The sequence below is a fragment of the Metarhizium album genome, assembly GCF_000804445.1.
Source record: "Metarhizium album ARSEF 1941 chromosome Unknown scaffold_6, whole genome shotgun sequence".
Classification (NCBI taxonomy): Eukaryota; Fungi; Ascomycota; class Sordariomycetes; order Hypocreales; family Clavicipitaceae; genus Metarhizium; species Metarhizium album.
Window position 1 is genome coordinate 794,775 of NW_024467580.1, and position 137,637 is coordinate 932,411.

Genomic DNA, 137,637 nt, shown 5'->3' on the forward strand with positions numbered 1-137,637 from the left:
TCGCGTGCATCTCGTTGCAATACCAGCAAGCCGGCCCTTCCACGTCATGGGGTACTCACGCGCTCGCTGCAGAAACACAGTCCGGCCAGCAAACACACGGCTTTGGAGCCATGCCATTCGATAGGCCAAGTCGTTTAATTTTATCTCCTTCCCGCGATATGACTTCCTCATCCTCGGCACGGCAACCTCGCCGTCCTCGCCCTCGGCCATGTTGACCTTGACCGCTTGGCTGCTTGATTTAGTTGTTCCCCGCCGACCAAGCTCCCGGCCTTCAGTCTCCTGAATTCCGTCATCAGACAGGTCTTCGGTGAAAAATTGAGTGCCAGTCGCGCTCGGGGGAGGACTTTGCATTTCACGCGGAAAGTAGCTTCGAGGGAATACGCTGGCCCCTTTTCGGAAGCTGTCAGGAATCTCATTGGTGTCCACGCCATCAAGAGTAACTCGAACTCTGAGTCTCGAACCCCGCATGTTGTCGTCCACAAGGATGAACTTTCGCTTCTTCGCCTCGGGAACATCAGGGAAGAGGCCCTCCGGTTCGTGATTACCTCGACTGTGCGATCGTGCGGGCATGGCAGTACTGCCGCCTGCTCGAGGAGCCATGTGAGACATTGGCCCGCCCTGAGCACTGGTAGGGTAGCCTTGGCCAACATAACCAGTGAACACGTGCGCAGGTCTCACATCATCTCCGCCGTGATGCCCCTGGCCGGTTGCACCTGCGTGATGATGGTGTTGGTCTTCGTAAGCAGTGCCGTGACCTCATCAGTGTCAAGTTAGCCAAGAGTTCTGTCCATCGAGGTTGAAAGTGAGGCGAAAAAATGTCTTGGAAAATGAGTCGGGGGACAAGCATGCAAATCGACATCGACAACAAAACAAGGCTTTTTGCTTCTTTTCTTGCTTTGCTTCTCGTTTTTCTCGTCTCGTCTAATGCATGAACCAACTTTTTTGGTGGCATTTCGACTGCCTGCACAGGAATAACTTTAATAGCCAAAAACAGGCACAGATTGAGCTCGTCTAAAAGTCGCATAAAAACAAGCAGCATCCATGATGCGGGAGCTTTGACAGCAGCGCAACTTGATGCAACTATGATAATGTACAGGAAGTTCTTCGGCGTCTTGGTCGGTCTCAAAGAGAAACAAAAGCTCCTGTGAGCATGGACAGCAGCTTCTCTTTCCACACTCAACGCATTCGGGTCGTGAGGCAACTCTGGCCGACATCAAAGACCGTCATGCTACATATATATGACAAACAAAAAGAGTAAAGGGGACAGGAAATGGCGGGAGGCAACGACAGAAAATGTTACAAATCCGTTCCCAGAAAGAATTTGGCAAAATGAGAAGTAAAAAAAAGAAAAAGAAAAAGAAAAAAAACAACGAAAAGTCAACAAGACATGCTTGCCGCACAGCATGAGTGGGCGAGACACGCGACCAAGGAAATTTGCCCACGAGGGCTCACATTTTGTCGAAAGCGCAAGCAACTTTTTTTGCGGCAATAGATGACGGAGTAAAAGGAGTTGGTATCATGGACAAATCAACGCAACAATGAGTCGGGCAAGCTCGTACAGTGCCGTTGAGGTGCTAAGAGGCAAGCGAAACAAGCAACGCAAAGGCAGCAGATGCGAGGGTTCTGACTGAAATTACATCTGGTTGAACATACCGACTTCGTCTCCTCCGCCTGGGGCGGTTCCGTCATGAGCCCCAGCGTGATGGTGCAAAGGCTGCCCCAGGCTGCCCAAGCCAGGCTTGCCCATGGATGGCGCCCCATGCCCCATGGTGGCGGGTGCCGACGGCATCCCTGATGGTCCGCCGGGTCCAGGCAGATGAGTTGCGCCTGGGTGAGTAGTGGGTGCTCCCTGAACCTTGCGGTTGTTCATCTTGGCCATGCGGCGAACTCGTCGACTTCGGAGGCGCGGGTCTTGATTGCTATTTCGCCAACTGTCAACTGCTCTTTGGATCAAGCCTCGCTTCCCACGCAGCGGAGGGTTGAGCTGTGCCAGAGCCCACCCAACGCGGTTGCAGTCAGTCTCGTACATGAGCCGATTTCCACGGTATTGGTCCTTGGGGCAGCAGGCCCGGGGGTAGACGCAGTTCTCCTGTTTGAATTCGGGAGAGAGCTCGTCGGTGTTTACCGACTCAACGTCGCATCGGATGGTGTATTCCATCTTGACCCGGTCTCGAGAGTATTCAAACGCAATCCACTGGACACCATTGCCGTCCTGTCTCACAACCAGCGGAGTAGTCGCGGGAATGGGTCCTGGCGCAGCATTAGGGTTGACACCAGGTGCAGTATTCCCCGGGCTCTGCAGCTGCGGTGCGTTGGGCTGATGCTGTGCCTGCGGCATAGGTGAAGTCTGCGCCTGCTTCTGGAGCTGAACAGGAACCTGCGGCTCAATCTTGGACCGGGGGCTTCCCGTCATGCCCGCCTGCGCGTGCTGCGCTGCGTGCTGGGCCATCTGGTTCTGCGGCGCGGTATGCGACATCATCATGTTGGGCTGAGAGGTCATGGATTGTTGCGGGTGATGAGGATGCTGAGCGTGTTGTGCGTAGGGCGACGCGCTGGGATGATGAGGCATTGGCTGGTAATGCGACTGAGGTTGGTAGTACATGGATTGCTGAAGATGCTGCGACGGCGGCTGGCCGTACAGACTTCTGTGCTGGTCATGTTGCGAGGGAGAGGCGACAGATGCTGGAGAGTTGGATTGCGGCGTATGATAGGACATGGGGGGGTAGGGAGGTCGAGGCATTTGGGCGGCGGCCATCATGTCGGGAGTGTCTATACGGCGCAGAACGCTTCGTGTCAGCCATGTGCACCAACGGCGATAGTGGGTGACACTTTTTTGTTGTTGTCGTGTTCGGTCAAGACACGTCGGTCCCAACAAGAGGACTTCCGAGCCGAGCAACAAATCAGCGGGAAACATGCAGGCAACGTACCGGCGGATGTGTATCCGCTGTTAGCACCCGGCGTGCTGTAGGGACTCGGATGACTGTAGTAGCCCAGGTTGTCTTGAGCGCCGGCTGCCTGGCTGCCGGCTTGGTAGGCTTGCGGTAGGGAGTGAGTCGACGAGTACGCACTCTGTTGGTGTTGCGGCGGCGGCGGCGGCGGCGGCAGCGACTGGTGGCCTTGGTGCTGGCCCTGGTGCTGCGCGTTGGCTTGAGGGTGATGCTGCTGATGAACTACGCTCGACGGTCGTGGGTGATGCAGATGATGGGAAGAAGGCGGACCCTGTTGCTGGTGGTGGGGATGATGCTGCATAGAGGCAATACCAATCAGTAAGACATCGACGGGAAAGGATTACTTGAACAGGTGAAGAAAACAAGCTCGGGCTGGGCGAGGTGGTGTTTTATTGCCCCCTGGCTGGTGTCATGGTCTGGGGAGAGCTGTGGTGGAGTGGGCCGCTGGCCCCTGGTGAGCAGACTGGGATAGAACGGGTGAGGCGTGCCAGGCCCAGGAGGACAAGGCCAGGCAGGACAACGCTGATGAAGCAACCCTGCTGCTGCCGCTGCCGCTGCTCCTCGCTCCTCGCTCGCTTGAGACCAGGTCTTGGTGGTGGCAACGGAGCCAGCCAGGACAGGCAAGATATATAGTGTACAAACAGCTGTGACTTGACGAACCGCTGACTTTAGACGGAGCGCCGATCCAGGCCGAGTACCTGCCACTTCAATGGGCCTCTGCATCGCGGGAACATATTAAAGAAACATATGCCCGCGAGCCCAGGACAATGTGGCGAATGCGAGGGGAATCAAGGCCACACCCAGGACCTCAACTGGGCCGTGATGTGCAGAGCGACGACCGGGCAGAACAGGAAATACAGATGAAAGAAAGAGCGCGCGCGCCGAGCAGTGCTTAGGGAAAACAGGAGCATGGAGTATGGGCTGACCATGTATGTACCGCCGCCTTATTTTCTTCTTTGGTTCTGTGCAAATCCGCTACTTCAGCGAGCAGGAGTCCCAACGTGTCAATGGAAAATGCGACGGCGGGTGGATGGTCGCGCAGCGCGAGCCTGTTCAGCAACGACGACGTCGCCAACTGCTTGTTGCAACGAGACAGGCGAGGCACCCGGGAATATCACGTCAAGGATCGAGCGACGCAGGCTTCAGAGCTATCCAAGCGAGCACTTTGTCCGGACCATCCAAGGAAGGGGCCAAAAAAAAAAAAAAAAAAAAAAAAAAAAAAAAAGGGGATCGCAGGGACCAAAATTGGAGAGGAAGAGCTCCAGTCAAGAACGAAGACAAGAAGGTTCCATATGCCTTTTTTGACTTGGGCAGCTGGGCCCCATAACGGCTAGGAGAAGGGGGGGGGTGGCGTGCGTTGAGATTGCTCGGGGGCGCGGACAAGGGGTCGGGGAGGGTGGTGGGATAACAAGAGCGCTTTTGCAACTGTGGAAAGCGACCAGGAATGGCCAGCGCATGGAAGAAACGTGACAGGGGGTTGCGGCTTTTGATTAATCGACCAATAGACGGAGCAGCCGGGGCGTCAGGGAGCGCCATGCATAGGCCATCCAAAGGGCCAGCTGCCCAATGGGGCATTGGAGAACCGGGCTAAAGAGCGGGCCAAGATTCAGCCGGGATTGGCTTTGGCTGCTCTGACTGGCTGCTTGGACCGGCTTCTGACTGGTGCAAACTTGGCTTCTTTCTTAACGACGCTGCGTGCTGCGTGCGTGTGCGTGTGTGCGTGCGGTGTGTGTGCGTGTGTGTGTGTGTGTGTCCAGGGGGGCGCTCCGTGTTCGTGGCCTTGCCTTGCCTTGCCTTGCCTTGCCTGGCCCGGCCCTGCCATGGTCTGCTTTGCTTGACTCTGTTTGCTTTGCCTCGTCGTTTTGTCCGGTGTCTGGCCCTTTGCCCGTAGTGATGGTCATTGCCGTGGTCACGTCATGCCAAGGTGTTGGAGCTGATGGTGGTGGGAGTGCACTCGGCTGGTGGTGGCGTCGTCGCCTTTCGTCTCGCGCGCTCTCTCAATGTGAGCAAACGCTCAGTTTGGCCGGCACATTAACGCCGCCGCACTGCGCTGCGCTTCATTCTTTGCAAAGTGCAAAAGAGAGCCCACGAGCGGTGTGGTGGCAGCACCCGAGAGCCATGCAGGCAAACAGCATGCCGCCGTGGTCTGCGCACCACACCACCGCATATCCACACTTGTGCATTGCTTAGATGGTTGGAGGTTAAAAAGACGTTGGCGTAGATGGCGTTGTCGCTGACTCTGGGGCTTGGAAGGGGAAGGGGACAGGCCGTTCCCACTGATCCAGCCAAAGCCATGTCCCGTTGCCGCCCCTTGTTCACCACTAGAGAAGCGTTGACTACTCCTGGCAGCCCTTGATGTCGATTCTGTCGACAAGGACTAGGGCCATGGGAGGCCCTGCGCGCACGCGTCGGTTCTCCAGACAGGTCGCAACGGTCAACGGCCCCAGAGAGCGTGCGTGCGATTGCAGAAGACTTCTCTTGCCTGGACCTGGACCGACCTTTGTTCTCATCGGCCGAAATCTGGGGGGGGTTTCTAGCCCTGTTCACAACTCTTGCGTCCTTGTAGATGGCACGTCGTCACAGACCGCAACTCTCCCGCTACCGGCACCGCACTAACCCGCCGCCCGTCGTCTCTTTCGTCTCTTGGTGCAAAGAGGTCCTGTGTACTCCGATGGTGATGGTGCTGACGCCGGCGCCGGGTGCGCAGCGCAGCGCCATGACTGGCGAGACAATTGATCCAGACAGTGACTGACAGCGGTCCACTCGGCGCACCTCGCCCTTTTCGACAGCCACCGCCATTGTCCCACGACCCACCGGCTGTAAACGTTGATGCGCGACTGGCCGTGGGTGGCGACGTAGGGCGTTGGACGGCAGTGGTCAATCTCCACAAACTGAAGTCATATCCGCGTCGCTGCCCATCGCGGAAAAATAAGCGCGTTGTGCCAATCTAGTGCTTGACCGTTGCCTCACGAGCCAATCTTCTAGACCAGCCCGGAACCTTCGTCACGGTTTTCCACCGTCGGCGAGTCCCCAAGGCCTTCCGCTGAGGCCTCCGCGACGGGTCCCGGAAATGTCAAGCCGCCCAGGCCTTCGCGCCAAACTGGCCAAACTACCGCCAAAAGACACCTAGTCATTCGTCAAGGACATAGGGGGCGCGTACAAGAGCAGCGATGCTCCAGGCTGCCAAAGCAGCATATCAAGTGAGCAATGGCAGGAAGGCTGACGTGCCATGCGTCAACCCTCTTCCAGCTTTGGTCCTGCTGCTTTCTGTCTTGTACTCCGTACAATATTGTACAACAACCAGGGAGCCCGTACGGCATGGTCGTGGCACCCCCTCCCCGGTCCAGTGTGGCCACCCTAGTCAGTAGTGAAACAGGAGACGTCCTGCCGACCGAACCCACCGTCGAGTCCTGAGCCGGTCAACCTTGCGACTGGGCTCATTGGGTGCTTGGAACAACTCTCAAACTCATCGTCTTAAAAAGCTAGAGATGTTTGGTTGTGGCTGTTCGTTCGTTGTCCCGTTTCAGCTATTGGGAAATCACGAGGACGCGTCACTTGAAGCATCTCGGACAGGAATAAAATGAGAAGGTGTTTCGTGGTCGCAATTATTGTTGGGGGCCGGAGACCTTTCCACACCAGTCATGGGAGAATGGTGTTGACCGAGACATGTGGCATTGGGGTAAAGTAGGCCGCTTGGCCACCCAATACAAGATGTTTGAGGTGCAAATAAAATAGGTAACTTACAACATCAGAGACTGTTTCGTCCTTGAATTGGCCGCGACCTTGAGGATGTGAAGCCATTGTTACCGTCATGGAGGCCAAGGGGGTATGATGCTGCGGGCAATATCAAACTGTCAGTTCACTCTTGATCTCATCAATGTCAGTTGACACTCGGCCTTGCAGGCAAGGCTCGCCTAGTCAAGACTGCCGCTCCGATGAGCAAAAATTATGCAGTGGTGACGAGAGCAAGAGGCGCGGCTGACATGGTCTGTCTGCTCCTCGATCATTTGCACAAGTCCGATAAGCGGGACGGCCTTGCCGACCATTGGGCAACTTGGTGAAGACACACTTACCAGTGAGCACTATCAAGTCTTGACAGCACAGACGTTGTGCAGAGCAGCAAGCTGCGCGACAAGGTACAGCTCGTCTGCTGGTCTGTCCTGAATCAGGACCCCGAGTATGAAGCAGAGACCACCTTTATCATGACATATCGTTAGCAAAAATTATTGAAAAAAAAATGCATTTCTTCTTTTTCTTGAAAAAAAAAAATCCTTGGTGGAGGGCTGTGCATTCCATCTTTCTCCGAACCTGGTGAGGCGCAAAACAGCTCAGGCAATATCACGTTTGGGAGCTGCGGGCTTCAACGCGTCCAAAGCACAGTCCGGCTGGAAAGCGTCGATGACCTTCAGGCGCACGCACGTACCTGTAGGCTTTCCCGAGGCTTTGATGCCAGGAATATAGCGGTGAGCTGCAGAACTAGTCAAAGGGTTGGTCTCGTGAGAGAAGACAGGGTTCTGCCTGTTTGTCAAACCCTTCGCCACGTGTGTGGGTGCAGATGAGATGTAGGAGCTAGATCCGCGCAAGATTGTACGTTGTCTGCATTCACATACATCTTAGCCAGTGAATGGAGACAATGGCAAATGGGTTCGGTAGGCACTGAAAATAGACAGAGAACGAAGGGGGAATGAAAAGAGGTCGCAGACACTTGAACGCGTCCATCTGCTCATCGGTCACAGCACAATATGCTGCAGAGCAACTGTGAGTTCATGCACGTCGCCCTCGAGTCCGCGGGTGCGACTTCGTAACCCGGCACACAAACTCCGTAATAATATCGGAAGCACATACATACCTACCTTTGACAGGGGATCTCGAATGCCGAAAGTCTGGTAATCGTATCTGTCCAGAAATAATATCCAATGCAAGGAAACCCGGGGGGGGGATGTTTCCCTTCAATGCCCAGCGAACGGTCTGATCTGATTCTGATCAGACAAAGAATGTTATTAGCAGTTGGTCTGAAGTGCATGACATGGGTGTCGAGGGACATTGATTGAGAGATGACAGGGGTAGCGCGCAATGGCAATATCTGAAGGGGGGGTATCTCGTGCCTGGCCCAGGGTACTCCGAGGAGAGGCTCCAGACAGCGACGGCCGCCATCCAACAACCCACCAACATGCGCACATGGTCGGTACTGAAAGAGGTGAGAGCAAATGGGTCGACGATTCCGACAAATCGGCACCGGTCCCAAGCTCGACGCCGAGACGGACACGACCAGGGGGGCAGTGGTGCTGCAAGGGTGGGGGGCTAAGAATAAGAACGGATACGTAGTTTGTCTCTGGGCGTCCTCGGACAATGTCCTAAATGAACCAGGCGGCTCGCAGCAATGGGATGGGCGCACAAAACTGCAGACCGCAGACCGCAGACCGCAGACCGCAGACCGCAGATTGCAGATTGCAGACCGCAAAGCAACGTGCAGTATGCACAACAGCAACTCGGGGTCCACAGCGTCTGCACTTGGCATGTCGCCAGCATCTGCTGCTGGACGGCGTAAAAAGGCTGTCCATACGGAGCAGCCCATGGTCGCCCCATGCCTGAATTCTGGGCAGACGGCGCGCTGGCAGCCTGCAACGACGGGCGGGCGTGGCATCATGTTGCGCCAGGCCGTTCTGTGGTACTCGGGACTCGGGACTCGGGACTCCGTACAGCCATTGCGCGTAGATCAAGAACCGTTTAAACAGAGAGGAAAATGAGCTTACCGTTTCGGGGGCTCCTGACAGACTAAGCCTGCTGTTTAGGTTCGGATTTCAAGCCCGTTGAGGTCGTCGGGAGGCTTGGCAGCTTGGCTTTGGCTTGGGCTTGGTCGTCCTTTGGGATCCAGCGGGTGGAGACTTTGACCGTCGACTGTTGACTGTTAGTTAGCATTGCCATGTACTCCGTACATAGTCGAGCAGTAGTATCCGCGGCCAGCGTCCATGTCAGCAGCACCGAAAACCCCGGCCAGGGCTGGGGGCCACGAAGGAGCATTGCACAGTGACGGGCGGCCGGGGCAGACAGAGCACGGGCACAGGCACAGGCACAGGCACAGGCACAGGCACACAGGCACAGGCACAGGCACAGGCTTGGAGCAACTGGAACCCTGCCTTGCCCACGGCCCAAGGAGAGGGCTCTCGTACCTGAAAAGCCCACGTACGCTCTTCCACGCCCTTGGGTAGCTTTGTGGGGAAGCCAGGAAGCGACCCGTTGCGCGATGTATGTGTGTACCCGTGGCAAAAGTAACTGCACGATCCCCCAGGCTTGGATTAAAACGCCGGGATATCGTCGTGCAGACCGCACGTGTTGTACATATAAGTCGAGTGCGGTCAAGGGACCACCAAGAGCCGATGTGTTGGTGGTCGAATCTTGAATATTGGTTCAAAGGCTGAAAAGCAGGGGAGCGAGGCCAAGCTGTTGGGTGATGAGCAACCACGCAAATTGATGGCGCGCTCGTGGTCGGCGTTGGTTCGCGAGCTCGCAGATGTTAATGCAAGTCGGCACTCCGAGTAATCAGACGAATGTCGAAAACGGTCGATGGTACTCCGTAGTAGAAATAACTCGACGGTCGTGGCCTCCGTGCAAAGCCTTGGAAAGCTTGCCGAGAAAGATGAAGCCCAAGAGACGAGGGTAACCTTGCCAATGTCCCCGGGAAAGAAAAAAATAAAAAAAAAAATAAGCCAATGCGACAGACAGCAACAAAACATAAACAAATCAAGCTGCGGAGAGGAACGCAGGGTGCTGGCTGGCTACTGCCTGGATGCTCGCTGCCAGGAGAAATGCCGATTCCGAATTAACGTATGTTCTCGTCGTAAGGGGAAGCACGCCGACAGAGCTGTTCAGTCGAGGTTCACGGCGCGCATTTGACAGTGATCGCAAGTTTGGGAAAAGACAGAGGTGGAAGAGAAAAGATGGCGTAGCGTAGCAGGCAACGGACCAACGGTGCAGGGATGAGGCGGGCTCGAGACGGGGGTCAGTCTACTCCGTACTCCGTACAATGTACAAAGTACAATGTGCACAATGGATAGATGGGGCTCCCGTTGAGTTGCCTTTTCTGCCTGACTTGACTTGACTTGAGCATTTGAACTCGGCACCCTCCCTGTGCGGAGCGCCATCATCCGCATCTCGACTCTCAACAACTCATCGTCCATCACTCGCGAGCACGCAGAGGCGTCAGCGCGCCTCAAGTTTTTCGTCATCGTCATTTGTGTCTAGCAAGCACTAGGGGCTAAGTTCCCATGCTCACGGCTCAACGTGCTCGCCGTCCATTAACCTACTACTAGTCTACTAATAGTACTACCCGCAGTCAGCCCCGGTTAGTCTTGTCCGCTAGCCTCCCGAATCGTCTGTGTGCCTTCTCATCAAGACCCAGGCGAGACACCTCTTTCACGTACGTAATTGGGTCAAGTTATCGAGGACGTGGGGACGAGAGGCGACCTCGTCGCGGTATGACGGGTGCTGGACCCGACAGCAGCGACGCGACGACAAACTCCATGCCGGCTGGCATAATGTCGAACTGGTCTTGTTTTGTTCAACATTGACAGGTACACTACTAACGTGCACCTACCGTGCTCGCGCTGGCTCGTACACGCAGCGCTCGCCGCAGACACCACCAGCTAGGTGATGGGATATCGACATTCTCACGGCCAACAGTAATACTACTACTAACTACTACTTACCTAGGTACTTACATGCCAACATGCAGTACCGAGTATGATTAAAGACAATGCGGACGTACGTATGTACAGAGTACTAGTACAGCTCGTACGCCATCCTCCATCCATGTCGGTCAGGGGTGGAGAGACGACGCCAGGTGGAAACGGAATTATCCATCGATGGCGGACAGGGGGGGGGCGCCATCATAATATGTGCAAACCCACAGGCGTCTGTTGATCACGGCTCAACATCTGGCCCTGCAAATTGTGGCCGTAGACCCTGGGGCGCATGGCATGATAGAGAAGGCATGACACGGTGTAGCATTGCTATTGCAAGCGCTCGCAACCAGCAACGTCAGAGGGCGGTCTCGAATCGGCGTGCAAGAAGACATATATTCATAGCAGCGTGCAACCGAGACAAGTCAGCAACAAACGTTTGATGGCGTCGGTGGCGCCGCTTGCTTGACTCGGAACAACGGGATCCAGGCACTTGAAGAGTCCCTTTTTGCGCTTGCGGACTAGGCGCCCGCCGAGATTCACCTAGTTGGGAGATGGCATTTAAGAGTTTGGGGCCCAGCGCCATATTGCGCTGGGAGCATTCGAAAACCGCAGTGCTTCGCTAAACGGAGAACGGCGTGCGCTTGGTCGGGACCACAATTCCGCGGGACGAGTAGCATTATGCCGCAGCCAGACCGCACACACACAATACGTCCTCTGTGTTCTCCGTATGTATGTACTACATGACGTACTTGCCAACGTTGAGTCCGGTGTCTCTTTCAAGTCCAAACGATGCGAGCAACTGGCGGCAGATGCCACTGGTTGATGATTGATGATCAAATCGATGCCCTGTCTCGGAGCAGGGGTGACGCGTCCACATTGGTCCAAAGAGCATAGACGGGAAATGAGGTCCAACTTGTACAGGCTCCAGAAGCTCACGTCGCTGACTGAGTACGGAGTAGCAAGCATTGAGATCTACTCAGCTCCCAGAGGCAAATGGCGCCACTCCGCCGAGCATCTAAGACCAGTATTACCGAACTACGGAATCCCCGTTCTAGGCGCCGAGTATGACAAAGAGGTAGTAATATTACTGGATGTGTGTATTCTGTACTTTATACCTCCGCGTCAGGCTCGTCTGTGGGAAAAAAAAAATTTTCTCAATAGCATATCAAATATTTGATTCGAGCCGAAGAAGAGGGGCCTTTGGACAAGGAGACTGCTTATGCTGGACCCACACTCCTGACCATGGCCCCAATCTCATTGCATCTGACGAATAGGCTGACGGCCGACACGCGGTCTTCATTTACGACCTGTCCATTGAGGGGGCGCTCCTTAAATACCGGTTGCCTGAGGCCAGCGACGACAATGGAGGAAGGTGCACCGGAGCGTTTCGAGCAAAAAGTTAAATTTGCTGTTCCTGTTCAGTTCCGGTTGCTGTCTCTGGGCCCACAAAGAATGCCGTTGCGCATCGTGCTGTGGCAAGGAGGACAACAAAGCCATGTCCAGATCCGCTGTGGACGTACTCCGTACCGTCGTGAGACTTGCGCCAGCGTTCATCTTTGTACGGAGTACACCACACAGAGTCAGGGTTGCATGCGTCAACCACGTCGACTGTCGCGCATCTCGTCGTCTGTCAGATGCTCCCCCCGTTCCCGCGACAGGGGCCAGGCACAACGCCACTGTCGACACGGGGGAGTCCATGACGGGGTCCTATCCACAGATTATTCTACGGAGTGAGGCTGGGTGGCAAGGTGGATGATTGGTTAGTTGGTTTGCTGGTCGTTGGAACAACCACATTTGCTCCGTACCAACCAGCGCTAATTCAGGACAGCACGAGGCACAAGCCGAGGACATACATGTGGCGTCTTCGGCCGTCGACCCTGGGCGGACTGGCACGGGTCGAGGCACCAGACAGAAGTCGTTGTTCTCCTGGGACCCGTGAAGTGTCGTGCTGTTGATGTAGGGTAGGGTTTGTCTCCCTGGGCTCCGTGCTCACTCAACTTGTCACGTCTCGCCTTGGAATGAGAAGGTTTGTGGACACTGGGATACGGAGAACCGGCTTCCTATTCCATTGTTTATTCAGTCGTGTCATGATGGCCCTTTTCTGTGCAGTGGCAATCCCCCTTCCAGAGACGGCATTTCTCGTGGGCTAATCAATCAACCCAGGTGGGCACACGCCTGGCCATACTTTGGCACTTCGTGGCTCGGCATCCTTGCCATGATAAACCAGAGCTGGATTGTCTGGTGTCGTTGATGCGGCAGTCACCACTCTTAATTGTCTGCCCCGATCACCCCGCAAAACCACATGCCGGAGAGGTCGTTGGGGTATCGATGTAATGCCATGGAAAAATGTCACACAACGGGATGGTCCCTTGGGTTGTTCAACTGACATGGCTGCGATGCAAGGTCGACTCCCTTGACGCAAGCTCGGGGGGCGGCCCGCGTGTAGGGCTGACGAACTAGGAGCGCGTGCCGGGTGAAGACATTCCAGCGACCATGTTGGACGCGGGCGCCCTGGTCCCTGGGCGCGTTGCGTCGCGCGCACTTATCGACATGGCCTCCCCGCTGTTCCAGAAGAGTTTAAAGTCGCAGAATCAACCAGGGACGGCCGGCCAGCCAGGGCAGCCTGGCTGGCAGCGGTCCACAGCGGTGGAAGCCCAGGATCTCGTCTGCCCGTCCACACAAAACTGCATGGCAATCGCGGAAGGATGGAGAATAGAGACGCGCACTTCACTTGGCGACTTGACGCGGTGCAGACGGTGCTGACCCACGGCCTATGATGCAAGGTAAGGGGAATCATTGTTCTCTTGATTCCGCAACAAAAACCCAGAGTTCAGGCCGAAGTGATCCCTACGGCCAGACACGACGATACATGCCGCTCCATTGCACTACTTCACGTTAGCCACCAAAGGTTATTTCGAACCGAGGTGAGCCGACTCGAGGTAGTACTAGTCGGGCGGAACTGGACTCGAAACGCGCACACAGAAACATCCAGAAGCCGCCATGTTACTGAGCACGGTCCTGAATTTCCTCAAGGTTTCACGACACCGTGAACAAGGTTGCTAATCATCAATCCTTTAACTAGCGGATCCAAAAACCGCGAAAAGCCGCCGATCATAGAGCAGCAAGCCTGAGAATCAACGAACACGTCTGAAGTAGATTCGACATGAAGGACGGGGTCACAAGACGTCTCAAATCGAATACGCCGGGCTGATTGAACCACACGAGGCTAGGACCTGGGGTGTCTTTTCTGCAGTGCGGAGTGTTTTACCCGCGATCTCACTGTTTACTTGACCACGCAAACAAAGCCCGAGCTGGTTAGTTGACAGGCAATCTTTATTTCCATAAATAACCAGCAGCAGCAGGAGCAGAAGTGTGTAGTAGTATCACGTACGTACGTACTACACTTGACATTGCATTTCAGGACCCCCTCTCGGATCGCTGCAGTGTGTGCTGTGAAGTGAAGAGATGGTGCCGTTGGTGTTCAGATGTTGCCGCATGACTACTGCAAATTGCAGGACCGGAGCACATGTCAAGCATACACAGGCACCTGGATGGCTTATCAATGCCGGAGTCATGGCCATACGGGAAAGGCTTGCGGACCGTCGCCCTGTGGTTCACACAGGGTTTGGGGCAAGTCGCATGGCCGCTGGTCTGGGGGAGGCGGCTCACTGCCGTCACTACCGGTCTCTAAGTAAACTGTCTTTTTTTTTTTTTTCCCTTCCTCGCGCAGCTTGAATACCAGTTGCAAGCATGAACGGCTGGTTCCAGGACGAAGGCATGACTTGGCGGGAGCAGCAAACAGCAGCGACACCAGCACTGCCAACATTCGCCAGTGGCAAGAGAAGTCGTCGGTGGCAGAAATTCAATTCTAATTTCACCTGATGCAGCGATGCTTGGACCGTGATGGTATTGATCAAACGGCGAGTGTGGCGGGGCGTGGGCCGTGACGATGGAATGGAGCATCCACACTCACACCGCCGATGCCAGCCGGGATGGTTGCCTTGTCGTGCGGATGGCGTGGCATGAATCTGGCATGACGGTACGGAGGACCCAGACGACGCAACTTAGTTTGGGGCCCCGAATGGGACGGGCAGGAGATGAGGAGCGTGTCCGTACGGACGCCTACACGGAGTAGGTAACTACCAGCGCTCGGCAATGGGACGCATGAAATAAAACAGACATGGAAAGGGAGCGCGACGCACCAAGCGAGCAAGCAGGGCGTTTCACGTAGAGTCAACCATCAGTCACTAACCAGTAGCATAGCAGCATGTGCTCCGTACCAAATTTCGTCTCCGTACTCCAAATGCGCCGACCTTGTTTTGGATCCAAATCTCCTGACGGCGCTCGGTTTTTTTTGGCGGCGGGCAAAAGGTCCCGCTCGCCTTTTGGGCTCGTCAATGTTGGCAGTTGGCGGGATGCCGGCGGCGAGAGGGGGCGAGAGAGGCGTCACGTAAATTGTGCGTGCGTGCGTGTGCATGTGCGTGAAGGCAGGCGGCCAATCAGCAATCAGACAGCGGCCGGGGAAGCTCGCACGCAAGCCCGGCGGTGCAAAAGGTCCTCCGGAGGTGGGAAAGAAGAGGCAGCGCGAAGAAACAATTGCGAGAATAATACTCGGCAACAACAATAACAAAGGCCCAGAGACAAGGGAGCCGTCAACAGTGCGTGTCTGTCGCTTCAGCCTTGAACGGGGAGATTTGGCTCCGCGGCGCACCGCCGCAGCCTGGTTGATACGTGACGTGACCATGCCACAAGTTACGAGTGACTGGTAGTTGCCACTCACACGCGACGTGTGCATACGTGCCCGTGGCAGGCACAGGCAGGCGACGAAGCTTGATGGAGGGCATGCCGTATCGAGCAGACGGGGTCCCTGCTATATGATGTGTTCACGAGGCTGGTGGCCGACGGGCACTCGACGCGGCTGACGCGGACGGTCGACATGACCGTCGCCGACGGCTCTGCGTCCATGGCCAGGGACGAGAGGAGCGTCCCGAAGAAAGAACCGGCTTGTTTGCCTCGCCCGCCGCGGCTCACGACGCGCGGCACGGCACTCCTGATGGCGACTGCAATTGCAGCCGCAACTGTCGGCGAGGCAGCCGTCGCATCGGGCTCTGCAGCGACAATGAGGCGGCGGGCAGGATTGGAATCCGGACGCCGACGCGTCGACGGCCACCAGCGAGCACGAGCTCATGCATGAGCCATTGCTCGGTCGAGACGATCCGCTCAGCCACTGGGGCTCGCTTCCGGAGCCAGTTGGAAGGACTCGTCGAGTCGGCGTGCATCGTCATGCGTGCTTCGCAGAGGGCGAGCGGCGATGCATGACGGGCGGTGCGGTTTCTGAAAAGAACAAAAAGGGGGGGTTCCTTCCTGCCATTGCGTTGGGCGGGCGGCGCCCACCCTTGCCGCCTTTTTATGCACGCACAAAGGGTGCGTTCATGTCATGTTATGCGCAGAGGTTGGGACGTGGACTCGCGCGGCTGGCGACGGACCAACTAGGTGGTGTCCAAGCCCGCTGGATAGAAACTTGGAGGGATTGTTTGCTCCTCGACAAGAAGAATCCCCCGGGCTACGGACTACGTGCACACTTCTGCACGGCGCGTGGTCCGTCGGTCGCCGCCAGACGAGAGAGTGAGGCTGCTTCGTCTCGGACGTGGCTTGCGAGTCGACGTGTTGCATGCACCCGAGGCAGAGCCGTGCTCTGGCTCGTCTTCCCATTCGCTCAGCACGTGGTGCTGGTGCTGGTGCTGGTGCTGGACACGGCTGTACAACATGACATGCCGAGCGTGTGCGGAGGGAGTGCTCGAGTGTCCATGAACAATCAAGGAGGAGACGCTCGAATCGACACGCGGCGTCGCCTGCTTGTTCTCTCCATTTCCACCGTCTGTTCCAGAACCTCTGCCCTGCTCTCCCGTCTCCCTTGCGTCGGGGATGGTGTGGGATCCCGCCGCGTGCCTGGGAGCGGCGTGTAGTGTGCTCGTGCATCCGTATCCGTGTACTCGCGTGACACGCGTGTCCGACGAGCTTTTCCCGACAACAGGTCACGCATTCTCGAGGCTGCCTTGCTGGCCTGCAGGGTATTTCGCCGCGCCGCAATCGACCCTTGGTCGGTGGTGGCCATGGACGTGGCGACGGCGACGGTGACGGCGACGGCTACGGTCCCGACGGACGCCGTCCCATCTCCGAGACGGACTGTTTTGTGCTTGTCTGGCGTGCGTTTGGGGTCTGGCTAGCTACTAACTAGTACGGGGTGCTCCGTCACGGTGCCGGCCTGCCTTTCGCGTTGGACGTGGACGGGTCCTCCGTACGCGGGAGACGGCGTGTGCGCTTTAAATTGCAGGGCCTGCCACGGAGCACGTTGTTGATGCTGACTGCTGACTGCTGACTGCTGACTGACGCTGGTGTTGATGCGTCATGCGCGCGCCGTCTCGCCAACACGTCGCGGATACGGCGGCTGGTGCGTACGTGATCGGCGCCGCCGTCGAGAGCAGAGACGACGCGGCATGTCATCTCCGCATGGCACAGGGTGGTTGATGGACGCGGCGGCTGCAGGATTTATTTTATTTTATTTTAGTATATTTATTTATTTTTTTCAAGAACAAAACAACTGTTTGTTGTTGCCTCTTTGGAGTGATCGGGGCCGGGTATTCTCGTGATTTCTTTTTGATCCTCTCTCTTCGGCAGAAGAACACAATATCATCGTGAATACTCCGTAATCAAAATCTCGTATCCATCAAGCCATGTCTCATACTCTGGCGCCCTCCCAACCTTCCCAACCCCCCCCCGCGTGGCTCGGCACAATGTCTGGTACTACGTCCGTACTTGACTTGACGCTGGCTTCAAAACCCGCGAGCTGGCGCTACAGATTTCGGCCCCGTCTCGCCCAAGTTCGCACGGACCAATCTCCTCGTTGCCTTGGTTGTGCGCACGTACGGAGCAGCTCTGCACGGTGCGCGCTGGATGCGGTGCCACCGACGCCAGGGCTGGCCCAGGGAAATACGGGACCTCGTGCAATGTCGTGGGACTCGGTGCTCTGCCTGTACGACGAGACCACTTTTTGTTTGCTGCTGGCCGCCTTGGTAAGCGGGCTGGCCCGTCTGCCGGGGAACCGATGCCATGGTCGGGAAAGCTGACGACGAGACGAGCGTGGCGGGAGACTGCAGTCTGGCGGCGCGCGTGGCTACGGCAACTCGTCGTATTACGCTTCGTGCCTTGGGTTGCTGGCGAGGAGCGCAATCCGTCCCTGCGAGGCACGTAGCTGGACGCCCGCGCGTCGTGTAATGTGCGATCCATGCGCCTCAGGCTCTCCAGAGGGACGGACGGACGGACGTGGTGGCATGATGAATGGCACCGGCCGGTCCTCGTGTACGGCTTCTGTGTGCGACGAACGAACTGGGTGCGTGTGCTCCGTGACATGCGCTTTTCGACAGGAACGCCGGCCTGCTGCTACATGGCGAGTGACGAGGGCGACAGCACGAGCAGGCTGGAGCCACGAGTGGTCAAGGCTGCCGAGAACCATCATCTTCCCCTGTGCCTTTTTGGGCACGCAAGCTGACTGACTGACTGACGCCGCCGTCCGCCCTGGGCCTTGGCAATGGGCACGTTGTACAAGACTCCGCTGTCTGAACCCATCACGTCTCACGGGGATCATGTCAAATGACGGCGAGCCATAGTCTGAGGCATACGCCGCGAGTCTGTTGGCGGATGCTGGCGTGGGTTGATTTGTGCACACGTCCAAAGGGCTTTCGTCGTGGAACAGACGTGTTGGCCTCGTCGTGGACTACATGTCTCGCTCAAGGGTAGTTGGATTTGTGGTCATGTTGAAGTTGACCCTCTCGGCGGGTTGCAGTTCTGCAAACTGCTTTTGCAAGAGAAAGAAACAAGAGAGGGAAGAGGAGGACGCGGCGGAGGAGGAGAACAAATACTCAATTTCAGACGTTGTCTCTCAGACAGCTTCGTCATTTCCGTCAGTCCACGCCAGTCACGGCATCTCAGCCGCCGTCATGTCCTGTTATCCAGGGCAACGGATGGGCCACCAGTGACGAGGAAAACCCCGTCTACAATAAGAATGCCTTGTAAGCGCGCGGATCATTGCAACTGCGGCAATGACTACCGACCCTCTGCCGTTGGCCGGTTGCGCCTAGTAGTGGTCGGTTGGTTGAAGAACAGAAGGTATATTGCGAGGCAAGCCAAGGCAAACACACACACACACAAAAGAAAAAGGCCGCACCCGAGGTTGGAGCTTTTTACCTTTTCCCTTTTCCATTGTTCGATAGATGCGTGTCTCGGTCCCAGTTCGTCTGATTGGAAGCTCAAGCCCGTGTCAGCAGGCAATCACACTTGCAAGTTGCGTCTGACGCTCCAGTCCCAGAATCGCGTCGAGGCCACTTACTTTGTTGCTCTAAGCATCGTCATCGTCACCGATGCCACACCCTCCATTCCAAAGAATCACGCTCTGGACCCATGGGTGGGATGCAGATAGGCTTTGCACGCCTGGGATGCCTGATGGTTTGCCAAGGAACCTACCTACCTTCCTTTTTGGGAAGCAATATTGTATGTCTGAAACGCGCTAGTAAAGTCATGCTTCGATGATTTCCGACTGCTCGCGAAAGCTTCACCTCGCGAGGGAGAAGGAAAAAAAAAACCTGCGAGATGCGGCCCAGTGGGAAGAAAAAGAGAGAGTCGTGGGCCGAGTTGAGCCTGCGCGTTTCCCGTCTGGCCACACAGTCATCCCGCCTGGTGTATGTACATGCATACATACATGCATACAAAAGCTGACCTTGTAGACGCCAATATAGCATAAATTCAGACAAATCATCACCCATCACGAGTCTTCTGGTCGAGACCAGGCACGGGCACGTTGCTCATCTGCCAATCGACAGCATCTGCGAGGAGCGAGCAGCCGAAACCCCAAAGCGCGCGGCGAACCGGCGCTCTATATAGTCTCGTCATTCTGCCAAAGTCTCGTCTCGTCTACCAGAGCGTGACGGTCTGTTCTCGTAAACAACCCGGCCAGCAGATAGAAAATGACACTCCTTGTCTGCGTGTGTCGGTCAGCCGGTCGGCCGTCTTCACTGTCTCTCGACGTACGTCCATAGAGACATGGCAAGTCAGGGAGGATGTTTACTTTCTCCAGACTGCTTTGTTCGCCAGTCCGTCGAGGCCGACTTGATCTTCCGGCTGTGTCGTGGCTGGCTGATTCTGCGTTGTTGAGGGTTGATAATGTGCCGAGCACTGAAAAAAAAAAAAAAAAAAAAGGCTTCTTGACGTTAATTCTGAGCATCACGCCCTGACGGTATCGAATGACTGCCCCATTTGTTCCGCTTATTTCGGTGCCCGCAGACCACGAATTCACCTTGGACGCCTTGGACTATTGTATCAAGGCCCCCTTTACGCTGGCAACCTTTGCAACCGTCAGTCATGTCTAATGCTGTCTCCGCCGTGCCGGCCAGACTTCCCCATTGCAGATATGCTCTCTACCACGAACAACATGGCGCGTGAAAGCGCACTTTGTTCATCATCAGAGCACATCTCCAGCGACGAGACAAGAGGGAAAAAAATGTGGCACCGGAGGATTTCAACGTGCGCATGCAGAGCCGGGAAAGATGACCATCCTCTCGCAGCGTCATCCAGAGGTTCCGCATCCACCATCTATAAATGCTTCGCAAACGTCGGTCCCGCCCGTCTCAGGTGGACAAAGATTTCGGGTTTCTGACACGGCGCATGTCATATTAGATAGGTGCCTCAATTCTAATGTCTGGGGTTGGCGTGTGTATACTTCTTCGCAGTCGACCGCCCATGTCCGTCCCACCCAACAACGCCTGCAAGCTGGACTGAAAAACCTTAACCATCGCATCTCCGGTATCCATGCCATTGGCGAATATTTCATCCTAGCATGGTATCTGGAAGCCCTGTGGACTGTAACCCGTACTCTACGCCGCGTCTTCATGTGACCCTTTGCCGCGGGCGATAACCAAGGTCGCCACCTAGGCACTTGCCTCTGCCTTGATACTCGACGCATCTTCTGATTCCTTACTTTCCTTTTCCGCTTCTGAACCCGCTGGGGCATTTTCTTCTACTACCGGATCGGCGGCCTCTAATCTGGTAGCTTCTTCCGCGGCCTCGGCCGAGGCCTCCTCTAGCACCACGTCTTGCGAATCACAGTTGTCCTCTTTGACCTTCTTGGCCGGCTCGCTTTCTAGTTCATGCTCTGCCTCGCGTTTTGTGCCCGCGCTTTCGGTGCTTGACGTGCTGCCTGCGTCGTCGTCCCTGGACCTGGTATATTGCTGGCCGTGCTCGTAGTCATCGTCTTGCTTTCGACCGACGGCGGCTTCCACGTCGATTCCCTGCATCAAGACGCCGTCTTCCCCTATGTAGCTGGTCGTCACTCCCTGCGGGCCCGTGTCACCCACGCCAATCTCTTCTGGCCCGCGTGCGTGGGGTACGCCGTCCTCTTCAGTGTCCATGTCCTTGTTGTCTTCGTTCAATGACTCTTGGTTTCTATTCAATTGACTGACGGGGACGACACCGGCACGCTGTTCCTGGCGGAGGAGTTCGCCCTGCGTGACGCCGCGCGCGTGTCCTGTGGACGGGATGCCGTTGACACTGACTGAGACGGTTTCGATCCTGCCCATGCCGTTTGGCCCCTCGATTGTTTCTGTGCTCTCGCTGTGGATCTGTGCTCCTGCCGATGCGGGTGCGTCTCCGTTGCCCTCGGGACTCCGTCTCGTCAGCCACGGGATAGGAGTCAGCAGGGCGCCTCCCAGAGCCTCGTCTGTTCCCAGCGTCGCGACCGCGGGGTTGCTCCACGATACGGACGAAGCAGGATCTTTCTCGTCGCCGTTTAACCCCATGGTCGACATGTCCGGAATGGCTGGCGGCAGCGGGTATACGTTGGTACTGGAGGTAACTCGGGCTACTCGGTCGACGGCATGCAGATACGACGTCAGAGCCCTGTAGTGCGCCCTGGGTTCCAATATGAGTTCCCCCAGCCGCTGGATCGTGTGCGGCGCATGATCCGCGAACGTCTCGAGGTGCGTCTTGATGTCGCCCAACGCGTCAAGGACCTGTTTTGGCAGCTCACCCGGGGCGAGCGAGCTTGGATCGGCTGGTTTGTAGGCAGCGTTGTTCTCCTTGTCCGCCTCGTGAGACGCGGTGTGTTCTGTTGGTGATGAGGGTACCGGCGAGAGCAGGCTGTTATCTAGTGTCGGGGGTGCAGGGGTCGGTGGCGGAAGGTTTGGTATGGGGAAATCATTGCGCACAATCTACATCGGCGTCAGCCCAGGTTCTGGATGTATATTTTCATGGCAGCTGAGCGGACGGTACCTTGTTTAGTCGCGCGATGATGTCGGCGCGGACGGTTGGCCATGTGCCTCTGTTCCAGTCCATTAGCATCCAAAGCGGTGCAAACAAGCCGAAATGAGCAGGCGCGAGCGCATGAAGACATACTCTTCGACTGAACCGCCTGCTGCGATCTTTCTCAAAGTTTCACTTCCACTGTCCACCTCCATGATGAAGTGGTGCGTGGGGGTATCTCGAATATCTCGAACAAAGCTTGCAGCAATGCTTGGGTGCTGTCGTTGGAGGAGGTGCCGTAGTTCATTGGCAAAAAGTGGGATGGCACTGCTGACTAAGCCGTACTGCGGGCCAGGCGCGTCGCCCCAGGACCAATGAGGCTTTCTCTTTCTTCAACCAACACTGCGGGTCGTTTGTCACGCCCGACTTTCGATATGACCTACATCTGAGCGACATTTGAGAGAAGTGTAGTTATTCACGCACACCTTGTCCTACACTTGGTCATACTGGCCAACCGCTTTGGTTGATGTGGAGGACTTAGTACACTGCCCTTGATTACTTCGGACACTCTCATCCATAAACAAGGAGGAGGAACACTAGGGTCGGCGGATCTATTTTACTCTGCGATTCAGTGTAGGATGTCGAAAACTGAGTGCTTAAATGGCAGCGTGAGCAGGCTATGTGCCAGTCGCAACTTCACTTATGATGATGGAGGCGAACCCATGAAATTTCACCACACAGGGAGACTGAAGCTGCAGCTGTTGTTATGCCAAGATTTCAAGTCAGAGTCACGGGAAGCAAAACGTCTTGGTAAAAAAGTCAATTTGTCACCAGACAAGAGCTACATGGCAAGACAGATTCGGGCACGACGCCTCAGTTGGTATTAGTATTAACATGCTGTGATGTCTTAATCAGCTGCATGGCCATGCATCCACAGGCGATCAAAAACATATCTTTGCTTTTCTTACAAAATATGTACGTACGTATGTATGTCGATCTCCAGTCTCAAACAAGCAAGGCGCGCCCTCAAATCAAGCGAGGTACGGAGCACATTGCAGGCTTGACTCTCGCAGGGATGCTGGGGCCGTTAATTTTCTGCAGAGACAGGGATGACGAAGGTCGTAATGGGCCATTCGCTGGGTTGGCCCAAGGGAGCGGAGGCATAATTCTTTATTCGCCCCGTTTGCGAGTAGTACTATGTATTTTCCTTGTTTCCATGCACGCTTTGCCTCTTGCTGGGACTTGGAACATTATACACTATGCGGAACTAGTAGTTGCATGAAAGATGTAATTTGGCCAGCCGTATTTTTGTAGTCGCCGCCATTGTGAGTTACCTGTTTTGATACCGTTGTAGTGGTTATAGTGCCGAGTAAGATCAACATGGGCGAACAGAGACGCCAAAAACACACGTCCTAGTGCATGATACGGGCACACTAGCTTGCTTGGTCTTGATGAAACCGTGTTTAGCGTGTTCGCCTCGAGCCAACGACCAAAGCACAGGAAGAAGAGGGACCCGAACAATGTTGCGCTGTTGTCTGGCTTGTGATGACGGTAATAGCCTTGTCGTCCCTTTGATACGAGGGCTGATCGTCGGACGTCTTGCTGCAATTTGGCCGTCAGTACATAGTTTATTTAGCGCAGCGCCAGCGTCCAATTGGTCTAGGTGACTGGAAATTTGCGTAGGCTTGGTGTTGCCATGTCTTGCATCCGGACGGTAACAGTATCCTTCAACAAGTGCTCCGTACTTTGGTGGTAGATGGTGGTAGTAGTCAATACACAACATTGTGCATGAAACATTGCGAATGGGAGCATTCCTCCGCGAGAGTGCCATGAAGATAGTCTCACTCATTAATGAAGCCCTAGCATGACTGCATCTGGCGGTCAGTTTTGGCTGACGAGATGTCCGAGCGCCTGTCCCTTGCACCACGGATTGTCAAGCCGCCAAGGGCCACCATGGTACTCCGTACTACTAGTCGATAATATTAGTAGTCATGTAGTCATGTACCTTGCCTTGGCGCTGTATGAAGGCACGGAATCGTGTTGGCAGCCCTGAAATAACAGCCAGCAGTGTCGAGCCACGCCATGTTCGAGTCGCAAGCTGCATGTGGCGGGAGAACTGTGACCATCAATCAGCCCGCAACGGTTCGTGTCTCGTCACCTTTCAGCAAGCACAGAGAGTGAGCGATACCCTTGTGCTTGTGGAAGGGAGACAGACAAACCACTCCGGCTCGAATTTGCCAAGTATGTTACTACTCACGACCACCTTGGTTGAGGACAGTAAATGGAGCAACTGGCCGCATGAAGCATGAAACGCCACGGCGGCTCAACTCGGCCACGCCGTCGGCGGCGGCGAGGTCCCCATCATTCAGGGCTTGGAAATGACGGCGCGCAGACGATGGAAATACCCGGTGGGAGGAGAAGAAGCTCTTTGGACCGAAGTCGTCGACCCGTCGTGGTCTGGATAAATTCGAGGTTGCCGACTACGTACCTGAACCGTGAGTCGTGACTTCACGCCCAGTGCGTCAATCAAGTACCATTCATTGGTGCCTGAGGCCTCCGATGGTTGCACGCGTGGCTTTCCGCGACACCTCGCAGTCGGGCGGTACCTGAACGTGCCGGACATGCCCGCCTCGTCATTCATGTTCCTGGCTTCGGTCCCACTCCAGAATCCAGAATATGGAGGGATGGGCCCAGGCAGCCTCCCGTCATCTCACGAATCTAACAATGCGCATGCTTGCACGCTTTGCACTGGCTAATGTCCCTCGAGCCATGCTCTCCGTATAGGCCTCCACAGCGAGGTTCCATCTCATTTGTGATCCAATCTCCTTCCCCGGGGGTCTCCCTTGGGCAGGCTGGCTCTGGCTCAAAATTAGACGCCTTCCTTCCTCCAAGTCTCTCTGCCTTGGTCGCTTCGGCTCCTTCTGCTCCTTCCGTCAGTGCTGCGCGTCCCAACGCTCCTGCCCCACGGAAAAGGCTGCGCCTGCCAGCTCCAGCATCAACTTTATTAACTTTCCACTTCCACTCGGCTCCAGCTCCAGCCTCACTTCCAGCTCTGGTAATTGCGCGTCCAGCTTTCGGGAGTAGAAAGCTGCTCAAAGTGAGGAATCATTGCCCTGGCCGTCACCTGGTGCTGCGCTGTGCTGTGCTGCGCTGTGCTGTGCTGCGCTGTGCTGTGCTGCGCTAAGCTTGCGCCGCCTGACTGCAAGAAACAAGAAACGCCGGTGATCCGACCGCGTTGACAAGCGACCGCGACGTACTGGTCCACCGAGTACGGGGTAACAAGACGACAGCTTTTTTAATCACGACCGCTACTCCGTACCCGCGTCCAGTTGAAGTGGATTGACTCGAGGCCCCGTTGAAAGCCGTTCGCCCGTGTCTGGCGGCGATCCACTTGTACCTGCAGTGCAGAGGCCACGATATTCACAATCCCAGCATCATCTCACACCGGCGACTCCGTGCGGAGGAGACAAAACGAATCCTCGGGCTCAGGCTCAGGACTCGGACGCCATTTTTATCCAGGCACAAGGTCGGCCGGCTGCCCGAGTACGAGTGGTGTGACTGAGGAGAGCATCCGCTGCCTCCCATATTGACATTGACGCCGCCCCGTCCAGTCGCCGTCCACCGACCATCCCACTGGTCCACTGGTCCTCTCGCCCACTACCCGTCACCCGCGAGTCGCCCGCGCGTCCTCCACTCAGGGGTTTCGTAACTTCGGGGCCTCGACGCTCCAGGACAAAACAACAAATCGCACCATAGCCCGCGACTTGACCGCCGAAACCATGAGATAACGGGGCCTGTATCATTGGCGCAACCACAGACCCAAATCTCCGGCGAGTCGAGTCTGTTCTTGTTTGTTTATTTTATTTTCGTGCCTCCCTCAGCAAGCTACTCTGCTGCCTTTTGTGGTTTGTTCTGTTTGATCCCGAAGCCGAGTCCCCCTTGTGCCTCGCGCGCGTCGACGCAACGCAACGCAACGCAACGCACCGCACCGCATCTCTGCACCGCGCAGCTGACGAACCAGCTGAACTTACCACGACGCCCAGGTTGGCTGTTGCGCCACTTGGTTGCGCTGCAACAAGGCGCTGTCGTCTGTGACTGCACCCTGAAACATAATTTTCGCGCCTTCGTCGATTGATCACCGCCAGGAGGGATTCTAAATACAACTTCATCGCCCTTGCATCCGCCCAAGGCGCCGCTACCGAGGCCAGTTGCTCTCCCAGCCTGATACTCAGTTGCACTTTGGAACATGTCGTCCGCAGCCCTACAATCTGGCCCCCAGCAACCAATCATCCTGCCTTCGCCTGCGGTGTCTTCTTCCAACCGTCAGTACGGCCCATCACACTCTTCCCCCGGCCGGGAGCCGTACGATGCTCATCGAACCGTAGCCTCATCACCTTCCTCTAGGCGTCCCTCTTCCCGCAAGACGAGTGGCGGCGGTGCCGGCGACTCTCTTCTTCCCGTTGACCAAACCGTGCCAAGATCGAGCCGACTTAATACTTCTGCGCCATTACAGGAGCAGTGTTCCTCCCGAGCTGAACATCTGGCCAATATGCCCCCAGTTGCTCCCCCTCGGACAACTTCGTTCACGCAGCAACCTGTGAGTGGCCGGCGAATTCACCATCCAAACGACGTGTCCGGTAGCTCTCCACGCCACAATCAGGTGGAAGGGCCACGGAGTGGCTCGCGTGGTGACACAAATGGCTACTCGGAAACCTCAAGGACCAAGCGGCCAGCTAATTCCCACCAGCCCCGAGACCAGCCTCGCTGTTCCAGCAACGCAGAGGAGAGAGCCGTGGAGATGGCAATACCCATTCGCGGCAACCCGGCATCAAGTTCGAACCCCATTCACGACCCTAATCATCACTCGATCCGTGTGATTCCCAACACCGAGGAGTCCAACGGCCAAGCAGACCACCACGCCTTGTCCCAAGATGATCAAGATGCCGCACAGCCACCTGCTGTGTCCATGAATACTTCGGCCGAAGAGCGACGTGGCGGCCGCAGCCGGCACGACCATAGTCGGAGCCACAAAGGAACTACCAAATTCGGAGACTTCATTTTAGGAAACACAATTGGCGAGGGTGAATTCGGTAAGGTGAAGCTGGGCTGGAAGCAAGACAGCAGCGTACAGGTATGAATTAGACGGGTTCACTACTATCTACCTTTCGATGCCTGAATCTGTAAGCTGACTTTGGATCTCTAGGTTGCCATCAAATTAATAAAGAGAGACACTGTTGGTGGAAACCCTTCACGACTGGGCAAAATCCGGCGAGAAGTCACAATCCTGCGAGGTGTGCGACATCCGAATATCGTACGATTAATAGACATGATAGAGACCGATAGATACATTGGAATCATCCTCGAGTATGCTTCCGGCGGTGAACTTTTTGATTACATTTTGAATCACCGATATCTGAAAGACCACTCAGCGCGCCGCTTATTCTCTCAACTAGTGTCTGGAGTAGGCTATCTGCACAAGAAGGGCATCGTTCACAGAGATTTGAAGTTGGAGAACCTGTTGTTGGACCGCAACCGAAACATTATCATTACCGATTTTGGCTTTGCCAACACTTTCGATCCCAACGAAGAGCTCACAGAGGAAGAAGAAGTCAAGCTGGGAGACAGGGATCACGTGAAAAGAATGGGTTTGGATAAAGTCAAACCCAACGGGATGAGAATAGGTGATCTCATGCAGACGAGTTGTGGAAGCCCCTGCTACGCCGCGCCCGAGCTCGTAGTCAGCGACTCTCTGTACACTGGCCGCAAAGTTGACGTGTGGAGTTGCGGTGTCATTTTGGTATGTATTCGTTCCCGCAGCTATGTCCTTGCCACCCCTCCCAATGTCGGTGGTACTAATTTGTTTCACAGTACGCCATGTTGGCAGGCTATTTACCCTTTGATGACGACCCCGCGAATCCCGAGGGCGACAACATCAACCTGCTGTACAAATATATTGTTTCTACCCCTCTCACATTCCCCGAATATGTCACACCACACGCACGAGATCTACTGCGTCGCATCCTGGTCCCCAATCCCCGAAAGCGAGCCGATTTATTCGAGGTGGCTCGTCATAGCTGGCTGAGCGAATATGCCCATGTTGTCGAGTTCATTACCAGCTCCACCACACTGCCCTCTGACATTCAGAACGCGACCACGTCTGCCCAGGAATTTGCCGACGCTCCGATGGTGACCAGGAGCGCCTCTGTACGCGAAGCACCGAAACACAAGCCTCCTTCTCAGGCTGGTGTTGGTGGGCTTGCCAAGGCACACGCAAAGATTGACCAAGAAGCGGAATCGGCCTACCGCACACCCAAGGATACCAAGCGCCGAACCGTTCAGGTCGAATACGTGGCCCCAACGACGCAAACACAACGTGGGAGAGATCCTGTAGTCTCGCGGCCGCCAGTATCGCTCAACCGGGACTACGAAGGCGTCCGCCCAAGTTCTTCCAGAGACAAAACTCTGCTCCGGGATTCTCTGGACGTACATGGCAGGTCATCACAATCTAGGCGACCACCAAGTGCTCATGCCACGACTTCAGCCCGTCCACGTGAGGTTCGTGCCGCGACGGATAACGCCTACATGCCTGGCGCTTCAGCTGTGGCCAGACCTCAGACGGGAGGTTCTATGCAATCGGCTGCGTCTATGAGTTTGCAAGCACGAGGAAACTACGGACAGCCTGCCCCACCAGCTGTAGCAGACACCAATGTTCAAGGTCGTATCCAGCAACCTTCGAACCCCGACGAGGACGACGCCATGGGCCGAACAAGCATGAGTGTGCCACCCAAGTTTGCTAGAATGTCTGGCTTCCACGAGGTACGAAGCAGTGAAAGCAGAGGCCATAAGAGATCAAGCACGATAGGAGAAATTGGTTCAAAGCTCCTAGGTCGTAGTACATCTGTATTCGGCGGCCGAAACAGGAAGAAGCCAGAACAGCAGCAACCCGAAAAGTCTAAAAAATACCCACCTGTGAGCATGACGAATGTTTTGGTGCAAGGAGAGGAGCAAACGGGCAGGCCGTCGATAGATTCCAAGATGTCTCGTCGGTCGTTCTCCTTGGGTCTGGGTAAGAAGAGGAGCGGTAGCATCGCAGGGTCCCAGGGCTCTGGTGACAAGAAGGAGAGACGGCGGTTCTCTCTACTACCGGCATCTTTCTCATTGAAATCTGTTGGCTTAGGCAAGGACTATTCAGAGCCGGCCTCATCGGAGGTTGGATCTTATACGGATTTGCCGCTTCAGTCAGGCCGACTGGATCCTCCAAGAAGCGTGACCGCCCCAGGAGATGCAAGAGGAAGTGCACCCTTCTTCGATAATGTGCAAGAGACGGACAGGTCTAGTCCTGTCCATCATCAACGATACGCCTCGACCCAACTGGACAATCGTCGATCCAACGCAATTCCTCAACACATGCAGTCCGGCTCCCACTTTACCAGCGGATCTGAAACGTCGGTAGAGATCCGTCGCCCACCTACGGAGCCGCAGATGAGATCCCAGAATCACGGCTTCCCCGACGCAGAGGGTTACGACAATAAGCGAGCCACCAGCAGCCGGGGCCAGCGAGGCGTCCTGCAAAAGAATCACAAACGATTCACAGACGCCTACGACCAAGACGATTTCAGGGGACATGAGGGAAGCAGTGGTGCCGCGAAGCGAGTCATGGACTTCTTTAGAAGACGAGGCAGGGCTCGAGGTGGCGATGAGAGGTGACGGAGAGGTGTGGATGTGAAAGGTGCTGTTGCATTGGATTGTCAGCAGTCGATGGAGACGACGAGCAAAAGACATTCCTATTCCTATCGTCGTGAGCAATTCTTCTGCCGCCAATTGATGCTTTCAACAGCGTCTGAATAATGCCCAGCGAGTCGCGGACACAGCAGAGGTCCATCTACAAACGCAGCGCGAGCAGTCGACTCTTGGCCGCCCCATGCAGCTGGGCTCAGACAGACTCAGCACGGGAAAGATGGATCTGGAGGACTTTTCCGAGGGAATGCCCTCAGCTCGTCTCGGCCCGCTGTGATTTGCGGCGTGTCGCGGGAGCAAGACATAGCGTTGCGAGGGTTTCTTTTCTTGCTCATAATGCCGGAAGGCTAGTTTGGTTTTGTGTTTTTGATTTCTTGTTGGTGGGCCGTTGGTCCCCTTGACACTTGGTCGTTTGCTGTCTTTCCTTGATTCTGTATCCCGCGCAGAATGATACCGCAATATTATGGCCGTTTCAAGCCTAGAGGGCCCAAATAATGGAAGACCAGATGTGGATGTACATTGGGGGAGTGTAGACTCGGGCTCAGCAAAGATTTAGCGGTGAACAAGTCGACAGCCTATGGGAGAAGGGACTGATTTTGTCGACAGGGACCCCCTGTGCGTGGTATACTCGATTGAGATTTGTATTTTTTTCCTTGTCCATTTATCTTTTGGGCATGGTTGGAGCGAGCAGCAACATGGTGCTTTGATTCAAGGCAAGTCGGGCGATGTGAGGAGGGTCGGCTTTTTTACCCATAGTACACAAGATGAAGTCTAGACGGAAATTGATGAGATGGGCTGAAAGTGAAAGAACGGGCGAACTAGCTCGTTCCAAGGGCCGTGCGGGCATCGCAACCCCTGCCGTGACTTGACGTGTTGGCCAAGGGTTTTCTGTCATGGCCACGTCACGGAATCGCCGTTACGACATCTGAGTGTGTGTGTCCCTGGGTCGGCTCGGGCACTTTGCCATGGAATGACTTGTACACTTTTGCAGCTTGACGTAGGATACATAACTCAATGGCAGCTGCATCATACCCAAAGCCTCTACTGGCTGGCTGCTTTTGAAGCGAGAGATTGTGCCCTTGCTCTGTGCTGCCGCCCATCACTATGACTGCCTGGTTTCGAGGCGAAAGCGGCCCGGACTACGTCAAGGGGTGGACTATAGTCTATGGGTGTTCGGTGACGATCAATTGCTCTTTATTGGACGCAACGTGCCCATGACGTGTTGCGTTTTCTATTCACTTCCCCTGTACTACTCTGCAACCATGGATTAGCTGTCACCGAGCCACCGGGGAAGCGAGGGTCAATGGTTACACTGTGCCAGTTGAGCTCCGTACTCCGTACTCCGTACTTGGCCGACCCTCGAATGGTCAGGGGTGCTCGAGTGCCGAGACATGACATGACGCCAGACAAGCGGCCATGCGTCCAAGCCTTGGCCGGAGAATAATAACTGCGTCTCACGAGAGGTCGGAGTGCTGAGCCACGAGGTCGTCGCCTACCGCCTTGGCCGCCCACATGCAATGGCAGGACCGTCGAGGGCTGCATCAAGGATTGATTGATGGCTGGCGGGAGCTTGTTTCTCTCGCTGGTCCGCACATCCGGCAATAAGCTTGATCTGGCCGTGGACCTGCGCCACACACTAAGCTGGGTCATGTCCGTACTGAAAGCACACCATGTGCCGAACCCCTGTGCAGGCGGTGCCAGTACGTCGGCGACGGCAACGAGGGTCGGATCGCTCACGAGGCCGTGTGCGAGCGAGTATTACATTCCAGCCTCGAAGATGGATGATGGAGTCCCCGGATGATGTCTGGCGTCGAGAAACGAAGACGCTTGTTGTCGGCCCGGGCAATGGCTTTCCATGCACACGTATGCTTATACTTCCAGAGGCCGTCGCCGGGCGGCCAGAGCAACTCCTTTGCCCTGCGGGCAGCAGGAAAGGGGGCAGGCGATGTCTGCCTGACCAGTGCTGCATCGTACCGCAAGCATGACACGCTCTCGGCCACGCTGTGACTCGACCGTGTCGGAGCTGGTGAGACGACTGGAATTCATGGCGCACGGTCGCTCCGACCACGGCACAAAGCTTCCGAGATGGTTCAGTACATTGTGGCATTTTCTTTTACCTTAGTTTTCTCTTCTTCTTGCCTTGAAAAACGAAACTCACTTGTTGGGGTTGGATGCGGGATTCGACATGTTGGCGAGTGTTGTGAAAAGGCCCCGTCTCGACCTTTTGCCGATGCAGGAACGAGACGGGCGGCCAAGGGGAGCCACATCCCCTCGGCCGAGACCCGAGTTGCCGAGCAAGCAGACGGGAGAAATGGGCAACTGAAGCACTAGTGCTCCGTGTGGGTGGGCATGGCGATGAAAGACGTTCAAGATGTCTTGTGTGGTCTCTGCGGGGGGGTGATTGGAGTCTTGCCTAGTGCGTGGCGTGTGGCACTGTGGCAGGAAGGCAGGGCAAGGGAGGAATGGAGATGGAATCATCAATATCGAGATGGAAGCCCCCAAGGCCGAGAAATGACGTAGGGACGTTCAGGACCGCACGGAGTGGTGGTTGAGCGACTGGGGAGAAAGTCACGGAGCGAAGGCGAGAAATTACGTCCCGAGCAGGCAATGACTTGGCACAGGAGGAGGTTGCAATCATGTGCTCCGTAGCTCTGGACTCCGAGGTAGGTACCTAGGTAGGTACCTACCTACCAAGGTACCTAGGTAGTTTACCTAAAGTACTTAAGTAAGTACTAGGTAGGTACTTGCTTATCGAGGTCACATACATGCACAACCGGCCGCGGGCGGGTCACAGTGGACTTAGAAAGTACTTAAAGTAAGCGCCTAGGTACTAAGTAGGTACTTGCCTATCGCAAGGGGTTGACGCAGCAAGGAACCTACTGCTTTAACCCAGCATACAGGGAATGGGCAAGCAGACACGAATTAACTTTGGTACACAAAGTACCCACGTCGGTAAACAGGCGCACACGTACTCCAAGTACTCAAGTACTGCCCCGACCGAGCCCCCCGCGCAGCCAGTTGTGCAGGACATAAACCCTGTCATCCTGCTCCCTCTCGTCATAGATCACAGATCAAGATTCAGTCCTCCGGGTGTGGTGTGCCTTGCCGAGTACAAATAGATAGACAAAGTGTCCGTGCTACGCAATTGCCCGTGACTCTTCCCCCGCCAGCCAGGCAGATGCCGTGAAACAACAAAACACAGAGACCCAAGCAAAAACCTGGCAACGACATGGATCATGGTTGATCGCCCGAGATGAACTGCCGCCCGCGTTCCACCAGCAAGCCTCGAGACTGCCCGGTTAACAAACAACTCTGGATCGATGGAGTCGACGGGGTCTGTCTGGTGGCGTTGATGGGCTCAGCTTCTCTCTGACGGCTACAACTGCCACCTAACTTACCAAGGCAGTCCATGCTAGCCATTAATTGATTTGTACGCGCTCCGTAGTCGCCCCTCTTAAATACTGGTGTAGCTGAGTCGTTGCCGGTAACGTTCAGCCTTGACCATCCCACCATGCCATGGACGTTGACGCTCTTCTCCGTGCTCCGTCCGTCGTCCGTCCCTCCGGCTCTTTCCCACATCGTAAGTTGGTAGCATCAGTGGCGCAGCTTCCCTGCCCGAGACTCTCGCGCTCCCTCTCTCGCCCACGGGACTAGAGTTCAGGACAGCGGACAGTGAGTCCATCGCCCATAAAAGGGCCAGGCATCCTCCCCTCCCCTGTCTGTCTCCGAGGTTGCTTTGCTTTTACTTCAGTCTTGCTCCGCTGTCTTCTTCTTCTGCTTCTGCTTCTTCTTCTTCTTCTTGGCTTCTCGTCTCCCCCACCCCATCGATCCGGTTTGCGTCTTCATTCTTCTTTTGCAACGCCGGGCCCGATAATTCTCTCCTCAGCCGACTTCCTACTCTGTCGTTTACTTGACGCCCCTGCATCTCGACCTCTGGAAGCGCTATTCGTGCTGCCAACACCTGTTCGATGACACAATCGTCTTCTGATCCCCCTGATATAGATAACAACGGCCCTGGCGCACCAGCAAAAGCCCATGGAGTGTTTGATGATTTGCCCAATCGACAGCACACCACCGCCACCGACGCCAATTCTCCCCCCCTAGTCGCATCGTCCTCCATCGCCAAGGCTAGTGAACCGACCACGGCCCCCCCCGGGCACAGCCAAAACAATGGCAACTCCTCTTGCCACCTTGGCAACCCCTTGGCCTTCCGTGAAAAGGCTCAGCCTCCCGAGTCGGATGCCAGCTACTTCGGACCCTCCGCTAAGAACATTGCGCCTGCTACATCTACGCAAGCTGATGCGGAGGGGTCCGTCGTAGAGCCCGAACAAGGTCGTATTGACCTGGATACTACGAACAAATCACAGTCCGTCGACAGTAATACTGGTGATGATGGTACCCCAACGAGGCGGAAGCGAACCTTTGTCCAAGAGCTTCGTAGATCCTTCTGGCTCGTTGCTTCATACAGCTGGCTCAACATTTTGTTGGTCTTTGTCCCCGTTGGGATTGTCGTTGCCAACATCCATGGTGTCCACGGCGGCATTGTCTTTGCCATGAACTGTATTGCCGTCATCCCTCTTGCAGGACTACTGAGCCACGCTACCGAATCTGTTGCCAGTAACATGGGCGACTCTCTTGGCGCTTTGCTCAACGTGACCTTTGGCAATGCTGTCGAGCTCATTATTTTTATTATTGCCCTGGTAAAGAACCAGATTCGCATTGTGCAGGCGTCTCTTCTCGGCTCCATCTTGGCGAACCTGCTTCTCATACTCGGCATGGGCTTTTTCCTCGGCGGTCTGCGCTTTCGCGAACAGGTCCGTTTCGCTGCATGAATCTCCTTCTGTCCACACCCGGTCGTCGACTGATCAACAGTTTTTTACAGATCTACAACAGTACTGTCACGCAAATGAGCGCCTGTCTTCTGAGTCTCAGCGTTATTAGCCTGGTGCTCCCTGTCAGTATCTGCTCGTACGCATGGAGGGTCGCAGAACCAGTTACTGACGCGTACTACAGACGGCGTTTCACGCATCATTTAATGACGACAAACTTGCAGATGCTCAGTCCCTCAAAATAAGCCGCGGCACCAGTGTCGTATGTTGGGCCTGTTCTTCCCAGGCTCGAGCCGATTTGATGATTGCTGACATACACCCACCACTTAGATCTTGCTTCTTGTTTACATCATCTACCTGTTGTTTCAGCTCAAGTCCCATGCGTACATGTATGAATCCACGCCACAACACATTGTTGATGCCGAGTCGACACCTGGCCCTGCTGCTGCATGGTTGGATACCTCGAGCAGCTCAGATGACGACAGCTCCTCTAGTTCTGACTCAGTCTCATCCGGCCATTCTCGAGGCACCATTGGTCGCAAAATGAAGAAAGTTTTACGAAGTGGAATGCGACGCAAGCCCTCGTTTGCCTCCACGGACACGGCTGATGCCAGAGCTGTGCGAGGCGGCTCAGTTGTAACGGGAAACCCAAGCCCCAACGAGGAAGCCACCTCCGAGGCGTCATCGTCCCGCAAGCCATATTTTCCACGAATGCCCTCGACTGATGATGGTCATTCTACCGACGACGAAAAGGTTGACCGACATCGAAAGCACCGAAAGCGTCGACATTCGCGCCGCAAGCAAAGCAGGAGACACGGCAGAAAGCACGATGATGATGCAAAGCAAGAAGCTACCAGCGTACTGCCTGAGAATGGCGTGCCAGCTGGTGGTCAGTCTGAACCACGCCGGGTGGATTTCGCCCTTCCCGCTCAACTGGACGCCCCGACCGGCGTGGCAGCGGAAAGCGGCAACGAGTCTAGCAACACTAAGCGCCCGTTTCAAGGCTTTCGTTCCCTTTCCGTCAAGAACCTCACCCCGAGCGTATTTGTCCAGAATCCAAGGACGTTGGTTGACGCTTCACCTCCGCCGGCCGGACCTGTTCCTCGCGTTCGATATGGTATTCGTCGCACAAACTCGTTGCCTGACCGCCTTAGCCACCAGCAACATCTTCGCCCGCCCGGCGCCATGCTGCCCGCCCAGATCCCCCTCATGTCCCTCAATACTGCCGCCGCAGCCTCACAAAGGTTGGATGATGACGATGGTGAGGAGCACTTGACCCGCTGGGCGTCTGTCATCCTACTTCTCGTCAGCACAGGATTGGTCGCCGTCTGCGCCGAGTTTCTCGTTGACTCTATCAAGGAAGTCACGGAAACGTCGCGTGTTGGAGAAATTTTTATTGGCCTAATCATCCTACCCATAGTCGGCAATGCGGCAGAACATGTCACGGCTGTCACGGTGGCGATGAAGAACAAAATGGACCTCGCCATTGGTGTTGCCGTCGGCAGTTCGATCCAGATTGCTCTATTTGTAACGCCTCTGGTGGTGATTTTGGGTTGGATCATGGACAAGGAAATGACGTTGTACTTTACCCTTTTTGAAACAGTCTGTCTATTTGTTTCCGCCTTTATTGTCAACTTCCTGGTCCTGGACGGTCGCAGCAATTACTTGGAAGGTGCACTCTTGTGTGCCGTCTACATCATCATTGCTGTCGTTGCATTCTTCTATCCAGATCCAAAGGACGCAAATTCATGGAGCGACTGAAGGCACTCGAGCTGACAGCAGCCGTTTTGCTTGTCCAAAAAGACTAGGCGCGCGTGGTACCGGGCCTCATGACGTCACACAGGAATTGAGGGAGGCTGGAGAAGTGGGTGGCATTAGTATGTTGGGGAGTAGTAGTTGCATGGGAGACGTAACCAAACAAAGGAGATAGACTATAGTAAATACATTGTTACACATTAGGTTTATCCGGTATGGGCACAAGAGTCTCCAGCCATGTAGGTATGTCAGCGTGGAGTCGATGATACAGTCTCAAAGACGATTATTAGGTTCTCGATGTTGTAGTTTAGGGGTCAGCTGACAATGTTGACCATGATTGTTGTCGTTGTTGTCGTCGTTGTCGTCGTTGTCGTCGTGGTGGTCGTGGTCGTCCTTGTTGCTACATGTACGGCAAAGAATCGCACGATCCCACGTCACAACAGGCCTGGCCCCTTAATTGGCCGGTGTCTCATACTGCTTCACCTGTTCCTCGGTCCAATCCCAGAATGCCTTGGAGGTGCCGTCGTCGACTGCGTTTTGCAAGTCCTTTCGTATGGTCAGGAATCGGCCCCAGGGCCCAACTATTATTCGGGGGTTCATGGTTAGCGTGCGGCTGGCCGTGCACGGTGGGCCAGCGCCGAAGCAAGAGGAGAGGAGAGAGAAGAAGAAGGAGAAGAAGAAGAGAAAAAGCTCACCCCAAGCACCGGACCTGTCTGGGGTGACGGCATCCGACAGGCCGGCAAACAGCTCCGTGAGGGCGCCGTACCTGGGCGGGTGCAGCACAAAGGTCCTCAGCAGGCTCGACACAAGCGGGGTCTGGGTCCTCCACAGCTCCGAGTCCAGGTTGCCCGGGTTCAGGGGGATGCTGAGCACGCCGCGGTCCCTGTAGCGCCTGGCCATCTCGACGGCGTGCAGGTAGTTGCCGGCCTTGCTGAGGGCGTAGCTGGCGAAGGGGCCCTTTCGGGGGCGGTCGGCCATGTCGTCGAGCCGGACGCCGCCGCGGGGCACCTGGGGCGCCTCGGCGGCGGAGGAGGCGACCCAGACGACGCGGACGGTGCCGGGGGCCTCGGACTTGGCGGTGTCGACGAGGCGCGGGGAGAGGAGCCTGGTGAAGAGGAAGGCGCCGAGGTTGTTGACGCCGAGCTGCAGCTCGTAGCCTTGCTTGGTGAGGGAGTTCTTGGGCGGCCTCATGACGCCGGCGTTGTTGAAGAGCACGTGGAGCCGGGGCTCGCGGTCGAGGAAGCGGCGGGCCGAGGCGGCGATGGTGGCCAGGTCGGCGAGGTCGAGGGGCAGGAAGACGAGGGCGCCGGCCGACGAGGGCTGCGAGGACTCGATGTCGGCTATGGCGGCGAGGGCCTTTTCCTCGGAGCGGGCGGCTACGTAGACGCGTGCGTTTTTGGAGTAGAGCATGCGGGCGAGTTCCTTGCCGACGCCGGCGCTGGCGCCTGTGACGATGTACACCTTTTTGGACTTGTGTGAGCGCGGTCGGGGAAGAAGAGCGGACCGGGAGGGAGGACTCCGTAAAGGATGGCTCGGGGGGGTAGAGCTGGGACACCTGGTCGAGGAGATGGTTGAACATGGCGGTTGGCGGTGGCGGTGGCGGTTTGGGTGCGCTGTTGGCCGGGAGCGAGATGGGATGCGGGACTGGCGTGTAGGTGATGTGATGCGCTCGTCTGGAGGTGAGCGTAGATGTGTAGATGGAAACGGCGGACTACGGAGTGGCCTTGTATAACAATACTTGGGGTCGGCAGTTGGACACGGGCGCCTGTTGCGTCACGAGTCGCGGCGCAACTGCCGAGGTTGGTTGTGGGCAGCGGCGCGCCACACACGTGGCAATGGCCCAGGAACGCCCTACCGCCGCGCCGTCGCGCCACCGCATTCAACCCCTTTCACCTGTCGGGGCTGTGCCGGCCTGTCGGGGCCCGGGTTCCCAGGCTTCCACCCGGCGCCCGTTTGCCTTCCCTCCCGGCCTGCAGCTCCGCGAAATACAGGGGTTCAAATACCCGCAGCCTCGAGGTCTTGTTGGCCAGTACCAAGCATGTTTGTCGCTTTCCCTTGGCAGCTCCGATATCACAGCATGGGGGCCGCACCTGCCTGCTTTTACAGAACTGCACGTTCAAAGCTTGCAATCCAAGTTCCAAATGGCAAGAGCGAGGAGAGCGGCAAGGCTCCTTTTCAAGAAGTATTGCTCGATTTCTCTTTTGCTTCTTTTCTTTTCCTTTTCTCTTTGCCGGCCCCCTCCGATATCCTACAATTTTTCTTTGGAAACGCAGCGTTTTTTTTTTCCAAAAAAAAGATATCAAATAGTAAGTGTTGCAACTTTTTGTTTTCCTCTCTGCTACATCCGTCTGATATAGTCATCCCTGCTAATGTCACCAAGCAATAGATGTTTAGTACGGCATTGGGATTCGTCCCGACCCCCTCGGGGGAACTTACCAGGGCTGTCTGTGCGGTCACATTGGTGATCATAGTGCTCACGCCGGGGCAATTGCAGTTCCTGAATGGGGCCTTGCGTATTGCCCTGGAACACAAACCTCTTTTGAAGTTTGTGTTAGACGCTTTGTTCGGCAATGTGCCGCAAGGACCCTGGTAAGCCTCTCCAGTTGGGATGACGGACGGTTCCACGACAACCCTGGTACCCTCGCCTTGGTCCAGCCAGGGACCCCTCTTGCAATCCATTGGACCTCCGGGTCCATTCAGCCTTCCTCGTCTCGTGCCTTTGGGGCCATTATCATCCTCATCCGGGCTCTACACGCATGAGTCGCCCTCTAGCAGTTGGGCTAGAAGTACCGACGGACCCCTCTTGCAATCCATCGTGTCTTGTTAGTGTAACCATCACTCTTTCTTTCTGGTCCACTGCACACTGAAGAATATCGTCCCAACACTTATTGAAATTTAAGGTCTTTTCGGTTCATTTGAAAGAGGCTATCTCAACGAAGACCTACGTGCACTTGGGCTTACCGAAAAAACTCTTGCGACTCACACTTCTATATTACTGCTCTCTTGCACTCAGTGTTTACGAAACTTCGGGTGCTTCTACGAGCCTTCTCGTATTGGATGTATCACACACTATTCAGAAATATTCGAGGATATTCGCGCACAATTTACGCAGATACGAGAATTCACAATCAATGGTCAAGAGAACTTCCACGACAGCTTGAATGGGGCCATACGGTCAACAGGGGGGCGATGTTGAGCACGATGTCGAGGAAGCTGAACGAGAGATTGGAGATGATTGCATTGATTTATTGAAGGGCTACAACCTTGCGAGATGCGTCCCCTCGTACGCAAAATGCCTCCATCCCAGCTCGGCCTCGAAACTCCCAACAACACATCCAGGCTTATCAAGTTTGGGATCTTAAAGCCTTGTATCTGACGAGTCCCCATCCAACAAGCCCCTTCGCACTATATCTATCCGTCCTCTCCATCTTCTCTAATGTCATACTTCTGGACAACAGCCCCTGCTGCACCTGGTGCCTACGGAGCCCCGTGTGGTGCTTCTGCAAGTCCTCTCGCTCTGTGTTGGTCCTTGGCATGGGAACCTAGCAGTTTGAAGAACGCTGGAAATGCTTCTCGGGAGAACGCCAAGGTCGACAATGCAGATGTCTGGGATACGCTCGGAGACGACGTGACTACCCTGAATGGACCTGGTTGGCTGCGTTGGATGGTACCAGGTCCTTCATTGAAGGATTGGATTGGTTTTTGACTTGAGTCAACGGTGGCGATTGGTTCTGACCAGCATTCGCTTGGTGTGGGTTGGACAATTGTACTGGGCTCAAGCGACAGAATGTTACACTGTGGTTATCGTTTATATATACGGGGGATGTCGTTGTTGGGATTCCTCAGATGTGTGGTTGGATAAATCTTATTTTGTTTTTTAGAGCGGGTCTCTTGTCACAGAACATACAAACTATCATCTTAACGCCAAACGCCGTTATCGCTGTCATCTTTAGCATCATCATCATCGGATATCACGATGCATCAGCAGATGTGGGAGAGCCATGATTACACGTCCATGAAGGCGGCGACGGCATCCTAGAACGTTCGTTCTATTCATAAGATGCGAAATCCATCTCTTGATAATCTGCTGGCCTAGTGTCTATTTCCATATCGACCTCACTGCTCTCCATAGCTTGTAGGCCATTTATGGCCGAGCGCGACAAGGGCTTGTGCTGCAAGGGCTCGGAGAAAGGACTCAATTCAAAGATGATCTCTTCGGGTGCCAGAGGGCCTTGGTTTCAGTCTCGTCCTTGGTCCCCAAGGGCTTCCATTTATACCGTTGGCTTCCTACGAGCCCAAGGCCTCAATACCTCCCTCGTGACAATGTTGTGCAACCAATATCCGGCCAAACATCATGACCAACACCGGCCCATGCCGAACATCGCGAGGGGTCGCGGGTGGGCTCCCTGTGACACGGAGCGAGCATCAAAGCAAGAGCACAGAGGGCTGGGAAGTAGAGATACACTCAGCAGCGGAAACAGCTTTTATTCACAGAGCCTGATGATGGAATTGGGGCTTTATCAAAGTAGTCCATAGATGCTTCAAATCCTCACGGCGGGATTCCACCGTCAAATTTTGCGTCAACTCTCCTCCACCTACCGACTTATATCCCGAAATCACGAAAGGGCGACAATCGCTATGCACACAAGGCTTGCAGTGATGACTCAAAATCAATCTCATAATCCCACGGCGTCCAAGGTCCTTGGTGTTTCTTTTAATTTGCCGTTTCAGCGTGTTACACGGAAAAGCCTCAACCACATGACTAGCTGCGATGCACAAAAGGTTGCAGCTGTCACGATGCCCTCATAGGCTACTACTAGTGGGCTTAGGCACCAAGGGGCACCACCCCTTTGCTGCCTGGTTAGGTTACACACACAAGCGCCATTGTATATACAAAGCGCCTTATTCGTTAGGTCTATCAAGTCAAGGAACTAAGTATCTTCAAGACCCCATAACATTATATGTAAATACGAATTATTTGCTCCAAGCCCTGATCTCCAAGACTAGCCCTTGTTACACAGCGTCCCTCGCGAAAATGAGCGCATACTTCTCAGGATCGTTTTCTTTGGCCCAATCCATGTATACCTCTTTCATAATCCCCTTGAAACATGGCCCCTTTCTAACCAACTCCATTGTTGACATGAAAACTGCCAAGACACAGGGAAACAGAAAACAGATGAGGACTTCTGTTTTATCTGGTAGTCTCCGACCTGAAAAACACACGATTCCAGTGTCCACGGTCATGTAGGCCGTGATACCCGCGAACCAACGGAATACTCGTGGACGGAAGAGGCAGTAGCGGACTTTGGCGAAAAATGCCATTGAAGGAGGGATGTCTGATGTGGGATCAATGACTATCATCGTGAAAGCGTACAAGCCGCAGCAGAAAATGGAAAAGACGGGCATCATGTGTGATGGGTTGATAATATGTGGTCGTGCGGCGTGCGCGGTGTTTTGCTCGTTTGGATTTTTCAACGTGAAAACTTGAGAAGATGGGTCTGTGAGAATAGGAGTGTGTATATGTGTGAGTGCTTGGATGCTGGAATGGTGGAATGACTGAATGCCGAGTGCTTGAGTGCTCGAGTCTGATTATGATTGTTCTGGCAAGTGTTGCTGCTGCTCCAAAGGCGGGCAGCTTCAAGCTTTATACCCCAGGGAAACGAAGAAGAATCGACTAGTAGCCACGTGCTGCAGCTCCTAGCTTTACCTGTCGAACCTGGTGCCAGCTCGTCTGGCGCCGGCGTCTTTCTACGTGCGACGAGGCGCCGCTATACTGCGCCGTCAGTGTTGAAGAAGATGCCACGGCCGCACTAGAAGGTGTCTTGTCCTCTTTGATCGAAAAGCATACACGTGTAGTGAAAAAATCTCAAGGCGCCTGGGTACGTCAGAGACGGGGCGCTTGAAGGCGTCATGTACGGGTCATCATTCACGTAGTCAATCCCATAGCGTGACGCCTCGTTTCGAGCCAGCTCCGAGTGTTGCACGGAAAGAGGCCTCAACCACATGACTAGCTGCAATGCACAAAGGTTGCAGCCATCACGATGCCCTCATAGGCCACTATTGGGCTCGGGCGCCAAGGCATCAAGGCACCCCTTTGCCGCCTACTACACAGGCCCCAGCATGTACATAAAGCCCGAGTTGGTCAGGTCCATCGGGTTGAGCAACGAGGAACCTGCCCGCTCCAGGTCATTGAACACATGGCTGAGCTGCTAGACCTGGCTGACATTGGCAAACTACGACTCGGCTGCGTAACTCTGGCTACGAAAGCCTCTGGTGAGCTTTTTGAGCCCTTACACGTCCATCTAACAGCGGATTCTCTAATCACATGTTATTTTGAGACAAACATGCGTATATCAGCAGGTTCAGATGACATCCTATTGGATGTGTAGATAGACAATGCAAACAAGCCTGCTCCCCATTTTGGCCCATCTCTCGTAGAAAAGACGCCCATCCGGTTTAAGCTTGCCGTCACTGTCCTTGTCATACTCGAATAGCGCGGTGCCACGCCGTCCTTTATACTTGCGGTCGTCAAGACGGTAATCGCAGTTGCAGGTGCTGATAGATATACCGGGTATGAGTCCTCGCAGTGTATTTACCCTGGCAAGCCCAAGAAATACGGCATTAGCTATTATCTGCTTTGCCAAACCAAGGGAGTCGCTGGAACATTGTGCGGATCAAGTAAAATTGCTTACAGCGTATCGTGCTCGTTTGGAAATTTTTGAGCACGTTCATCAAATGGCCTGGCTTCACTGCGTGGTGTCATGATGGAAGCCCACGTCTTGTCATCTGGTTGACTGAACAAAGCCGGGTTCAAAGCCGAACCAGCCGCATACGGAGTTGGGCCAGAACCAGCAATCAGATTGACAATTGTTGGAAACTCATAGAACGCCCGGCTATTGCTTGCAGAGAATCGATAATGAAGGCCCTGCCAAAAATGGCACTGCTAAAGTAAATATAAACCCAAGCCCGGATATATAATACTGGCTGTTGAGCTATAGGGCGAGGGTTCAAAACTCATACCATGTATACACCGCGCGCAGACACGACAGTCAAGACTGTACATGGCCGTTCCTATGAGCAACTGACCTTCATTAAGAGTTGCGCTGCTGACCGCCTGTTGAATGCAGAACGAGGGCCCTCTGTAGCCGCCGCCGACTTGCGGAAACAGAGGGCATATAGTGTGTACGGCGGGCAGTAATGTCCTTTTCTCTACATATCGTCCCGTCTCTCGTAGTCTGAGTTCACGTAATGTTCTCTTACCGAACTGCACACATCTTGTAGTACTGCTCAAGGCAATGATGTCCTCGGGCGCGCGTCTCTTGCTCATGGCACAGGATGAGCCTCCGCGCTTGGTGGGAGTGCAGTCTGCTTTACAGTAGTTCACATCTTGTCTGCTAGTAAGACTATTATGATGGCAGCTGTGACGGTGTTGGCATGATATCAAGGTCTTTTGGAGTATCTGCGTTATGTGGTTGATATACATTGCGGGCGATTCACTCGACAGCCCGTCTATAAAACGGGCAGTGCAAACAGTCACAATGACTACGAGGGCTTTCCCTCGGGAAAGGATCATTTTGACTGAAGTTCAACGGGGCATTGGGCCACGGCCATGTATCAAAACTTGGAAACAACATAAAAGACAGAACGCGTGAGTTTTAACAAGAATGCGTGATAGTCTTTCGCATCAAGGAGACCCCGCTGGCTTACAAGGAATGTTGGCAGTATTGATTCACAATGGAGAATCCTTTACCAAGCTTTACGTCGTGATAAGTACTCTGCTGACCTCCCCATTGGTACTGTCCAATGATCTAGAGAATCAGCTGCTGGGCCACCATCTGCAGTTCGAGACTAATTGGGAATTGGGACCGAAATCGGAGCTGACGACCCTCATGTGCTCCATGGTTGTAGGCATCTAGAGATGACATGATGACATGCCGCGGACCCATACCATACTTGGCGATTATATTCTGAACAGGACCCAAAAAGGCGATCGAGAGATCCATGGGCCATAAGGAAGACAAATGAAGGATTCCTTGCGAGAGGTTTCCCGAAGAGCCTATTTCGTTCGCTTGGCAGGAAATCCAAGTAACTACTATGGGCACAAGTGCTGACAACCATGAACTAGACGCCCGACCTACCGTGGGGGCCCTGAGTAGAAAATGGTTGGTGATCAGAAGATTATTCCGATACCTTGAAACAAACAGAGTTGATATTTTTAAAGAGCATAAACATTTCTTCCGACCACTTCCTACTTGGGGAACCCCCAGGCACGTGTGCATCACTCACACGAGGTTGACTTCTTCAAGACCCCCCAACTATATGGTAAAACATATCTACATGTTATCGACATGTATGCTACATGAATTTTACCGCCCGTCTACTTTGGTTCTACTCGTTCCTTTTGCATTGTCAAGCGTCATGATGGGGTCTCTTCATCTCAACATCTTGACAATCCGTCACTTTGTTTTACTTGATATAGAATTGGTGAGCGCGGTAAACGTTTCTACCACCGGCTTTGCAAGTATCAATAGAAAAGTCAATACTGCACCAAGCGCTGTTGAGTTTTCTTCCGCCGTACAGGTAGCTGCATCTGTCGCGTCGCTGTAGATCTTCAGCGACCTCCTCCATTATACAAGGACGTGTTGCCACAAAAGCCATACGCTACAGATGGCGGTTACGCAAAGGGCGTAGATGGCGCATCTCTATCAAACTCGAATCATTTTGCTATTTGGGGACGAGCTTGCCCTGTAGGTGAGCAGGTATAAAATGCTGCGATTGGTTTGTCCTCCGTGATGAGGCTCAACTAGCCATATTTTCTGCAACTCCCAAGGCCACAACGGCCTCCACCCCAATCATTGGCCTTGGGTGTCACCCATCACAGGGAGTTACTGCTGCCTAGGATCCTGGTGAGCCTCAAATTACCCACTCAAGATGGTCAAAAGTCTCGTTGCTCACGCACTTGGACACGTCAATCTAGTCTACGGTGCTCACAATTACGATATCGAGGTCGAGGCGTCGATCAACGGAGGTGGTCATGGCTTCTCGGCCACAACTTCCCAGTCGAATCGATGGGACTCCCAGTGGCCTCTTGATGGATGGACGTGTGCCGTAGCCGTGAGAGCTAGCGCCGGCGACTCCATCAAGGCCCAGTATACCGGATCACAATCTGCAGTCGCAAAGCCGCAACTTGCTCCAGCGCCAGCGAATATCCAAGTCCAGCCGACAAACTCGGGTATGACTGTGACATGGGACCCTCAGTCAGGTGCCTTTACAGATTCAATCGCGGAATACAACGTCATCTACTGGGACTGGGCCGCTAATCATTGCTAGTTTATTAACGGAGCCGCTTTTAAAAGCTCGCCGGCAGCTGTTACAGGACTAGATCCTGGTACCAATTACCTAGTTGCAGCAGAGACATGGAATGCAAATAGATAGGGGCTCCCAGCTATTGTTAATAATGCTGTTCCAGGTGCGGGAACTCTGCCTGTGTCCGGAGGCTTAACTGTCGATTCAAAGGACCCTGCTACAGTTCGGTGAGTACAGCCATGCTTGAAGGTGCCAAACCACAGCACCAACAGAACCTTCTAAGTGAGCTTTACTGACCTACTACTTCACAGCATTACCTGGACTGGTTCTGACTCTGCCGGCGGCTATCACGTCTAGAACCGCAATGTCAACCAGTTGGGAAGCGAACTCCAGTCTATTGCTAACGTCACTGAGGGTACTTGCCATGAGGTTGTCTTCCTATTTCCTAGTGTCTGGAACTTTGCCTTTGCCATATCAGCCTACAACGGAAACCTAGAGTCAGATCACAGCGCCAAGGTCATGGCACCCTCGCCTACACCGGGTGGCAGTGATCCCACGTGCGCCCCTAAACAGCCTTGGTGCCCAGGTGGTGGTTCCATCTCTATTCCTCCGGGCTGTTCAACACCGACCCAGACCAGAGGGCCAACCGTGACAACGTCAGTCCCCACCGACACTTCCATTCCGATAGTAATCCACGGACACCGTACTGGACCTGTAGAATATCAGTAATTCTCTTCTCAGCATCAACCTAGTTTGGCAGGATCCTGCAAAGAAGATCCTTTGTATATACAGCAGCCGCCGTTGCTGCGAATCGTTGCTATTCCTTGTTGTCATGTGTGTCTGAGCAGTCACAAATACCACAAACAACTAAGCAAGGGAAGTGGTTTATCGACCCTATAGCCTCTATTTTAAAACAGAGAAACCTCTTTCTGCGGAAAGTTTATCCTGGATGATGGCATCCTTATTAGACTGTTCGCAGAGGCAATCAAGCTGTAGTGGATAGCTGGGTTGTTGTCCTTATCTTTGTCCCTTTCGCTGCTTGGTAACTATGAATTTCGATGAATCGCGCCCGCAGCACTCGCCGCAGCACTCGCCGCAGCTTCTGTCGTTGTATGATAGGCGGGTGAACCCAGTTCGATACAGCCTGTTAGTACTTGCGTCTGGTCGCTTATACCCCTTTCGCAGCCTTGGCTTGGCTTCAAGAGCTTTGTTTATGGTCTGTCCGAGCTGATGTCCTTCCATCTTATAGTCGGATCTGAGTCCCTTTACCGCTGTGTGCAGGAAGATCCGCGGCTGATCTAGAAAGCCAGTTGTATGAAAACGTTAGCCTTCTGTCGTCTTGCCAAAGTCGTACTGAAACACGCCGCGTTCCCACCACTAGGGGCGCTGACCACAACTTAGTGGCGAGCGTCGTCCCTAAGTGTGGAGGTCTATTAGTTCCATTCTATTGTTGAAGTCGTTTTTTAAAGTTATGACGCGTCACCTACACTTTATCTGCCATTGGAGATTCTGAAAAGCTTGGGGGAGAGACTTGCTAGGCTCTTTAACGTGGCGGTGCGCTCTCTTAAGATTGAGTTGCTCATTTAAGGTTGTAACAATCATTTTACTGCTGCCTACAAGGCAGCAGGTTTCCAAAGTACTTGGCTTTCGTATTATTTCTCTCCTTTGTCCATTAAATCAGGATTCTCTCATTTTGTCCAACTGTTCGAGTAACGTGTTGTGTGACGTCAGCGATGTCAAGATTTTAACAGCTCCAACTCAAAAATTTGAGGACTGGGATAACTAACGGCATTGTATGCTCATTCAGCCAAGACAAAAAAAGAGCTCGAATCCTCCAGAGGTGGATTCAACCAAGGACCAAGTCAGCTGTTCTATTGACCTATAGGCTATAGCTACTGTGACGGTACAAGAGCACGAGCAAGGTCGAGTGCGACTTGGAGCAAGGCGAATGTTCACAAAAGAGAGTCAGAGCATCCTTTGGCTCAAGCAATCTAGGTCCTAAAGTGTGGCTGTTCCCTCACAGTCCCTGACTGGTGATACGTTCCCTCATCCTTCAAAGAACGTGTTCGTTTGCGTTATGACAGATAAATAAAGTCTGCAAGTTCAAGTGACAGTAATCTGCTAGTGTCAAAGTGTCTATAGCGCTGTATGATTAATAATACTTGAAAAACCGCGACAAGGAGTTTTGGAGGGCGCGCGAAAGCAGACGGATAAATGCTCAGAAAGAATGCATTGCCCGGCTACGGGTTAATCCGCTCCGCTAACCCTCGTCTGCTATTAAAATGCCCGTCTTTCACCCCAATTTCCGATCCTGACCCTTTCTCTTATAGGCGCCGTGGGAGGAAGTGTTTTAAACATGAGCAGCTCTACTCTTTCTCCTGCTATTGTGCGTTATTCTAAGCTTCACTGATCACTAATATAGAGTTTAAATCCTCACTTAAGATATACTTAAATAAAATAGAGAAGACTAATAGTAATAATAAGTATAGAGCTTAATTAAAGAGTTTTTAATCCCAAGGCTAAATTAGTAGTATTTATTACTAGCTATTGGTAAAGAGACATAATAACTAAGAATGTTAGCTTCCTTAAGAGGTCCTTTAACTTTAGCTTATATTTCAAGTTTAGTAATAAAAGCCAAGATGTAATTATTTAATATCTAACTGTCAATAGAAAATTAGCATTAGAGACTTACAGGTCGCAATTGCAGTGACAATTGCGGAGCGTTCTCTTTTGCTGCTGCAGTGGCCAAGCGGTCAATTGCGCGCTGCGACCTGTATCTTCTTTCCGACAATAACGATAATTTTTAGAGTTTTGTAAGTTATCTATAAAGTAACTTATATTTGACTTGATATATCGTCGCGCCTTTTGGTCCTCGCGAGGCGGGAGCGAGATTGAGTTTGCCCGGTGCTCAAAGCTTCGAACCGTTGGCGTCCTCGGAAGTCCCACAATCCCCAGGCCGGTGTGGTGTCACGTGATACGCATGATCGTATATATATCAACGCCCACTTGAAGGGCCCTAGCTAGTACACAATGAATCTCATTTCCCTCACAGGTAGTCTGGGAGAAGGTTGCCAGTAGCTTCTGACCATGCCGGCTTTGTAGTCCCACAGGGGTTGTCTGTGCGCCTTTCCGTTCCAGGATGGAAACGAGGCTTTGTAGCCGGTGCAGCACATCACTCACGGCGTCAAAGGTTTCTTCGCGGCACACATGGACGTTTCTAGCGGCGTCGAACTCTCGGAGTGTCATTTCCACGCTCTAGCGCGGCCTTTATCTGGCAAGGGTGCGGTCAGGCCTCAGCTGCACAGGGGTATCTGTCTTGCGGATGGCGAAGCGGTTTTCAACATATTGGCGGGCAATATAGTGCGGAACAGAGGGACCGTATGCAAATCTCGCACCAGAGAAGCACATGTCTATCCGGAACACTAGTTCTGGATATGTATTTCGGGCTAGGATTTGTCACTGCACTTAGCATGCTCATGTCAAAGCGTTCCCAATCGGCGTTGCAGTCCAACGCCCTCCCTGTATGGGGGATGCTTAGTAGCCGCTGGCAAGCCATTGGGTAGGTATATCTCAGGGTCGGTCGGTCTTGGTGGGAAGCGTCTTTCCAGGATAGACAGAGTGAAGCGGACCTCACCTGGATCTTTGTCGTAAAAGCTGGCTTTGGGTTCAACTAAGCAGACGCTACACGTCTCCGAGGACTGGACTTTGCAACAAACCAGGTTCTGCCAGCTGATTCCCGGCGCTCAAACACCCAAGTTCGGTCAAGATAGGGGTCAGGCTCGAGTGCGGATGCGGCAATGCACCCGTCAGACTGATGATGCGTTGGGAACTGCGCTAGAGTGTCTGGTCAATTGGGGCAAGGAAGAGTACCAGCGGTTGGGCTGATGATGGCAGCGGAAATAACGTCTGCCTTCAGACGATTCGTGGAGGCTTTAGCACGCGAGCTAGTCTTTGACATGACTTCTGCAGACCCTCCAAGCGTCATGCATAAAGCCCAGACCCCCTTAATTTTCAAGTTGAACCGTGAATGAGGCCGAGCTACTCCGTAGCCGGTTGCGTCCTGTTTGTACCCACGTGCCGTCGTCAACATCTCTCTCTACATGCTACAACTCCGTAGCAAAAGGCCCCTCAGACACAAGCTCCATCAGAAATGGCAGCCATCATTGTACTTGGTGAAGCAACAGAGGCTGCCGGCCTGTGGCTCCGGCCTTGCTGGTTTGGAAATAACTTGCCGAGGGTCATTCTTGAGCACCGAGTCGTGGGACCAAACTGTTGAAATCGTTACATTCATCTTCGCACCTCGCGCCTGAGATATATGCCTAGCGCCGGCCGCCGCCGACGTTGGATTAGTCGGCTGAGACACGACAGGCCTCCGGGGCAATCTAGCCCACTCGGCTGGATCCTCTATCGGGCCTTGTGCGGTTCAGGACCCTATCGACTCTCCTCCGTTCTATATTTGAAACACGCTGAAACTCTGGGCGTGTGCCGCCAGCAGCACTACCACGAATCGAAACAAATCTGACGTCTTTTTTATGCGACCGCCATCTGGATGCTGGGATGTCTGTTGTTCCTAAAACAGGACTTGTGTCAGTTGCCATCTTGCGTCTATCCCAACGTAATTTTGGCCACTGGAGAAGCTCTACTGGGATCGGCCTAGCCCACGTCATTGTCAAGTTCAACGCCTGGGCTGTGCATGCTTTGGACGGATGTCTAGATATCTGAACAAGGTACCCTGACTTTCAACTTTTAGTCACAAGCAGTCTGAGGCCGGCATGTTGGTACTAGGCCTCCCAATCCCACGGTTATACGTGACATTTGAAACATGGAGATGGAGTTTAGCCAAGTCCTCTGTAGAAATCGCCTCTTATTTTCACTGGGAATTAGAGCCAAGGTGGCAGTGTTCCGCTATTTTTCTGCCCTCAACCCCATCAGTACCTATTGACCCTATGCACAAAGCACTTGGGGGAGCGTCTATGCTATTCTTTAGTGACAGGATGCTTGTTCTCTCCCCTTTTGCACCAGTCATAAACAAGAACTCGCCTAGTCCTTGTCTTCCCTGCTATGTCCCTTTTATTCCAGCCGATAATAAAGCTCCTTGATGGCCTAGCTTGAGTCAGCAAGAAATCACCTAATATAATTGCCTATAAAGGTGTCTGACCCTGTCTGGCTCTCTACGTAATAGGCATTATTGCAAGCGCACTAGAAACTCAACAGCAACCTAAGAGAAACTATGAAATTCATTGCACTATTTACAGCTTTTAGCCACGCTACCGTTACGGCCTTGTATGTAGGCAGCCAGGGCTCCTCTTCACCTGACGCAGCAGGGCGGAACCTCCTCGATGAAGCTGCCACACTCAAGAAACGAGCGATAAACGAATGTGGCTATCAGCGACAAGAGGTCAGCAGCAACCTTGAGTCTTGCGGCGCGAAAGCGACTAAAGCCGCAGACGTCATCTCAAAAGGCCTGACAGGCAGGGATAAGGAGCTCTTTGATCAGTACTTTGGCGGCAACGACCCCAGCACGGTGGCGGAGAACTTTAGAAAGATTGCTGCAGGCTGCAGCCAGTCAAACGAGGTCACTATCGAGTGCCGCCCGAATGAGGAATGCACCCTTCAGGACAGGCCGGGGCAGACGTTTTTCGCCACAGCAAGTAAAAACAGGCTTGGCGATGGAGCTTTCAAATCGATACGTCTCTGCCGCGGGGCCTTTAGCATGGGAAGAGGCGGCGGGTGCAGAGAAAAACTATCAAGCCTGGCCGACTTGTTGGTACATGAGATGTCCCATGCGACGTTAGCGACAGAGGATATTGCATATGACAAATCTGCGACTACAAGCCTTGGCCCGCAACAAGCTCTACAAAATGCTGATAGCTATGGGCTCTTTTCCCAAGATTATTCGAACGGATGCAGCTCGACCGGGCGTTCAGGCAACCCTTCGGGTTCGGGTTCGCAGTCTCAACCCGGCAGCAATCTCAGAGGCCCGGGTTCGCAGCCTCTGCCCAACGGCAATCTTGGAGGCCCGGGTTCGCAGCCTCCGCCCGACGGCAATCTCTTAGGCCCAGGTTCCCAGTCTCAACCCGGCAGCAATCTCGGAGGCCCGGGTTTGCAGCCTCTGCCCAACGGCAATCTCGGAGGCCCGGGTTTGCAGCCTCCGCCCGACGGCAATCTCTTAGGCCCGGGTTTCCAGCCTCAACCTGTCCAGCCTTCGCCCGACGGCGATCTTGGAGGCCTAGACCTCCAGATTTTGGGGCTCGACCCGGCGGAAATTTCAGAGGCCCAGGTGTACACATTGGCTTAGCTTCTAAGGCACAGTAGGTCTGTTTCTTAGGAAGAAAGTCAGGTTAAATGCTATAGAGTAGCTTTTCAAGTAGTATCACAATAAAGCTGTCAAGAGTATAACTCTTAATAGTAAGACTCTTACTTAGATTGATTAATAGAGACCTAGACCATCTACTACAGCAGAATACCTCCTCCTTACGTACTTATCTATCTCTCTATTATAGACTAGATTAACTAGCTTAACTGTTAATTGTAACTGCCCCACTTTAAATAGGTCAGCTAGCAAAGCCGTCACTACTAAAGGTAGTGCTAATTAGCAACGCGGCTACATTAGCAATACAGCTGTTAAGGACCAGCCTTATAGGCAACTGCGTGTAAGCGTTACTAGTATTAACTATAAACTTAGAGAGAAAAGAGGAAAGAGAAGAAGTTCTCTGTCCCTTTTTCACGCTATTATATATATATAGGTCGTAATATACATCTAAAAAGTATCCAACAAGGCACTAACACAGTGCCTTGTGTATACTCGAGCCATAAGCTCGAGTCCATTACACGGCAGCCCTAACAGCCCGAATGGCAAAAGCCGCAAAGATTAAGCTTTAGTTTGTGAATCATAGCCTGGTGTGACGGACTAGCCCTATTGGACCATAGCGGGTGCCGGCCGCAGTCATCCCGGTGGTTTGCCGGGCCCTCTTGGCCCCAACCATTGAGCCAAAAGAGTACGTAATGAACAAGCTGCCCTAAGCTTGCTCAATCTGGCACTATATAACTAGGTCACAAAGGGTTGGCTATGTACCGCTCGCTAGGTCGAGCATAGCTCAGACCATGACACCTGGTAAACTATAAATTTTTGGTGACGAGCCCGTCCGTCTGTACTTGACCTTTATAAATTATCTATTATTCTCGACATCATTTATGTTTCTACTTCCTATACTTTGTCAACATTAGAATCAAGATTTTGTTTTCTTAAAAAAAAAAACAAAGCCACCATGGTCTATCTGCGCCGGATCAGCTGGGCAGTCTGCCTACGCTTGTTGTTTTGGATAGGCAATTTGCCAAGTATTGCTGCATTGCCAGCACCGCCAGACGAGTCGACAACGTCGACAGCTTCTGCTTCTGCTTCTGCTCCTGCTTCTGCTTCGCCAGCGCCGTGTTCCTCAGCACCGTCGCCAAACCAGTCTCCAGGCGAATTCGTCTACCGCGTGTCGGCCAACAGACGAGGCGTAGTGTACAGAAATGGCTTTGGACTGGCTCGGGCCCGATACATACAGTTTTCTGATTATCATCCGGTTTCCAGACTTGCATCAGGGATTTCGCGGTCAGCGTCGCCTCTCGTGTACAACAAGCCGCGGCAGGCATTGGAGGCTTTTTTTGCAAGTCAAAGCAGCCAGCGGACTCACCCAGGGGCTTCGCCAGTACCGTACATGTACGCTATCCGTCGAGAGCCAACCTTGCGGGACGGCCTGACAAGAGGCACCTTCTTCCAGAATAGAGGAATTCCTGCGGGACAAATAGCATGGGAAGCTCCTTTGCCTCCGGTCCATGGCAGGGATGCAGGCGTAGGTGACCTATCAGCAATGACGGATGACAGGTTGGACGAGTACCTAGAGCAGCTCATGTCAGGGTGGGTTGACGTCTATACGGCACGGAGCGTGGAGACGATGCGTCAAAGGAAGGCCGGACGCCGGCGTAAGCTCGAGTGCCGGGTTCGAATGCAGGGTACGCCGAAGCGCGTCTGCTCTCACCATCGTCGACAGCGTCTGGATGGAATCGGCAGTCGTCTCCTGGAGCCAGGCCCCGACGGCGGCCCGGCTTGCTGGGAACGCGTCGTGTATGAGGCATACGCGAGACAGAGACAGAGACAGGCTTCACGTCAGGCGGCCGACGGCCCAGAGCTCGTCCTGGAGCCCGTCCCAGAGCCCGCCGCGGGACCTAGCCGCCTCTGCCAGCCGGGCCCGGTCTTGGACGGTTTTTGCAATCCCGACGACCCCGACGACGCGCGGCCTCCCCCCCAAAGAGGCCCGAGCACGACTGCGTACCTGAGGTGTTGCCGGACCTGGGAGACCTGGGAGACGATCGAGCCCGGCGTCTTGGGGGCGCACAGGAAGCGTGCCGCGATGCCCAGCAACAGCCAGAAGAAGACATGAACCTGACCGAGGAACGGGTGTGGGAGGCTATCATGCGAGCAGGTCTAGGTACAGTTGTGTTGCGCAAGCATCCGGATCCCTTGTGTTTCTAAAAATATGCATGTGCGCACGCTGACAACTAGGTATCATGACGTTGCCGTCAAAGACCTCGACGACATGGACCTTGATCTAGGGCCCGGTGAAGAGCAGCAGCAGCAGCAGCAGCAGCCGGAAGAAGAAGACCTAGACCTGACCGAGGAACAGGAACGGGAGGCCCTTGGGCAATGGGCCCCGTTCCAGTCGCGGGTCTGGGAGCGATTCCGCATTTCCGAGTCGCGCCTCGAGTCACTTATTGATGGAGGCCTGGACGCGCTGCAGAGGAGCCATGCTTACATCTATCAAATGTTACAGAGCAGCTATCCCCGCCTCCTGGCTGTCTTGCGGCTATTTGCCAAGTTCAAAATCACAGTCAGCTCATGCTTTGACCGGCCGTCGAGCGACCGCTCGGGTGCCCTCAAAGCTCGCGCAGGCCTAGGCCGAGGTATGTCTTCCAAGACTCGACTTGACAAATACTATGAATGATGCCAACGCCGCCCGCTTGCGGCCCGAATCTTGTGATTCTAGACCAAAGACTCGCCGACTTCTGCAAGGCCCTGTACCGACAAGGCCCCGACAACAACAGGTTGAGTTTGGCCTGCCAGAGAGACGTCCTGAATCAAGTCCAGAGAGCCCCCGACGACGCTACTAATGATGAGCTCCAAGTAGCCGTCGAGTCAGTTGCTTGCTTTCCGGACAATCCGTTGGTCCACAAGCAGTGCAAGCACGGCGTGTCCAACTTTTTTAGAAACGACTGGTCGGGCTCAAGGTCTGATGTCGGCCGAGTATGCAATGCACCTGGTGTGCCATCCGCCTCGGACAAGGCACGAACGGCCGGTAACATGTACCAGCTAGGTACGAGGGCACCGGACACCTGAAGAGAACCATGTGCCATCTGGAGCTAACGTGGGAACGAGCGGCCGTTCCAGCACCCAGCGGGGAGCAGCATCCGACGCTGTTTGAGAGGGTGGCCGGCGCAGTCCGACAGAAGTTCGGTATCGACAAAGGCCAGCTTGAGGCGCTTCTCAGTTCTGGCCTCGAAGCGCTGCCATCAGCCAATAAGCCCCTTTTTGATTTTCTCAAGCTGACGTTTCCCAACGTCGCAGCAATCATAGCTAGGTTGGCTCATGGCGGTCGTTCCCTTGCCTCGTGCTTCCTCAAGACGACCGGCAAGGGACCACGAACAAAGGCTCGAGCAGAGCAAGGTACGTACGTAAAAGACAATCCATTTTCGCCACGTACCCAAGTTGTTCAGAATTCATGGGAGACCCGCGTGCTCACTCTGACCTAGTATTGGACGAGACGGAGGAGGACTGCGTCCGCCTGTTTGCCGCCCCAAACAAGCAGCTACCTGACTACGTCTTTGTTGGCACCCATTTACCGCCCGAATACGTGAAAAAACAAGGGGGCCTTCTCCCCGAGCAGGTCTACCAATCGGTTCGCACACCTACGGATAGCCGTGGGTTCGGCGAGGCCGTAGCCGACGTTTCCCTGGGTTTACCTACATCTTCCACAAGCCCGGGCAAAGCAATTACAGACGAGAAGAAACTGAGAGAAATCGCCCGACGAGCCCTCCTCGTCCGTCTCGTCTTTGGAGAGGCAGCTCATGACGCGGACAAGCAAGCGTCCGTGGCGTACAAGAACAAGGTCAACCCAAAACAGCAACCCCCGAGTTGGGTATATGTCATCAAAACCACGCCAAACATCATCGTCTCGGGCAAGAGTGGCCTCGCCATGGCGGGTCTCCGCTGGGGTCAGGTCTTTCGCTATGCCCCCGTCCCGCCAGGCTACAAGATGCCCACCATTACTCGCGCACACGACCAACGACGCCTGACGAGGCAATTTCAGAAGCTCCTGGACTCGAACGAAAGCCACTTCATGGCGAACCCTGACTATCACGGGTTCGACGCGTTTACCGCCGGAAGAGGTCCGCTTGACCTTGGCAACTCAACGGCCGTAGTGGAATTTATGAACAACAATGGGCAGGCCGTAAGCTGGACTGGTAGTTTTCCCCTTTTCGAGCCAGCCAAGCAGCCAAAGAGCAAGGCTGTAAAGCCGGCTCGTGGGCTACGCTGGTGGGAGAAGCTTGGTCACTGGTTCACGGAACACGCATTGGCCATTACCCTGATTACTTCTGCCGTTATTGAGCTTATCCCGGTTGTGGGTGAGGTCGTCGGCCCCATTATATCTGCGTCGGCCATCGCCGCCGAAGCCGCTTCAGCAGGCACCGAGCTTGCCGTCTTTGCAGGAGAAGTGAGTGCTGAAATTGGCGAGACAACCAGCCTTCTCGCGCACCCCTACTAAGCTCGAGAAGACTGGAGAGGGTTTGAGTAGAGCTAGTCTATGGGCTGTACCTGGAAAAGCAGCAGTCATTTTTTTTATTCTTCACACGGGCCCTGGATGACCTCTTGGTATCCATAAAAAGGGCGCCCTATTCCTGGCTTGATGGATTGAATACCAAGGACTTGCTGCTCTTCGGTTTAGTACCCTGGTAGTTTTACCATGACAGACAGCACCGCGCGTATATGCAGTTACAGCTATCCACATGCAGGGAGAGTGCAATGCCGCTTCCAACGTCTACTGGGAGACATGTGCGTCCCACTGGCTTTGGCTTCGTGATAACAGCGCTCTTGCACTGATTGGCGCATTCTTTTGGGCGGTGCCAAAGTCAAAGTCGAACGTTGTTGGTGGGGCCATGTCCATCTTGGGCAAGTATACGTTACTCCGTACGGAACGGAGGACGGGGGTGCGGGATCACTCCGCATGTGGGGCGCAGACTTTTGGATCCACCAGACGGAAGGTCCCGTTGCGGGCGCAGGCGGACCCAGCACGGCTGTCACGATAGCGGGGACACCGAAGCTAGATATCACGTAGGTGATGCGAAAAAGCCTTGAAGTAAGCTACAAAAGAGAGAATTGTGTGCGCCCCTTCAAGCGGCGCTGGGTTCCACGATTCGTATGCACATTATCCTCATGCGTACGCTTACGTGGCCAAATGCCCAATCCAGCTACTTGTGCATATGCATATACAAGGTAAACAAGGCCGGTCAAGCCCATCCGCGCGCTGCCCTCTTGGCAAAGATCGTGACTTCAAGGCAAGTCGCTCGGTCACTCGTTTCGCACATCTTGGCCTGTTCAATCTCACCTGTACTAGTTTTGTAGTAACGAAGCTGAGGACGCCGTTGCTCTTGACGCCCACACCAAGTCTAGGCTGGATGAGGCCGCTACACGTCATACAGGTGGTGCCGTGGACGTCGCTTTCTACAACGGCGGCGAGGTTGCCAGTCTCGGCAACGGCCTTCACGGTGGAGACGGCCGGGATCCATTCTACGCCAAGGGGGAGACGAGCTGATGAGGCCCTGGACGACGCCTCTATCCACGATTGGCGACCACGAAACTGCCATCGTCCACAGGGCCAGGACTCACTCCATCTGGATCTTGTCTTGGCCGGACATGGCCGACCAGCCGGCAGTGCACTCGGTGACATGAATCTATGGTACAACCAGCTAAAGGAGCCTCCAGGCGGAGGTTAGAGTTCTCCAGGCTGAGTGGGACCAAGATGGAACCAAGCCATTGCACGTCAAATACAGGAGGGTGGCTGGCGACTTTGACGGCCACGCTTTCCAAGTCGAGCGGATTAAGAGCTTTGCCTCGGGAGGAGTAGGGAAAACGCCCATGAAGCCATTGGACGGGCTTGAACGGCTCCAGCGCTTGGCAGCTCGCAAGAAGGCTGTATCAAAACTACTTGAAGCGCCGAACAAGGGGCCAGGATTTCGCGCCTGTCGGCCATGAGGTTTGCATGGGTCAGCGTTCAGCGTTTGCACTGGCGACCAGGCGGGCACTGTTAGACTCGAACTGACGAACTTGGAATCGATCGAGGCCGACTTGACGACAGTTTATTGGTCCCACTAAGCAGAATCCCCTAGTCGTAATACAGTAAACTACTGCTATAGTAGTATTATTTATAAGGCTTTTTTTATTATTAAAAAGTAACTATTATTAAAATATAGTTTTTATAAAGCTTATGCTTTTTATTAAATTTACTAGGAAATTATAACTAAGAATATTATAAAGTATATATTAAGAGATTATTATTAAAAGTAGTAAAATTTAGCTCTACTTTAAGGAAATTTAGCTTTACTATAAGGAAATTTAGCTCTTATAATAGAGCTTAATAATAATATATATAGTAACTAAGTAAAAAGTTAATAATATTATTAGTAATATAACTATTAATAATTTACTAGAGAAAAACCTTAGATAACTATAAATTATTATAAAAACCTAAATATTGCTAAGATATAGAATTATTATAGACATAGTTTACTGTACATTAACAACGTGCTCAGTGACTTTAGGGAGGCGGTGAAGGGAGATGTGAAACGGAACCACAACGCGCAACCGAACGTGTATAGAACACCTGAGGTTATGCTCCAGGCTCCTTGGAGTTACCCGATCGATGTATGGAACGTGGGGGCCATGGTTTGTCTCTCCATACATGCCGTGGGCGCTGGAGTTGATGTGTCGACTGATCGGCTCCATAGATCTGGGATGTATTCGAGGGCAGGTGGATCCCAGCCCTGAAAAAGAGCTGCTACACAACCCGGGCGCATCTTGCAGAAATCATTGCGCTTCTCGCTCCGCCGCCCCTGGATCTCCTCCAGCGGGGGGCCCGGAGCAAGGAGTTTTTCTCGAAGGACGATGAGTTTTTTCCCTTCTTTTTTGCGCTTCATAGACTGTCGGACTGATGTTGTCTTTTCAAACACAGGCCAATTGATTGCGGACTGCCCTATCCCTCGGGGCAATAGCCTGGAGAAGGCTGAGCTTGTTCTCGGCGGGAGGAACAAGGAAATGTTCCTTAGCTTTGTAAGGGGGGCATGTTGACGTGGCGGCCGGAGGACCGCAAAACTCCAAAAGAGCTGCTCGACGATCCTTGGCTGAAAACTTGGGAGATATCCGATTAGAGATTCGCAAAGGGGCAAGACGAAAGGAACTGCGTAATCGGGAGATTGGGGGCTTGGGAGATGTCCAAGGCAGGCAACGACGTGCAGCCCTACCCTACAGAGCTTTACAGAGAACCAGTGGAATCACACAAATGACATTGGGCCGCGTTAAACAATCGGTTTTTACAGGACTTGATGCTGTGGCTGTCAAGATTATATTGGTATAATCTGTTCTATTCTGCTAGCTGCTGCTCCATAAGACGTTGGCCGTTGATATAATTTATCGCAAGTACATCTACCAGGTGTCGGTGCAGGTACCAAGATACCCGGCAGCTAGCAGCTAATGTGCTGTACTGCGAAGTAACTTGTACTTGGTGCAGAGCCAGATGCGTGTCGACTGCTCGGATGTGCACTGTGCTGGACCAACGCTGGCTGTGTTGATTGTTTGGATGCGATCATCAACCCACACCAATACAACAGCTTGTTTGTTCTTCGACACTCACATTCGAAATCCCATGGTGTCCTTCCTCCCCAACAAATCTTCCGCATCCATCATCCATGCTGACGTTGCGAGAATTCGGCAGTTGAAATTACAACAACGCACTCGTAAGGCCATGGCACCCAAACATCGCGACACATGACCACCCACCGCGTTGAGAGCAATCACCAGACACCTCGCTATTCGCAACGCGGCACCATGTGCTCTGGAGGCAAAGGAGAAGAAGACGACGCGGCGCCAAGGCCCGCTCAGCAGCAGGCACAGCGTCCAGGCCACGTCAAGGTCCCTTTGCTGATGGCCTCGTCCTCACCAGCCGCATCGTCATCGTCATCGTCACACCAGCAAACCTACGCACCACCGTCGGGACCTCCCCCCTCTTACCACCGCCAGCAACACGCTCCTCCCGCACGACCACCGCCCAGCCAGCAGCACGGCGCCGCATCACCCGCCTCGGGCCAGGGCGAGGATTGGGCGGTCCCCCCTCCGCCAGAGGCCCCCTCGTCCCGGGTCAAGCCCCAGCACGACTGGGAAGCCGCCGTGCCCGACACGTCTCTTCTCCCTCCCCCGCCAGACATCTTCAGCGGACACGACTCCTCGCCCGTCAACAATGCTTCCGAGGCGGAAGCCGAAGCCGGAGAGGCCTGGTGTGCGCGGCGCCCCCTCGGCCGGCCCGTCCATCTCGACGCCGCCTCCAAGACGGCCCTCGACGAGAACGACCTCGACCTCCGGAAGCCCGACGGCTTCGCCGGCAAGCTCAGCCGCTCACGCCCCGGGCACTGGAGCGTCTCCATACAAAAGGGGGCCTCGTACAAATGCATCATCGGCCACCCGCCCGTGTACCTCGCGCGCTGCGGCCGCGGCCAGCCCAAGACCATCTACTACGAGGTCAAGCTCGGCCCGGGCAGCAAGAGCGCCAACGTGGCCGTGGGCTTCGCCGCCCTGCCCTACCCGACGTCGTTCCGCCTCCCGGGCTGGCACCGCGGCAGCCTGGCCGTGCACGGCGACGACGGCCGCAAGTACGTCAACGACCGATGGGGCGGCAAGGACTTCACCCGCCCCTTTGTCGCGGGCGAGACGCTGGGCGTCGGAATGACCTTCACGCCGATGGCGATGGCGACGGCGACGGGCACGCCGCGCCCACCACACGTGTCCGTGTCCGTCTTCCTCACCAGGGACGGCGTCCGCGCAGGCGCCTGGGACCTGCACGAGGAGACCGACTCCAAGCAGGACCTGCCGGTGACGGGGCTCGAGGGATTCCACGACCTCTGCTGTGCCGTTGGCGTGTTCGACGGCGCCGAGCTTGACGTCGTTTTTGATCCTGCCAGGTGGAAGTACCGTGTGTAGCTTGTGCCTGCGTGGGCGCTGCCGCCGCCGGCCTCTTGACCACTGACTGACATGTGGCCGTTTAGAGGGCGCCTGGTTGGCCCTCTGCATGTGCAAAAGGCCGAGTGAAGGATATGCGCACACAATCTCGAGTTGCCGCATGTATGCTGGGCATGTTGTACAATGCTGCTCTGCGGTAATGCAGAAGAGCGGGAGGGACGAGAGGAGCCTACAATCATCGTCCCCTTCCCGGCCAATCTTGTCTAGGTCACAGAAATTTCGGACATCATCAACACTGGCTTCGAGGCATCATTGTTTTTACATCTACAATGAATATTTTCCGTCTGCTTGCGTGCTCCCGAATAGGCCATCACTTCATGCAGTACATGTACATTTATATGAACCCAGCACGCGGGGTCCCTCGACGCCGTCGTCGGCCGTCAAAATATCTTTGTGATGCTCTCCCTGACAATGACGCTATTCTGAGTTGCGTCTCGCTTGACACGGAAGAAGCTGTCACAGAAATCACTGCACCGCATGTGTCTTAGAAACTCCTCGTCGTGCGTAATAACAATAAGCTGAAAGTTACTCTGCGCCTGCCTCGTCTTGATAATCATGTGAAGAGACTCGGCCAGGCTCTTGATGTTGTCGCGGTCCAGGTTGGTGGTCGGCTCGTCGAGGGCAATCAGCCCGCAGTTTACGCCGAATGACTCTGCAAGGGCGAGGCGGATAATGATGCTCGCGAGGACCTTTTGGCCGGCCGAGCAGCGGCCGCGCATGTCCATTTCCGTGTCTTGTTTGACCATGCAGAGACGGTAGTTGTAGTTGCGCTTTCCCGAGGTCGACTCGTTGTCGGAACGTATGAGAATCGTGTCAATGTCGGTGCCCTGGTACGTGGACTGCCAGAGTTCGCCCGCGATGCGGTTGATTTCTGCCATCTTCATGGAGTGGAATTGCATCACGGCCTTGTCGACGGCCGCTCCGCACTGGGCTAGATCTTCGATGGCGGCTTTGGTGGTTTCGACGCGGATATGGGACTCGCGGTACTTTTGTTTGGCCCCCTTGTAGTCCATCTCCCACTCTTGTAGCAGCCTGCCTAGTTCTTCATCCTTGGTCTTCATGGTGCCCATGACGGATCCTCGTTCAGCGAGCAGGCGGTTGGACTGATTCTCAAGGCTGCGGGCTTCACTTTGCAGCCGTTCGTAATCTTCGTGAGCGTTGCGCTCCTCGAGTTCTTCAATCTCGCGCCGGAGAACTTCCAACTGTCGCAGGTGTTTCCGGTAGTGGAGATTGTCGCTTATGTTTTTCTTCATGCGGTCACCGCTGTCAATATCTTGCTTCAACTTATTTGCGCGAACAGTCAGGTCCGCAATGTCCTTTTCAGTGTTGCTGATAGACTTTTCCAAGGCTGCTATTGCCCGCTGATTAGATGCCAAGTTTGAGGGTCCCCCTTGGTCGTTGTAGTCCTGTATGTCATTATCGAGCATTTTGATTTCGCTGACAGAGTTGGCAATCGCGTCCCGTTCGTCGATAATCACTTGCTCCTTGGCCCGGCCTCTTCGCAGAGTTTCGTCACGAGCGGATCGGGCATCTACGATGCTGGGCTCCACCTTGTCAAGCTCCTCGTCTGCGCGTTGGATAGTCTCCCGCTGATGGGCCATGTCGTCTCTGAGGGCCTGTATTTGATTCTGGATATCATTTTTCTTGTCCAACTGTCCAACCGCTCGTCCAATCTTGTTTCTGAGTTCGCTTCTTTCAAGCTCCAAAGAGCCTAGTTGGTCCTTCATACGTTGTCTATCCGTGGTCAGTTTGGCCACCCGGTTTTTCAATGCCCTCATTTGTTCCCCAAGGCTAGCCTGCACCTCATGTATCTCTTCAACACTTCGAGTGGCGCCGCCGCCAGACAGCTGTTGTGACATGATGCGCTCTACCTGACTCTCGGAGTCTTGAATGTCTTTCATGAGCTGGGAGATGCTTGAAACAGTCTTGGACATGTCATCCAAGTCGCGCACTCGCGCGTCCTCACCAGCAACTCTTGACTCCTGCTCTTCTAGTTGCCGTTCAAGAGCGTCACACTCGCTCTCAACCGCCTTGCACTCCTCACGTATAGACGGAAGCTCTGTAAGAAGTCGCTTATATGTGTCATAGCTAGATCGAACTGAGCGAAGCGAATCCAGGGTAGTCATGGTTTCCTTTAGGTCCTTCTCCACGTCAACCTTGCCCTTGGGGTCGAGGTTCTTCTCAATCTTTTTGCTAAGACGGTCCAGACTAGCGCTTTGACCATCGTCGAAATGTCGCTCGCAGAGCAAACAGCGCTTCTTCGACTGCAGCATTCGCTTGCACTTGTTGTAATAGTCTACAAGTGCATCAAATAGACTCAGCTCATTACGGAGGTCTTCGACCTGTTGTTCCACCGATCCAACCTCTTCGTTATAGTCATCAATGGTTGCGCCGTCTCGCACCTCGTGGAGAGCAGCCACCACTTGTTTCCTGCACGTTTCCGCGTCTAGGGACTTGGACTCTTGGGACTCCTTGGCATTTTTGAGCCTGTATTCGAATTTCTGGTGTTTCTGCTTGATTTGCTCCAGACTGCGGCGAGCGTCTTGGAGTGCCTTGTTTTGCTGGGTCACAACTGTCTGGAATTTTGCTTCCAATGTGTCAAGCTCCCATTCATCGCCGATTGCCGCAGCAAGCTTAGATTTCCATGTAGTAGTTAGTGTCTCGAGTTTCCGTTTTCTGTCTGCGACTTCCTTCTTCCTATAATCAAGTTGTGCTCTTTCGGAAGCAAGACGAGTGCATTCGACTAGTTCTCGTCCAAGCTTCTCGTTCTCGGTTTCGAGTTGCCATAATCTGTCGTTTTCGTCAGAAATCTGCTTGTCCCAGTTGGCCTGTTCCATCTGGGTCTGGGCCCTGGTAAAACGTCCGCATATATCTTCCAGCTGGCCATCCAAGATGGCCTTGGCCCCCTCGTCAACGTCAATGAGAGTGGCTTCATTTTGCAGGACACTGGTGCGCTTTTCAATGGCTCCGATACGTTGCTTCGCCGACACGCGGTCCTGGGTTCTAGCAGCTTTTCGACCCTCCAGCTCCGTAATTACTCCAGTTGCCCCATCCAGCTCTGCGGCGTTTTCCTTCTGCAAACGCTCAAGGTCTCGTTTCTTCTCCGCCAGAAGTTTCTGGATTTTCTCATTGAAAGACTTGACGTGCTGTTCTGTCAAGTCACTGTCGTATCCTCGGAAGCCGTGTGCAGCTGCGGCTTCTTGCACCACCTGCATGCGGGCTTTTACTTGCCGCTCATATTTATCCTTGTCCGACTGATGTTTACCCTGTTCAGCAAGTCTTGTGGATAAGTTCTGGCGGGAGTCGGACAATTCCTGTTGCAAGTCGCTGTACTTGGCCTTGCTCTGCTCTGCTTCTTCTCGGTATCGCTCCATGCTTTCTTCGTATTGAGCGAGTGCAGTCTGAAGAGATGCGTCGTCCTCATGAAGTTCGTGGAACGCCTGTTTCAGCTCGTTGACGGCGTCTTGCCTGTACTCCAGTTGTTCCTTCTTGTTACCGAGGTTCTGAACAATTTGAAGGAAACTATTTGCCTGCTCATGTTTGCGGCGAATCTTATTCTGAGTCTCCTGCATCTCGGCCGACAGAGTCTCGCACTTTTCCCGCGCGTCCTCAATTTCGGTCTGCAAACCGGTCATTCGCTTTTCAGCCCTTTCGCCCCGGTCTTTATTGGCTCTGTTGTGTGCTTCATCGTTTTGTAACTGGCCCAACTGCTCCACATGCTTCTTGCGCAGGACCTTCAAGTTGTCAATGGCCTTGGTATACTTGAGGGCTTCGAATATTTCATCAAATCGCTTTTTCAGGGCGGCAGGCTCACTCAGTGGCCACAAAGACTCATCCTGATGACAAAAGATGACTGCATCGAGGATAGCAGGCGACACGCCGAGTCTCTCTGGGATCATTTCGTCCAGCTGGGCTTGCCTTGTCGAGGTTGTTGTTCGCTCGCCATTGTTCATTACGACGAGGGAACAATCAAGGGTTTTTTGAGACCGAGTCGTCTTCTTGACCGTCAACTGTAGGCTGCGGGTGGCGACATGCTGGCGGTCGTTGATGGAGCGAAATTGTAACTTGACCTGAGCCATGACTTCTTTCTCTCCACAGAGCTGGATAATATTAGCGCAAGAGCCTGGAATCGAAACCGAAGTGTGATCATGACAAGAGGGTACGACACAACTGAGGAGCAGACATCTTACCTTGGGGTCGTGAATAAACGCACCACCTTTGCTGTTTGGCGGCAGCTCCCCAGTAGTGGCATACTTTAGACACTCGATGATGGTGGTCTTTCCAGATCCATTGTATCCGACAATCAAGGTCAAGGGCGTATTGAATTGTATAGCCTCTCTGACAGAGGGACTAAAAGACCGGACCCCAGAAATGGAGAGCTTATCGATTCTCGACATGTTGGGCGATGTGATGCATTGATTCCAGGGCCACAGTGGAAATTAGGTTTCTGATTCACATTTGGGTGTCATCAGAAGTTGTTGGCTTTTCAAGCGTGTTGTCGATCAACCTGTGAGCAGTTCTCGGTCGCCTGGGCCGGCTTGGACCTGTGCATTTTGCTGGCGGAGTTGTATGAAAATGTGCCGATGCACGTTGAGAGACGCGCCAGGTAGCGGGTCACGCGTTCGGGTGTTGAGCTGGAGCGTCTTCACGTGCATGCGCCACGCTACTACCACGTCCGTCTGCTGCGCCACAGATCAAAGTCCCCGCCACGGAGCGCCGAAAATTGGGCGTAAAAGGTGAAGTGTTTGGAAAAAGGTCAGTAACTTGCAATGCGAATGCGGCCAGAAATGGAATCCTCTCACAAGTATTGCGTACACGTACAGATAAACTACTCGTCAGACGTGCACGCACGCCGTAGCAACGCGGCCAAGTAGATGGCGGGAGCATTTCCTATTGGTGCGGAATGCAAGCGGTCTTCATTTCCACGATAAAATCCGGATATTAAGTACCTAGTACGGAGTAGTGATTACGGAGCAGTACTCCCGCGTCCGGCGTAGTTAATAATATCTAGCTAGCAAGGTATGAATATATTGACGCCACAGGACCGATCAAATCGGAGAGTTAACGTGGATGTGGCCAGTTCAGGTTGGGGCCCTTGGATCCCTGCTGAAGCGGAGGTCGCTGTCACTCGTCAGCTCGGACCTAGTGGCAACCAAGCGGCGAGGCACGTCCCTGATGATGGTGCCCTCGAGCTCGAGGCACAAACTTGGTACTTTGCGAGGCTGGCAGTGTTGGACCAGCCTTCCTCCATTAAGTACTTACGCGGACGCAGGTCGTGCGTACGGAGTACTCACTCGGGTGGTCCCTGAAACCTCGACCCCTGTTGAGGAGGGGCAAAGGGACAAGATGAAAGATGACAACTTTGCTTTTTATTCAAGACGACAAATATAATCTGACCGATGACAAGTCAACCTGTCAACTGGCCCTCTCTCCGTACCGAGTAGAATCCAAGCGTGTCGGGAGGCGAGAGAGGAGGGATTTGATTTGGTGCGAATGCGGCGCAGGTGTCCCATGCGCCGGTGAGGGGGGAAATACTCTCGCAAGATGTCGACATTGGTTGGTGGAGCGCCTGGTGTTTGACGAGTCGTCCAAGTCAACATGAGGATGCGACTGCGACGGAGTCTGTCGTAAGTCAGTGAGTGAGTGAGTGAGTGGGTGAGCGAGTGAGTGAGCGAAAGTGACTCCGCTCCTCCCTTTTTTTTTCCCAACTTAGAAACATGGACTTTTTGCCTTTCCCCATGTTCCATCGCAAATGCTACCTGCGGTCTCTTATCAGTTCCGAGACGAGAGCACACAATTAACGTTACCCCGTACTACCACTCCGTTCTCCGTAGTGAGTACTCCCTGGGTACGCGGTCCCTCGTTGCCAGGTTTCCAATCCACATGTTGCCGCATTCTTCCTTTGCGCTGTAGCACTACAACTCCGTACAGCATGATTCTCAAGCCTCCGCGACTCCGCTCGATTCCTCGAGTGGCAGGTTGGCAGGCTACCAGTCCTCTCGCCCTCATTTCGCCTCGAATGATCCTCCAACGTGACATGAGTTGACAGTCACCCACACCAGGAGCACCGCGCGGAGTAATATAGCTCCATTCGTCGAGAACAACTGGATGAGGTAGCGACCAAGACGAGACACCAGGGAGGGCACCACCATGTCGGGTTCTTTTTTGGAGTGTGGGTGCGTGCACATGTGGTCGTTTGCCGGAGGGAGAACCTGGTCAGAATTTGGCCCGTCCCAGCTCTAGTTCGGCCCTGCCTATCATGCACTCACTTTGTTGCTGGGGACTCTGCTGTTCCTTTTCTTGCTCTCTCTCGCTTTTATTTTTTCTTATTTTATTTTTTTTGTTTATTTATTTATTGGGGGATATGGAAGGGGGGGGGGAGCAAAAAAGAATTCAGGTTGCTTGCCCGGTCAGCCTGACGACTCGGGCCAATGAAGAAGAACAAGGCGTAGCTTCTGACTGGTCGGCCAACTCGCCAGGAATGTCGACTGTGCCATATCTGCCTATCAATTCCAGCTCGAGTGCGTTGCCTTGACCGACCAGTCGAGTCGAGTCGAGTCGAGTCGAGCCTGGGATCGACGGTCCCACGACGTGAGCTTTGTTGGCAACAGCTCTCCGCTTTTTGCGGGCGTTTTGCTCCGAGCCAGTGGTGGCTTGCGGGAGCCAAGTGCGAGGCAGACAAAGGGCGAACGCCTCCAGAACTCCGCAAGGCAAACCCAAACCCAGGTTCCTGGGTCCCCGGCAACTGGCAACTGGCATTTGCTCCGTAGGGGAGGAAAAAGGGCGCGGACACCTTCTAGCCGCCTCCGCCCAGGCTGACGCGGCGACAAGGGTCAAGACTCGAACTGGCTTGTTATAGCGCCCGTGATTTGCTCACGTCTCCTTGATGGCGCATGCATGTGTAGGAAGTTGGCTTGAGCGCGCCCGGCATGGGCACTGGCGTTGGCGTTGGCCTTGATCACTAGTCCCAGCCTAGTTCTCGGCGGCCCTGTAGCCTTGCGGGTGGCGCTGTGGCTCCAGATGTCTGCATCCCCGCAGCCCGCCAGCCCGCCCGCCTGCCTGTCCGCTTCGAGTGCATGAGCATCTGGACGACTTGTCCGGTACCGCACGGAGCACTAAGAGGTATTCCGTACCCAGGTACCTTCCAAGGGCCACTTGGTTCAGCACTGGAGAAACTGCAGCGACCTCCCTCTTGCATGCATTGCTCACTTACTCCATACTTAAGTATGCTGGAGTCTTCCGTCTGAGAGGTACTTCAGTGGGAAGAGGGCCCAGTGGACACGTACTGACAAAGTACTTCGTACCCTTTCCTTCCTTTTTTTATTAGTTTTAATTAACTCCTTCCCCGTCCTTTGCAGGAACGGTACTAGTACTCGGTACCAAGTACACGTCCAGGTCTCCATGGCACTCTTATAGAGAGTAGCACACGCTGCCGCTCAGAAATCGTGCATCACCACACTACTCCGTACTCTCTTTATTCTTGCCCTTCGTGCTCCCCGTTAGATCGCTCAACGACTTCGTTTGCTCCTTCAACCTTCCGCACCTCGGGCCGTTTTGCATCGTTGGATTGCTCGCCGGCGCGACCAGTTTCGCCAGCATCGAAACGCTCTCGCGTCTTGCGGCCTCGGCCACCAGCGCCACCATCAAGGAGCCGCCAGCGCCCTACTCCGTACGGAGTACCGATATCCCACATCCCCTGCGACAAGCCCGTCGCCTGCGCCTGGTCTTGGTCGGCCACTCAACATTTCAACTGCTGTAATCAGCTATCCGCAGCACTATTATCAGGCGCACTGGTTCCCTCAGTTGAACCGCTCGCTATGTTCCCGTCACGGGACTGAACTTCGGCACCGACAACCCTAACCCTCATCCGATGCAGCTACCTTCCAGATAAATCATGTCCCACGGCCCGCCTCCACCGCCGCCCGCGGGCAATTTCTATGCTTTTTCTCCATTCAACCTGAACGACCTCTCCAATGCACAAAACTCTCAGGTTGGTACTTTTGCCTCCAGACACTTTGCCGCAGCTTCCGTTGCATTGTCAGCCCACCGAGAGCTGACAGAAACTCCTCCTTCTCTCTTGCACCACAGTATCCCGCCGGCGGGCCTTCCAGTCATGATCTCATGTCCTTTTTCGATGACGGGGATATCATGGACTCGTTTGGTGACGTACCCATGAACACTGACTCGGGAGACGGTGTACAAGTCATGTCTGTACCCGGCTCAATGCCCGTCAACACAAACGAGGACATCTCCATGATCAACGATGCCGACACGCAAACTTCTTCCTCCACCGTCACTCAGCTGCCCGTTGACCCGCTAGCTACCACGGCCGAGAATGTGCCCGGCGCCGGCCCCCTACCGCCTCGCGCCTTTGCGCAGATGAACCTTAATGGTGCCGGTGCCGGTGCCGGTGCCGGCGCCGGCGGTAACGCAAGCACGTTGACGGACTTTACGAAGCGGAGAAACTGGCCGGCCAAGGTGGTGGAGGAGCTCAAGGACTTCCTGCACATCCTCGACGCCAACGGCCGAATCAAGTATGCGTCCAGTAGCATTCTCAGCATTTCGGGATACACGGCCGCCGAGATCCAAGACGTCTTCTTGAAGGATCTGATCCACCCAGACGACCAGGGGGTTTTCGTTGCGGACCTCAACGAATCCATCGCCTCCGGTAATCCTCTGCGAATGTTCTACAGGTTCAAGGCCAAGTCTGGCTCCTACATCATCCTGGAGACTGTCGGCCATGCCCACATCGCGGCGGCCAGATTTGCACCCAACCCCAACAACCAATCGCCCTTCTGTCAGGCCGTCTTTATGATGTCCAGGACATACCCGACCAAGAACGCTGGGCTTCTCGACTCCTTTTTAGAGCACAAGATGGAGAACGAGCGACTGCGACGCCGTATCGCGGAGCTTCGCAGAGAAGAGGAGGCCGAAACCGAGGAATCCAACCGTCAATGGATGCAGAGTCAAGAGGGCCGGTCTGACATGACGCCCTCCGAGACCACAGGAGCGTCCACCCCGTTTTTCCGCCACGCCAGCTCGGCTGGCGATATGCAAGCAGACGGATCCGCGCTCACGAGGGAGAACCTCGAGGGGGTCGCTGCAGCCCGGAACTCGGACTCTCTGGGCGACAAGATGGCGCGCTACGAGGGAAGTACGCACGCGGAGACGATTGAGATGTTGACCGGACTGCGATATCTCGAAGGCGAACGCAGCAGAGGCATCACGACGGGCGGCAGCAGCCCGACGCTCATCAGGGGTGACGCCGGCATCGCGATTCCCATCGACAGGGATTCCAGAGCGGGCGAGAAGAAGAAGAAGCTGAAGACGGCAGAGGAATACGTCTGCACGGATTGCGGTATGGCTGCCCGGACGGAAACCGCCCATCAGTCGGGTCGTTTTTCTGTCTTGTTGACTTGACTTGACTTGCTGGCTTCTTTTCGTGATTGCTGACTGACCGACCGACTCTAGGGACTCTGGACTCTCCGGAATGGCGAAAGGGTCCCAACGGACCGAAAACACTCTGCAATGCCTGTGGCTTGCGGTGGGCCAAGAAGGAGAAGAAGCGAAACAGTGCGTCACAAAAGGTAGCTCTGGCGGACCAAATGATGGGATAGCTAGCACTGTCGCCAGTGATGGCTGGCTGGCTGGCTGGCGCTTGCTATGAGGCGACGGCGCTCGAGGTCATTGGCTGCTGATGGGTGACATGCGAGACTGCAGGGACACCAGATGTTGTACGACTTTGTTGGTGATGATATATGAAAGCGGCCCCAGCATTTGAGTATTGTTTTTTTCTTTCTTCATTTGCTTTTTCTCTTTTTTTGCTCTGGACTAGATGATGGTACAGAAAAGCATTCGGAACTGTATTTGCAATTGGATCTGGTTAGGGGAATCAGTTTCTCTTTGCACACCGTCCAATTCGAACGTTGTATGATGGGCATGATGATACCTTGGGGGAGTCGAGAAAATCGAGAGGCACGGTACACGGCGTGGGCTCTTTTTTTTTTTTTTTTTTTTTTTTTTTTTTTTGGGGTTTTTTATTTTTTTTTTTTTTTTTTTTTTTTTTATTTTTTTTTTTTTCTTTTTTTTTTCGCTTCCCTTTTTTTTTTTTTTTTTGGCTTGCCAATAAAAACCGACCACCACAACGCAAGGTGACAGACAGCCACGTGATTTCGCGCCCAAGTTGTGACGCATATTCTACTTTCTATTTTATTTTTATTGTAATGATATTTTTATATTTTCAAGCGGAGGAGGGAGTTTGGAATAGCGTGGATAGTTTCACGACAAGACGAATGATGAAACAAATGGGAGAACAACCCAGGAAAAAAGCCGCACATGATGACGCAAGTGCAAAAGCATCGAGGGCCAGATGTCATATAGTAACGTGGGAGACGGGAGGCCCGTGCCGGATTTCTTGTGAGGTCGTGATCTTGTGGACTCGGGTTGGGAAACCCGTACCTGGCTTGTCATGTTTTCGCCGGCGGGACATTAAAAACGGATGTCAAGCGGGTATGGGTTAAAGTTTGACCTGAGGCTGGCCGGCTCCGAGACAATTGGCAGCTCGGGAAGTTAGATGTGAATGAGTCGTCGACAAGACGGGAACGCGCAAAGTCTGGACAGATCCGTGCCCCCCCCCGCGGTCTCTCTCTCTCTTTCTCTCTCTCTCTCTCTCTCTCGGTATTGAACGGAGCAGGAGTGTCTTCGGCAGCGACATTTTGCATTTTGCACTAGACGTGTCCACACCCTGGCCCAGCTGCGTCGTGGAGCTCCGCCCCGCAGCTCTGCGTGACTGCCGTTTTAGACTTGGGCCACCTTGGACCATTTTCCTCGGCATGACCACGACAACGACCATGACGAGACGTGATTTGATCCGGGTTTCCTGGCCAGACCGGCAACAGTTTGAACTTGGCGACGGACCGGGGGCCACTAATCGTGCCCGCCCCACTTTATGTGGTTCGGCTAGCAAAAGCCCTCACCACCAAAGGTGGTGCTCGACAGCAAGGCGGGCCGGACACCAAGGCGGACCAATTTTCAACCTAGACGCGTTGAACCGCGAAAATGGCTGCAACTAGCGTCCAAACGGCAAAAAGCGATGTCGAATTACGTGTCAACGAGGCTCTTGAGTATATTGAGGAAAATCCAGGTGCAAAAATTCGCTCTGTGGCGAAGAAATTCAACGTGCCTCGTAGCCGGCTTCAACGACGTGCTAACGGCGTTCCTGCTAGGAAAGGCCATCCAGCAAGAAATACAATGCTTTCACGAGAAGAGGAAGTTGCTTTATGTAACTATATCGATCGCCTTGATAAGGCCAACTTCGCTGTACGACCTGAATTCATTACAGATGCTGCAAATTACATCCTAAAAGAGAGGGCATCGTCAACTGCCCCGCCTAGGCAAGTTGGAACGCGATGGACTACACGCTTTATCCAGCGGCATCACTATCATAAAGGTCTTCAAAAAAAGATTGATTCAAGTCGAAAAGCTTCAGAAGATGTGACAAGAGCTCTTTCTTATTACAACAAGCTTAAAGAGGCTATTCAGCAGTACGGAGTCCCTCCTGAAGATATCTGGAATATGGATGAGACTGGCTTTCGTATTGGAATGGGAAAGGACCATTTAGTTGTTACAAAGCGAAGAAGAGCGCATCTATTTTCAATGCCAGAAAACAGGGAGACTGCAACAGCAATAGAATGCATTTCTGCTGGCGGCAAAGTTATTCCTGCCTTTCTTATCCTTACAGGGCAAAAACACATGGAGTCCTGGTATCGGATAAAGGAGCTTGAAGCTAATACCAAAATAACAGTCTCACCAACCGGCTTTACGAATGACGAAATTGCAGTTGCTTGGATACAGCATTTTCAGGAATTTGCAACGCCAATAGGCAGATATCGCCTTTTAATCCTAGATGGCCACGGATCACACCATACAATTGAATTCGTTGAATACTGCGAACAGCACGATATAATTCCCTTTGCGTTGCCCTCGCACCTTACACACATCCTTCAACCTCTTGATGTTGTGATATTTCAGCCACTAAAGCATTATCATGCAAAGGCGTTGGATATCATTGTTCGAGACGGCGTGTTGAATATTACAAAGATTGAATTCCTTGCTTGCATTCAAGCTGTACGAAAACAAGCTTTCAAGACTACTACTATTCTCACAGCCTTTCGAAAAACTGGAATTTCACCCTACAATCCACAGCCTGTAATTGAGGCCCTTGAACAACGAGCTGCAATTTACACATCAACACCATCGCCGCCGCCGTTATATCACAACAACTCTTCCGACTTTGAGACGCCCACAACACTCAGGCAGATAAATAAGGTTGCCAACAAGCTAGGGGAGGTATTAGAAGACGATACATCCCTTGAGCCTGAGTTTGCACGCAATATCAGTCGTTTTATCCGCGGCTCTCTTATTGCAGCTACTGAGCTTATACAGACGAAGAGAGACCTTGGGCGTCTCCCGTTTTTCCTTTCCATTCCCAATCCCAGTTACATAATTAGTTAGTCTTGGGCCTCGAGCCTCTTCTTTTGGCTTTCGCCCTCTGCTTCTTCTCTTCACCTCCATCTCAGCGACAACATCACCATCCCGCCACGTCGCCCGACACCACGTACATCTAGTCGTCATCCATCATGGACAAGCTCCTCAACGTCGGAAAGGACATGCTCCAGCAGCGGCTGTCTGGCCAGGGGCAGGGCCAAGGTGAGTGGCGAGCTTGTGAATTGCGCCTTGACGACGATGACGACGACACGGGGGAGCAACCACAATGGGCACTGGGGATTCCGTCTCGGTTACCGCAGCAGAGGAGTCGGAATTCCCAGCGCCTACTTGTTACGCCCCCTCCTCCTCCTCCCCCTCCTTTCTTTCTCTGACGAGAAGCTACCCCACCATCACATGCCGCTCCTCGAGCAAGTGAGGGAGGGTGGAGCGCCGTCGTACAGCTACAACTACTCCCAATTTTAATTTTTTGTCCGTCGACGTGGTCATTTATCGTTGGGCACTGGTCTAATACGAATTCGCGCCACAGGACACTCCAACAGTTTGTACTACCCCGCAGCGGTTGCACCGGCCCCCCCCCCCGCCGAGCAGCTAGCTAACAAGCAGTCAAGATCAGGGCGGCGGCAACAACCACGACAACAGCGGCAGCGGAAGCGGCAGCGGCAGCGGCAGCGGAGGATTCCAAAATGACATCCTCAGGATGGCGCAGCAGCACGCGTCCAGCAACGCCGGCAGCTCCGGCAGCAGCGATTTGTTCTCCAACATTATGAGCGCCGTCGGGAACAAGCAGCAGAAGATTCAAAGCGAGGACATTGACGAACAAGGTGGGTGACAATGACAATAACCATGATAGACAAGAACCGTCCTTGCCCTGTCCCGCCTCGGCCGTCGCAACTGACCGTCGTCGTCGACAGATGCCATCAAGCAGCACAAGCATGCCTACGACAACGACGGCAAGGGCGACTCCAGCTCGCTCGGGACCGCCGCCGCCATTCAGGCCCTCAAGAAATTCAACCAGTCCGACAACAGCGCCAGCTCAAAGACGGGACAGGCTGCGTTCCTGGGCATGGCCATGTCCGAGGCTAGCAAGGTGCGTCCAAGAAGAGCCGCGGTGCATTGTTGAATGTAAAAAAGGAAACCAGCACACAAACGAGCATCTACAGTACAGTCCCCTGCTGCGTTGGCTCAAAAGAAACTAACGTGTCCTCGTTCCTCTTGTAGCTCTTCGACTCCAAGGCTTCGCAGGGAAAAGTTGCGGACGGAGCTAGCAAGGAGAGTGCCGTCCAGCAGGCCGCCGAGATGGCCATGAAGATGTACTTCAAGAGCCAGGCCGAATCGCAGGGCGGGCTGGCCGGGCTGGCCTCCAAGTTCATCAAGTAGAAAGGGGCAAGTGGCCTGGTATATGTGGCCTGCGGAGGTTGCACGGCGAACGGCACCGGATGACGAGAAAACAGACGTCCAGCCCTGTCCTTTTTTCTCTCTCTCTCTCTCTTCTTGCTAATTGCTTACGCCTGTGCTGGGAAACTTGGGGCGACGTAGTGTGCGTGTGCTCACCATGTGACATGTCCCAGTGTAGCAAGTAACGGCGGGTTGGAACGAATGTTCTGCCAAGAAAGAAGAGGCGACACAAATAGTAGCTGCCGGCAAGAGGCCGCCCTCGGCCAAAGCCCATGACACGGTCGTGCGCGGTCCCAACAGCAAGCACCCCGCCGCCTCGGGCCGCGACGCGCGGTTGTGCGAGCGCGTGCCTGGGATACGTGGCTTTAGCAGCAGCCCATCTTTTGGCGAAAGGCGTCGTTGCGACATCAGGCGCGGGCGCTTCACGGCGACGTGGATGGAGACGGACGGGCCCGACACTTTCTCGGGCGGCATCGGCGCTCGCTCGGTGCACAGGCTCGCCGGCAGAGATGCACATGCACGTCGTCTGAAAGCGCGCAGACGCCTCATCTTGCTGCAGGCCGCACGCCGATACAAACGAAGAGCTAAAGAGTGTTCGACTACACCCAGTCTGGTCTGATGATACACGCGCGTGTCCTGATGCCTCGGCGAGGTGTCCCGTTCCCGCTCCCGCTCCCGTCCGCATCAATCAACCTTGTCCTTGTCGGCCTGACGTACCGCCAATGCCATCACGTCCAGCCACGAGCCGGGCCTTCTTCTGCCTTCCTCGTAAACCTGGTGCAGATACTCCTCTGCCTCACCCGCAAATGCCAGCAGCTGCTCTTCACTTCCCCATTCACCCGTAGCCATCAGCCCGACGGGGACCTTGCCTTGCCCCTGTTTCGGCGCAGCATACCCCACGGGCACTGAAATGGACGGCGTGCCCGTCATGTTGGCCAGGAAGATGTACATCATGTTCCTAAACGTCGTGTTCGCGTCATTCATTCCCTGCGCCTCGTCGCCGGGGTGCTTGGGCCAGCCGTTGAGAGGCGTGGTTGGCGACATTATGAGCAGACCCGGGTATTCTTGAAATAGGAACGCGACGTGGCGCATCAGAACCGTACGCAGCGTGTTGAACTTGAGGAAGTCGGCCGCGGGCGTCTGCTGGCCAACAGTCATGAGTAGCCGGTTTGCAGAGCCCACCAGCGAGAGCCAGTCTGCCGGATCAACAGTTCTTCGACGGGCAGCCTCGGCCATTTCGGTGATGCAGATCATGCCGTGGGCGAGCTGGGCCTCGGCAAGGTGAGGAAGCGAAATGTCGACAATCTCGTAGCCTCGCTCCTTGGCAAAGTAGTCCAACGCTTTGTCGCAGTGCTCCATTACTTCAGGGTCAGCCGCCTTCAGCCACTCGCGGTACACGCCCATGACACGCGGGGCGGATGGTCGAGGCGGCGTAGAGCGGCCAAATATACCTTGGATGCCGTCATCGGGGTTTGGCTGCGACATGAGCCGATAGGCAATGGTCAAGTCTGCAACGTTGGCTGCCATGGGACCTGTGATACACATGGTGCTGCCCATGTACCCCGTTCGGTGGTGGGATGTCTTGAGGCCGTACAAGCCGTTAAAGCTGGCCGGAATACGGATACTACCGCCGGCGTCCGTGGCAACGGAAAAGGGCACCACGCCTGCACAGATGGCAGATGCCGGCCCAGAGGAAGATCCGCCGGGGTAGTACTCGGTATTGAGGTGGTTGGTCGGCGACCCTTGCGCGAGCTAGATGACATTGGGTGTAAGTTTGCTATATATGGTGGGTGGAGAGTAAAACGACCGCGTGAGCCGGTGCTTACATTTAGACCGCAGGTATCTGTGAAAGGATTCGTGAGCATGACCACTCCGTCGTCGCTATCAAAACTGCAACAGATGGCGAGGGAACTGACCTGAACCAAGCTCATGCATACGATTCTTGCCAAGAACCACAGCTCCAGCATCCTGAAGCACCTGGACACACCAAGCAGACTCCCCCTGTCTCTGAAAGAAGGGCGAATTGGCACAATATTTCATACCATTATGGTTGACATAGCCCTTGACATTCACATCGTCCTTGACGCCGATTGGCACGCCGTCCAGAATACCCAGCGGCTTGCCGGCAGCCCATCGATCTGTCGACGCCTGGGCAGCCTCGAATACCATCTCGTCGTTGCCATGATTGTCCGCCCACGCGTCTTCGTACTTGCCCTTCTCGCCCTCTCCAGGTTTGGTCAGGGGTAGAAGAGCCTTTGCGACGTCGAGAGGAGTGGCTTTGCCCGACTTGTAGAGTTCATGATAGTCCTTGATGGAGTAGTACTTGGCTTCGGGACTGACATGCTTAGCATCCAGCAGTGCAGACTCAAATTCAATTACTGGACCAGTGTCGCCCCACGGGATCACGCAGGGCTGTGTAGTCCAAAGTTCAAACCATCAATACCAGTTACTGTCAGACGGGGAACCTGGCTTGTAAAGAAAAGAACCAAGGTTGCATCCCGTGGGATGCCGAGGGACTGTCGACTCACATCATAGGTTTGCGGAACGTCATCCAGGACTGCAAGGTTCTTGACCTGCCCGAACCCCGCATTTTGCCAAAAGTATCGCTGGAGAAGTCCGAATCTTGACACTCTTTACGTTGAGGGATTGGGTCCGAGTCAGCATATATCGTACCCGGGGTATACTTGTCAATACGCACAGAGCGCTGGCAGCGACGAGCGAGTACCCGCGCAAAACGGGATTCTTCGCCGGGGGTGGCGCGTAGTCAGTTTCTGGGCCTTCCACAGGCTTCGGATAGTTGACAAAGACGTTGGATGATGCCATTGTTGCTGCGTACGATCGCCAAGGGTCTATGCCGTGGAGGTCAGTCGGGCCTCTGGCGAGAAGCTCGACAGTATCAAGGGCGTCGTCGCAGTCACTGGTCCGAAAGCCTGGCTCGCTCCGAAAGCTGGACAGATTGGCCGCGCAACGATCTTGTCGTTTGTTCCTGACCGAGGGTGGCGCTGGGCTGACGGAGAGCAACGAGAAACACCAACTCAACAGTGTCGAGAGGCACATGTAACAACGGATTCCTGGGTAGGGGAGATACGGGACAAATAACAGTTCCCATCGCCTTCGGAGGTGGCGCCAAGGTCATGGCGCCGACCATTTTTAGCTCGCGAGGCGGATAGTTTGGCAAACCGAGCCCAAAAGTGGATGAAGCGGGATACGGGGCACCTGGTCAACGACCAAGAAGAGCACCATGTGTATGGAAGCCCGGAGGACAAGGCGAGGATATGTAAGGTCTGTAATGCCTGCATCATTTTAAGCTGGGATCCTGCCCGGGTTGGCTCCGATCTCCGAGCTGGAACGCCATGGCCGTGGCAGTCTGAGGCAACTGCTGTCGGGAAGACAATTTGCTCTTTGCTCGAGATTGGTCAGCTCGCTCTTCAGAGAAAGCGAAACTGTCGGCGGGATTGCTTTCTGCAGTCTCCTGCAATTACCAGGACGCAATTCTTGAACTGGCGTTTTGCGTGGCAGAGAAACCTGGATGGGACCGATACCGATACTGACGACGTACACACATCCATCCCGGCCGGCCATGCAAGAGACAATCGGCAGACGGCAATAACGACCTGGTAGCCTGGCGACGTCTTTGTCACCGACGGGCCCGTAGAGTGCCAGACGGTTCATTCCGCCAAAAAGGAGTCGAAAAGCATGATTACTGTCGGTCGCTTGATTGCCTCTGCGACTTGTGATAACTCCCGGACCGATGTGTGTCGACTAATGAATGACTTATATACTCGATGAACCAACACACAGTTGTTCAATGCGCCTGCGAGTAGCATTTACGCTGCAGCTGCAGGGTTTCAGTGCAATAGAACGATGCTGATTACCCCGGAAACAAGATGTTTGTCCACTGTGTCGTACCGCCCTCGCTGCCGCTGCCATTGCTACTGCGTGTTTTTTCGAGGCAACCAAGTCTTGGGCCCCGTGCCGCCGCCCCCTGCACCTCTCTGTCTTTTGCTGATGCATTGTCAACTCCAGCTTTTGCCAGGGCCCAGGGCCAGCAGCAGAGAGCACATGGTGACCTAGACTGCATACGGAACAGAAGGGGGGAGTCCGTTCTGGTTCAACTGTCGTTTCAGATGTTTGTTCTCCGCGCCAAGCGCAGGGATACTTAACTGATGGGACGGCGGGATTACGCCATGTAGCTAATGCGTCCGATGTACGAGACTTGGCTGGTCTGTCTGCTGGCCAGCCTCTCTCCCCCGTCACACCAGCAGGTTGGCGATGATCCACAAGCGGGCCACTGGACGGGGACAGACGCATCTTGAGGAGCCACCGTTCTGAGTCACCCGTCCACATCAACCCCGTGCAGGAACGAATTGGCAGCACTCGGAGTGGCAGGCAGCCAGGCCCATGAGTAGTACTAGTAGTGGTAGTAGTTTTCGACGTGTCAGCCCGACAGAAGATTGTGGTGTGGGTTTTGTGTTGGATGCGCGAATATGCATCTTGGCGCGTCGTCCTTGTGGGCTTGTCCGACGCGACACCAACGACGTTTGTCTCTCTGTTGCCTGTACAAACCAGTAGGGAAATACTCCGTAGACTGAAATGAAATGTCATGGTGCACTGCAGTACAGTCATTGTGTGCTGTAGATGACGACGAACGACAAAGGAGTCCAAGTTGTAAAAAGGTGTGGGCAGGGTTTATTATCGTGGGGGTGCTGGCCGAGTTGCGCCTCACGTCTGGCATTGGCTTGTCTGACACTGTGCACCCCGGTACGGAGTACCTACCTGCAGTACGGACTCGGCAGCTACTCGTACGTACCGGGTCCGGAGTACGGAGTCTCCGTGGCTCCAACTTCCAGTCAGGCAAGGGCCAGGTAGCGTAGCGTGCTAGTGGCACGACCATCAGTCAAGAGTCAAGAGTCCCGACAGGACTCAGGACTCAGCACGTGGATCCGGTGCGTGCCTACAGTTTCAGCGAACACGACAGAGACTTGCGAGTCCAGTGTATTTCATGCCTTTCGAGGACCGCTGTGAGGATCAAGGGAAATGCCGCCAATTGCCACAGCGCACGCGCGAGTTGTTCGAACCACAGGCAGTCCAGGGTACCCAGTACTACTTGCTGAAGTACGGAGTACTTGAGTACAGTAGATACTCCGCATAGAAGTACGTAGTCCTGCGCGGGAAAGGCCGCCGACGCCGTGGGACAATTGAACCGGCCCAAGACGCCACACCTTTGCTGCCATCCGTCAGCGCCACCACCACAGCCTACCTCGCCTGGAACACCAAAGTCTCCCCCTCCTTTAGGAGACTGGATAACACAGCCCACCTGCACGTCCTTCAACCCTGCCCGCTGCCCGTTCGCTGCACACTTGCCCTGCCCTTGCCCTGTGTTAGTTACTCCGTGCCGCAACCTCCAAAAAACCTCACGCGAACCTCCTTACCTCCAACATCCTACTCCTCCTTTGCTTCCATCCTAAGAACCACAGTCTTTCGTTAAAAACATCGACCCACGGCCCGCTACTCATCTCCTCGTCCTCTCGCGTAAATTTCAAGCTCATCTCTATTTTCGTCACGCCCTCGCCGCCCTCTCCATCCCGGCGACGTCTCACTCCAAGTAGCACAGTCTTTTTTTCTACGGTACTTGCTCGTCGATTCCCCATTCAGATTGGCTCAACAACGCATCCATCATTCCGCCTCATCAGCGACGGAAGCGAGTTCCCACCGACTTCCTCGACAGAGGTCTTCGCCTCTTCACTTTTCACCCGATAGAGCCGCCTGACTCCCGGTCGGAGTCTACAAATTGCCCACCGTGGCTAGACTTGAGTCTCGCAAGTCTTTGCTGGGTGCCGACCCGGACTTTACTCAACACAACCAGCAATATAACCAGTCGTCGTCGTACGGAGGCCGAGGCAGCGACTACGCTCGAGACTACGGTCAAGCCTATCCCCAGCCTGCCTACCCCCAGGCGGAATATACCCAGCCTACATACACTCAGCCAACATACGCCGAGAATGCAAACCTGAACAACTACGATCAGGGATACGCCGGTCGACAGGGGTTTGCGTCCTCTGCTCCAGCCACGAGTATCAGTCGCGATGGCTGGGATTTCGTCAAGTCGAAATGGTGCGCGGCATTCATGGGCGTCACCACACTGCAAGCCATTATTTGCCTTGCTTTCGAATCCTACGTGTTTGCCAAGTTCCAGACGAGTTTGGGACCAAATGTCAAGGTCGACAAAGTTCAGTCTCAATACAAGACCATTCCGACCTTCCTGACCCTCTTCATCTTTGGCTTCTTATACGAACTCGTCATCGTTTGGGATGCTCTTCGCATGAAGAACACGATTCAGGTCATTGGTGTTTGCATCGCCAACCTGGCCCTTCTGGTCTACACTGCCCTTCAAGTAGACCAAATTGATATGGCCATCAGAGTTTTGGGTCAAAACGCAGCGCTGGAGGTTGGCGTCACCTCCACAGAACTCTTCGCCCAAGTCCATGCATTTCTCATTGCGATTCCTTCCGTCATTGGCCTTGCAACTGTTTGCATGAGTTTCATCTGCTGGAAGCTGTATCAAGAATTCGCGTGGGACATTTTGAAGAACATCGGTGCTGATTATCGCATGAAGAAGCGTTTTCTTCATTATCAAGTACGTCCCGTTTGAAGGACTGCAATTGCTATATATTCGATAGCTGACAGTGACCCCTTAGATTTATATTGCGCTTCTCAAGTTCGATTTCTTCTTCTTCCTGGGTTTCATCATTCAGTTCGTCGTCGTTGTTGCACAGAAATCCGACCCCGAGTTTGCTTTGACAATTGCGACCATTCCAGTAACTATCGTGATTCTCCTTGCCGCAGCCTATTGTACCCGCAGAGAGAACAAGCCCGGCATGATTTGCGTCATGATTCTGTTTCTGGGTGGATCATCCTACTTTGCCTTTAAGCTTGTTCGCATCTACCAACCCAGTCATAAGGAGTCCTACTTTGCCGTCCGCAAATCGCTTACAGCTTTTGCCGTCATCACCATCTTGTTGATCATCCTCACCATTACGAACGCCATCATATGCATGAGCAATTTCAACAAAGGACTCAAGGCTCACCTGTTGGCCGCGCGAAAGGTTGAAGAAAAGCCTGATGCAACTTCAATCAGCCTCCACGATGTTAAGCCACAGGTGGCAAGTCGCATGACCATTGACTGAATAGGTGGCCACACAAAAAAAAGGCATCAGACGCTGCCAGAAGCAAAACCGACAGGATTTTCGAAAAAAATGATCGAAAGAAAGAAACAAGAAAAAATTGGATATCATTGGAAAGTAAATTAGCGGGTCTGTGTAAAGATACGAGTCACGAGCGCCTTGAAAGAAGAAGAGATTCCCTGTCCTGAAGCTAGTATATCGTGGGGCTGGCTTCGCGATGGCAGCGACCCAGGGGCTTTACGTCGCGCATTTCATGGAGCGTCAGGCGATCGTACACATCCTTTCGATGGAAACCACTCGAGGATATTTGCTTTTATATTTCCTTTTATTTTGTATTTCCTTGATCTCTTGAGTAACGGCGTCGGTCTGTGGGGAGGCAGACAGAATTGCCCCTTGCACGATTTAGCAGCGGGGAGTTACAGGATACCACATACTGAGAATTCGTAGAGCAATTTTTTCACAGTATCAGTTTTTTTTTTTTTTTTGGAGGCCCAGCCAGGTCCAGTCAACGATAAAACCCTATATTGGGTTCCGATCTGGAGGGCTGATACTCGAGTATTTTTAGCTATCTTACTAGATGTGTTGGATAGGATCGATTGAAATCTGGGCGGGATAGGGACTTGGACGTTGATTTGATGGACGATTTCCTTGAAACTCTCATTTGCAGCCTCGACTGGATCATCTCGAATATAAGGAGTCACAGTAAATTTACATCACATCATATCACATTCTTTAACGAAGACGAAATGTGGTGTCAGGCTGTGAAATACGCTGTATCTAGTTGTCATTTCTTGTGTTCTGAAGAGTGGTCGAAACGAGCTTGTAACGCTGCGATTAGGTGGCGCAAATCCGGTGGAAGGAAAGAGAAATAAACCACATGGTGCCAACCAAGACGATACGAAACAGGTCTGACAGTCAACATGATCCAGCTCGTGATTAAAGACACAAGAAGCGTACGTCGCTACCGCCCATTTCGAAACGCCCAGTGAATGAGATGCCTCCTGCTTGCGGCCATTAAAAAAACAGAGAAAAAAAAAAGAAATAAGAAACAAGACCATGACTACAACGTAATCTTGATAGCGTCACGTAGGTGTCCCTCTGTGGGACAATATGGACACTTGTAGCGTGACCCCTTGGCCGCGATGTTCTGTAAGCTCTCTTTGCAGATGACGTGGCCGCAAGGGAGCATCATTGGCGGATTCTGCTCGGTGGTCTGCTCCTTACTCACGGGACAGACGAAGATGGGGTGATAGATCATGGATGGCGGAAGGGGTGTTTCGAAGGCGAGCTCGTTTTCGGTCGTCCACTCCGTCTTCTTTTCCTTCATATAGGTTGTGTATTTGATGAGACGGGGCAGGGCGATGGATCCAGCCGTGACGGCCATGTAGAGCGGTGATTCGGCGGAAAGTCCCAGCAGCGAGCAGAATTCGCGCGTGAAGGAGGTGGCGACGTCTTCGAAGGCGGAGTCGATCTCGAAAATTTGACGGTACGGAGATTCTTCGAGGTTGGGCGCGTACACCATGGCGCAGCAGAGCTGTTGAATCTCCTTGATGTGACGGGATTGAAAACGGCCAAAGTGCTGGCGGGCGTAGGCAAGCGCTCCCATTTGGCCATTGTATGCGTCGTCGGGGAGGCTGTTGACAGAAGGGCCTTTGAAGAGCCATACGAATTGTAGCTTGCTAAGTTCGAATTCGAGGTTGCTGCCCTTTGTTTCTAGTTTGGGGTTGTTGATGCGCGCCCATTCTATGGCTGGGACGAGGTTTCGCTCCTTGAGCTGTGCGAGGATACGATACATCTCGGAGAATTTATCCTGCAAATCTTCCGAGTGCAGTCCTTGCATGTCCTCGTCGTCGTCATCGTCTCTTTTCATCTCATCATCGCCGTCCTCGTCGATTCTCGATCTCTTGCCGCGGGATGAAGCGGAGGCGTAGTCTTGTTCGCGGCGTTCTTGCTCCTCTTGGAGAAAGGTTGATGCTACGGAGAACTGGCCCTCTCGTAGAAGATGCATGGCTATGGCCCGGTTAATAAGTTCGGGATGGTCAGCCATGGCATCTGTTTCCATGGGAAGCTCTCGATGGGGAAGGGCCTGAAACATTAATCAGCCTCAATTTCATAAAGACATAGGCACCGAATTCTGGTGGCAAGGCCTCTAAGAGAAACTCACCCTGTCCAGGGCCTTGCCGAAGCCCCTCTGCGCCTTGGTCACATCTTTCAAGTCATCCGTTATGGCTTCAAAGCGAGCCTTGACTGGGTTTTGCAAGGTTGTCATGGCCATGCTAATCTTGTGGGCATCGTCATCTTTCGGCAGTGTTAGTTGTCTCTGTGCACCATGAGATCCCGGGCGACTGGACCCGAGGGTTCAAGTTTCGTACCACCAGCCACTTGCTCCCGTGCTGTCGTGAGCAAATCAATTATCGAGTCGACATCGTTTATAGCTGCGTTGAGATTAGACTTGCGCATGCGAGCTAGCTCTGCTAACAGCGGCCCGAAGGGCGACGAAGGCATGTCGTCCTCGGTTCCAGCCATGGCTGCGCGGCCTGGAAGCTCGATGCCAAGTGCAAGCGACGGACGGAAAGCAAAGGTGGTGGGATCGACGCCGGATGAGATGCAGTGTCGGCAACGGTCTTGCCGGGGAGCGAGGGGTTAGCTGCTCGTTACGCAAGCAGAGGAAGCTTTCTCTTGGGTGATATGTCGATGGATCTATGAGGATGAAGCAGGCAGGTTGTAGCTTGTTGGGGGGTGCGTTGGTAACGGTCACGCCAGCTTGGACGGGTGCGGCAAGGTCTTATCGATAAGGTTCTCGATGGAAGTTGCAAGGCGGGCGGTGGGCGGAGGGCATTCGCGTTGGACTGCGCGGCAGACATGTAGCCATGGATATGGATGACCCGCAGCTCGACGACACGAGTAGGGAAGTGCAAAGGAGTTTTTCGAAATGGTATAATTCACGAGAGTATAAGAGAAAAAAAACTGGGTGGGTAAGGAAGACTTATTCAGGTGCCTATTTAGTAGCACTGTATTACTCTGTATTCGTATTTGAGTTCACTAATGAGGGGCATGGCCCGACCGCAACAGACTGCTTAAGTAAGTACCCAGGTACCCAAGTACCTGAGTGCTTTGTGAGTCTGGCAAGAAGAATATAAGCAAGTACCGAGTACCCAAGTACATAGAATGAGGAACCTTGATGCATGTGCCAGCTGCACAGCCCCGCTGCACGGCTGCACCAGCTGACGTCGCGACGCCGTGTCTCGGAAAGCTCTCAGCTTCCCGCACTCCGGTCCAGATGTGACATGTCTGATTCACTCCGCTCAACTTCTCGACGACTCTGCCAAACTGCATCACATGCCATTCGACACTTTGGCCACCGTTGTCCCCAGACTGCCCCCTTCAACCCGCTGATGCAGCGCAATCACCAAGCTCGCAAATGTCAAGAATCTAAAGTGCCGCCGGTCGGCCTCGTCCACCCGGGCGAACCTCGGGAAGCCCTCATTGCCAGCGCCGCAGCAGAACGTTGAGCCTCTTTTCGGCCGTTGGCTGGCAGACCATATGACATCACCAGGAGGCTTCCTGTTGCCTTTGCCTCAGGAGGGAGGACGCTTTCGACGAGACGGTGAACTTTCCTCCCCTCTCCCCAGGGGCGCAACACCTCTTAGTCCCCGCGAAAATCTCATGCAAAGTACAACTTCTCGGGCGCGAGACGGCCAGTCACGGACTTCCCAAGGCCTCCAGGTCCATCAACGCCGTTTGGTGCTGCCTGACCCTTTGGCTCTCCTGTAACATTTAACTCCTCCCGAAACTGCTCTGTCGGCTGTCTGTTGACGACAGGTTGTGCTGATACCATTCCGTCATGCAGGTTCATAGAAGAAGACCCGTGCGTAGTTGTTGTCGAACGACGATGTATCCTTTCTGGCTACGAGTTGTACGTGGTTGAGCAATGGGCATGCTCCCGCCAATCCCCGACATTGGCCATCACAACCTACACCGGAGATGAGAAACACTGTATAGTGGTTGCCATCGTCTCCATCCCAGAAGATCAAAATCTTTGGTCTCCGAGGCTACGGTTATACTTCAAAGCCGCTAATACAGATAATTCGCGTCCCAAAGAGACGGAGCTGGGGGAGATAATGATTACGAACTTGAGCAGCTTTCCCTCGGCTCTCACCGTAATTCCGGTCCCGGATGGAGATGTGCGGAAACACCGACAAGTCTTCTTTGTAAATGAAAACCTCAAACGACTAGGGTGTTCAGGACGGTCCGGTATGACCTTGACGGACCCAACCGAAGCAACACAGGCCAAGTTTCGCCAGCTTTACAAGACAAGCAGCCGCATCCCTATCCTGCAGTCTGTCGTCGAACTCATTAAGCTATGTCAGATTGCCCTCTACATGTTTGAGAAGTTGGAACACCAATACATCGACGGCTTACTATGCGATGTTACTGAAAAAGCCATCAGCAGCTGGTGGACAGAGGTCGGTGCTGAGCACTACAACTTTGAGCCTACCGACGGAGTTCTGGGCCCATCTACTGTGTCAGCATTGCTGGGCATGTTGATGGGCGCACGGAATCGACTGCACTGGTACGGTGCCCCAGTTTCGAAGGACGTGTTCGAGGTTGAGTCCACCAAGAGGGGTGTGGCTTACTTTCAGAAGCAGCAAAAGTTGGAAAAGACGCGCCGCCTTGACCGACAAACATTGTTCCGGTTGCATACCGCCACTGCTAAAGGTGCCGCTGCTGAAGGGTGGGGAGTGCAGAAAGCCGTCAAGTCTACAGTGACTGAAATCGGAGGCAAAAGGGGTGAGCTCGTCATGGACATGGTTTCGGGCAGAGACAAGGGTGGTCTAGCAGATATCGAAACCGTGGACATTGATAAGTTCGTCAGCTTGGCCTACGGAGATCGACCAAGGTGGCTTTGGCATGGGAAGACTCGAAGGTCTCTCGCTGACCCCTTTGGTAGTGGCGATCAAGATCTTAGTAGCTCATCCATCCAAGCCCCCGATACTACGCCAAAACGGACACATGCTTTGCCGCTCGACGAGGAGCTTGTGGCTCGGCGTAAAGAAGACAAGAATGCAGCGCCGTACACTACCCATCAACCCGCCCCCGTCGACAACATTGCAGATGCATCAGGCGACAGAGATACTGTCCGCAGGGGAGTCTTCAAGAGCGTGGCGGACAAGATGAGTGATGCTCGCTCTGGTTTCGGCCGCATCAAAGACGCCGTGGGTGGCAACCGAAGAGGTTACGCAAGCAAGTTGTCTATGCCTGCAAGGGAAGAATTCTCAGACGGGGCAAACGGAAGTACCCTGCTGCCGTCAGACTCACAAAACTCGGCCATGGCATCCAATCCTGCCATCACCCGCGTGTTCACGTGGAAGAACAAGCCAGAAGAGTATCTTGCAGCCATCAGGCGAGGTGACGACGTGCTGCCCGGTCAGAACGACGATGCCCAATACTCCGGCGCATCGGCAAGGGATATTAAACCCGACGAGAAATCTGGAGACGAGCTTCTGATCGCTGGGGATTGGGAAACAAACCTCAATCGCATCGGTTCCGACATTCGCAAAGACATAAGTCACAAGGGATCTCCAACCAGACAGTCTGTGGAAGACGACAGTGACTTCCGGGGGCCATTGCCACAGGAGGAACAAAGGTTATGCCGCAAGATAATTCCTGTTGCCCGGCGTCGCAGTTGCGGAATTGCTGACTTGGCCTCGAGGCATATCACAAATGAGAGTCGATGGGCACGCCGCATGTCCTTTGGTGACGCGGAAGAGGCGATTTTGACATGGGAGGAAGTCATCGACCTTGATGAGACGTCAGACTACCTCACTTGCGTTGAAGCACATGCAGAAGCTGCCAGTCATCTGAATCATGTCATTGAAGAAATTGTGAACGATGTCGGGCCTTGGGTCGAGGACAAGATCAAAGCAGTAGAATTCCTCAATGAACGATACGGCCAGGACAAGAAAGAGCTACAAGACTTATACCATAGGCTCGACGAAACTTGCCAACGAACTCGCCATGATTCAGACAAGCTCCTCAGTGAAGAACGTGAAAATCTGACCGAGAGCGTCAAGGAAATTGAAGTCCTTGTAGCGCGTCTGGAGTACGAGATCAACGGTCTGTCGCAAAAAGTTGCGGATGTCGAGGACAGCATCCAGAACTTTGAGCGGCAAGTAGACGATGTAGAGAAAAGAGCAGCAGAGTTAAAGGTGACGCTTGAAACAGAAAGCTGGCCTCACTGGTTTGTTCGGACACTTACGGGTATCGGGACTGGGCCCAACATCACACGCGAACCGCAATGACGCCTCCTCCTCCTCCTCCTTCTTCTTCTTCTTCTTCTTCTTCTTTCCTTTCCTTTTCCTTTTCTTTTTGGGCATTTTAGCATATTTTTCCCATCACATTCTTTTTCTTTTTGTTCTGCACGGCGCGGATTGTACCATATTCTGTTTCAAGCCGAGCATACCAGGGATACAAGGCGTTTCTCGAATTCGGAGAATAGATACCATCGCCATTGGTTTGCGGACGGGGGGGGGGATGTAGTCCCAAAGTCATGATACGTTTGATAGCATTGAGTAATTTACAATTCCTTTTTCTTTTAACAAATCGCAATGTGTCCAATTACCTTGGCATCAAGCACATGCCTTCTATACTCGTACACTGGCCGGGCTCCAGCTCCAGCTCCAGCTCCAGTCCGACGTCAGTGCCTCACCCGGGTCTTGGGTATCGTATCCTTCTCCCGTCCAGCGAATCCTCCCCCATATCCACGCGACCCGGGACGGCGCCCTCCTCCGCCAAGCAGCCTAGAACAGACCGCCGCCGCCGCCGGCCTGGGCTGCGCCGCCCATAGCCTGGCCCTGCTGCTGCATGATCTCACTAACCTTCATCGATGTGTCCAGGAACTTGGCCGTACACCGGTCCAGGCACACCGACTCTCCCTTGTTCAGCTCGCCCTCGCGGTAGTCGGTAGGGATACACTTTTTCTGGCATGTTTTCTGGAGACTGGTTTTCAGGGTCCCCAGTAGATGTCGTTAGCTTTGTGTCTTTTTATTTAGAGAAGGCCTCGACTCTCGAGCGGGCAAGAGGGCCGGCTTTTTGCGCACCGGTTATAAGTGTCTGCCATCATGCGCATCTCGCCTTCTACGGCGGCAATCTTCTGCTCCGACGAGGGCTGCTGGCGGCCGATTCCGAAGAAAGACATGTCTGTGGCGTGCGAGTCGGCGAGGGGGCGTCGTATTCTTTGGGAGTTGTGAGGAGACGAGCGGGCGGTGGGTTGGAACGGATGGACGGTGGGTGACGTGGAGATTGGCGTGAATCCTGGGTGTGAGGTGTGGAAGTGATGAAAACTTGGATGGAGTGCTTACGTTATGACGAGGTAGGTTATCGATAAGATGGAGGCCCGACGAGGTGCGGGTGGTTGGGTTTGCTTTTGCATGTACTACGTACGACTGACTGACTGACTGCCTGATGAAGGCGTGTTTAGATTTGAGAGGTGTTTGTAGGAACAGAGTGATTGGATGTAGTTATTCACTTCATTCTTTTTTTGCTACTTCACTTTTCAACAACTTACTTTGATTCTATTGTGCTGTGCTAATGTTCATGATGCTGGTCGTTGTGTCAGTCATCATAATGCCCCGTCGTGAATGGACGCACCACTTCAAATAAATGGTGACCCGTCTCTCTCTATTTGTCAAAGGTGACGTTCTTGGTCCTTGTCCACTCAGCGAGTCCCAGAGCGCCATTGAATCGTCCATATCCGCTGGATTTGACGCCGCCATGAGGTAATGAGCCCTCATCATGAACGCTCATGCTGTTGATGTGAACTGCACCAGTCTCCAATTCCGCGGCAAGACGCAGCCCTCTCCTCAGATCCCTAGTGAAGATAGCCGACGACAACCCATAATCCGTGTCGTTGGCGATACGGATGGCTTCTTCCTCCGAGTCAAACTCAATGACTGAAACAGTTGGTCCGAATGACTCCGTCTTGTAAATGTCCATCTCGGAAGTGACGCCGCTCACAATGATGGGCCGCAGCCTGTTGCTGCTTATTTCCTGGGCGTCGACATTGCCGTACAAGACGCTCGCTCCGCGCTCAGCAGCATTGGCCACGAGGCCCTTGTTCTTTAGGGCCGCAGCGGTGTTGATGAGAACGGGCGCTTCTTGATCGACAGGGAATGCATTCGCGACTGCCGCGGCGAGTTTCTGCTGGAAGGCATCGCTGATGGCCTTGTGCACCAGGATCTTCTCCGTGGACATGCAAACCTGACCACTGTTAATGAACGAGCCTACTGCGCATTCCTTTGCGGCTAGGTCCAAATCTGCGTCTTCCCAGATTATGGCTGGAGCTTTGCCACCAAGTTCCAAGACAACCGGCTTGAGATGATCCCCGGCGCATTTTGCAATGATTCGACCGACCACGGTACTGCCGGTGAAGTTGATCTTTTTGACGTGCGGATTGGCTATCAAGGAGGACGTAACGGCTGGAGCGTCGGCGACGTCGTGAACAATCATGTTCAACACGCCGTTTGGAAGCCCGGCTTTGTGAAACACGTCGACAATCGCCCGCATGGTCTTGGGGGCTAGCTCGGATGGCTTGAAGACGACGGTGTTTCCCGCAGCGATTGGGAAGGCGACCGACCTGGTACCGAGGATATACGGAGCATTCCTATGCTTTCGTGTGAGCGATTCACTCGTGTGCGACTAGTGCACCTTCAAGACTGGGCTGTGTCTCTTACCATGGCGCAATGGCCAAGACGACACCAAAAGGCTCGCGCATGACGATGGCACTTCTGTTGCGCTCCATTGTTGGTGGAAATGAGCCTTCGACGGTTGGGATGCGGCCGCCAACGTCCTTTAGGAGGGAAATCGTGGTATCGATGTTGAACTTGACCCAAGGCGGCGCAGCCCCAGTCTCGTCAGCCATGTATTCGATGAGTTGGTCGCGACGGCTCTCCATGATGGCGGCAGCTTTGAGAAAAACCTCTTGTCGCTCCTGAGGTGTCGTTTTGCGCCACGACTTGAGGGCCTCGGCGGCGGCATCGACAGCCCTTGCGGCGTCGGCTACGGAAGCACTACCGCATCTGTGAAGGACGTGATGCGTCTTTGGGGATTTGACGTCGAATGTCTTGTCCGGGTAGTAGTCCTGGCCGTTGATGGCCAGTGGCAACACATCAGTTGTCGCCATGACGTCTGGTCGCTGGGGGTATGAATGAAAGCAGACGAGTCATGTGGCGCTTGGCTATGCAGCTGAGGGCGTGGTGACCAGAGCAGGTTAGTTAGTATGTCGCCTTGTTGCGAGCTGGAGAGAAGCGCCCAGGAGCGCCCGGTTTATATTTTAGAGGCTGTACGGAGCATTCGGTATTGAATCAGACTCCAGAGGATCGGCAGCTACTAGTCTCGAGTTGCCCCGCATTGTGTCCCATGTGTGTAGATATTCTGCCGAGTGCCTGGATGACCAAAGATCCGAAATCTTGTTCCGATCGAATCGGATGCCAATCCCCGCCGATGGCTCTTGCGCCAATGGCGAGAAGTCCCGAAGGCACAGGCGCGCAGGACTGATGACTTGCGTGGTAAAAGATGGTACGTGATTCCGTAGATTTTGTTATATTACAGAATATCACATCATCCCGACAGACCGAGAGCAGACTGTGAGCTGCAGTCTGCAGGTGAGGCATCATGATGACTGATGATTCGAATATCGGCGCGCCCACTTGGATTACTAATCAGCTGAACAAGACTCGAGACGTTTTAATAAGAAGCAAGCAGCAGCCATGATTTCATCCGAAACGCTGCAGGGCGTCGGGCTCGAGTAACGGCTGGGGGACAGCACAAGTGTTGATACGAAGCAGCCCTGAATTTTCAGTAAGCAATCCGGACTTGACACCACGCAGAAGCTTGAATTGGACCGGGCTCACCAACTTGGGGCTGGTCTGCTGGAAGGGCAAACTGCACCTCGGATTTGATCCTCGATGACTCGACGTAAGTTGAAGGCATGGGAGCTGGTTTTAAACTTCTCTTTTGCGGCGGGCGAGACAATTTTGCCTCGTTCATTGTTCAAGCAGGCTCGCGGGCAGCAACGACGCGGAACGCGGGCCCCAAGAGCGGCGCCGTGTTCGCTGCAATACACGCGTGCTGACTGCGCAGATGGAATACCGATTTTTTCTTTTTACTTACTTGGTTAGATGTACCGAGTCATACAGAGCTGGACGTCCAAGGCTGCTCACCAACCCCATCGAGCAACGACCGCAGGAGACAGGGCGACAAGGCAGAGCCTCACGATCAAAAGCAGATCCCTGGAGGTCCTCTCTGAGACAGCGGACAGACGTGAAGACCGGTCAGGCAGTACTGCAGCAGGCGATCGATGGCGAGGTGACTCTGTGCGTTGAACAATGAGGAGGCGGCCGGGGACGGGCATCGAAACGAGGCAAGAACGAGACCCGGTGACTGACTTGCGAGGTTGTGATTGGCCGCCTGCCAAGAGACACGCACTCGCACACACATACACACACACAAACAAAATAAAAAAAGAAAGTCGGATTGGCAGCGCAAGGCAATACGTACTGGACAACAGCCTGGACAGGCCCCCAAAAGATTGTCACGGTGAAGAAACGTGGAGACGGATGCAGAGTCGCTGCACTGCACGGATTGCACAAAGCCCACTGGTCCGTGGGTTTTGCTGCTTGCTCGCTCGCCAGAAAACGCACGAATTGCGAATCGCACTGCACATCTTTCCTCTCCTCCCTCTGCATTATGACCTTGATAACCAATTGCCCATGGCCACCCACGCCCGCCAATTCTTACTCTACTGTTTGTTGGAGGTATCAACCGGCGTAGTCGTAGGGCTCTTGCATCCTCAGATCCTCAGGCTGTCCTCGCCTCAGCTCGGCGGCGAAAGTCCGGTGACGGTCCCACCTTCCACAAGCGGGGATACGGGGTAAGCCAGTCATCATCTCAAGTCCTCCCTACTCCCTGCAATGCACTCCGTCGACGCCTCGTTCAGGTACTGGCTACATGCAAGGCGTGGTGGTTCCCCGAGCGCGCGTGGCACCCGTGACCCAGTCACCGACAGCCAGCCAATGAGAGAAGGCGGGAAGCAGTCGACAATGCCCCCTCCCCCCACCACGACGCAGCCACTTGCCCGGCTCCCACAGCCCGTGGCCAGCCAGCCACTCAGAGCCATTGCGAAGAAAAAGTTGCGACTTGGTGACTGGGCATTTTTTGGGCCAGTTTTCCTCCACCTTGAGTCGAATCCAAGCTTCTGCCTCATACATCGTCAAAGTCGCCTCCGCGTTCGGCCCCTCCTCGACGCTCTCGACGGCAGCATCAACAACCTCGTTCAATTCCTCCATTTGGTCTGTATATTGTCCTCGCTCAATACTCACCACGCACCCGCCTTGCCGCGCAACGCCATATCCGCCGCCTGTGCAACTACCCCGCCGCCGGGCGCCGCACCCATCCTTGGACCTTGGCCGTGGGCGGCAGCCTCCGTCTTCCGCCTCTCGCATTCCCACCGAGTTGTTGCTGGTCGAAACGGCCGCGGCTGTGACGCTGTCGCGCCTTCGCAGGTGCATGGACGGCTCTCCAATTGTTGCCCGCGGAGGGGCGTCACTCAGTCCAACGAGCCCGGCTAGCTCTCGTCACGGCAATGGCGGTCCCAAGAGAAAGCGAAGCGGACCCGTCACCCACGAGAGCAGTCCCGGCAGCGCTCTGGAAGACGATCACGGTGACCATGGCGATCACGATAAGAAACGCCAGCCTGGCGTAAAGAGAGCTTGCAATGAATGCCGGCAACAGAAGGTGAGTGCGTCGGGGATCATACACGGCAGCCGCCCCTGATTCCGTCAGGCTTTGCTCGGTATCGACTAACACGGACGTTTTGTTGGGGGGCCAAAGCTGCGGTGCGACGTTGTGCAAGAACCATTCCAGAGTTGCTCGCGGTGCAACCGTCTGAAGCTCGAATGCAAGATCCAGTCCAACTTTAAACGAATTGGCAAGCGTTCCAAGCACGCCGAGATGGAAAAGGAGATTGAGCGTTTGCGGCGTAACGTTGCCCGAGCAAAAGCCCAAGGCTTCACCGTGGAAGGCGGCGACGACGACGACTTGAATTCCCCCGCGGCCCCCAGCGCTGCCCCCTACACCCACACTCGTAACCCGTCCCTGATGGGTTCAGACGAGGCCGTTTCTTCCCTCCTTCATCTCAAGAGGGGAGGCGCATACGCCCTGCCGCATTACTCGTACGAGCTAGAGGGCGTTCGACTGACCGATGACAATGTCACCCACCTGTTCAACGAGTTTTTCGCCTACTACCACCCGTTTCTGCCGTTTCTTAACCCCCAACAGCCTCCGGACCAGTACAACCAGCAGCACCCGTTGCTGTTCTGGTCCATCATCGCGGTTGCGGCCCGGCGCTTTAGCCCGCATGACTGCGCCAATCTTCTCACCAATCTGTCGGGTCCAATGACTCGGTTCTTATGGACCACAATCGGCGAGGTGCCCAGCAACTACCATGTGGTCAAGGCCATGTGCCTGCTCTGTACCTGGCCTCTGCCCACCAGCACTACCACGTCGGATCCTACTCATATTCTCTGTGGTGTCATGATGAAGACGGCAACTGGCATTGGGCTGCACCGGCCGAATCACATTAGGGATTTTTCGAGGGTGTCGGTCGAACTCAACAAGGAGCAGTTGGCGGATCGTGTCACCACTTGGGCAGTATGTAATATCGTGGCTCAGAACGTGGGAACGGGATACGGGCAGCCAGCATCCACCCTGTATGACTGGACCCTGGCCCTTCGGCCTGGTGACGATCCAGCTCTACACCTTTCGACCGATCTCGAAGCCCGACTGCAAATCGAGCGATTCTGCGACAAGGTGTCCAAGGAGATGTACAGCAATGCCAGCGATCCGAGAGGTGTTGCTGGCGATGAACATCGCGCCATGCTGATGCGAGTCTATCGTCGAGACTACGGCGAGCTTCAAGCTTCCGTCATGTCCCAGCAGCTTGGACCCATCGTCAATCTGCATCTTCGAGCCGCCGCACTTCACATGAGACTGGCTGGCTTCTTCGACTCCAGCAAGACTCCGGGTTACATGGATGATCTCATGGGTCTTTGGAGGGCGGCGTCTAGTTTTCTCGATGAGCTCCTCGAAGTCGACAAGGTCACTTCCCCGCGGGACAGCGTACGCGGAACAATTCTGCTGTATGCGACCAACTACTTGCAACAGATGCTTGTCGCGGCTGGCTTCACTCTGCTGAAGCTGATGAGATCGTCTTTCTGCAAGACAATCGATTTTGCTCGCGGCCGAACATTATTCCACCATTCCGTCAAAGCTATCCGGGGGACCAGCGTGGTTCACAATGATCTGCAATGGCGCTTGGCTGAACTGATGGTGCAGATGTGGGAAGGGGCTCGTCTCGACAGCCAAAACCACGCATACGACCCAGATGACGATACGGCCGTGCAAATGGACGACAGCCTACAGCTCAAAGTCCGCTGCCGTCACAGCATGAGTCTGGTGTTTGATTCGGTCTGGCGGTGGAGAGAAGAGTACCAAGCTCAAGGGCGAGGAAGCCTGGAGAGTAAGTGCTACCCAGGCAAGTTTCACGAGGGCCCCCGACGTTCCCATGCACACGATTGCTGACAATGGCCTCACAGATACGAAGCACCCTACGCACCCAGAATCAGCCAACGAGTCGTCGGCCTCATCCTCGCAGCTCGACAACACCCTTATGCCGTCCCATCCTCTCTCTGCGTCAAGCATGCTGACCACCAACGGGGCCTTGACACCCGGCGCTGCCGGCCTATCGGCGGCCGCGGCCGCTCCGAGTACTATAATTGCCGGCCTGCCCTACGAAACGAATTACGACTTTTTTGATCCTCAACATTGGATGCTGGACGGTTTGGTCGATCTCAATTACGGTGGCTTTGTGCCTCCTCTCGAAGGCGCATAGGAGGCACGCACTGAAGAGAAAGCAGCGGGCTCATTACGCCCGAGTCTAGCTTGACTCGGGGGTTGCTCCAAGCCTTGCCCTCGCCTTTACCACTTGGCTTATTTGCTCGCCATGTCACTCAGCTTGCTCTATCAGCAGCAGCAGCAGCAGCAGCAGCAGCAGCAGTACTGGTGACTTCATAATCCACCGGCGGCACTGCAGTGGTTTCTCATATTCCTCCATTGTCACCGCCGAAATTGACTCGTTGACGCAGTGAACGCTGCATCACAAAGCGTAGCCATTGCCGTCAAAGAATTCGGGGAAAGCATTACATACATGTGCAATAAGGGGATTCGATGTTTTTTGCCTTTTCTTTGTGGTCCAGTTTTCTCCCATTTCTTAGTCATTGGCCCTATTTTGGGATGCAAGTTGAGGAGCGAGGCGTAAGGATTTCTTTCCGCACATGCCATGGCAAAGATTGTGCCTGCGAGTCTTTTTCTTTTCTCTCTTCTCTCTCTCTCTCTCTCTCTCTCTCCACATCACATCTTCTGCTTTCTTGGTCTCATATTCCTCGGCGGCACAGGTCGTATCAGGTTGAAAACCCACCGGTCGGGCGGGAACCTAGTGTAGATGCCGTACTTGGTTCCGCATTCCTGCTAGGAAACCCAAAAGGGGACAGAGGCACGAGTTGCTCTGCGTAGAAGCGTGCCCTAGATTGCTGTTGTGGGTGAAGGCTTTGTAGTTTGTCTTTTTTGGTGTTCCCATGCTCCTCCAGTCTTCCGTAGGCGGGAGCGAGAGATGCATCCTTTTCGGTGCTGGTCTCACGGGGTCTAAACCTATTGAAGTTGGCATATGGCATGGTGAAAAGGAAGGGAGCCGGCCGGGCGATGATCCCTTGTTGAATTACGTAGCTATCATGACTTTCAAACCGAGATGCATCTTTCGTAATGTAATGTGACGGACGGCGAGCTTGAGCTTGAGCTTGAGCTTGAGCTAATGCCGACGGCATGTATGGATGGGCATCGGGGAGGAGAGGAGCACAGGACCGTGTTGTGTCCATTTTTTGGCTGAAATGTATGTATGCATTGTTGGTCTTGGGACTTTGTCCGTCTGGAACTACGAGCTCCGTCACGTCGCTAGCTCGAGAACCGCCTGGGTGAAACGAAACATGTCCACGAGCAAGGGCTTACATTCTCGGTGCTTTGTTCACGTCGGCCCTGCGAGGAGGGCAGTCGGCACGGGGTTTACGAGACGCTTCGATCAGTCAAACTGTTCCGTGCCACGGCCGCAGCGATCCCTCGCTGCACGCCTTCTCGTGTCCCGTACGCGCAATGCCGCAAATGACTCCGAGTAGAGCTCGTCTTCTAAAGTGTTGTATGCTACGGCGGGCGGGAGATGTACCTCCTCGATGTTGCGCATCGCGGAGCGAGGCTCGTTTGTATTACAGGTGCCTGCCGCATGTCTCTCGCCTTGGGGGCGTTTTCCTGCTCCCATGTCGGACGAGATATCTGCGATGACAAGCGAACTCGCGCCCTCACCGGCAGCATACGCCGGCGAATCGGGAAACTGCCGCCAGAGGAAGAGTACGGGGCAACTGTGCAGAGTCTGCCCGTCATGTCCCGGGAATCGTGCTCTTGCCAATATTCTCTCCGGGAGAAGGCGGCGGAGTGATACCATAGCTGGCTGAAGCTTTGGACATGGGGAGAGAAATTGGTGACACGACGCGTTCGAAATGCAGAGGGGGCAGGCAGGCAGGGTGGTTGAACGAGCGGGCGAGCGGGCGAGATGGGCCAAAGGACATGTTGCCTGGGAGAGACGGGGATGATGGAGTAGTCAGACTCCAAAAGGAAAATACTGTCCGGGCAGATAACAAGGAGTGCGGGGGAGCAGACTGTCGGCTTCGAGGCCGGTGAATACCATCAACGGCTGTCTCAAGCTCGAGCAGCGGTCAAGGAGCTCGGTGCCCAGTGCGCCAGAACTAGCAGGCCCAGGTATTTGGAAGACAGTCCTGCCTGCTCAGACCAGTTCTCGCAAACTTGACTCTTTTCTGGGCCACCCGAGGGGCGAGCAGGCAAGCACCAAGGCAAGGAGGAAGAAGCAAAAAGGGAGAAAGATGGCCATCGTGTCCGGTCCTCGTAGGGGGGCGAAGGGAAAGGTCCAGCATGCTGCTCAAAAAGTGCCAGTACGACATCCTCGGCCCAGCTTGACAGGACATGACTCCGTAACTGGTGACGATACGTACGTACAAGGCCCTATTTACGTCTGTACATGTTAACGGCGGTCCAGCCGGCACGGCACGTCTTTGGTTTCGGCCGAATAGCCCTTGCCTCTGTTTCAGCGACGCACGCCCCTACTGATCACGCGGCCGTCACGATGTGGATTTGCCTTCAAAGCGCGCGGGGGGAGGCATCCGGTCGCATCATCTGGCTTCGTAGAAAGGGAGACCAACGAGAAATCGTAACCGGGCTTGGGAGTTCCAGGTTGCCAAAGTCGACCAGGTGTTTCTCGGGGCAGCACCACTGTGGACCCCTTTATTCTTTTTCTTTATTTTCTTTTGAACAGGTGTCACGGGGTTGACGAACTGGGCATTCCGTATGGATGGATGATAAAGAAACAGAGGAGGGGGAGTGTTTTTAGATCGGAATGGAGGCATTTGAGCTTTGTACAGAGTACATGGTCGTGGCACTGTTATCGGTGGAGGCATCATTTGCACCCAACGAGCCGTTTTCTTCCAATGCTTTCTTGCATCTTGTCAAATACGGCGTAGTGGTGAATCGTATCCTGGCAACGGACAGGCTGTTCTGGCCAAAGAAGTGCCGTCACAGGCGAGCAGAAGGACAGACACAGGGACACACGGACGCATCCCCAACCGGTGGCGTGAATGTATGTGTGGATAGTCGTGACGAATTGAAGGCTCCTCAACTCGAGATCGAGACCGCTACTGCATTAGCGATGAAGCACTGCGATGCCGGCGGAGAGGGACAAAAGAAAATTCGGACAAGAGTGAAATTACATCTCGCCAGTCGTCGTTTCATATCGTGACTGGTTCCTGGGTAAGAAAAGCTGTCCGTCTGTCTTGCCGGAAACGGAACCCTGGCTCCTTTTGCTAATCATCAGCTTGTTCCGGGCCAGTCAAGGCACTGTGAGAAGGTGCCATCATTCTCTGTTGACGGAGACGGATGACAAATTATGTACTTCGCCTCTGATAGAAACCCATGGTGAGATGCCAAACCTTTGACCAAGACGGCGCAAACAATCGTGCCGACAGCATTGGCTTGAAAGGAGGCTCTGATGTTGTATAAGTTCGGGCGACGAAATGTCGACTGAGCGTTGGTTCTCGACATGTTCCTGCATTTTAGGAGGCATGGTATATCCCGTCTTATCCTGTCGCATCCTGTATCCTGTATCCTGTATCCTGTATCCTGTATCCTGTATCCTGTATCCTGTATCCTGTATCCTGTATCCTGTATCCTCCTGTATGCGCACGCCCGTCTGTGGACTGTCATGTTCCCAGATTCCCCTGATTTCTACTCCGTATGTGCAGCATTTTCGTTTGGGGGCCCAGCATGCTGACTGTGTTGGACGTTGCTGCTTATACTCCAGAGATCTGACGCCGGCGGACGAGCGTGACTAGGAAACGAGGATTTGTACCATTGACGCCATCAGACCCAACGCTGACACTATAGTCATGCAGCAGCAAGTCGACTCAACTAATGAGTGTGCAGACGGGGCGAGCCGCTCGGCAATTGTTTACATCGCTGTTCTTTCTTTGCGTCGCCCTCGGCAGCCAACAGGGCGGCATCGACCTAGGGCTGACGGTGACGGAGATGATGTGCCTGTTCCTGGATCTCGTCCAGAGTCCAGAAAGCCCGCATGATCGAGGTACCTGGCAGTACTTTCAACAACAGCAAGTTTTGGTTTTGCGATGTAGAAGCAGGGTATCAAGGGGTCTGTCTGCACAGCCGTCCGAGGCATCGCGACTTGGATCCGGCCACCCTGCCGACTTGGCCGCATGGTTACGGTCCCCAAACTCTCCAGACGCGTCTCACGTGTATGCCGTAGGATGAAAAGCCTACTCTGAAAGCCTGTTAGTCGTGGTCTGCGTTGCCGATGAGTCGCCTCTGTAACCTTTTCCATCTCCCGGTCCTGGCAGCAGAAGCAAAGCCGAGTTCTGTGGCTCCCGTGCCCGCGGCAAAGGGGAGCCTTGGCCTGCGATGCCTTCCTGTTGGGTACAGTTTCTCGCCCGGTAATCGTGTATCCTACTTGATCCGACGATCCGGACACGTTCCCACCGAGGCACTTTTCGCCCAAGCCTCGGCTCTTGGTCGTGAGCACACACCCTCTCCTCCCTCCAGGAGTACGTATTTGGCACGGCATCAAGAGCCACTGACGACAGTTTGCCAATGCATTGCAGTCCGGCTTTCTGTCCATTGGTCTGCTCAAGCTCACATCGAGGTATTGACTATGGAGGCTTGGGAGGGTACATGACCACGCCGGGTTTGGGAGAGCCAGCAAGCACCCACCGCTTTTAGTTCCAAGGACCAGAGACGTTCACGGCCAACAGATGTCTGCCATTTCCCGCACAGAATGGTCACAACTCACGCTGCTGGCTCGTCACACAAGCACGCTCCCGGACTCAACTGCGTCATGTAGCAGGTATCACATGGGAGTGACATGACTTGTTCCCCGCCCCCGGGGCCAAAGTCATCTAGACCGAGTTCGGACAATCGAAAGTTGGGCTTCGGGACTGAGCTTTCCGACTCAAAATTTAGAAGATATCTGGAGGTGATTGAGTTTGTAATATTGTCAGATAGCTACTCCGTATGCAGCTAAGCCTGAGCGCGTTGCGGCGGAGAAAATCGTTATCAAGGCTGCCGGGCAGGCTTCTGAGAATATTGGACTGACGTACTGCAAGGTCGAACTCATACTTGTTCATGGTGCCCGTCTGGACGAACTATGACAGTATGAGTTGACTGTCCAAACGGCCAATTTGTCTGCTTTCATCGCCATTGAGAGGATTTGCCGCCTTCGGGAAGGTTCCCATGCAGGCATGGAGGCTCCCTGACCGTTGCAAATGACTTCTCCTTGCCGCTCTTCGCACGGCACTCCCATTTACTCCACTTCGGAGTCCAAGTCTGCTCAGCTTGGCGATGTCATTGGAGAAGAGCAATCGGAATGACCATGTCCGTCGAGGTGGTCTAAACCAGCCACCAGAACCCCTGATACCTTTTCTAATAATGGCAAGAGCATCTCCGTCACCGAGCTATGACATCTTGTATCCGGACGGAGGGTGTGCCAAGTAAGCAAATAATGGTAGTTCTAATTATAACAGGAATAACAGACCACAATATCTGTCTTGACACTCCCCTTCATGAAGAGACAGTATAGCGACAAATTCCATTTCAATGGACGACAGCGTCCCATCTGCAACAAAGGATCCGCTTGTCGCGCCTTGCAAGGCGTTTGGTATTGTGCTTGGCATGATTTGAGGTTTGACGAAATGGAGGCAAGGTTCGGATCAACAAGCGGCTGGTTGACATGTGTTGGTTTATGCCTGGTCACGGCCCTCTGTCGACACACACCTGTGGCGGGAGACGTCCGGAACTTGGTTCTTGTGCTGCCAGCGTTGGGGACGTGTTTGGAGGCCCTCGGGCTGAAGAAAGAGAGGTGCCCACTGAGGCGCCCGGGAAGCTGATGCTATACGGTGTCGAGATTCGTTCGTCTCGAGCATTTTGTAGAAACGTGCTTTCCGGTACAATGCGGAATGGCAGCGTGTCGGCTATGGGCCCAACCAAAGAAACCCAAAATGATCGATCGACATCAACCCATGATGGCGAAGTGTGATCGAGGGTCCGAGTATTCCTTTTTACGCTCGCACTTGTTGGTTGCGATGTGATAGGGCTTGACAACCCCGGGGCCTCTGTCCGGGATACGATTGCTCCTCCATGAAGCTACACGCCGATGTCGATAAGGCCTGGAGTTACTCATATCTGTACGTACTTGGTCGGCTTCGGGCCATCCGGGCCAAGTGATGGTGGGAGTTACTATTCGCAAATGGCAAAAAACTCTTGGATGCCAAAAGCCGGGCTCAACCTCTCATCACTGGTCCCCAAACCATTGGTAGGTCCGGTGCCCACTGGCTAATTATATCGCATGCAAAGATGATTCAATAATGTTGCTGGAGTTCTGAGAAGAGGAAGATGCGTCGCGTCGCCTTGCCTCTAAAAACAATTGCCCTTGGTAATCGCGACGGTGCTTTTGCGATGATTGAGGGACTTCGGAATAGTATGCGGACTGGGCGCGCTAAGATGTGAAGGCTGTCTGGTGCCTACGTTACGGAGTACTGACACCCATACAGGCTCTTCCAAGCCTACAAGACAGGCTCAAAGACACGGTGAAAGCGGTGTAAATAATAGAAATACGACGCAAGAGAGAGCGGAAACGCTGCCGGTCCCCGCCAGCCATTTGCTGCGAATGATGCACGATAGCCGCGCTGCACGGCTCTGGATTGTTAAAACAGATGACCAGCCACGCCCGTTGGGCCGCCTCGACAACGGACGCGGCTGAGCAACAAAGCACGGCATTCTGATCGCAGATCGCATAGCTGACCAAACACCAAGCAGGGCGCACTCGGGTCCCATTTGCTTCCGCTAGACGAGGAGAATAAGGCTCCTCGAGGTGTGGGAGCTGAACTTGCAACTGCAACTGCGGCAGGCCTGGAATGAGGCTGTGTCTCATCACCACGGAGCCATGCAAGACGTTCTGTGGTAGTATTTGCTTTTCTGGTCATCTGTTAGTAGATGCTGACCATATAATACGACGTACAGAGTACCTACACACCAGAAAGACACGCACGTACGCAATCGTGAACACTGGCTTTCCCTTCCAGGAGCCGGGCCCATCAGAACTTGAGCACGGGCACCTCGGCGGGAGGGATCCTGCGGCATTGCAGGGCAGGCTCCGTCAAAACCTTGGGTCCGAGTTCAAGTTGACGGGACGCTCAGCACGCGAGGAGCCGCAGTCCATTCTCTGTTCTCCGTTGCGTTTTTCGTTCTGTCCTCCGTACTCCGTACTCTGTTCTCTGTCTGCGTAGGTGGCGGACACTCAGGGCCAACACCGCTCATCCTACAAGAGTTGCGGTGCTTCGTATGTTGGTTGATGGTTCGACTTCAGCAAGCAGAAGGTTGCGTGTGGTGTGGTCACTGTGCTGTGGTGCGAAAATGCGTGTGAGTTGGCAGTGCAGCTCGCTTAGATACTCGTCGGTATCCAATTGTTGTACCCCGACTGACACCAGACGCGCGCGTAGGAGGTTCATCTCGTCGGCGTGGCGTCTCCCGGAGTAGACGCCTATTGGCCACAACTAGTCCCCAGAGGGGTGGGAGGAGTACATCCAGAGCGGACCTGGGGCTGCAGCCATCCAATGAGGGGCACCAAGCCTAGCTAGCGCGTCCCGACAGCTCGGTTCGTCCCGGTCGGCTCTGACATGGCCATTCTCCATGACTGGCCAGATGCGGGGCCGCTAGGCCTTTTGGCTGAGGTCCACTCGTAGCCCCGACCTCGAACCTCCACAATCATCCGTCGATCCCCTTGCGAGACGAGGCTGGGGTCGTGGTCTTCGCCGTTCCAATCCGACGTTGCAGGCACTCTGTGCCATCGACCTCTGTGGACGTGCTCGAGATTTTGAAAGCCGTTGGACCGTGCATGGCTGCGTCCCACTTCTGCTTACTCCATACTTGGATTTGTAACGCCTGACTGTACACACACTTACCCCGTACACTTTCCCCATCTCCACATGGTCAGTAGTGGCGGTTTTCGAGGTGGACTGGGACAATGGATGTTGAATAGCTAACTTACAAAGATTCATCTGTTTGATTTGCTTCGCATCCTGTCCTATCAAACATGCCCAAGCCTGCCTTCTACCTCCTCCTCACCGTAAGACGGACCGGGTAGACTGTCGACCATTTCAAGCTGTCCGCAGCACCATCCCTCCGCCAAGGTGCATGTGGCAGATGAAGGCATGGGTCAAGCGAGGCCAAATTGGGAAATGGCCGGCGAGCTCTTGCCTCACGATTGCGTCAAACTCTGGTGACAGTCCACGGAGCCGGCAAAATGTGACGATTCGCCGCAGTCCATCACTTGCAGTGCTCTCTTTTTTCAATCCGGTGCGTCTCCATGCGGCCGGCCGGGCGTTTCTTCCATGTAAACGTAGCCATGGTTCTTTGCGCAGCCATGCGTCCCTGTGATATCTTGTCATGCTGGCTGATCCTGGCCGGAGACTCTGCCACTGCCAGCTTCCACTACAAAGTCATCGCCACCTAGACGGCATTGGTGACAGGCACAAACCAGGCCCCGAACAAGACTGAAAGCTGGCTGGCCAGTGCTTACAGGAAATTAGGCCTGTGATGAAGTGATGACCGACAGGGTCCAGACGTCTGTTGGGTGTGCAATGACCTATTTTCGTCTACAAACAAACAAACAGACACTAGGTCTAGCACTAGGCTGCGTGGCTAAGACGGCTATTCGACAAGCTCTTCATGCCGCTAGATAGCCGTTGTGAGTCCTCAGGTATTGCATGAACCGTAATTTGGCTATCGGACCGCTCGTGCCTGTCAAAATTGAACCTGTATTTGGCGGGTACTAACGCAACGGGCGCGAGACGGCCAAGGCCTTGGCCGTCGAGGCACCTCATGAGCAGTGTCTGTTCACCCCAGTCCTTGAGTTTACCACTTAGCGCCGACCGGGGCCTCTAATAGTGGCGTAATTAGTATCTGGACACTATTTGACGGTTCAAGCTGCAAAAGGAATCAAACACATCAGAGGGCTTAGAAATTACAAGAAAGGGGGGCTCTCAGTTAGACACCCTATCATTCTCGTTGTCATCGCAATTAAGGGGTCAAAGGCAGAAGAGAAGAAAACTCCTGCTGTGGAGGAGTTGACTATGTGCTTCCATCTCCCCCGATACCCCCTGAGACGGACGAGCCTATAATGCTCGCTCTGATTTCAATTTCCTCTTTTGCTTCCCGTGACAAGAAGGAGCTGCTGGTGTTTTGCGGGGGAAGTCGACTACAGGGGCTGAGTTTCATGGAGTTTGTCCACCCATGTAACTCCGTGGTTGCTGAATTACCAAACCTGAATTTGGTAGCTTGGTAATGCCCTCCGTACTCGATATCAGATGCACATGAATCCTTGAGCAGGCTGTTCAGGATGACAAAGCCATTGGTGGCTGTGAGACCTTTCCTCTTCGGGCATCATCATATTCTGGCTTCCTGCCAACCAGGACGGCGATTTAATAAGCACAGAGCAAGCCGGCAGTTTGGACCACCGGCCTTAGAGGTCGGCCTTTGACCGTCGGCCTCGGTCATCACTTCCCAGAGATTTTTGACGCGGATGGATAATGATAGCCTGTGGACGGGAGGCTCTGCTGCAAACGCACGTATGGATGAACAGCCGGATCCTGGCAGCCATCAACAACATACCACAGCGTCTTATGGAAGATCTGCGCCATTTCTTAGCGATCCAGTTAGTCGTCCATGTTGAGGGCGTGTAATTGGTGTCAGCTGCAAGGTGACAGCGGCGCCAGCGACTGTCGGCAGTGATATATCCTTTGTTTCATCGTCGCGTTTGCGTGCTGGCAGGCATGTAGTCAACGGTGGCCGGGTCGAGCTCAGACTACTCCTGGGTGACGATGCCACAGCGGCCCGTCAACAACCGGGACCGAGCATTGAACGGGCCGTCGTGGTGCACCCGTGAGAGGATCTCTTGACTGGTCGCCTTACCAGGCTTGCCCAGCCAGCTTGGCCTGCGCGGCGTGGCCTGGCTGCACTCGAGACTCGCCCGAGCGACATCCGCTCCAAACCCGGCCGCTTGATAGGGCGGGAGAGGTCGAGTGGTGTATCGCGCGTGCAGAGTATCGCATGGGACTGACGGACGATGGATCAGATGCGGATTGCGGGCTCGAACATGGCGTTTCCCGCGTCAATCCGCGATATGCTGGCTGGTGCCTGAACACGGCGCATCTCGTGTGGCACTCTGACGAGGATGAAAGGCCACAGAGTCGCCGACAGCCGTGAGGCATCCATGGCCTGCTTCCGCTTGACCATCCATCAAGACGCTAGTCGCTGGCAGTCCGGAGTCCAAAAGTCAGCATCTCCGGCACCTGGCAAGCACGACATCGGCCATCGAGAACGTCGTTGAAAGGGACACCGAGCACCGAGCGTGGCGCACTGTGGAGACGAGCCATCCGCAGCATCAAATGACACTGACATTGACAGGACCTTGGTCCACGATGGATCCGGCTAGCCTGCCTGGCTGCTGCCCCGCTGCCACGCTGCCACGCTGCCACTCCGAGCATGGACATTGGAAGTTGACGTCGAGTGGCTGAGTGGGTCCCCAGGCGGGCTCGCAACCCGGCTCGTTGAGTCGTTGCCCGGTTCCCCACCCACATCAACGACTCAACATTGTCATTTCAATACGTGCACCATGCCATGCTTCGGCCATCAATCTTCGCCTAGATCTCCGGCCAAGGTCGGCAGGCAAAAGGTGGACGTTTCATTGCCGCCGCTTGCTGCCTGGTCTGTTCAACTTCATCGTCCTCTCACTTCCTAGTCCTCTTGGTCTGCTCAGGTCCCATGACTAATGGTTATTTCCTAGAGGCCGTTCCATCGTCGGCTCGACGACTCCAGGGCGGGCTCGACTCCCAATGGGAGGTGCGCAGGAGTGCTGGAGTTTGTGACGCCAGCACACGACTCCCTCTCCCCTCTCTCTCTGTCCCTCTCTCTTTCATCCTTTCTCTCTCTCCACCTCTCATTCTCATCCCACTTCGCCCCCCGCCGGCTGGTCCGTGTGCCTATGCCTACCAGCCGCTTGTCCCCTCAATCGACTCTCGTCTGCTCGAGCGGGCGACATCCGGCCGTACATCCCGTCATGTCGAGGCATCAACCTGTCGCTTCCCCGGTTTATCGTCTATGACGTCCATCCTCGTGGCTGCCGAAGCTGGGTAATTGGCCACCAGTCTCGACTACCCTGCGGGTGATTTCCAACCAGTTGCTCTCGGTCTGCTTCCACACATTTCTGTCTGCTGTCGCCGATTATGAAGGTGCGTACGTTCTTCAGAGCGCCGTGCTCGCCATCGCCGTAACATGTGTCCCTGTCAGAGTTTCTGTTCCTTGCCCGAAGCCTGGCTACTTTGCATCGTATTTGTCTGGCTGTCCAGATCTAGATCTGGACATGGTCATGATATGCCCAAATCTTTTCTGGCCGGGCGTCAAAGTCCAAAGCCTTCGGCTCATCTGTCACTGCTTCCTCATATCAACACGGTCTCTGGGTCTAGCTGCCATGCACTCGTCACTACACACCACAGCCCAGATACAAGTATCAGATTGTCCCTGCAGAAAACCAAGGTGTCCGTCGTCAGGCCAGCCTTTCACATTTCTTTATTCCTAACCTCCCAAACAAGCAACTCTGTGGGCACGCTCGCATTTTCCAGCCGCGGGTGTTTGGTCCACTGGGACGGAGTACCGGCTGCCCCCAAACTCAACAGACTGTACGTGGACTCGTGCGGAGCGCTTCAGATGGCCAACCAACGTCTGTCGGTCAGTGCCGCATTCGTTCCTATTACGGCGTGTATTTTTGCTCGTGTAGTTCGGAAGCTCGTGAATACTGCCGAGTGGCCCCGCCACACTCAAATGGACGGGACACGAAGCAGTCTTGGCCGTTGTCATGAGATCTGTATGGAGCCGTGATCGGTCACGACCCCAGGATGCTATGACTTCCAGGCCCCTTTTTGGTGGCAGCATCGGAAGAGGCCCCCTCCGGATCTGGCCGTTTACTCTTTGGCTCACCCTTTTCTGCCGTGAGGCGTCAAAGGTCATCCCAAATTAGGCTCAGAAACCAACGACGAGCCATAACATGTGTTGTTGGAGCGTGCCAAAGGAAAGTCATGACTGTAATATGTTCAACAACACTGGTACAGCAAAGGACAGTGCCGCACCGTACATAATTTCTTCTTGAAACAACTTGACAACCCGGCCCTGCAAGAAGAGCCTCAAGAGCCTCAAGACGGAAAAGCATTGCAGCCCAGAAGGACGCAGCTGGATCTCCAAAGGGAATCCGGGCGTCACCCACCATGCCGTACTAATTTGGAGAGCCCATCCTCGCCCCCGAACCCACACCCCGTTGGACCCCCATTGGACCCTACGTTGCCTTGGGATAGTCCCCAGCTGCAGCAGAACGCCGGCGGCTATCCACATGCACGTCAGGACGAGAATATACAAGGCCGAGCTCGAAAGTCAGAGGTTCATCGTGGTCGGACGACAGTCAACGACGTCTCATCGGCCAGCTCGGCCGTCATGAGCCTGCCCTGTGTGCCCCCATCAGAGCAACAGACACCCGTGGTCAGACTGGGGTACACCAGTAGTTCCACTCCGTAGAAGCGGCGGACGAGCATGATGAGCCAAAACGGCAGCTCTCCACGCCCTCCGGTTTGCACGGTTTGCACACCCCCCTTTGACTCCTCCTCCCCCGATGCAATGTACGTAAGTACGGAGTACGGAGTACATTACGGAGTAGGTACTTCAGAACTCCATTATGCTCCCCTGCACCCTCACCCTGGCCGGGCTTGTTCCACTCACACCCGCACCCCCTGTCTCTCCTCATTGTGTACTCGGGAGTCCGTACCATGCAAAGTCGAGGTACATTCATGCCCAGGCTCGACTCAGGGCTCTTTCTCTCTGTTCAAAAGATCTGCACCGCATCCTCAATCTCGAGCCACTTATAACAAAGAGGCCGGGCCTTCTGCCTACTCGTACTCAGCTCTTCATCTCTTCATTTTTTCTGATTCCTCGCTTCTTCATCGCCCAAGACTGCAAGACCTGTTGCTGTTGGTTTAAACAGCGACGCAACCTTTGAATGCTGACTCTTCCCACTGGCACTTTGTCCTCCTTTTGAGCCGCACCCAATTCTTGTGTTGCCTTATCCCGCCGTTCCCTCTGCTCGGCTAAAGTCTTGTTTCGCAAGTACATGAGTGTCGACTGGTGGCGGTGAGATATGCCATTCTGGTCGGTCGGCTTCTAGAAGATTTTACGTTGCAGCCGCTCCTACTTATCGGCAATAGATCCTTCACCGTCGCAACTAGGCCAACCGCTCAGCTCAGGAAGCGCCTGCTATCTTGGCCGCAGAGACCTTGATACAACATCCTGACTGCTTGGCAATAACCTTTGCGGGGTTCACCTAATCATGGTCGAGCAGCAGCAATACCTGGTGTCTGTACTTTCTCCAGCAGACCCTCATTCCGAAGATACATCCAGCCTGTCAGACAACAGGTCTTCCACATCGAGCTATCCAGACCTGGGCCCCTACTCTGCGGTAAGTTTGGACCCGGGGAGTGATCCAACTTGGCAATGACCTCTTTACGCTGACTTCAGGATTTACTCTCAGGTTTCAACTTTTACACTCCCTACTCAGTGCGAACCTGACCTCTTGACGCCTATTTCCGTCGCAGACTCACCGCCTCTGCATCAAATGCCCAAATTAATGGGCCAATATCCTCCCCCTCCCGGAAGCCCTCACGGTCAGGAACCAAACCCTCCGGGCAGCTCCAAGATGTACCACCAGTGGAACCATCACCAGTTCGAGATGAATAGCCACCCCAGTGAGACCAGCTCTCCAATGCACACGCCAGCCCACGTGGCGCAGGACTTCTACATGGCGGACAGACGGACTCCTGGGCCTCCAGAGCCTTATATGGGGAGCTTTGGCGTTTCCGATGCCACACATCCACAATCTTTGTCGCAATCCGGCTCTCCCTACTATCTGGACATGCCTCATATTCCGAGCCAGAGTACCATGCTTCTCCGAGGCAATCCGCCCATTCCCATGGAGCCGCATGCGCGAGAACTGGACCGCAATATCTCGCTCACCGCGCCGCTTCTACACGAGCTCCCAAGAAATCCACAAATCCGCCGCGCTCGCCGCCCAAGCTCCAACAATGTGGGACTCAAGGCAGAGCACCCGACCACCGACGCACTGCGCTCCCCAAGTGACTCGCCTCGCAGGCGCCCAGGAATCATTGGTGCCAGCAACCGTGTGAAAAAGACTGGCCGTAGAAAGTCGACTGTAAACTCACAGCCAGATCCGGCCGAGGAACACCAAAATTGCCATGGTGAGGAAGTACCACCTACTCTCAAAGACACTTGCCCTGTTGAAGAGCGCTGCATCTTTGAATCTCGCTGGCGTCACCGCAACAAGAGAGGTCAGGATATGTGGGACAGTATTCAAAATGACTTTTTCAAAGAGTTTAACAAGAGCCACGGCAAGGAAATGCTCCAGATGAAGTTTAAACGTGCTCGCTCGAAGTACATCCAGTGGCTACCTCGGGACGTAAGCCAGCCTGTTCCACGTTGACGAAGAAAACGAAGCGCTGACTAATGTGCCACTTTGTAGGAAGAAATTCTTCGTGAAGCTTGGAGAAAAATCGAGCAGGAACGTTACAAGATGATTCTCGATGTTTTTCTCGAAAAAGGCGGCTCCCGCAACATGCGCCTGAATCCTAGCGACATTGAAGTCAAGCTTGTTAATGACCTGAAGCTCGAAGAGCACCTGTACATGGACTGTTTTCGCGAGATTGATGTGAGACGCCGTAGGAAGCTATCTACCAAGAAGCGTACCGGCAGCGGCGGCCGCAGAGATGAAGACGGAGTGCCCATGGGGGGCGACAACATGGTGGGCGTCGACGCGCACCACCAGCATACCCACGACGAAGACGATGTGATCAACCAAGTTCACAACCCCAGATCTCGCTGGGAGGGATTGTCTGCAAGCTCGGGGGAAATGATGGACATGCAGATGTGGGACAGCAGACCTCCCATGAAGCTGGAGCCTCCAGCGCCGTCACACAGAATGCTGACCGGCGTTCCACGTGGCTGCTACCAGGGAAACGTTACTCCGGGTGCATGTGTTTGATTCATCACGTACCATTGTTGGTTTGATGCTAATCTTTTTCTCCCGTCTCTGTGTGGAGCTGGTTATGGTACTTGTGGTATATGGGCGGGCAGTATGAAATTGTAAACTTGCTTTCAGCAACAGCAGGGGAGCGAAGTTTCACAATTTTCTTGGGATATTAAAATCGGGTGTTTACTGAGACTGTTGGAGAGCGCGCGGTGCACGGCGTCAAGGGGGATTTTCGTTCACATCTCCACTTGTTTGTTCAGCTCGAATTTCTACTTCGCTCTGTTGATGGCCTCGCACGCGGTGTCTTGTCGGTACCACAAACGTGCCTTTTTTGGCTAGCCAAAGACTCGATGTTGATGCCCATCACAAGCAAAACTGCTCTTGTTTGGATTTCATATGAACCCCATGTTCTGCAAAATTTGGTTTGCCCGAATGCCAGCCGGTAGTGATTTGGTGGTATGGGGGTAAACGAGTGTTTCGTTGAGAATGCGGATTCGAATTCAGCTTTAAGACTGGTCTAGTTTGGATGATTGTTAATCTTTTCTTTTTTTTTTTTTTTTAAAAAAAAAAGGGTACAGAGCGTGCTGTGTCAGTGAGTGGTGAACAAGCGCCAGCGGTTGAGTTGTACCCTTGGGCTAGTTTGACAGCGCGATCTGGAGGAAAGGGCGTGGAAAAGCCTACATGGTGCTCCGTAATGGCTTGTTCTCACGCACCCTGTAAGTTTTGAATAATGAAAAGAGAAGCAGAAGCTGATGGGGGCGCAGGTGTTTCTATAGCAATATTCTCAGCCGCTCATGCTCGCCGCTCAGCCAAGTAATAAGAAACTGTGTGTCCTCCGTCGTTCTGGTCTGTCTGTTACTGGGAAACGCGGCCCGCTTCGGCCCCCAATGCCTGTTGTATCACGGCTCTGATGGGCAGGGCAGGGCGCCGGGAAAAAAACTTTGGCCTTTTGCCCTGCGAGTTGCGTCTGACGGGGTGTGGAGTGGATGGGACTTGAATGTTCCGTACTCCATCCGCGTGCAGCGCTCCATCTGTGTTTTGCAGGTTCCCAATTTCCGCCCTCGGAGCAAGGAGTCTTGAGGAGATCGTGGCGTGGGCTGCTTATGCTTTGTACGTATTTGCCGACTCTGTGAGATTTATTAACTTATTCCGTGGATGGGATTGGAAGGGATTGTGGGGCCCGGGGCCTGCATGTTGCATCTTTCCCTGATGTCTCGATCCTGCGCTTTCGAATCTCTTGCAGCTTCAACGACGGCCCGGGAACGCCATACTCCATACTACGTACTCCGTACTTGGTATGTATATACGCCCTATGACTTATGCTTTCCGCCATTACACAATGCTAGCATTACTAAGTACTTTGTCAGACTCAAGACTTGCAGCAGCCGGAGCCGGGTTGGCCCCGGAGGTACTGCTCCAACGCTCCTTCGGGGGCGGTCGGTATTCGGGGAAAAACCACTGGGACCTGTTGCTTTCCAGAAAACAGCTTCTGAGCACTCCGTGCGACCCTTTGCATTTTGAGACTGGCCTGCCATGTTAGCACACCTTGTGCCGCCCTGATTTTTTTTTTATTTTTTTTTTTTTTTTGCCCAGGGACACTATTCACATTTGCGCCAACAAGTCTTGAAGCATTGTACTTCACAAATGCTAGCAAATCAGCCGAACCAAATGGTAGCATGTGATGCATATATCGTGCAGTAATGGGCGCGCAGATGTTTCCAGTGGCCACAGCTAACCCCATGTCTTAGGCGAAGAGCAACGTTGCGAAATATCCCCAATAAGGCGAGAGCCGGTCAAGGCACTCAGGCTCGATGAACCTATGAAGGCGCCCGTGCCAATGGCACCGCTGATCTGGGCCAACAAGTCCTTGAGTTTGATTCACACGCGGACTGCTCTGTAGAGCTCTGAACTCTGAATACCACGGTTTGGCTTTTGCTGCAACGACGGCACGCTTTTCGCCATGCTTCTACTCCGTCTTGGAAGCGAAATCACGGCACGCCACTCGGCCGTTTTTAAATACTACGCTGATGCAGTGTCAGCATGAACGAAGCCTAGGTACATCCGTCTCGCCCTTTGTGGATATCTTGTTGGCTAAATCGAACATGGCTGTACACCGAGAACGAGACGGAAAGAACCCATACCAGCCTTGATGGAGGAAAAGCCGGATGACGCCAATGGCTTCAAACGGACAGCAATGCCATTATACTTGCTTGGGTGCTTAAGTAGGTACTACAGGTGCAAGCCCCTACTGCCGGCCGGCTCCTAGTACCTGCATTTCTTTAAGTAGGTAAGCCCACTCGGGTCGGCGCGTAGTGACACGTACATTGTTATTGTTACATCTTGCATGAACATGTGGAAGGCACTCGCCCTCCCGACCGATTGTCCGTCCGACTTGGCAGCTTTGCAAGTCGCTGGCCATGTCGACGTCTTTGCGTACCTTGTCCGGTGCAAGGGTTATTTTGGCTGTCATCTGACCGTTTGTCTTTTCTTGGCCTTTTTCTTTTCTTTCTCATTTTGCAAAGGGGGCCATGCGTGAATTTCCACGACGCTTGCCACGAAACCATCCTTGTGAGGGACTCGCTACGATTACCGAGCGTTGGCACGAACGGGAGGGGATGTGAAGATCCTTCGAGGTTGGCGATATCCGGTCTTACTCTTGTCGGGGGCGAACTTGGGTCTTTTTGCTGCCCGGGTTCATCAGCCACTAGTTAACTGATGGATATGACCCCCAAAGTGACGCTCACGTCGACGCCGATCCGCGGCACACTTCCTCTCAACCATTACCAGGCCGACTTCAATAGACGCAATCATCATTATCGCCGAAAGTGTGTGCGTCAGCCTGCATCGTCTCGACGTGGAGAAACTCGCCGCAGGGGGTTGCACATGGACTTGGAGGCAGGATTTCATCGAAAAGAAAGTGAACCCGACTCTTGTCGCCTTGATGCCTGCGAATCACAGTATCATTGCATGGCCTACGGTGACTCGGGCTGCAACTCCCTGCAATAGCAGTGCCGTGCCGTCTTGGTGTCAAGCCAAATGCCCTTCAGCAAATGCGGGCAAGTACATGGGCTCACATGGTTGCATCCTAGGTCCCGACGGAGTGGAAAATAGCGCGCACATTGTGCGGATGTGATGCTATGGCGCTCCAGCTACTCGCCTGAGGCTGAGTGCTCGCTCTTGAGTCTCAATTCCGCCCTGCAAAAGGGCAAGACATTCCGACAAAGGAAGCAAAGACTCGGCAGCCCACGACCGCTACGACCACTGGGGGGAAATGCAGACAACGTGGGCATTGTCTCAAGATGACCACATGCAGACACGTCTTGCAGCGGGATGTAACGCTACCACCTCTCCAGTTTCAACCGGTGTGGCTGATTTCCCTCATTTCGTAAAATGCCACAGACTTGGCGTCTCAGGGCTTTTCAGCCCGCTCCGCTTCGTGACAAGGGCTATTGCAACGACAGAGAAACAGTGAGGCTGCTTGTTCAGGTGAGTGATCGCCCGTCCAAGTACTCCGCACGAGATAGGATCCGTGACCGCCTCGTATCTTGCAGAATCTTACCAAGGGTTGGCCTGTCGCTACGGAGTACACTTGGGGGCCATCTCGAAATCTCTCGGATGCCGAGGCTGGTCTTGATGCATCCACACCACTCCCACGACGACCTGGTTTGATGTTGCTACAGCCTACAATAGCCAAGTAAACCACGCGCCGAAACTTCTTTCACAGGCAAGTTGAGCAAAAGCTGAGCTGATGCTTCTCGTAAGGTCTCGGGCCTGGTTCATGTCAAAGTCTGGAAATTTGCTGCACAAACAGAGAAGGCCACGCCATTGATCCTGTGCAGTGTGGTCACTTGACAGGACAAAAACAAAAACGACTAGTACTTTTCTGCTTTCAAACGTCTCTGACTACCTGACTTGACAGTTTATAGAAATCTGTTGATATCGACGCAGGCTGATGGAAGGCAGGCAGTTCATGGCTTGCCTCAAATTCAGATCCAATTGCGGCCCTTCGCACGCGGGATGACAAGAGAACAATTTATGGAACCATCTACACGACCACATTTGACATGCTAAACGACGAGTAGGCTGAGAAAAAAGATTCGTGGGAGGACTTGGGCATTACAAACCGCGACAAGAGATGACATTTTGTGGAACAACTTTCAAATGGTGGGACTCGCGAGTTTCGAGTTGCAGCATCCCTTGTAGGTAAAGTGCATCGCATATATCGTGGTAAAGATAAAGCATCCAGATAAATGAAGCAAATTAAACACTACGCTTATAGGTTCAGACTCGTGAAATGGCGTTGCCAGCTCAGAACACAGCGAGGCACTGCAGGCAGTAAGCTGTGACTTGTCTCGGAGCCAACACCCTTCTGGGTTTGAGGCAAGGATTATCAGGCACATCTGGGACAGACAGGCTAAGATATGACAGAGTGACAAGCAGCTTAATCTGTCTTTTAACAGCAGAAGCCGTTCCACTGTCAGGTACCTGCATCAAGTTGACGCGGCCATGTGTAGTGTGCAGTGTGCACAACGCATGCCAGGATATCACTGGGGCGCTGCGCGAGGATTGCAGCGTTGCTTTCTCGGATGTCTTGTCCCATATTCTACAACGGGTGGACAAAACGGCATGGGCTCTGCAGCCCTATGAGTGGCCAGGGGTGTCACAAGACGACATTTTCATGCCGAGCTACGACGTACCGAGGTATCTTTTCGTCGACGTTAGAAACATACGAGTTCCGCTAAACCTGTCTACATTCCATGCAGTGGCCTAGTATTTTTGATGTGACTTCACTGTGAACTGGTCTTTGCTCTTTGCTCCAACACCACGAACGACCATCCAGGCAGTATTATGCTGCTTAAAGATATCTGGCAGACCTGGGCAGCACAAAAGGCAAGCAGTATACTCCGCAAGAAGGAGTGCACATCGAATATGGGGTTATTATCGACGGTCCGAGGTTGCCTGCAAACTCACCCAGCATAAAACTGTAAGTAGCCGTCATTCCCTCGCAAAGAAAAAAAACCCCCCCGAAAGCCAAAAGTAAAATTCACATAGAAACAGAAGATTCTAGCTCAGGATCCACTACAAAATCGTCCTCGATTACGACATATCCTTGGCGAGGCGACATAGACGTGGTGCAGCGGGACCACCTCGATGGTTTGTTCGCCTTGCTGGCAGTCAGAATGCCTGGACTAGAGGAACAGGGACAGGCATCAAGGGAGCGTCCAAGCCTCGAGTCCGCCCTCACAAACTCAAATGACTTCAGTGCTGGGACCACACTACACACTTTTGATGTGCTTGTGCTCGGGCGGATCGGTGACGTAGCTGTCCCTGACTCCCCGACTCCCTGCGAGCACCCTGGTAGGCATGGCCGACGAGCAAATCGTCAGCATTAAATGTCCCGACCAATCGCTGATGATGGCGAAATAGGGAAACGTGCCGAACGGCGGTGCGTGAAGCACGTCACTTGCTGCGCCACCGCCATGGGGGTGCTTCGATTTGGCGCCGACGGGCTTGATACTGGTCGATTACTGCTTGCTTGCGGTTGTCACGACTCACGACCCACGACCTGGGGCCCCGGACGATGATGTGCCCTCTGGCACTGACCTGGAGCAACACTGCGAGTTGGACTTGGCGCACATGACTGATATCAGAGGAGAGTGTGGATCGGTCAAGAATATGACTTGGTCCATGACGACTTTGGGATGTGGAATAATACTGTGGACGGTCACGGTCCATGGAGCTGGTCCTTACGACGGGTAGGCAGGCTCAGTGCGGGTTAGGGAGACGAGGCATACGACGCGGAAAAGTCGAGGATCTCAAAAGACTGCCGCTCCACCGGTCTCTCGCAATTCGCGCCGGCTGTTGACCGCACGGTAGGTCACTATTGCGCCGAGGAGAGGGCTGTTGACGATGTCTGATCCCGGTTGCTCTTCCGAATGTCGGGACAGGGGTTGTTGTCCCACGACGCAGGACCAAGATGGAAAGAAGACGACCAAGTCGACCAGCATGTGTGACATCTCGAGGGCCACGAACAAGTCGACGTCGAGAGAAGGCCCACCAATTGTTTGATCCGACAGCCGGTCGCTTCCTCTTCAGGGAAAGAGATCCACCAGACGCGTTTGCCAGGGGCCGGGGCGAAACGGGGCGAGAGTCAGACGTCCTAACAGAAGATGCACTACGGAGTAAGTACTGAGTAACTAATAAGCGCAGCCGCCTCTGCTGAGTCCCGACGCCGACCGTGATGATGTCCAACGACATTTCCGTCGACTGTTGACCGACCGCCGTCCCGCACGGATGACGGCAACCCCTGACCAAGTGGCTGACGGCATATCTGATGTTTCCTGCCTCTTCTTGTTCTGCGATTATTCTGCTCGTCTTCGCTTGCATTTGTCTTGCCTGCCCTGCCCTGCCCTGTACCACACTACGGGGTCTGGACTAGGCCTTGTCCAAGGGCCAAGCAAGGCTCGGACAAGCAGGCTGGATCACGAGTCCGTCACTCCGTACCAGTACTCCGTACCTAGGTATGTACCGAGTCCTGACCTGAATCTGAAGGGCACACGGGTGTTGATGAAGCACAGCCTGTCGGTGCGCACCCGAGGGTGACGTTCCCGGGGCAGGATGGTACGGAATCTCTGTGGAATGCTCCATGATGCAATAAATAAGCCTTCCGCCGTTGGGAGGGCCGCGATTGGTGCAGGCAATGGATTTGGCGCCGAGTCTGCTCATGGCGTAGGCTGCAACCCCCCTTTCTGCCACGGCCTATTCGCGTGTCCACTGCCGACCACGGTGTTTTCTTCGTTAGGGCATACGGCGTACCATTCGGCAATCTACTCCCACCTGATTGCGCTCATTTTCCTTGCTCGTGCATGGCACAGCATCATTCAATGCGTGGGGAAAAGGTAGCGGCAACATGGCGTTCGCACCCGGCCGAGTCCATCGCATCGTGTGGGTTTGTCACGCTTGGGGTTGGGGGCCTTTGTTATACTCGTCTTGTTTTTGATCCGACACCCCTCTGGCAATTGATCGACAGGCAACTTATAGTTCACAAAGACAAACGGGGGTGTGGGTTTCGCGTCCCGAGTTTCAGCACATGCAGCAGAGTGTCAGGTCTCTCAGGGTCGATTAGGTTATCATGCCTTCCATCGGTGCGACGTGTTCCGAAAAAAAGATCTACCGAGGTCATTGCCGAGTAACCAACCCACAATCCACAATCCACAATGCCACGAGGCAAAGGATCAAACAAATTATGACTACGTACTTGACTTGTTTTGTTGTTATTCACGGTAACAGTTTGCTCCCCCCCCCCCCCCCCTCCCTGCAATGTTTTTTCCAAGAGAGCAATCTGTTTGAACTGCAAGGTACCGCAAGCTTCTTGGACATGAGAGGCTTCAACAACTGCAGCGGTCAAGTTATCTTGTGCTTTACATCTACAGTTCACTGTGAATCCCAGTATAGATGACATCATCAAATAATTTCACACGTCTGTCTACATGATTCAGAAAGAACCAACACGCACTTACGGAGAACTTGACCGCACAACCAAGGCTTATCTGTGCCACCAGCCGCAGCAGCCACACCGCCGACGCCACACCACACCTCCAAAGGCCAGAGTGCACAAGTACTCCGTACCTGGGTACTGAAGTACTTGAGTACTAGTTATGCGTCTTATGACGGCACCCGTCAAGTTGGCTTTACCATCATCATCTAGTCCGAGACCCGGACCGTAATCAACAACAACGGTCGGTGTACGACTTCGTGCAGATGGGGGATACGTACCTACACCACCACTGGTCTCTGTAGCTTCTGGCCGGAAGTGCCGTTGCTGGCGAGAGACACTCCTCTTTCATCGAGGACGCTGTCGTCGCCACCCGTGAGCACACGACAACCACAGTTTGGCCGGATGAAGCTCTAGGACACCATGTCTGTGGCAGCGATTCTCTTCGCATGTGCCTTGCTACCATGGATAACGACGTCGATGCGGGCGGACTACTTGGCCCAGCTGCGCCAGGACACGGTCGACACATTCTATCACGGCTTTAGCAACTACATGAAACATGCGTTCCCAGAAGATGAGGTATGTTGGTGGGTGGGAACTGAATGCGGCATGAATTGTTGACTCTGATTCATCAACAGCTGCGGCCACTGACCTGTGGTGCGTTAACTCGAGCCCCCGACGACCCGAACCGAACAGAATTAAACGACGCTCTGGGCAACTACTCTCTCACCCTGATCGACAGCTTGTCAACGCTCGCCATATTAGCAGGCGGCCCGCAAGACGGCTCCTACACAGGGCCTCAAGCCCTGAGCGATTTTCAAGACGGAGTTGCCCAGCTCGTCCGTCTCTATGGGGATGGTCGGCTCGGTCCATCGGGTGAGGGTGCGCGCGCTCGCGGCTTCGACCTCGACAGTAAAGTTCAAGTGTTTGAAACGGTGATAAGAGGGCTGGGCGGTCTTCTGAGCGCTCATTTGTTTGCTATTGGAGAGTTGCCCATGACAGGGTACAATCCAAAGCCCGCAGAAACGTCGTTGAACGAGGATCCATTGGAACTCTGGCCGATTCCCTGGCCAAACGGACTGAAATACGATGGACAGCTGCTCAGGCTTGCTCTCGATCTTGCCGAGAGACTGTTGCCAGCATTCTACACCCAGACTGGGATCCCGTATCCCAGGGTGAATCTCCGCACCGGGATTCCCTTTTACGCCAATTCTCCTCTGCACCGGGGGGCGGACAAGACCGAGCAAGGGCCGCGGCAGTTGGAGGTCACAGAAACTTGCAGCGCAGGCGCAGGCAGTTTGACCTTGGAGTTTACGGTTCTGAGTCGGCTGACGGGCGATCCGAGATTCGAGAACGCAGCCAAGCGGGCCTTTTGGGAAGTGTGGCGGCGACGGAGCGAAATTGGGCTGATTGGTAACGGGATTGACGCGGAGCGCGGCCTCTGGACGGGTCCTCATTCAGGCATTGGTGCGGGCATGGACAGTTTTTTTGAATATGCTTTCAAGAGTCACATTCTTCTTTCAGGGCGAGAGATGCCTAACGCGACAAGATCTCAAAGACAAAGCACGACGGCCTGGCTGGATCCGAATGCTTTGCATGAACCATTGCCGTACGAGATGCACTCGTCTGATGCCTTTCTCCAGGCCTGGCATGAAGCACACGCATCTGTCAAGCGGCACATCTACACGGACAGGAACCACTTCCCCTACTATTCCAACTCTCATCGAGTGACGGGCCAGCCCTACACTATGTGGATTGATAGCTTGGGCGCCTTCTACCCCGGTCTTTTGGCTCTGGCTGGCGAAGTGGATGAGGCTATTGAAGCGAACCTCCTGTACACGGCACTGTGGACGAGATACTCGGCGTTGCCCGAGCGTTGGTCAATCCGCGAAAACAATGTCGAGCCTGGTATTGGCTGGTGGCCTGGTCGACCTGAGTTCATAGAATCGACCTACCACATCTATCGTGCGACCAAGGACCCATGGTATCTTCACGTTGGCGAAATGGTCCTCAAGGATATCCGGCGTCGCTGTTACGCACCCTGCGGCTGGGCAGGGCTGCAAGATGTCCGGACGGGAGAGAAGCAAAACCGGATGGAGAGCTTCTTCCTCGGCGAGACAACCAAATACATGTATCTCCTGTTCGACCCAGATCATCCTCTCAACAAGCTAGACGCCGCCTACGTCTTTACCACCGAGGGCCATCCTCTCGTCATACCGAGGGGCAAGAATGGCGAGCTCGTCCGTGACAAGCGTCGTGCCAGCAATCTCAAGGACGCACTTGTGCCCAGCTACCACGACGAGAGCTTTACCAATACGTGTCCAGCCCCTCCGCCCGTACAAAACCCGTTGACAGGGTCCTCCACTGCCTCCAGGCCCGACTTGTTCAGCGTATCCCGCTTCACGGACCTCTACAACACACCAAACCTCCAAGGTCCCGTCGAACAAGTCCTCGTAAATGACCCAAAAAGAGGTCTGGTCACAAAATATCGCGCCACGTCCAACCACACCATCTTCCCCTGGACGCTCCCTCCCACTTTGCTCCCGGCAAACGGGACCTGCGTCGCTCCCCCCCAACGAGTGGTTTCAGCCATTGAATTCCCAACCACCGACGCGGCAAGCTCGTTGATTTCGAGGCTTGGTGTGTCCATTGCATGGTACAGCTACCTCGGCCCCACGGTCACGAATCTCGAGGGCCTCCGGTTACAACTGGAACGAGAATTCAGCGACGTCCGGGGTGAAAACGTCTGGAAGATAACCCACGTGGGCAACACACAGCTCGGTCGTCACGAAACGGTCTTCTTCCACGGGGAGCATGTCCGACTTTTCAAGGACGAAGCATTTACATGCTTGCGGCACAAGGACTCCGTCAACATACAGGTCCTTGTTGAAGCGCCGCGTCACCCAACACATGCAGCCCCCGAAAACACCAGTCCGCCATCATCACCCTCCTCCTCCTCCGCCATCCCGCATACCGGTGTCGATACTGGGCCAGACGGCGCCGAGTCAGGCGTCATGCCATCCCATTCTCTTTTCAAGCACCTCTTCCAGGCAGTAACTTCTGTCTTCGACCCCTTGGAGACTGCCGCCTCCGGATCTGAGACGAGCGGCTCCGTCTCCGCTTCCTTGTACACTTGGCAAGCATTCACCTCCGTCGGTGCTGGATCGTATCCCGTACCCGCCATCCTCGACACCCCGGTGCCCGGTTGTCCGACCTACAACTCTGACGACCCCATGGCGAACTTCCCCTGGAAAGCAATCTACGTTGCCGACGAGGCCTGCTCGGGCGCACTTCCGGAATCCGCGCCCAGAGATCACCAGGTCATCGTCATCAGGCGAGGCGGGTGCTCCTTCAGCGACAAGGTCGCAAACGTTCCTGCGTTTGCGCCAAGCCGAGACTCGCTACAGCTGGTCATCGTGGTGGACGAGGCCGACGAGCACGGCCAGCACAGAGACGAGCTGCCCAGGCCGTTGATGGTGGCGGAGCAACTCACGCCGGACGGGATCAAGAGACTACACGGGGTTCCGTTGGTGCTGATGCGTGTCGGAAGAGGGGAGTACGCTCTGTTCGACAGGGTGCTCGCGGTCGGCATGCGGAGGAAGTACGCCGTTGTCAGCCAGGGACTCATCATCGACAATGCGGCCGTGTTGTAGTAGGAACATGACAAATGTTCTCGAACCGTTGAATGCCCACGTCAAAGCAAGTCCATGTGCCACGCATGCATCACGCCGGTGGCACGTTCGGCCCCTCATGCCTAGAGAACTCGGGCATCGCGGCAACTCTGCAGCCAAGGCAAGACGAGACGTCTCGTCTTGTACATGCTCACCCGGACGCAACGAGCCCTTGTGTCACTACGTTGTTTCCAGCAAGGGCAGACAGGGGCGCTCATGTTGCAAAAATTCCCCATCGCCAAAAGAAACCTATTCAAGGGAGACCGGACAAGGTCGTTGGGTCATGTGTTGAACCCCCTTTTCATGTTCAACGGCGTCTGCTTTACTAGAGACAAACTCTTTTTTCTGCTCGCCTAGTCTGGCTGCGCGTCAGCTTCCAAATCCTCGTGCTCCAACCAAAAGTGTCTTTAGTGGTCGCCAACCAGTTGTGGAGTTTTCTTGAACTTGTTCTGTCTATGCCAATCCGCGAAAGGAAACACAAAATGCCACCGTCCACCATGAAATGAAGACAAAATTGTTTTTAAAATATCAAACACAATCCCAACGCCCAGTGTTCAGCTTCAGGTGTGTGTCGGAGTGGCAGCCGCGCGTGCGCGTGCGACTCCGGACTCATTGTAACCATTGCGATGAGAGGAATGTGACTGTTGCCATTATTCGTGCCTGTGTGCCGTTATTCGCCAGCTCCGTCGCCAAGGACGGGAGCAATTCAAGTATTCACGTCGTGACGTGGTGCCGAATCAGGGTATTGAGAGATGATCAAACGTTGTCGAGCAGGACGGTCGTAGGAGCCGCGCCAAGTTTATCACGGCCGTTGAGGCCGGGAATTTCCAGAATGAACACATGGCCCATGACTTGGCCCTTGAGCTGTGTGACGAGGTCAGCCGCAGCTTTGGCAGAGCCGCCTACGGGGACAGGGTTAGTTTTTTTTCTTGGTACAGACGTGGCAACTGATGGCGCCGTCGGCAAGTCACACCTGTTGCGATAATGTCGTCGACAATGAGCACCTTCTGCCCCTCCTTGATGGCGTCCTGCTGCATTTGGAACAAATCGCTGCCGTACTCCTTGACGTACTCGGCAGTGACGCAAGGGCCGGGAAGCTTGCCCTTCTTGCGGACGGCAGCGAAACCGACGCCGAGACGCAAAGCGAGGCCGGGGCCAAAGAGGAAGCCACGGGCATCGAGTCCAACAATGATATCGGGCTTCAGGTCGTTGAAGGTCTGCGTGATGTGCAGCTCGAGAGCGGAAACGAGGGTGGCGTGGGCGTCGACGTCGGCGAACAAGGGCATGATGTCGACAAAGTCGATGCCGGGGATAGGGAAGTCGGGGAACCGGCGAAGTGTCTTGCGTAGGCTCATCTTTGCACTGGCGAGTTGGGCGGCGGCGGAGGCGGCGGCGGCGGGCTGTCGTCCCGAGGCATCTTGAGCGGTTGAGGCAGCGGTTGTCTGGATATTGGACGACAGGTCTGCAGTGTGGTCTGTGGGAGGGGGGCAGGTCATTGTGAGCGGGAGGCGAGAGGAAAAGAAGGGGAGAGAGAAGAGAAAGAGGTGGAAGAGAGGGAGAAGCAGGCAGAGGAGACGGAATCAAGCAAAACCGGAGGAGGAGGAGTGAAGGGGTCAACAACGGCCGGGCAGCGAAAGACTCGAGCTTGAGAGGAGCGAGCAGCGAGCAGTGAGCAGTGAGCAGTGAGCCAGCCAAACGGCACAGCGAGCGAGAGGATGCTGGCCAGGCCGGCAGGTGTATGGTGTCTGGTGTCTGGTGTCAATGAAAGCTCAAAGCTGGTACGGAGACGCAAACTTGCAGGACGTGCGCATCTGGGCACTCTGTCCGGGCTGCCCCAGGGTACTCCCGATGGGAGGGGTGGGTGGCGGGGGGAGACGACATGGACATTGGAAGAGGAAGGGAAGGGACGTGGGCCACGCCAGGCCACGCCAGGCCACACCAGGCCACACCAGGCAAGGCCAAATGCATCGTTAGAAGTGAAAGTCGGTGTGCGTGCGGTTTTTTTTTTTTTTTTTTTCTCATCCTTTGTATTTTCTATCTCAGATTTCAGATTTCAAATTTCAAACCGTGTCCGGTCCAGCCACGATGCCGATGCCCGATGCCACCTGAAAAAAAAAAAGCCATCACCATACGCCCAATGTCGGAGGCGGTATTGGAGTGTCTACCCCGAGTAGTTACGTACCAGGCGGCGACGAGTAGGGTCCGGTCTGCCACGGCCACGGCCACGGCCACGGGTGAATACGGCCCGTACTTGTACTCGGCCTGTACTGTTGTTCGACCATTGTGTCCCGGCGTCCTCGATGCTTAGCCAACTACCAACTACTCGGTACCGCCAACCGCCATCATCATCATCATCACCATCATCATCAGCTCGGTCTGCCATCTCTTTACTGTTATTGAATACAGTAACCACCGACTACCACGGCCAGTGGCTCGCCCGCGGCATCGCAAGTTGTTGACGTAAGCAAGCTTACGAGTCAAAACTCTCCTTGGCAAACAATCAAGGTCAGATCAAAATCCCTGACTGGTTCCTGGGTCCCGTTATTCTCATTGCCGACAAGTCCAAGTTTTTTCCCCTCCCAAGTACGGAGCACACACAACACAACATACCTCGCCTCGTACATGGAAGCCCTGACTCAACACGGCATGCTTCCCCGCCGCACCGCGTCCGTCTATCATCTACCCGAAACATACAACGTGTCTACAGGTGGCTGAACTGCAACCTTGTGGCTGCGACGCAAACAAAGAACCAATGGATCGATCCATGCCTGAAGTGACGTCTCATAGTGCCAGTGATGCTGGTAACCTACGAGTACGCCCCGCTCAGTACCGAGCACCCATAGCTAGCTGTGGGGTGGACAGGGAGCCATCAGCGCGGATGGTACAAGTCTTGCGGGCAAATGGCATGCTTTCTACCACCGGGCCACAGCGTCTACCACACGTCGACCCGACGCGAGGGTCAAGCGGGAGAGCGCAGCGCGAGACGTTTGAGGCATTCTGATCCAACAGTACTGCCGGACCAGGTTAGTCTCGAACAAAAGGGCTGCCATTGCCGGCGCAGCCACGATGCCACAAACAAGGAACCAAACAAGAAAGAATACGCGACGGCCTCGCGGGCCGAGCCTGCCTCCCCGGCGCGCCGGCAAATTGGATTCATGATGCCGGTCGGTCCGGAGCGGACTGCGGAACCATAACTCCCTCCCCTTCCCTAAGCTATCGAGCTGTCCTTGACTAGTCTGAATTTTGAAACATGTCGCACGATGGAGTGCGCTCAAATTCAAACAAGATCTTGGAGCGCATTCGTGCGAGCCTAACAAGCAGGCAGCTCGTCACCTAATAACCAAGCTAGCGAGGTGCCAGCCATCTTGGGATATCCCAGCACGCCCTACTCCGTATGAGATTCAACACAAGACGGATGGAATACCCATGTGGCGCATTACGCTGTACGGATGCGGATGCGAGTAATGCAGGCATTGCATCTCCCAGGAGCTGATCTTGGACCACTCAATGACCCTTGACAAGCGAGGCATTTTACCAAGAGCCAAACGCCAAGGACACTGGGTTGCGTCAGCCGCCAAGGGGCCGACCGGGCCATGCCGACCGCCGGGTGGTCGTCTCGACTTGGCATTGATTCAATCTTGAACTTGATTCAGGTTGTTGTTTTGACTTGGTTTGGCGGCAGGTAGTTGAAGACGTTGTCGGTATCGAGGCAAGGCTTTCAAGCTACTACTAGCCGCAAACTCGGGAACAACGGGGTGTCTGTAGCCATGCACGAGTTGCTACATTACGCGCACGCTTACCGGTCCAATTTCGATGGGAAAAATGCACATCACAACTCTTTGCTTTGACATGCATGCCTGCCCGGTCAAGACCAATGCCACAAGGCCATAAATATCAGTCGAGGAGACCACGGTCCGACAAAGATCCAAAAGCCTGTCTGCCTCCTTGGGCTCCGACACGTGCCAGGTTAATTTCTTGAGCCGTTGACTGTTTCTTCCTTGCGGTGCAAATGTCCTTTATTTGGTTCAAACCGAGTCGCTCGTCCCATCCTTGACACGGAATCACCGACACAAATCGTGGCCCCGCAACAACACATACATCGAGTGCACGGGGCTGGAAAAGGGAAATGACATCTATTATGGTGAGGTATCTGTAATGTAATGTTCTAAAATGCTCGTCCCGAAACAGACGCCAAAACCCAAAAATCACAGTCCAGAAAGGAGCCACTCGTCTCGCACATCGACAGAACAACAAAACAACCGATCCCAAGCGGCCCCCAAGATGCGGTGACAGGTAACACGACAAAGAAGGCGCCCGCCACGCAAAGCCAAAATGGCGCACGGCAACATGTCCCTGCGCAGCCAACACGTGGTAGGTATATCCTAGCGGGGTGTCAATGGAACTGAAGCCGTATTATGGAAAACAGCATGTTCTGCAAAACATGCAGCATCACGGCCACACAAGTTGGCAGGAGTTCTGGCCACAAGGTGAAATCCCACTGGCCCTCCAGCCCAACATCCACGTCGAAGCAGAGCCTGATGAGCAGTCGCACCGCAAGACTGGCAATCAGCTCGCACGCCCAGGTAATGGAGGACGCGGAAAAGGTGAGGTTGAAGTTGTCAAAGGCAAAAAACGGATATACGGCCTTGTTGGCGCCGTAGTGCAGGATGGCGACGCTGCCCAGGAAGGTGGCCATGGATGTGTTTTCGGCGAGAAAGCGAATAAAGACGTTGCGCGTCTGGAGTTTCTGGTAGGACCCGTAGCTGAGGCCGTTGAGACCGAGGACGGTCAAGATGCGGTGGACGAAGCGAGTCATCATGATGGGGGTGATGACAACGAGGGACGTGGACGAGAGAATCTGGAGACTGATGAACTGCCCCGGAGAGCGAAGCCGCGCGTATAGGGCACGGACGTAGGTCTGGTAGGTCAGCATGAAGTAGCTGTAGCACAATGTGTCAGTCTGACTGTCCAATTTTCCCCCCCTTCGTTGTGGTTGTGTATGTGACGGAAACAATTTGCCCAAGCATGGCCGTGGCCGCATTATACGAGATAGGAGAATGACGCACAGCTTAAAGACCCAGCTCAGCGGATAGCTTCCGACTCGCTCGCCCTCGCGGATGCCCAGCACCCAGCCCGTCAAGGCGTCCAAGAGGTGCACCGTGGCGACCCAGCCGTAGACGTAAACGACCGTCTCCAGATTGTTGTGCGGCAAAGTCTGCACATACAACTCGGCATATGCCTCTCCGATAACGTACACCATGAAGCCGACAAACAGTGCGACGCAGAGCCAAAGGAACCTCACAAAGCTTGCTGGCAACCACCTTCGCCTCATGACTACTGCTTGCGAGCGCAGCGGCGGGGCCACGTACAACATGTCCGGCTCCGAAACGTTGGAGGTGGTGTTGTTGCGCCGGCGTCCGTCTCGCCTAGGAGGCAGAGTGTCTGGTTCACCATTCCACCACGACGTTGTAAAAATACGTTGGGTTTCAGACAATGAATGTCGCAGACCAATGTGTCTCTCATTGGTCATGAGTATGAAAAAGGCGATAGCCACAGGTGTCGCCATGATGATGAAGGTCCATGAGATCCACGAGGTATTGTGGACGGTGAGCCAGCGCGTTTCGGGGATGTAGTAGAGGGGGATTGGGACAGCAATGGACAACACGGCAATGAGGGAAACCGTCAGGGGGAACCCCAGCGACTCGGGCCACCAGTTGAGACTGTACAGGTTGAAGACCTTGGTGATCCATATCAATGCGACGACGTTGTAGAATCCGTAGTAGACGAAAAGGAAGAACCAAAAGTTGACTTGGACCTCGGCGGAACCGTAACTGGGGGGCTTGCGGGCGTCATCCCCTGGCGACTTGTTATCGTCGTCCTCGGGTAGAGGGTACTGTGGAAAAGGGATGGCACACCACGCGATGGCCTATACTCGATGTTAGTATGAGCCCGCTCGGCGCGCGCGCCCAAGCGGTGTCAGGCTTCGCGGATACGAGCAGAGCAGCGGCAGCGACAGCGAGGACCGGGCCAGCAAAAGAGAATGGAAACGCACCAAGGCAGCCGGCAAAACCACCAAAAGGCCATACCTGCTCCACCACCTATCCACGGTCCGCTTGACGGCTAGCTGCTTCGGATTCACCCACAAGTCCATGACCCAGCTATGCCAAGCCCTCCGCCACATGGAAAGGCCGTCGTGATCGTCACGGTCCTGTTCGTCGTCGTCTATGGCATCATCGTCATCAACCTCGGCAGCTAGCCGTGCAGCCACCAGGGCTCCGTACCCAACATGGACACTGCCTCTCCCGTCGCTAAGCCAAGAGGGTCGATTCGATAGCAGCCCAAGCTGGCTAGATCGCCGGTGTGTCAGGTCTGGCCGAGGAGGTACGGCTCGAAATCGTCCTAGCAGGGGCGAAGTGTCATTTGGTCGGACGCGAGACTCAGTGCCTTGTGTGAAGTGGAAGAAGCTGGACATTGGGGCGGATGGAGCGGCACGCAGGAGCACGGAGTAGCATGCGGGCTACATCGGACACGGCTCTGGCGCCAGACGGTTCGACGACGCGAGAGCCAACGCTTTTTGTGCTTGAACCGGGCGAAGAAAAGGGGCCCAGCGAGGGCCGACGGGATATCCGAAGCCACGGCCGCTCGCCTGTTGCACTTGTGCGTGACGAGGGAAGTAGAGTAGCAGTGTATGTCTGGACTGTGTCGGAGGCCGGGGCTGATTAGGCACAGACGAGGATCGTGGTCGAGTTGGGCCGAAAGGGTCCAAGATGCGGACGTCTGGCCCAGGCCGGGTGATGGAGGAGAGAGGAGGGATCACGCGGCAGGACCGCGTCAATCATGCATGCCGAAAAGGCAACTGCAGGACGCGCCGCCGCCGCCGCTGCCGCTGCCGCTGCCGCTGCCGCTAGGCCGGGCCGGGTGACCAGTGACCAGTGACCAGTGACCAGTGACAGGCAGCCCCCAGGCGCCGCCGCTGGAGCCGCAAATACCGTGACGGACCCGCCAGCAGCCGCACGTTGGGTACCAATTTACTTGTAGTCTGTGTCTGTGCCCTTGCCTCCTCCCTCCTCCATCGCCGGTGCCGTCATCTTGGCGCGACATGGCGATGCAAGGCTGGGAGCCGGCCACGTATACATCGAGATTGCTCCTACTTCGATTCGAACTCGCTCGAGATGCGATACTCTAATATACATGAACATGGCATTGGCCGTCGTCTGCACTGCATTTGACCGCTCAACTTCAAGCCCTCATGACCGTTGGGGAAGCCAACATTCAAACGCCCCTCAGTCGCCGGCATCCGAACCAATGTCAGACCCCATGTCAGACACCTCATCCACCATGTCGGAGCCCTCATCGAACCCTTCGTCAAAGTCCTCGGCCGAATTCTCCGCAGACGTCTCCTCTTGCGCCACGTGCTCTCGCTGGGGCACTTCCTCCTCCAAAACGCCGCCCGCAACGTCGTCGGTGAATGCAACCGTCTTGGCTGACGTCGACCTGAACGTCGTGACTGCCGGTTCCAGCACGTCTCCGCTCCACGGCTTGCACTCCTTGACAAGCTCGCCGCAGCGCAAGCACGTCCAGCCTTCGCCCTCCTCTCTCTCCAGCCGCGTGGCCAGGCAGACGAAGCAGTAAATGCACCCGCATGGAATCGTCTCGTAGGGGTTCGTGATGTCGGTTTGTGCCGAGCCAACCACACCGCTTGAGGCTGCCGCCGCCATAATCTGTGTTTCCGTCGTGGCTGAGTCGTTTTGATCCTGGTAGCAAATGCCGCATGTCCGCTCCGGCAGGAAGCCGTATTCGCCATCGGCCGAACTGTCACCCTCGGCGCCGGTCCTCATCATCTCTCTCGTCTTTCTCCACGTCTTGCCTAGCCACCGTCTCCATTTGTTGATGCCGATCAGGGGGAGGACAAAGAGCAGGAATTCGGTGAGAGCGTGCCAAACCAGCTGTCGGTTGAGATACTCGAACGACACCTCTCGGCTGACCTGGCTTGTCGGACTCGCCAGACGCATTCTCAAAATTCGATCCAGCAATGTCCTGTAGCGGCCGTGGAGCAGAAATACCAAGAACGAAGCCAAAGCTGCGGTGGAATGTATCGTCGTCAGCCGCGATGTCAAGCGAGACAGGCGGCGAACTCGGGGACTCGGCTGATTGTAGCCGTCGTCTTGCTCCAGCAGCCAGTCCTCCCACCTCGTCCAGGCATACTTGCCAAAGATAGTCACCAGACCGTAGAGGGACTTTTGTAACCTGGAAGGGGGCGAAAGAACGGGGCCATGTTTCCTGGCGTCTGTGTACCTGAGATTTTGCAGCGCTGCGCCATACGTAGCGTCGTGGTCCCAAACAGTCAACTTGAAGAGGATGGCCCGGAGAGCCAGCAGAATCTCAGCCGACCAGTCGTCATGCAAATGTCCGCCGCCAAAGTATTTGAGCGCATCGGAGACCTGGTCTTTGAGGAGAACAACGAGCTCCTCGTCGAGCAGCTCGGCATCTACCTGAGCGACACGAAACGCAGGCCGAGTGCCTTCGCGTGACAACAAGGCATTCCATGCCGGCGAGAGCCTGTTGAAGGGGAATGGCAGTCTCTCAAGCCGGGCACTAGCTCGAGAGGCTTCGCGCTGGGCAGCGACTCTGGCTGCCGCTTCGGCCTCGCGAGCCTGGCGTCGCGCCGCGACTCGCTGTTGGGCTTGAATGAAGCTAGAGTCGGTCATGAGTGCGGCATTGGAGATGGGAGGATCGAAGAGAGGCGGAGGAGAGAGCAAGCTCCCAGCTCAGGGCTGAGCAGAAGCTGCGGTGTTTGCAGCAGCAGGCGGCGCGGACAGAGCTCGAGGCACGGGAGGCGATGGCATTGACTTCGGACAACTCGAGAGCCGCAGGGAGGAGAAGGCGAGATGTGACTGATGAGTGCAGGCGAAGAATGGCGACATGGATGCTGCACCTGGGCAGGTTGTAACTTGTGGCAGCCGTCGGTCACGAGCCGAGGCCGAGGCTTGGGATGTGGCACCGCCGGACGTCAGTCGACTGACTGGTGGGTCTGCGTAGGCGGGAGTTCGGTCCCCAACAGCGTTATCATTGGTTGCGCGTTTCTTCACGTCTGTGGCCCAGTTATGCAGTTATGCACTCCGTACTGGCCCAACTATTCGCCGCCTGTTGCCGCTGCCGCTGCCGCTGCCGCTGCCAACGCCTTCCATCTTTGCGTGCTCAACTCTAGCTCAGCCAATGGGCGTCCCGTCGTTCGCCTCCAACTTCATCCACTCAAAATCACGGTTCTGCCTTCTCATCCTCGTCATTTTCGCCTTCATTTCGACAGCCCTACGGCACATGAACTCATGCAGCTTTTACAAGATTAGGGAGCAGCCGTCCGATTGCAGCATTCCAGTTGCCTCCTATCTCAAATTCATTCATGTGAAACACCGTCCCAAATCGTTTCGTTGTTCCTAGACGCCCTTCGCCTTTGTTGCCACCGCCAGCCCCAGGTGCGACACACACAACTGCCCGTGTCCAAGCCAGTCGGACACCAGTCGGACACCAGTCGACGCTGCGTATGCGAGATACCGTTGTTGCCCTTGTCTCGTTTGACCCTCTGCGTTTCATTAGACTCGGTGTGCCCACTCCAAAGGTCACAGATACGCCTGTCTTCTCGTTCTCCTCACAACCGGTGGCGAGCTACAAAATAGTGCAACACCATGTCTTCGTCGCGCCGGCGCGCCCGCCGCTCAGTCCAGGCCGCCCGAGAAAACTCACTTCATGACGACGAGGGCTCCTTGCCTGTAGATGGATCGTGGCGCATGGTGGAGGGCGAAAACGACAGCTTCGGCACTACCGTACTTACCTCCGTGGAACGTGACGATGATATCCTTGTCCCTCTGTCCAGTGGTCAGCCTTCCTCCTCCAGCTTTCCCTCGCAGCTGTCGTCTCAAGGAAACATGAGCATGGCATCTGCCACGGATTCTCAGGACAGCATCAGCGACTTTACCAAGCACCGCAACGAGGACCAGGTCATTCTTCGAGAGCCGTTTCCGCCTAGTATTACTTCGCCGCCGAGTTCAAGGGTGCACGGCGGCTATTACACAGAAGGTCCCAGTTTCAGAATGCCTCGGATAGATGTTGGGGGCTCAAGACGCAGTAGCGGTAACAGCTCTCGCACCATCCGACCACCTGGACCGGGATCGAGCCTCGACGGCGAGGGCGAAACCCATCTTAGGCGACGAGGCAACGCCTTGGCAGAAAGCCCTGCGAAAAGGGCAACTCGGCGACAAGCGTCAACACTCCAAGATGAATGTAACCACAAAGGGAAATCTGGCGGACCCGACACAGTCGGGGACATGGTTGCGTCGTCACTGTCGTCCGCTTTGCTCAAAATCTTCGTCTGGGCCGGGGAGCTCATTCTCATTGCACTCAACTTTGCCAAATACCCTCTCGGGCTGCTTCTTGCCGTCTACCTCATCTTTGGCGGTGCCATCATCGTACAAAACATGGCCACAAGATCCGTCTACTCGGCCATGTCACCCATATGCCGCCTCCCAGGAACGTCATATCTACACCTCCCATTTTGCCCGCCCCCCGGGGCCAACGACTTTGGCAGCCCGAACGCAACGGCCGGTCAAACCGTGGAGTTCGACGACCTAATGGGCGTGCAATCGAAATTCGAGCAGGTCCTCGAAAGAAGCGCCGACGGAGTCTCTCTGCCCTTTGAAATGAAACGCTCAGAAACCGCCGTCAGAGATCTGCGGACCCTCGTTCGGCACAGTGACATCCAAGCCCGGCACGAGCTGGTCCTGGAGTTTGACGGATACATTGAAACGGCGCGGTCGGCGGCGTTGGCCCTGCAAAAGTTCAACACGCACGTCGGCTCCGCCGTCGATGCCGTCATTAGCATCAACCGCTGGACGTCACGGTACATCGACTCCCTCTCTCCCGAGTCGGAAACACCGCCGTCGCTGCTCTCCGAGTGGGCGCGCTGGTTTTTCTACCCCTTCCAGCCCGCCGACGAGCCATTCAGCGAGCGCATGATTCTCGACAAATATATCGAACACACTGGCCTGGTCTCGGAGCGCATATCCACCCTCATCCTCGAAGCCCAGGCCGTCCTGCGCCTTCTCACCAAAGCAGAGGACCACCTCGGCGGCATATACGACATTACGTCGCGCACCTCCGCGAGCGTCTCGTCCCGCCGCGAAGAAATCCTCTGGAACATATGGACTCTTGTCGGCGCCAACTCGCGCAGCCTAAAGCGCCTCTCGCAACAGCTCTCTCTCCTGCAACAAGTCGATTCGCAGCGCTCCACGGCCGTCGACCAGGTCAGCGAGCTTATTCTCGAGCTTGAATCTATTCAAGCGAACCTGGGCGATTTGCGAGACCAAGTTGCAGAGCCGCAGCTTGTCAGTGAATCGAGGACGGTCTATATACCCCTCAGCGTGCACATCGAGACGATTGATCGCGGTGTGGACAGACTGCAAGCTGCTAGACGGAGGATCCAGGCCGCAGAGGATGATCGCGTCAGAGATGCCATGTCCCGGGGGGGGCTGAGAAGCGATGAGGATCGTTTGATTGAGAATGGGAGGGGGAAATGACGAGGTATCATCTGCCGGTTGAAATGAATCAATGATATACGACTTGGGCGTTGCAGATGGGTTCCATGAGACTTTTTCTCTTTGAAATAATCCAGAGTTTTGGACTCCGAGACTGTGCAGCAGCAGGCTGTTGCGCAGCCAAAATGAGTTGGTATATGTTCTGTACTCTGTATATGACATGAAATGGCGTTTCACAAGACGATTTGATTTCATCGTGACTGTTGCCACGACGTGCAGAGCAGACGAGCACCGTCAGAAATTTTGCTGAATTAAACCGGATTCGCTCTATTCGTTTTCAACCCATCGGCCATGTGCGTCTTCGGGAGGATAGCTCCACGGGCCATATTCCGACGCCGGGTATCGCCGCCAAACGAGTACTATCCCAATTGCCCACGCCGTTGACCATGCTGTATAACCGTTTCCAGCCGACTCCAGCGTATATCAGAATCCCACCGTCAAAATTCCGGCAAAAAATAATGAATAAATAAACAAACTCTGGCTCTGATACTTGGATATTTTAGGCTGCGTCAAATAGCACAAACTTGGTGCTAGATCTACCACTGTAACTCCATATATAGTCAATCATAGCTCAAAGATATCCAACTGGTCATTGAAGAAGAGTAAAGATGGATTATCATGGGTGGTCAGACGTGCTCCACGCAGTTCCGCAGTCGTGAAGAGGATGCCGTTGAGAAAATAGAAATAGGCTTTTCAACAAAAAGAAAAGACGATGATGATGATGATGAAAGGGCCGTATTCCCTCAGGCCGATGATATGTTACCAGAATATGACTCCAACCTCAGTGTTCGATGAATCCGAGGTAAAAAAAAGACAAAAAACGCCGGCGCGATGCATGCCTTTAAACCCTAGCTCTAGTTGATGGCCGTATCACTCGTAAGGTATGTCGCTCATGCTACACGTTGTATTGTTAACTGAACCCAGGGAACGCCTTCGATATGACTCGTCTCCCTGTTGCAAATATAGATTAGTACATGCTGACTTCATCAAACAGTTGCGAATGGGTCGCGTTACTCGCGAACCAGGACTCACATCTTGGGCGAGATTTGTCGGGGTCATCGAAGGGCGCGTTGTTGTCAGCGATTTCTCGCATCCGTTCCCGAGCAAATGCCGATGGGCTTCCCCGCCTGTTCGGGGCTCTGTCTCCCGTATGCAGGGCAGCATTCTCGGGTTGAGTCGGAAGGAGCTTGAGCATTCGCGGATTTGGCTTTCTAGGTCGAGTCGTTGCCGCGGTAGGGGCCACATGAGGCGGTTCCATGGAGTCTGGCGTTGCAGAGTCTGCAGCCCTATCTGGCAATGAAGCAGAACTGTTGCTCCCATCTATTTCTGTAGGATTCTGGTTGTTTTCTTCTGATTTGGTGGCGTGTTTCGATGACTTGAGCGATTTCATTTGCACATCTGCCTTGGCGTGGCTCGTGTGTGAGGTGCTAAAGAGCTTCTTGCCCCATGCCTTCAGTTTTGTGTCTCCAGATTCAAGTGATAGTTCCTCTAGATCAACCCTCTCCCTAAGCCGCCTCAAAGCTCTTTCTCGCCGGACCATTCCGTTCGTTACCTTTGGACTATAGCCTCTTGGGAGCATGCAGTGCTTGCACGTTGGGCATAAAGAGCTGTTTTGTATGAGAAACTCGTCAATGCATTCGGAGTGAAATATGTGCCCGCATGGTAGTTCGCGGATAACTGTAACTCGATGTTCGAAGCTGGCCAGGCAAATGTGACAGGTTGGTTGGAAATTGGTGGCCATGGTCTCGCCAGTGCCGGTCAGACTCGATCGCTTGCTTCGTATACTGCGGACGCTTGGCGCACCCGGGGCCATTGCTTCTGTCTTGGTGCCAGGTTCTCGCCGTCGCTTCTTGCGTGTCTTTCGTGTACGGCCAGATGGAGTGGCCTGTGATCGAGGGCTTGACGGTGAGGCGTAGGAATCGGGCTCTGCATTGTAAGTGAAGAGAGGAAACTGTGCAACATGAGAGGCAGGCACAGTCACGCGCTTAATACCCATCGCCTCGAGATCGACCTCACCGGATTGGACTCGACGTTTCAAAGAGTTGCGGTTTCGTCGCTGTATGAAATGCATAGCAATGGAAACTGTAAGGATGATGAAGAGCAGGGCCCCGATAACAATGAGGATAAAAGCCCAAGTCGCCGGTGGGCTCGACGGTTTATCCAAGGTAAGCTTGGTCCATATGCGCAAATATGTCGTCCCGTGGAGATTATACAGCCGCTGGACCTCTTGGCCGTGAGGGACCTGGGTTATGGAGCCGGAGTACAAACTCAGCTGCGTAATGATCTTCTGGCCTTGGAGGCCCGGGATGGCAAAAACGGGGAAGTGGCGGTTCGATCGCCAGGCGCCGCCGTCGCCGAGGTTCCAAACAGGTGAGTCACCATCCTGGGGTTTGTTCGTAGAGTTGTTGGGTTTGTAGAAAATGAATGCTTTGACAGGGCCTTGAAGGGCTGAGTTGAGATAGGCCTGGGTACAGTCACTGCTAAACCATGGAGCAATCGCGACTAAATTGAAATTTGCAGGCGGCAGATCCTTTTTACGAGTGACATTTCGCGGAAGGGAGTCGTACTGTTGAACATCGCAAGATGGAACGGAGGTTATGTCGGGGACGAATAAGAGGCCTTGAATGGAACTGTCGAGAGCGGCGGTTGACGTCGACAGGGTTGTTAGGTTTGTGTCGATTTGCTGTTCATAGGCTAGCTGGCTCTAGGCGATGAGGTATGGTCAGCTTCGGCCGGCTTGACTTGTCGTGGCGGAAGGGGGCAGCACCACGATGTTTCCTGAAGACGAACCGTTTGTTGCGAGAGATTCTTGGATATCGTCGACGAGATTGTTCCCTCGCCATTCCAACCCGGATTGCTGAACAAGAAGCTGCATTTGTGTCAGCATCGACGATCAGGCCCATCCATGACGGTGCGCCGGTAGGCTGGAAAGCAGGCATTTGTTGGGCGACATCAATCGTCGACTCGGCGGAATAGGAATCGACGATGTCGGCAAGGTTTCCAGAGCGGGATGCGAGCAGGCACATACATGTTGTTTTGAAGGTCCGTAAGCGCTGGAACAGGTCAGCACAAGCAGTCGCGTGAAAGCGAGGTCGAGGTCTTTGCCATGGGATTGGCGATGCAGGCTCTTTGTCGAGAAGTAGGAGCGCAGAAGAGTCAAGGAGGCCAGCAGGAACGCGGGCCAGACAGAGTAGAGAGGAACTGGGACGAGGGAGTAAGGGCATTGACAGATGGAGCGAACATACACATTCTTTCAACTCATGTCTCATTGCCGGGGGGGCAGGAAGACCATTGCGGGCAGCGACAACGCGACGGCGGATCCGGAGTGCTGGGCGTTCGAAGGGCAATGAGATGGAGGACGTTTAACAGCGAGCGGAAACGACTTGGGGGAATAAAAAGATGGCCCAACAATGCCGCGCGGTGCTGAATGCTGGATAGTTTGCAGAGGGGGAGTCGCAAGAGAGGCGCAGACAGGATGGAGGCGGACGTTCGGCGTGGTTGCTTTGCTGGAGAATATGGAGGCGGCCCGGCGGCGTGGCGGTTTGGGCGGGTTGGGCGGTTTGGTCTGGTCTGGTTGGTCTGACGGTGGTAGCCTCAGCAGGTAGGTGCGTCGGACCACAATCAGTTGAACCAGACTGGTCAGTGGTCAACTGGTCAATGCTCCAAAGTTCGTAACGTCCAGTCCATCAGTAAGTACTTACTTAGTACCTGGGAACAGTGGGCTCGCAGTTGTTCCGAGCTTTTTCTATGGGGTCGCCATACAAACAGTTTGAGGATTACCGGTACCGACCGTAGTTGGTACTCCGCTCTGGCACTCGAGGCACCTGTAGGTATTCTTAAGGTACTCAAGTCGCTAGGGTGCCACTCTGCAGGCAGTTGCGATGCGGCTGTACGCTAGCCACCTACCTTGCTGACTGGCCGGTTGCATGGCCTCGGAAACAATTGGATTGGGACGACGCAGCCCCGTTGACATGAGCGTGATGCGCGATGCGCCTTGGTCTAGTCTGGCCTGGCCGCGGATCCCGCTGGGTCGCAAATGAATACGTGAGTGAG

General features: G+C 54.4%; 27 protein-coding genes across 27 annotated transcripts in view; 15 read left to right on the forward strand and 12 right to left on the reverse strand.

Moving 5' to 3' along the window:
• MAM_03351 (ribosomal protein L24E) overlaps positions 1–3,249 on the reverse strand; it is a gene marked incomplete at both ends in the record, with an annotated part of 3,415 nt that extends 166 nt beyond the window's left edge. The window contains 3 exons of the mRNA XM_040822150.1: positions 60–755; positions 1,654–2,769; positions 2,928–3,249. Coding sequence (XP_040679955.1) covers positions 60–755; positions 1,654–2,769; positions 2,928–3,249 — 2,134 coding nt within the window. The remainder of the gene's footprint in view (positions 1–59; positions 756–1,653; positions 2,770–2,927) is intronic.
• Positions 3,250–20,610: 17,361 nt separating this feature from the next.
• On the reverse strand, positions 20,611–22,134 carry MAM_03352 (Protein phosphatase 4 core regulatory subunit R2; the record flags this gene model as incomplete). The annotated part of the gene is made up of 3 exons (XM_040822151.1): positions 20,611–21,888; positions 21,950–21,998; positions 22,073–22,134. The coding sequence occupies 3 exons, from the start codon at positions 22,132–22,134 to the stop codon at positions 20,611–20,613; spliced, it is 1,389 nt and encodes a 462-aa protein (XP_040679956.1).
• Positions 22,135–26,165: 4,031 nt separating this feature from the next.
• MAM_03353 (serine/threonine protein kinase) lies at positions 26,166–29,626 on the forward strand (the record flags this gene model as incomplete). The annotated part of the gene is made up of 4 exons (XM_040822152.1): positions 26,166–26,516; positions 26,667–27,050; positions 27,123–27,716; positions 27,788–29,626. The coding sequence occupies 4 exons, from the start codon at positions 26,166–26,168 to the stop codon at positions 29,624–29,626; spliced, it is 3,168 nt and encodes a 1,055-aa protein (XP_040679957.1).
• Positions 29,627–33,624: 3,998 nt separating this feature from the next.
• Positions 33,625–36,246, forward strand: MAM_03354 (Sodium/calcium exchanger membrane region; the record flags this gene model as incomplete). Its single annotated transcript, XM_040822153.1, has 3 exons — positions 33,625–34,470; positions 34,670–34,747; positions 34,816–36,246. 3 exons carry the CDS (start codon positions 33,625–33,627, stop codon positions 36,244–36,246), a joined length of 2,355 nt encoding a protein of 784 aa, XP_040679958.1.
• A 447-nt stretch (positions 36,247–36,693) lies between these two features.
• Positions 36,694–37,819, reverse strand: MAM_03355 (short-chain dehydrogenase; the record flags this gene model as incomplete). The annotated part of the gene is made up of 3 exons (XM_040822154.1): positions 36,694–36,821; positions 36,936–37,701; positions 37,745–37,819. The coding sequence occupies 3 exons, from the start codon at positions 37,817–37,819 to the stop codon at positions 36,694–36,696; spliced, it is 969 nt and encodes a 322-aa protein (XP_040679959.1).
• A 7,352-nt stretch (positions 37,820–45,171) lies between these two features.
• MAM_03356 (uncharacterized protein) lies at positions 45,172–45,903 on the forward strand (the record flags this gene model as incomplete). The annotated part of the gene is made up of 3 exons (XM_040822155.1): positions 45,172–45,472; positions 45,710–45,773; positions 45,858–45,903. 3 exons carry the CDS (start codon positions 45,172–45,174, stop codon positions 45,901–45,903), a joined length of 411 nt encoding a protein of 136 aa, XP_040679960.1.
• Positions 45,904–50,776: 4,873 nt separating this feature from the next.
• On the forward strand, positions 50,777–51,844 carry MAM_03357 (Deuterolysin metalloprotease family protein; the record flags this gene model as incomplete). Its single annotated transcript, XM_040822156.1, has 1 exon — positions 50,777–51,844. The coding sequence occupies one exon, from the start codon at positions 50,777–50,779 to the stop codon at positions 51,842–51,844; it is 1,068 nt and encodes a 355-aa protein (XP_040679961.1).
• Positions 51,845–54,128: 2,284 nt separating this feature from the next.
• On the forward strand, positions 54,129–57,398 carry MAM_03358 (uncharacterized protein; the record flags this gene model as incomplete). Its single annotated transcript, XM_040822157.1, has 6 exons — positions 54,129–54,492; positions 54,576–54,902; positions 54,977–55,252; positions 55,339–56,300; positions 56,673–56,917; positions 57,209–57,398. 6 exons carry the CDS (start codon positions 54,129–54,131, stop codon positions 57,396–57,398), a joined length of 2,364 nt encoding a protein of 787 aa, XP_040679962.1.
• A 2,288-nt stretch (positions 57,399–59,686) lies between these two features.
• On the forward strand, positions 59,687–60,832 carry MAM_03359 (uncharacterized protein; the record flags this gene model as incomplete). Its single annotated transcript, XM_040822158.1, has 1 exon — positions 59,687–60,832. The coding sequence occupies one exon, from the start codon at positions 59,687–59,689 to the stop codon at positions 60,830–60,832; it is 1,146 nt and encodes a 381-aa protein (XP_040679963.1).
• Positions 60,833–61,251: 419 nt separating this feature from the next.
• Positions 61,252–65,268, reverse strand: MAM_03360 (DNA repaire protein UVS6; the record flags this gene model as incomplete). Its single annotated transcript, XM_040822159.1, has 2 exons — positions 61,252–64,971; positions 65,062–65,268. The coding sequence occupies 2 exons, from the start codon at positions 65,266–65,268 to the stop codon at positions 61,252–61,254; spliced, it is 3,927 nt and encodes a 1,308-aa protein (XP_040679964.1).
• Positions 65,269–68,765: 3,497 nt separating this feature from the next.
• MAM_03361 (Cutinase protein palindrome-binding protein) lies at positions 68,766–70,569 on the forward strand (the record flags this gene model as incomplete). The annotated part of the gene is made up of 4 exons (XM_040822160.1): positions 68,766–68,861; positions 68,960–70,229; positions 70,343–70,444; positions 70,505–70,569. 4 exons carry the CDS (start codon positions 68,766–68,768, stop codon positions 70,567–70,569), a joined length of 1,533 nt encoding a protein of 510 aa, XP_040679965.1.
• Positions 70,570–71,929: 1,360 nt separating this feature from the next.
• Positions 71,930–73,384, forward strand: MAM_03362 (transposase; the record flags this gene model as incomplete). The annotated part of the gene is made up of 1 exon (XM_040822161.1): positions 71,930–73,384. One exon carries the CDS (start codon positions 71,930–71,932, stop codon positions 73,382–73,384), a length of 1,455 nt encoding a protein of 484 aa, XP_040679966.1.
• A 125-nt stretch (positions 73,385–73,509) lies between these two features.
• Positions 73,510–74,755, forward strand: MAM_03363 (beta-flanking protein; the record flags this gene model as incomplete). Its single annotated transcript, XM_040822162.1, has 4 exons — positions 73,510–73,579; positions 73,987–74,199; positions 74,290–74,465; positions 74,597–74,755. The coding sequence occupies 4 exons, from the start codon at positions 73,510–73,512 to the stop codon at positions 74,753–74,755; spliced, it is 618 nt and encodes a 205-aa protein (XP_040679967.1).
• Positions 74,756–75,457: 702 nt separating this feature from the next.
• Positions 75,458–77,596, reverse strand: MAM_03364 (amidase; the record flags this gene model as incomplete). The annotated part of the gene is made up of 5 exons (XM_040822163.1): positions 75,458–76,525; positions 76,600–76,616; positions 76,690–77,185; positions 77,302–77,395; positions 77,472–77,596. 5 exons carry the CDS (start codon positions 77,594–77,596, stop codon positions 75,458–75,460), a joined length of 1,800 nt encoding a protein of 599 aa, XP_040679968.1.
• Positions 77,597–79,810: 2,214 nt separating this feature from the next.
• MAM_03365 (uncharacterized protein) lies at positions 79,811–81,960 on the forward strand (the record flags this gene model as incomplete). The annotated part of the gene is made up of 4 exons (XM_040822164.1): positions 79,811–79,888; positions 79,936–80,153; positions 80,582–81,410; positions 81,472–81,960. The coding sequence occupies 4 exons, from the start codon at positions 79,811–79,813 to the stop codon at positions 81,958–81,960; spliced, it is 1,614 nt and encodes a 537-aa protein (XP_040679969.1).
• Positions 81,961–83,017: 1,057 nt separating this feature from the next.
• On the reverse strand, positions 83,018–84,483 carry MAM_03366 (Ran binding protein-like, CRA domain protein; the record flags this gene model as incomplete). The annotated part of the gene is made up of 3 exons (XM_040822165.1): positions 83,018–84,043; positions 84,122–84,255; positions 84,330–84,483. The coding sequence occupies 3 exons, from the start codon at positions 84,481–84,483 to the stop codon at positions 83,018–83,020; spliced, it is 1,314 nt and encodes a 437-aa protein (XP_040679970.1).
• Positions 84,484–86,213: 1,730 nt separating this feature from the next.
• On the forward strand, positions 86,214–88,259 carry MAM_03367 (Sin3 complex subunit; the record flags this gene model as incomplete). The annotated part of the gene is made up of 1 exon (XM_040822166.1): positions 86,214–88,259. The coding sequence occupies one exon, from the start codon at positions 86,214–86,216 to the stop codon at positions 88,257–88,259; it is 2,046 nt and encodes a 681-aa protein (XP_040679971.1).
• A 498-nt stretch (positions 88,260–88,757) lies between these two features.
• On the reverse strand, positions 88,758–89,155 carry MAM_03368 (mitochondrial import inner membrane translocase subunit TIM10; the record flags this gene model as incomplete). The annotated part of the gene is made up of 2 exons (XM_040822167.1): positions 88,758–88,956; positions 89,058–89,155. 2 exons carry the CDS (start codon positions 89,153–89,155, stop codon positions 88,758–88,760), a joined length of 297 nt encoding a protein of 98 aa, XP_040679972.1.
• A 482-nt stretch (positions 89,156–89,637) lies between these two features.
• Positions 89,638–91,138, reverse strand: MAM_03369 (Aldehyde dehydrogenase domain protein; the record flags this gene model as incomplete). Its single annotated transcript, XM_040822168.1, has 2 exons — positions 89,638–90,619; positions 90,690–91,138. The coding sequence occupies 2 exons, from the start codon at positions 91,136–91,138 to the stop codon at positions 89,638–89,640; spliced, it is 1,431 nt and encodes a 476-aa protein (XP_040679973.1).
• Positions 91,139–93,522: 2,384 nt separating this feature from the next.
• MAM_03370 (C6 zinc finger domain protein) lies at positions 93,523–95,905 on the forward strand (the record flags this gene model as incomplete). Its single annotated transcript, XM_040822169.1, has 3 exons — positions 93,523–93,750; positions 93,880–95,533; positions 95,610–95,905. The coding sequence occupies 3 exons, from the start codon at positions 93,523–93,525 to the stop codon at positions 95,903–95,905; spliced, it is 2,178 nt and encodes a 725-aa protein (XP_040679974.1).
• A 13,212-nt stretch (positions 95,906–109,117) lies between these two features.
• On the forward strand, positions 109,118–110,842 carry MAM_03371 (uncharacterized protein; the record flags this gene model as incomplete). The annotated part of the gene is made up of 3 exons (XM_040822170.1): positions 109,118–109,246; positions 109,319–110,260; positions 110,324–110,842. The coding sequence occupies 3 exons, from the start codon at positions 109,118–109,120 to the stop codon at positions 110,840–110,842; spliced, it is 1,590 nt and encodes a 529-aa protein (XP_040679975.1).
• A 7,906-nt stretch (positions 110,843–118,748) lies between these two features.
• MAM_03372 (Glycoside hydrolase, family 47) lies at positions 118,749–121,978 on the forward strand (the record flags this gene model as incomplete). Its single annotated transcript, XM_040822171.1, has 2 exons — positions 118,749–118,904; positions 118,964–121,978. 2 exons carry the CDS (start codon positions 118,749–118,751, stop codon positions 121,976–121,978), a joined length of 3,171 nt encoding a protein of 1,056 aa, XP_040679976.1.
• Positions 121,979–122,752: 774 nt separating this feature from the next.
• MAM_03373 (adenine phosphoribosyltransferase) lies at positions 122,753–123,492 on the reverse strand (the record flags this gene model as incomplete). The annotated part of the gene is made up of 2 exons (XM_040822172.1): positions 122,753–122,898; positions 122,970–123,492. The coding sequence occupies 2 exons, from the start codon at positions 123,490–123,492 to the stop codon at positions 122,753–122,755; spliced, it is 669 nt and encodes a 222-aa protein (XP_040679977.1).
• A 2,897-nt stretch (positions 123,493–126,389) lies between these two features.
• On the reverse strand, positions 126,390–128,468 carry MAM_03374 (uncharacterized protein; the record flags this gene model as incomplete). Its single annotated transcript, XM_040822173.1, has 3 exons — positions 126,390–126,936; positions 127,063–127,922; positions 128,049–128,468. 3 exons carry the CDS (start codon positions 128,466–128,468, stop codon positions 126,390–126,392), a joined length of 1,827 nt encoding a protein of 608 aa, XP_040679978.1.
• An 811-nt stretch (positions 128,469–129,279) lies between these two features.
• On the reverse strand, positions 129,280–130,704 carry MAM_03375 (peroxisomal biogenesis factor 2; the record flags this gene model as incomplete). The annotated part of the gene is made up of 1 exon (XM_040822174.1): positions 129,280–130,704. One exon carries the CDS (start codon positions 130,702–130,704, stop codon positions 129,280–129,282), a length of 1,425 nt encoding a protein of 474 aa, XP_040679979.1.
• A 975-nt stretch (positions 130,705–131,679) lies between these two features.
• On the forward strand, positions 131,680–133,566 carry MAM_03376 (uncharacterized protein; the record flags this gene model as incomplete). Its single annotated transcript, XM_040822175.1, has 1 exon — positions 131,680–133,566. One exon carries the CDS (start codon positions 131,680–131,682, stop codon positions 133,564–133,566), a length of 1,887 nt encoding a protein of 628 aa, XP_040679980.1.
• Positions 133,567–134,551: 985 nt separating this feature from the next.
• On the reverse strand, positions 134,552–136,808 carry MAM_03377 (RING finger domain-containing protein; the record flags this gene model as incomplete). The annotated part of the gene is made up of 2 exons (XM_040822176.1): positions 134,552–136,288; positions 136,434–136,808. 2 exons carry the CDS (start codon positions 136,806–136,808, stop codon positions 134,552–134,554), a joined length of 2,112 nt encoding a protein of 703 aa, XP_040679981.1.
• Between the last annotated feature and the right edge of the window lie 829 nt (positions 136,809–137,637).